The sequence below is a fragment of the Eulemur rufifrons genome, chromosome 30, assembly GCF_041146395.1.
Source record: "Eulemur rufifrons isolate Redbay chromosome 30, OSU_ERuf_1, whole genome shotgun sequence".
In the NCBI taxonomy this organism is placed as follows: Eukaryota; Metazoa; Chordata; class Mammalia; order Primates; family Lemuridae; genus Eulemur; species Eulemur rufifrons.
The window spans coordinates 24423996-24532447 of NC_091012.1; the positions used below are offsets into that span (position 1 = coordinate 24423996).

The 108452-nt window shown below is 39.4% G+C and overlaps 1 protein-coding gene across 2 annotated transcripts; it reads right to left on the reverse strand.

Annotated features, from left to right (window-relative positions):
* Positions 1-431: 431 nt before the first annotated feature.
* On the reverse strand, positions 432-101521 carry MTM1 (myotubularin 1). Of its 2 annotated transcripts, XM_069463033.1 has the most exons (15): positions 101512-101521; positions 79092-79162; positions 76422-76494; positions 74624-74718; positions 60363-60473; positions 56158-56259; positions 35624-35707; positions 33265-33414; positions 29156-29344; positions 24673-24858; positions 16333-16539; positions 14869-14961; positions 14136-14249; positions 7277-7453; positions 432-910 (listed from the first exon to the last, which is right to left on the reverse strand). In XM_069463033.1, exons 2-15 carry the CDS (start codon positions 79152-79154, stop codon positions 743-745), a joined length of 1812 nt encoding a protein of 603 aa, XP_069319134.1. In that variant the 5' UTR covers positions 79155-79162; positions 101512-101521; the 3' UTR covers positions 432-742. The 2 variants fall into 2 exon arrangements, with proteins under 2 accessions (XP_069319134.1, XP_069319135.1); XM_069463034.1 differs by lacking the exons at positions 76422-76494; positions 79092-79162; positions 101512-101521 and having other exon boundaries at positions 74624-74712.
* Positions 101522-108452: the final 6931 nt, after the last annotated feature.

Sequence of the window (108452 nt, forward strand, 5' to 3'; positions counted from 1 at the left end):
GAAAGTGACTCCGAATTTTAGGCAAGCTCATGGAAGAATTACAAAAAAACAGAACTGGCTGTTTTTTTTAAAAAAAATCAAATCATATTTAACTGGGCCCCATCAGTTTTTTAATATAAAAATAAGCTTCTCTTGAGAATTAGGGGAAAACATTTTATATTTCAAAATTTCCAAATAATGATAAACTCATCCCCACAGCTATTTCTCCTTAAGTCACCACTTATGATGGTATAAAAGTTGGCAATTACTTAAACACCTTGCTCTTGGTAAAGCCTAGGGAGCTGAGTTCAATTTGGTTTTGGCAGTAACACATCTTTCACACTTGGATTCATTTTAGATAATCCAAAGCAACTACTAAGAAGCTTGAGGAAAATCCATTTCACAAACATATTTTCCCCCTTTAATTTAAAATAATGTTTCAATTAAGCCCAAAAAATAGGTATTATATATATAGTATTTCTCTAGAGATAAATTAAATTTAAATTTTATCTTTCAAAAACTGCTTTTTAACGGTGTCAGGATTTTCCAAAACCTCATCTTGGCTCCTTTCTTCTGATTGCCGTGTGGACACTGTAGTTTTCTTGTAATATGTATTCTAGAAGGCACATATTCAAGAGTTTAAGATTATGTTAGTTCAAGTTCTACATGGAGGCAAATATTTTAATCTATTTTGTACAGATGCCCAAAATGAAAGTCAACTATTTCCTTTATTCAGAGCCCTAATGTAGTGCCAGGGTCCCCCTCAGAAGTGAGTTTGCACATGGGGCATCATTTGGGAAGGACTAGAAGGTGATGTCGGGGGGTCAGAAAGCTTGGTAGAGTTGGCGAGCTGCAATTCCTCAAGCCGCTTTATGTATTCATCGCGCAAGGCTAAGAGCTCCATGTACCGCTGCTCCACTGGATTCGGCTGCTGGAGAAAACCATGGACATGAGTTACACTTATGCTGGCCACGCCACGAGAAGTCACCTGTCTGCAGCAACTGCCGCTTTCTGAATAAAGCCTTCTATCAAGGTTTGACATAACACATGCTTTCCTTTATTAGTGCCTCATTGACACATACAGAAAAGTACCCAGAGAACTAAAACACCCAGCTGTTCACTGCCAAGAAATAACTAATGTATACATTTCCTCACACGTGTCACCATCTTTTAAAATTTTAATAGATCTAGGCACAGTTCCACTCTCCTGAGCTGCCTGTCCCCAGGCCCATTGTCCCTTTTGCTCTGAGAGACAACTTTTATCAAGTCGGCATGTGGCCTTCCTTCCCATGCAGATTTGCAACTTTTCCTATAAGTGAGCATGCAGAAACAAAATACATTATTTATTACTTTACATTCTGTCAAAGTTTACATCACTGGTACCATTCTGTGTTTATCAATCTACATTTTGACCCAAGATTATGTGTTTTGAATTCGACCCTTGTTGGGTCTCACTGGAGGAATAAACCACAGGTTCTTCATCTACCACACTGATGGATAATCAGCGACTCCCAGGGCTCCTCAGCAGCACACGCAATGCCGTACCGAGTGTCCTCATCCACGTCTCCTTGTGCACATGTGCGAGCGTTGCTCTAAGGAATTTTCCTGGGGTGGGATCACTGAGAAGTAGAGAATGGTCTCTTCAACTTCACTAGATGCTGCCAAGTTGCTCTTGGAGATGGTGATGACACCTTATGCTCCTGTGTCCTCACCAGAACTTGGGAGTGTAAGATTAGGATTTAATTTTTCCAATTTGAGGGCTATAACATGGTATGCCATGGTAGTTTTAGTTTGCACTGCTCTACTAGAACATATTTTCATGTGCTTATTGCCCATCTTAATGCATGGCTAAGAGCAGCAGCTCTGCTACCCTCTGGCCTGTGCGTGAATCCTGGGTTTGCCCCTTTCCAGCTGTAACTGAACCTTCTGTGCGCCTCTGTTTCCCTATGTGTAAAAGGGGAATAAAAACAGCACACGCTTCACAGCATTGTTGTGAGCATGGAGTTATACATTCTGTATTGCTACAATGCCCATGTCTTTTATGGGTAAATAGGGGATTGGTATTGTTAAAAAGGCAAAAGTCAGGCTGGAGCACAATGTGATTCTCTTAAGCATGTTAATTGTTAATCACAGTGCACAAATCTCAATGTTCAGCCCAATGCATCTTTATGTACGTACACGCTTATGTACTCGCCACCCAGGCTAAGATATACAACAGAACAGCCCCGCAAAAAGTTAATGTTTTGAAGTGATCGGGAGCAAGCTTACTAGAAAGCTTGAGCAATATATGAAGACCTTAAGAAAAAAGCAGAATGTCTACAGAAGTACCTTCCGTTAGTGCACACAGTGGCTTCCAGAACCGTCCTGTTTTCCACTGTGTTAAGCAATTTGCCAAAGTTATGAGCACCAACGAAGAAGCTGTGAAGACAATGCACTGATGAAGGAGACTGGATCCAGTTTTTAATGGTGAGGAGAATGGTATCTATCGGAAGCAGACGCCCTCCAGGATGTGCATCCCAGCAGAGGGAGCATGAGCCCTGGGTATAAGACTGTGCATGAGCTTCCTGCAGCTGCCCTAACAAGCTAACATGAACTTAGGGGGCTTAAAACCACAGAAATTCATTTTCTTATGATTTTGCAGAGCAGAAGCCCCAAGTAAGGGTGTCAACAGGGCCATGCACACTCTGGAGGCTCCAGGGGAGGATCCTTCCTTGCCTCTTCCAGCTTCTGGCGGCCCTGGCGTTCCTTGGCTTGTGGCAGCATCACTCCAATCTCTGCCTCTGTCTTCACATGGCCTTCTCCCCTCTGTAAGCCTGTGGCTCAAGTCTCCGTCTCCTTTCTCTTATGAAGACACCTGTCATTGGATTTAGGGCCCACTCACCCTAAATATGGGATGATCTCATCTTGAGATCCTAAACTTAATTACAACTGCAAAGACCTTTTTCCCAAAAAAGGTCATATTCACAGGTTCCCGGCAGAAACATCTTTTTATTTTATTTTATTTTTTTTGGTGGGGGTGGGGGACCATTCTACCACTACAGGCTGCCAAGGAGTGAATCAGCTAAAGCCAGGTACAAATACAGCAGAGATGTAAACTGTGACCACATTTCTACTGAGACTGTTGCTTTCATTAGCACTCTGGTTACAAAGGTCCATAGGCTTGCAAGAGGTCCCCTAATCCTATTCTTCCCATAATCACTGTTATTTTTAGTGTGTGACTTGGCACTGTGAGGTTTTTCAGGAATGCATATATGGCATTAGAACAGCAATACTTGGTAGAACACCTAACACCCAGTAGGTGCTGTGTACTGCTTGTTAATATCCTTGCCCATTTTTCTCTTTATAAACTTGATTGAGGACCAGATACTGTTCTAGGTGCTCAAGATCCATCAGAAAACAAAGGAGGCCCCAATACCCATTTTCACGGCCTTTATCTTGCAGCAGGAGGAGCTAGACAACAAACATAACTCTCTTGTGAGTTTCACAGAATATTCAAAGGTGATCAATACTATGGGAGAGTAGAGCAGGGTAAGAGGGTTATACTCTAAACTGGGTGGTCAGAGAGAGCCACGCTGAACAGGTGACTTCTGGGGAAAGGCTTGAGGGAGATGGAAGGTGCTCAGTGGATATTTGAGTGTCTGAGGAAGAGCAGAGAGGCCAGTGTGGCTGAAGCAGTGTGTGACAGAGTTGCTGGTGAGGAGGCCAAGAGGTTGGAGAGGTAAGGGGCAGGGGTCACATGAGGCCTCAGAGGCCATAAGGACTTGGGCCTTGACGCTGGGTGAGGTGAGCAGCCACCTGGCCAGCTCTGAGTAGTAGAGTGGCATGATCTGCTTTACAAGGACCACTGTGGATGCCATGCTGAGAAAAAACTGGAAAGAAGCAAGGGTAGCATATCAAGGACTCCAGCTCGAAGGCTACTGCCACCACCAGGGGAGAGGGTAGGTGGTCCGCACCAGGGTTGAGGTCCGGGCTTGCAGAGAAACATTTGGACTCCGTACGTTTTGAAGACAGAGCCCAACAGGCTCTCCCGACAGATTGGATGTGGGGTGTGGGAGAGAAAGGAGTCGAGGATGACTCTCAGGTTCCAGGCCAAAGTGACGAGGATGATGTTGCCATGCACCGAAATGGGGACGATGGCAGAAGGAGGAGGTTTTGGGGGAAACAGGAGTTCTGTTTGGACATGTTACTTTTTATTTGCAGTCCCAGCACCGTTTACTGAATAGTCCACTCTTTTCCCTTTGTGCCACAATGCTGCTTTCGTACTATTCCAAGCCTCCACATCTACGTGGGCCTGTTTCTGGGCTCTATTCTGTTCCAAGTAAGTCTCGATCTACAGCACGGCAAGTTCTTCCTCAATCATCTCCTCCAAAATTGTCTTGGCTATCTTTAAAAATTTCCCTTTCCATGTGAATGTTAGATTTAAAATTAGAATTTAGAATAAGTTTGAATATTGGAATCAGCATGTGCAAATTAGACAAGAAAAAGAAATCACAGGTAACAATCATTTTTGCAGATGGTATGACTATATAATTAGAAAACCTGAGAGAGTATACAGAAAAACCAGTAAAAATAAAAAGATAATTTAGTCAAGTGATGGGTATATTATCGAAGTCATTAGCCTACAGACAAATGCCACTTAGAGGATATAATAGAATAGTCCATTTGTGATAGAATACAAAGACAACATAATAAGCAATGAAACTTAAAGTCAAGTGACTTTAAATATTATACCTCAACTTCTCACTTGGGAAATGAATTCTAAAGTAAAGTGTGTACCAGCTTAGCATGGCATCAAAGACAGGCAATCAGTTACTTATCGAAGTGTTTTAGGCTTCAAACAATTCTCATATTCATATCCCTTCTAACTATTCTATCAGAAAGGGCTTAAATATCATACAGGTCAGCCTGTTAACATCTGTCTTCATTCTCATCCCTTAGTTCTCACTACGTGAGATTTCAGTAAGTCCAATGTGGTTCCCAAAGTACGGTATGAGGCTCCCTGGCAGCTGGAATTCCCATTCAGTCTTATCATGCGACTAGTTTATACTCTTGCTTTTGGCATGAGTAATTCCCTCATATTAAAGTACCAATCTTCTTATTGATAGCTCATCAAATGTAAGCATTGGTCTGTCCACAAACTCTGAGTTTTTACGTCACAGCAAGTGTTGGTGGCTCTTGTTTTTAAAAGCACACTAATCCTGCCTTCTCCAAGGCTAACAGCTCATCCTGGGGAGGGGCTGTATATTCTTTTTATCTTTTAACACTGATAGTATACCACTGTGTTGCAAATACTGTAGGTGCCCCGTAATTGTTTGCACACCTTCTGGGTCATACAACTGAATAGCAATTTAACTTTGAAGTGGTTAAGTACACTTTTAGGTTTAAATTATATAATTTTAAAAGTCCTATGTGATTTGAATTTAATCTATTTCTATATGAAATAATGTTCCACATAAGCAGATCTTTAAGAAAATGTAATGTACTTAATTCACATCTTTATTATTTCATTTATCCCTGTGCATTATAATCATCGGCTTATGTTCCCGGCTGCCTCTGCCAGCCTGGGAGCTCCTTGTGGGCAGAGACCACCTCTTCTTAACCTCTGTGTCCCCCAGTGCCTGACACATGAGAACATTCAATATTTGGTAGACAAAAATACCAAGTGCCCAGGGACATAAAGATGTGTGTAGAACACTTCACATTCAGATAACCTACACAGAAAGGACAAGTTGTTTTCTTTTTTGAGTAAAAACCAACAAATCATAATATAAACCAATTATTGTCTCAAAGTCAAAACTTCTTACAGAGCGAGCATTCCTATCTGGCCCAGCTCTGTTTTGCTAAGCTCTATGAGAATAATATTAATAGTTACACTGATGTGCCCTCAAACTTGACTTGTCACACCATTATCATTATTACCTTTACATATTCATAAATAACTTGCTCTAAATTCTTCGAATTTCAAGAACTTCTCCAAGTACAGATGGGTGAGAAGAGGTTACAGGATCTGTATAGAAACTACTGATACTTTCTCATTGCCAATGTTTAACAAAAAACCACAAAAATACAGAAAGGCTTATTTTATAGGACAAATACAGTGCTCATCTATAAAATATTTTTTAATTAGAAGAGGAACATGTCCTCTATAAAAGTGGTTAGAACCCTGGAAAAATTCCCATTTCCTCTTTTGCTATTCCAAACACCAGGACTCCTGCTAAACAAATTCCCTCAATGTGCTTCTCAGATCCCAAACTAAACAAGTGAATGTTCTCAAGCCCTGGAACCTGTCACTTTCCAAAAGAATACACATTTCAACCATTACCAAATTGCAAAAGCCTTTCATGCGAGCAGCAGAGACCTTGAAATGAGGGTGCCAGCTTGAATCGGGCATTTCCCCAACGAGAAGACAGCGGACAGACTGGCACGCGGCCAGCTGCCTGAGCAGAATGAAAATCTGAGAGACAGACCACAGCCACGGTGCCCTGCTGTGGCCAGCCTATTTCTGGTGGATTAAAGCTGGTACTTATGCAAGACTGGACTGTGAGAACAGGTAGTTGACCACCCAAACCGCAGGAAAACGTGCAAAGCTTTACAAAGGGCCATGACAAATACTGAATATTTATAATGCTTAGAACAAATCAATAAACAGATGTAACTGCCAAGCCTTTCCAAAAAGGCTGTTTTTCCTTCTGATTTTGGATTGACTGAGGCTGGGAGAATGAAAAGCTCAAGTGTGTCTTTAATAAAATGTGGAGTCTTTCACTTCAAAAATCATTGTTACCATCTTTGCTTGATAAATGGCCAACTGAACTGACTATCCACTGACACGTCAATTACTGTTATTTTAGAAAGACAGACCCTCAGTAAAAAGCTCCCTGATGTTAGCTGACTTAGCACACACCTGAACCAGAGAGCAGCAAATGTTTTCTTACCTTGACAGGTAAGATCTAAGTCTAGTCAATGTAAAGAATTTTCTAATGATGTATATATGATGTGTAACCACTTCAAGTGATGAGTGGAAATCCCTGGCTATGAAAACTCAGAAATTTTCTAAAGCTTTAGATCAGCTTAGATTTTAGTAAAAAATTCTATCATTCACATTGGCAGAGGAATTTATCAAAATACATGGTTTAGGAATTAAAAAACATTTTTAAATTAAAGTTTTGTTTAAAAACAAGTTTTTCAGCCTATTTTTCCTTATAATATTAAAAAACCACCATATCAAATAATATTATCTAGGCCCAGAAGTAACCATTCAGCTGGCATCGCTGTCTTGTCACAGTGCTACTTCACTTACTTGCTGCTTGATTCTGGGGTTCCATCTGATGTAGTAATTCACCCAGAGCTCCAGGTGACGCATACTGGCAACTGGATATAAGACCCGATTGATTTCTTTAGTATAGAAGGGGTTTTTGAATTTTTCTTTATTACTGTTTATCAGCGACCATAAAGAAACAGTTCGTTCCGTAACTTGCTGTAGAGAGAGGAAGTAAAAAGCCTAAGTGAAAACACAAATACACAAGCCATTTTGCAGCCTGCGGCAGTACAGTTCAGTGGCAACTTGAATCACACGTTTACATTATCCCCATAATAGCTCAAAAAGCCTCATGGGCCAGTGAGTGCTTGCCAGCCACTTACTGATATTTGCATAGATAATGGCCTAGCTTGAGAGCCACTATTTCTGCCGGAAGACAGGGGTACAGGATGCTATACCATGAAATGCAATTCACTGACCTAAGTTAAGACTATTTCTGGCTAGGTAAAAACATTTATGAATAGACAGGCAGTATGCTCTTTTTAGTTCAGTGAAAAGAAAAATTATAAGATCTCATCAGCTTTTAAAATTTTTCCATTTGTTAGAACTACGAAACCTTAACCTGTGTCTACTTGACAGTAGGCATCTGGACATGCAGTTATTTTAACCACCCATCCAGATGTTTAATCTGTATCACGTCAACATCCAGATAGCTGAAAACATCTGGATAACTGACTGCACTGAGTCTTCACTTTTTAGCCTTCACTTTATGTCATCTCATAAAGATATTCACATTGTCATTTTTTTATTACAGCTTTTTACCAAATTTTGACTACAAATTAAAGAAAGAAGAAAAAAAAAAAAAAAGCTAGGGAAATAAAAATACAAGAATTAAAATTACCAAAGGTGGAATCTGCAATTCTTCCTAGTAATGACTTCAAGAAAAGTGCAATAAGCTAAAACTGGAACCTAAAAAGAATACCCTGAAATAAATGACTAAAGAAATTTCTTAAACATATTTCATTAACATGGACAATAATAACAGCATAATTCTACCTTCCTTTAAATCCACCTAAAACTTCAATTATATCTTTCGAATGACATAAATCTATACTGCATTGTGTTTATTTGCATGTTTTTTTGAGACAGGGTCTCACTCTGTGGCCCAAGCTGTAGTGCAGCGGTGCAGTCACAACTCACTGTAACCCTGAATTCCTGGGCTCAAGTGATCCTTTCATCTCAGCCTCTCAAGTAGCAAGGACTACAGGTGTACACCACCATGGCCAGCTATTTATTTTTTAAATTTTTTGTAGAGATGGGGTCTTGTTACATTGCCCAGGCTGGTCTCAAACTCATGGCCTCAAGAAATCCTCCTGGCCGGGCGCGGTGGCTCACGCCTGTAATCCTAGCACTCTGGGAGGCCGAGGTGGGCGGATCGTTTGAGCTCAGGAGTTCGAGACCAGCCTGAGCAAGAGCGAGACCCCATCTCTACTAAAAAAATAGAAAGAAATTATATGGACAGCTAAAAATATATATAGAAAAAAAAAAAAAATTAGCCGGGCATGGTGGCGCATGCCTGTAGTCCCAGCTACTCGGGAGGCTGAGACAGGAGGATCGCTTGAGCCCGGGAGTTTGAGGTTGCTGTGAGCTAAACTGACGCCACGGCACTCACTCTAGCCTGGGCAACAGAGTGAGACTCTGTCTCAAAAAAAAAAAAAAGAAATCCTCCTGTCTCAGCCTCCCAAAGTGGTGAGATTACAGGCATGAGCCACTGTGGCAGGCCTACATGTTATTTTCTTTTTCTTTTTTTACATGCACATAGTTTTAAAAGTCAAATAGTCTGACAAGGTTATGAAAAAAACAAAAACACAACAACTCCTAAGAAGCAACTATGCTTGATTTTTTTTCTGGCTTTGAGGTACGATTGACAAATAAAAATTGTATATATTTAAGGTGTACGCATGTTTTGATAGATGTATACATTGTGAAATAATCACTACAATCAAGCTAATTAACATATCTGTCACCTCATATAGTTACCATTCTTTGTAGTGAGAACACTTGAGATCTACTCTCTTAGTAAATTTTGAGTATATATTATTAACCATAGTTACTATGCTGTATATCAGGTCTCTGGTACTTATTGATCGTATAACTGAAGGTGCATACCTTTTGACTGACATATTCCTTTCTCTCCCACCTAGTAACTATCCTTCTGCTCTCTGTCACTATGGGTTCAAGTTTCTTTAGATCCTACACATAAGTAAGATCATGTGGTATTTGTCTTTCTGTGCCTGGCTTATTTCACTTAGCCTAATGTCCTCCAAGTTCAGCCATGTTGCCACAAATGACAGGCTTTCATTCTTTTTTATGGCTGAATAGTATTCTGTTGTGTGTATACACACATTTTCTTTATGCATTTATCTGTTGATGGACACTTAGGTTGATTACATAACTTGGCTATTGTTAATAAACATGAGGGTGAAGATATCTCTTTGACATACTAATTTCCTTTCAAATAAATATCCAGTAATAGAACTGGTGGTAGTTCTAATTTTTTGAAGAATCTCTGTTATGGTCTGGGATATTTGTCCCCTCCAAACCTCATGTTGAAATTTCATCCCCAATGTTGGAGGTGGGGCCTAATGGGAGGGGTTAGGGTTAGGGTTCTTACTCTATTAGTTCCTGGGAGAGCTGGTCATTAAAAAGAGCCTGAAAACCCCCCTTGCTTCCTCTCTAGCTATGTGATCACTGCACATGCTAACTCCCCTTTGCCTGCCCCCATGAGCGGAAGCAACCTGAGGCCCTTATCAGACACCGGCACCATGCTTCTTGTACAGCCTGCAGAACCACGAGCCAAATAAATCTCTTTTCTTTATAAATTACCCAGCCTCAGATATTCCCTTATAGCAACACAAATAGACTAGGACAACCTCCATGCTGTTTTTCATAATGGCTGTGCCAATTTATATTTCCACCAACAGCGTATAAGGGTTCCCTTTTCTCCACATCCACACCAGAATTTATTTATTTATTTATTTATTTTTGATAATAGTCATTCTAATTAGGGTGAGGTGATATCTCATTGTGGTTTTGACTTACATTTCTCTGATCAGTAATAAGCATTTTTTCATGTATCTGTTGGCCATTTGTTTGTTTTCTTTTGAGAAATGTCTATTCAAATTCTTTGCTGATCTTTTAATCAAATTATTTGCTTTTGAGTTCCTTATATATTCTGGATATTAACCCTTGTCAGATAGTTTTGCAAATATTTTCTCCCATTTCTGTAGGTTGTCTCTTTACTCTGTTGATTGTTTCTTTTATTGTGCAGAAGCTTTGTAGTATGATATATTAATAACTCCATTTATCTATTTTTGTTTTGTTGCCTGTGCTTTTGAATTCTTATTCAAGAAATCCTTGCCCAGACCAATGTCATAAAGCATTTCCCCTACTTTTTTCTAGTATTTTTATAGTTTATGTCTTACATTTAAGTCTTTAATTCATTTGAGTTTATTTTTGTACATTGTGAGAGATAGGGGTCTAGTTCCATTCTGCTGCCTGTGGATATCTAGTTTTCCCAACACCATTTATTGAAGAGACTGTCCTTTCCCAACGTGTGTTCTTTTGTTGAAAATCAATTGTAAGTCCATGGGTTTATTTGCATGTTCTCTGTTCTGTTCCACTGGTCTACTTTTATGCCAATATCACACTGTGTTGGCTACTATAACCTTGTAGTATATTTTGAAGTCAGGGAGTGTGACACCTCCAACTTTGTTCTTTTTGCTCAAGATTGCTTTGGCTATTCAGGATCTTTTGTGGTTCCACATGAATTTTATGATTGTTTTTCTATTTCTGTGAAGAAAGTCATTAGTATTGTGATAAGGACTGCTTTGAATCTGCAGATTTCTTTGGGTAGCATGGACATTTTAACAATATTAATTCTTTCAATTCATGAAAACAGAATAGCTTTCCATTCATTTGTATCCTTTTCATCAGTATTTTATAGTTTTTATTTTAGAGATCTTTCACCTCCTTGGTTAAATTTATTCCTAGGAGTTTTTTTATAGCTATTTTAAATGGAATTGCTTTCTTTATTTTTTCAGATAGTTCACTGCTAGTATATAGAAATGTAACTGACTTTTGAATGTTAATTTTATAATCTGCAACTTTACTGAATGTGTTTATTAGTTCTATCAGTTTTTTCGTGGAGTCTTTATATATGATGTCACCTATAAACAGATAATTTGACTTCTTCCTTTCCAATTTGGATATCCTTTCTCTCTTGCCTAATTACTCTAGCTAGAATCTCCACTATGTTAAAAAGAGATGGTGAAAGTGAGCATCCTTATCTTATTCCATATCTTAGAACCTTTCAACTTTTTCCATTCAGTATGATGTTAGCTGTGGGTTTGTCTTATATGGACTTTATTATGTTGAGGCATGTTCCTTCTATGCCTAATTTGTTGAGAGTTTTTATCATGAAGGGATGTTGAATTTTACAAAATGCTTTTTCTGCATCTATTAAGATGATCATATGGTTTTTGTTTTTCATTCTGTTGGTGTATCACATTTATTGATTTGCCTATGTTGAACCATCCCTGCATCCCTGGTGTAAATCTCACTTGATAATGACATATTACCTTTTTGATGTGCTGTTGGATTTGGTTTGCTAGTACTTTGTTGAAGATTTTTGCATCTATGTTCATCAGGGATATTAGCCTATATTTTTTTGTTGTTGTTATCTTTGTCTGGTTTTGGTATGAGGGTGATGCTGGCCTCATAGAATGAGTTTGGAAAAATTCCCTCCTAATTTTTTGGAAGAGTTTGAAAAGGATTGGTATAACTTCTTTAAATGTTTGGTAGAATTCAGCTGTGAAGCCATCAGGTCCTATTTTTTTTTTTAAGATGGGATCTTGCTATGTTGCCCAGGGTAGATTTTAATTCCTAGGCTCAAGTAATCCTCCCACTTCAGCCTTCCAAGTAGCTGAGATTACAGGCACGTGCCACCACATCTGGCTCTGGGATTTTCTTTGATGGGAATAATCTTATTACTGATTCAATCTCATTACTCATTATTTGCGTGTTCAGATTTTCTATTTTCTCATGATTCAATTTCAGTAGGTTGTATATGTCCAGGAATTTATCCATTTCTTCTCAGTTTTCCAAGTTGTTGGCATATATAGTTGTCCATAATACTCCTTTGTATTTCTGTGGTATCAGTTGTAATGTCTCCTTTTTCAACTGATTTTATTTATTTGAATCTTTTTAAAAATCAGCCTAGCTAGAGGTTTGTCAATTTTAACTTTTCCAAAAACCAACACTTCATTTCATTGATCTTTTGTGATGTTTTTAAAGTCTCTATTCGGTTTATTTCTGCTCTTATCTTTATTTTTTCCTTCCTTCTACTAAGTTTGGGTTTAGTTTGTTCTTGCTGTTTTATTTTATTGTGGTGAAATGTTCAGTGGTTTGAGATCTTCCTGCATTTTTGGTGTAGACATTTATTGCTATAAACTTCTCTAACGGCTTTTGCTATATCCCATAGGTTTTGGTATGTTGTGTTTCCATTTTCATTTGTTTCAAGAAATTTTTAATTTCCTTTTAAATTTCTTCTTTGACCCATTCATTGTTCAGGAATATGTTGTTTAATTTCCATGTATTTGTATAGTTTCCAAAGTTTCTCCTGTTATTGATTTCTAGTTTTATTCCACTGTGGTCAGAAAAAAAAATACTTGATATGACTTCAATTTTTAAAAAATTTGTTGGTATTTGTTTTGTGGCTTAACATCTGATTTATCCTGGATAAAACCATGTGTTGATGAGGAGAACTTGTATATTCTGCAGCTGTTGGGTGAAATGTTTTGTAAATGTCTGGTAGGTCTGTGTGGTTTAACTCTGATGTTTCTTTGTTGGTTTTCCGTCTGGATGTTCTGTCCACTGCTGAAAGTGGGGTGCTGAGGTCCCCTATTATTATTGTATCACTGTCTATCTCTCCCTATAGATCTAATAATATTTACTTTACATATTTGGGTGCTTTGGTGTTAGGTGCACATATATTTACACTTGTTTTTTCTTTTTGTTGATTTGACCCCTTTATCGTTATATAATGGCCTCCCTTGTCTCTTTTTACAGTTTTTGACCTGAAATAGATTTTATCTGATATAACTACCCCTGCTCTCTTTTGGTTTCTATTTGCATGGAATATCATTTTCCATCCTTTCATTTTCACTCTGTGTCTTTACAAGTGAAGTGTGTTTCTTGTAGGCAATATGTAGTTGGGTCTTGTTTTTTATTATCCATTCAGTCAGTCTATATCTTTTAATTGGGGAATTTAATGCATTTACAATCAAAGTTATTAATGATAGGTCAGAACTTACTCCTGCCCTTTTTTTCAATTGGTTTTTGGTTTTGTGTATCCTTTGTTCCTTTCTCTCGTATTATTTATGTTCATGGTTTGGTAGTTTTCCGTATTGATAAACTTTGACTCCTTACTCTTTCTCATTGTCTCTCTTTCCTTTCACCCCAGATACCTAGTAGAGTTTATCCCTCAGTCATCTGGGCTTCCTGCAATGCAAAGTGGGCTGGTTCTTGGCTCCTCCACGAGTTTGAGACTCAGTTTTCTCACACTATCTTATTTACCACTTATCTCTTGGCTTTTCAGCTTCTAAAAGTTTGTTGTTGTGTTTCCTTTCTAATTTTCCCTGGGCCTATGTCATTTAAAAAAGTTCCCTTCACTGACATTTTTATGGAGTTTTAGGAGGGAGTCCTTGCATATCTTTGAAGTCATTCCTACTCCCTGAGGGCAAAGTCAGTGTCTCACAAGCTATCATATCCTTTTTATTTCGTTGGCAGACTAGATACATTTTGGCAAGCCTTTACAAAAAAGATTAGCATTTTGACTCACCTGTCTTTCTCGAGCAGATTCACAGTTGAATAAGAAAGTACCAAATCGGCAACTATACAGATGATCCAAAATTATAATCAAAAATCGTTCATTGAATTCAAAAGCTGTAGGGAACTAGACAAAACCAAATATACAAAGCATGAAAAACTGGGACTGATCTTTCATAGAACTGAAAAAATACACCATAGAAGTGAATAAATGCTGCCACATTGTAGGGCTCTAGGAAGAAGGATAGAGGCTGCAATCTTTACATACACTAGAGCTCATTTTTTGGTACTTTAAATAAGACTGAGAAGTTTAAGGATTAAGTAAAGGAATAAGGAGGAATCGGATGTAAATAGGCTGATTTTCTGGGTTCTCCTGAGTATGCAGGGTAGCTAATTTAAGGTATGAGTTAGCAGACATGGCTATATACAAGTGCCAGTGTATATTCTTAAAAGACAACTTAGTATCGTCAATTCCATTGATCTTCCCTTTGTATAGATAAAACAGTTAAATATTTAATTTTTAAAACTTAATTATAGAAAATTCCAAATATATAGATAGTAGCAGGAACAAAAATGTGAACCCCTATGTACCTATAACTTAGCTTCAACAATTATTCTCACATGGCTAGTATTGTTTCATCTCTGTCTCTGCCCTGTATTATTCTGGGGGCAAATCCCAGATGTAATAGTAATATATCTAATTTAAACATTAAGTTGAATGCATTTTCATCCCATATATTCCTTACCTGTTTTGACATTTGCCATACACAGTCAATAAACTGGAGAAAAATAGGAGAGCGGTCAGCATCCGTGTGGTTTTTATCACCATGACCTATTCTCTGAAATGAATTGGTGAAGACAATTTGTTTGAATTCATGGGTACAAAGCTGAGAGAGAACACATAACCCACAAAATGTGACAATACAATCTCTAAATGCCATGTTTATCAGGGGGTAAATTGTATTACATATATTGCATGGTGATACAAACAAATAATATAAGGTTTTGAAATAATGGTAATTAAGTACATAAACTTTTGTAAGATACCAATGAAAAGTGGCAATGCATAATCATCCTGTGATATGCAGGGTGATTATTACAATTATTTCATACAATTGGACTTCTGTACAAGTCCTGGACAGCTGTAGATAGAATGGACAAGATTGTCCTACATAGTATGTTACCAATATACCCAAGGCAGTGCTTTCAGTTGCAAAGGGAATAATCCTAAAGTCTCAAGGCTTGGAATCATGTCAAAAAGTATGCTTATTAGAATTAAGTGTTATTTCTCTCTTAAGAACAAGACAAAACCAAATATTTCACAATGTATTCATTTACTAAACCATGATACTTCCTACTTGAAAATGTTATTCACCCTGTTTATGAAGTTGGATGGAGGTTAAAAGGTAACATAGAGCATGTCTGACAATGTGGCCTGTGGATCCCCTTCATGAGAAACACTGGGGAGCTGGCTGAAATGCTTCCTCCAAGGGCATCTGGAAAGAAGACCTGGGAATATGAGTTTTAACAGGTTCTCTTAATGATTTCATTTTATTTTGAGAAGGGGCTACTTTTTCAAATTTATTTTCATTTATTTAAAATTGACAGATAAATTTGAATGTATTTACTATGTACAATGTGATAGTTTGATGTATATACACACTGCAGAATGACTATACCTAATTAACATATGCATTACCTCACGTAGTTATTTTTGTGGTAAGAATATTTTACATCTACTCTCTTAGCATTTTTTCAAGAATAAAATATGTTAACCATAGCTACTGTGTTATATAATAGACCTCTTGAACTTATTCATCTCTTGAGGATTTTAAAAATGCATACCAGAGAATAATAAAAAGCCTCAACTAAAAGTCTAACATTTCCATAAGATATGTGTGTTTGGTTCTAATACCTATAACATTAGTTGAGAAAATCTTCATTGTTTTGCAAAATTTTAATTTAAGTATTTCTATGCAGACTCTGTATTACTTTCAAGTGAAATTGTAAAAACAATGCAGATGGATAAACATGTCTTCTAAAAATACTTCCACTACTCAAGGCACCACGCATTTTCAAGCCTGTAAAGTGGTTTTTATTATATTCTTCAAATTTTCATTTTAATAGTGAATATGTGGTTTAACGACTAGTTTTTTAATCCCCAGTGGCATTGATATGACTGTTTTAGATTAGCTTTATTGTTTACTTACAGATGAGAATTTATGTCCAAAACTTATCCATTCTTTTTGTACCAGTATTTCAAACCCTTCAATGCTCCTGTAGAAGCTGTCCAACATCAGCATGGCCAGGGATGTTAGCTGAGCAGTCCTGTCCCATCCATCACTGCAGTGCACAAGCACCGAGCTCTTCCCTGAAGAAACTTTGTCTGCCACTTGAATGGCTCCTGTCAAAACGAGCTAGCAAAGAAAAATACTTGAGTCAGTAGGGAGCTATAAGATACTGCTTAAACTTGAAGGTATAGTTTTTAAACCTAGAAAAAGTCATGTTTTAAAACATCAGCTAATGTCTAGAATAGAAAGATTTATAAAAATGAAATACCAGGAGCTGGAGGATCTGTTGATCTTCCTCTATAGACACTGCATTTGAACATTCCTAGGTATTAAAAAACAAAACCAAACAAACCAAAAGCCAAATTGCATTTTAAACTTATTTTAATGGATTTGATTATAATGGTGTGCTAGGGTTGTCATGATAAAGTACCCCAAACTGGATGGCTTAAATAATAAAAATTTATTGTCTCACGGTTCTGGAAGCTAGAATTTCAAGATCAAGTTGTTGGCAGGGCCATGCTAATCTCTGAAGGAGCTAGAGAAGGATCTGTTCCAGGCCTCTCTCCTAGCTTCTGGCTGTTCCTTGGCTTATGGCAGCTTAACTCCAGTCTTCACATGGCATTCTCCCTGTGTCCAAATTTCTAAAGACACTAGTCATATCAAAGTAGGGGCCCACACTACTCATTACAGCTTCATCTTAACTAATTCCATCTACAAAGACCCTATTATCCAAATAAGGTCACTCTCTGATGTACTTTGGGGGGGTGTCAGGACTTCAACACATGAAATTCCGGGAGATACAATTCAACCCTTAACAGTGTCATATTAAAAAAAAATCACTGGCCCAACAGGTTCCATCTAGACCATAAAGGCCTGATACGATGAAAATCACCTTTTGGCCTTTAAATTAACAAAATATGAACTCTTATTTGGCTCATAAATAGCAGAATACTTATCCTAAAGATATTAAGATTATTAAATATGGAATGTCTGATTGCCTTAAGTACTAAGCTTGACAGTTGATATCTCTGACGTTTCACTTTGACACTTCTTGGGGTTTTTTTGTTTTTGTTTTTATCATGAAGGTACATCCTCAGTCTTTCAAACGCATGTTTTGGCTCATAATTATCTTTCAAATTTTTTAAGAGCAATTTTTGTGAAACCATGGGTAAGTCAAAACTTCATGTTATTTTTGAATATGAGTTCCATCGTGGAACCAATACAGTGCAGACAGCTTATCAACTCAGTGTTTGGGAAGGATGTGGCTAATGAACACATAGTACATTGATAGTTTGAGAAGTTCTGTTGTGTTGATTTTAATCTTGAAAGTGAGCCACGTGGGCAAGCTGAGACCAAGGTGGGTAATGATGAGCTGAAAGCTGTAGTGGAAGGGAATTCATCTCAACCTATGTGTGAATTAGCAGCAAGGTTTGATGTTACTATTCCAACAATATTGGACCATTGGAAACAAATTGGCAAGGTAAAGAAACTGGATAGATGGGTTCCACATGAATTAAAGAAGCGTCAGAAGAGAAATCATCTCCAAGCTTGCCTTTCTTTGCTGTCATGACATAAAGGTGAACCATTTCTACACCGTATTGTTATGTGTGATGAAAAATGGATCCTTTTTGACAATTGCAAACAGTCAGCACAATGGCTGGATAAAAATGAAGTGCCAAAACATAGCCCAAAACCGAGTATTCACCAAAAAAAGCTAATGGTGTCTGTTTGGTGGTCCGGCACTGGTATTATCCACTATAGCTTCATGAAACCTGGTCAATTGATTATAGTGGATGTCTCCTGCAACCAATTGGATGAAATGATGAGGATGCTTGCAATTAAGTAGCCGAGACTGGTCAACAGAGACAGGCCAATCCTCTCGTAAGACTGCATGTGGCACAAACAACACTGCTCAAACTACAGAAGCTGGACTTGGAAATTCTCTGTCATCCAGCGTATTCACCAGACCTTGCACCAACTGACTACCAATTCCTTCCAGGCTTTGAGCCACTTCTTGCAAGGAAAAATATTCATTTCTCAATAAGCTGTGGAAAACACCTTTCACGATTTCATCACCACTTGCTCTCCAGGCTTCTTCACTGCTAGTATAAACAAGTTATTAAGATGGCAAAACTGTGTCGATAGTTTAGGCGTCTACTTTGATTAATTATAATGCTTCTTGTTTGAGATATAATACACTATACTTTTAACTCTAAATAAGACATTTCATATTTAATGACCTAATAAAGTGATAGCATTTTAGTAAAAATTTGAGACTTAGAAGTACCACTAAATTTATGCATACAATGAGTCATTGCTATGATGTCATTTTTTGATGATTCAGGTATTTAGAGGTATACTTTATAAACCCTGCAGAATTTACCCATCATAAGAGTGTCAGTTGGATAAGATTTAGTAAATTTATACAGTTGTGCAACCATCACCACAATCCAGTTGTAGAACACTCCCATCACCCAAAAAGTTTCCTTGTGCCATCTAACGTCAATCCTTACTACCACCTTCAGCCCCAGGCAACCACTGATATGCTTCCTGCCTCTATGCCTTTGTCTTTACTAGAAATTTTACATACATAGTATCATGCACTAGGTGGTTTTTTGTATCTGGCTTCTTTCACTTAGCATGTTTTCAAGGTTCATTCATGTTGCAGTATGTATCAGTACTTCATTCCTTTTTATGGCCAAATAACATTTCATTGTATGGACAGACCACATGTTATTTACCCACTTGTTAGCTGATAGTCAATTGGTTGTTTCTAGCATTTGATTACTATGAATAATGCTGCTGTAAACTTTTGCATACACATTTTTAAAGGGACACAGTTTTCATTTCTCTTAGATAAATATCTAGGAGTGAAATGGTTGGATCATATATAGCAAACACATGTTTATTTTTTAAAGAAACTGCCAAACTATTTTCAAAAGTGATTATATCATTTCATATTCCCATAAGCAGTGTATAAGGTTCCATCTTTTCACGTGCTTATCCACCATTTGCATATATTACGTTGTTTTGAGTTGATTTTTAAAAGACATTCCATGGAGCTCCCAAAATTCTAACAGCCATGCAACAGACACATATATTATGGTTGCTTTATCTAATTCAAGGAAATTTAAATACTCATTTATTTTAACTAATTCAAGGAAAAGTCAGACCAAGTGAAAGATCTGATGTATAGATAATTTTAAAAGAAATATAACTTCATTAGTTTTACATTAACAGTAACTAAAGATAAGTGGACAAAGTAGTGCCAAGAAGCAAAGGTTAGGGGACCTGAGGATGACTGGCACATCAATTACTGGTACAAAACTCATTACTTCTAAAATAACTACAGCAGTTTATTTCTTCAAGCATTGTAAGTATTATCTTTGAAATCCTGTTTACAATTTTAATTTGAGGTACTTCAGAAAGGACTGTTGAGAAGCAATGGTGATATACTAGGATCACTTGAGTCCAATTTAATGAAGTTGGGGTTCTAACGCATTTTTACAGAGGGCAACTCTCACTCCAGATACTTCTCTCATTTATAATAAAAAGGCACTCGATCTTAGTCAATTATTTTGCAAAAATATTAGATGTTTTCTAATTAACTATGAATTCCCACAATCACTTCTGACAGGAAAAGCTATAATTATCTAATGAAACTAAATCAGATTTTCAAAAACCCATCACTGAAAACTCTTAAATCACCTGATGCACTTGTGAGTGATGGGGAAAACCAGCAACCATCAGGCAGGACACACTGCAGTGGTGAACAGTACTGGCACCATGACCGAGGTGCTGGGCGTGAAACCTCTTCCACCACTTTTGAGATCTTATACTTTGGGTCAGTCGAGTAACCCTGGTTTCTTCCTCTCTAACGTGAGGAGAGGAAGGGTATCCCCACCAGCTTGTCTTGGGCTAAAAGATATTCCGCCATAAAGTACAGAAATTGTGCATATGTTCAATGAAAGCAAGCTGCCACTAGCTGCCACATAGCTGCTATCCAAGCAGCTCAAAACAATGTTACTCTAAAAAATGAAGGACCATGGGGGAAGAGTGTTGAAAAGGACAAATAGTAAATATATGCTCCAGACACCATATAGTCCTTCTTCCACCCTGCTGGGGCTTTGTCAGTGGACTGGCATGAGGGGTGGGAGGCATGCCAAGGGTGGTGGTCTTCTCACTGTAAAAAGCTTGCTCTGGTTTCATGCCCTGAGTCGTGAGACCATTTCACCAGACTACAGGTTAGTGATGGCCATGCCACTTCTCAATCAGCAGCCCCAGGGCTGTAAGAAAGTGTAGGAGGCTGAATAACGGTCACCAAAGATGTCCAGGTCCTAACCCCTGGCACCTGTGAATACTACCTAACATGGTAACAGGGACTTTGTGGATGTGAACAAGTTAATAATTTTGCGATGGGGGAATTATTTTGGATTATTCAGGTGGGTCCTAAATTATATCACATGAATCCTGATAAGAGGGAGACAGAGGGAGATTTCACACAGATAGAAGAGGAGAAGGCAATGTGTCCACAGAGACAGAGGATGGAGTGATGTGGCCACAAGCCAAGGAATGCCAGTGGCCACAAAAAACTGAAAGGGGCAAGGAACAGATTCTCCCCTAGAGATTACAGAGAAAATGCAGCCTAAATGTTTCACCCAGTCCTCAAGGTCCAGCTTGACGTTACACACGTCTTTTCCACTGTCTGAACTGCTACCATTTGACTGATGCCTGAGAAGCCCTGAGTCAGATGTTCTTATACGTGTCCATCTGGGCTCCTCTGTTTCCTCAGATCTCCTCTGGTCTCCTTAGAGAACAATGACAGTTTCTTTCATTTCTTTTGTACCCCCTTTGCTGCTGTGGACAAAACTATAAAACCATAGAGGGGTCTTTTACAGAATTTTCCACATTTCTTAAGTCCTAACTTTCACACTGGATCTTTTGCAGATAGCCTTGCCTCCTTATTTCCTCAGACACCCGAGCCATCGAATAAGCCCTACTTTCCCCCAGTCTCTCTTCAGTCTATCTAGTTCAGAGTAGGAGCTCAGCCACCTTGCCAATATCTCCTGTACCTATGCTCTCTCCTTCAAAAAAGAAGGCTTTTCTTCTTTACGCAATATATATTCCCCCCAAAATGGAGAAAACAAAAGGACAAAAGAAAGTAAAAATTATCATAGTCCTATTACTCAGAAATAATAATTGTTAACATGTTGGTGGCTACTTTTCTACACTTCTTTGTACACATTTTTGCTTTAACTGGGGCTTCTGAAGCTCTTTTTACTTTTATAGGCTGAGCATTTCCTCATGTTATTAGATACTGCATTACACAATTTTTAATAATTGCATAGTATTTCATTATATAGATATAACTTTTCTTTTACATGTATGTTATTTTCAATGTTTTCCCACTATTATAAATATTCTAGTGTATTCACCTTTTCAGACCTGTGTGATTATTCAAAAAAACTCTTGAAGTGAATCTCTTCTCTGTCTACAAAAAAGGCTAAAGCTTCCCATGACTTGAAAAGCCCTTCTCACAAACATATGATCCTCAACCTCTCCCCTCTTCCTTTAACTACATCTCTTTTCAAAAGAATAGTCTATATTCACTACCTCTATTTTCTCAACTCTTCCCCCCACCCCATCACTAGACATCCATGAAGGTCTACTTTCAAGGTCATCAGGGACCTTCCTAATAAACCTCCCTCAAGTCTCACTGACCCTTTCTTCTTAGACATTCAATATCTTCCTTTGATTTCATGATTTCTCTTATGCCTCCTTCACAGAGCTCCACTTCTCACCCCGTCCTGAATACAAACATGGCCAAGGCTCCATTCAAAGTCCTCTGATCTTCTTCCTACACATCCTCTCTCTCAGCATCCACATTAAAGGGCTCAGCTTGAGTTTTTTGCCCAAAAGCAGACTCCAAAACCGACATTTCAGTCCTAAGCCTTGATTGTGAGTTCCACCTACCTGGTAGAGACCACTAGGTGGATAGCACACCATTACCACAAATGCGTGGTGTTTCTCTTGACCAAGTTCCCAATTAGGACTACCCTTCATCTGTAAACAATGGCATCATTTTCTGTTGGCCAGGCTCACCTTAGCATCATCTTCATTTCTTAAAATACTGCCTCTCGCTAATCATCAAGTATCCGAGGCCCCTCCTTGGAAACATCTTGTGTAATGTCCCTCTCATATTTTCCTCACCCTCACACTGGCAGTGTTCTAATTTAGGCCTTTGCTACCCCCATCTCTGCACTCTTGAAATGGCTCTGTGTTCTCTGACTTCACTTTCTTCCCTCTCCTATCTATTCTATAGGCAGCTGCCAGAACATTTGCATAAAATACCCTGCTATTCCAAAACCTCGGGGGCCTCCCCACAGCCTAACATGACAGTCAAGGCCTCCATCTGTCTGGCTTCTTCCAGATCTCTAGATTAACCTGCAACTACGGAAATCCTTACTCTTCCTAATAGAGTCTCACGTGTGCCTGTTTCTGGGCTTTGATCTAGGCTGTCCTCCTTCTCTAGAATGGATACCCCTACCCATCCTGCTGCTTTCTTCAAGGGCCAGATCAAGTTCCACCGAATCCCAAAGGGCCTGTTCCTTCCACTGACTCTGCTCTGAAGGACCACTTGGTACTTAACACATGATACTTTAGAATATTGTGTTTCGTTTTACACATACATATCATCTCTTCAACCATATATGAACCTCCTTAAAATCTTATGCCTTTTTCCCATTCACAGGGTCTAACATGATACTTTATACACAAAAAGTGTGCAATCCCTTTTTTAAAAATAAAATTTTTAATTTTAGAATAGTTTTAGATTTACAGAAATGTTGTAAAGGTACTATAGAAAGTTCCCATGGTACATTGGTCACAATTATGGTATGTCACATTGTATGGTACATTTGTCACAACTAATGAACCAATATTGATACACTAACCTATTGTAATAAAATTATTAAGATTATACTTTATTTGGATTTCCTTAGTTTTTATTTAATGTCCTTTTTCTGTTCAAAGAGCCCATCCAGGATACCATGTTACATTTAGTTGTCACAATTTTTGTTTTTGCATTTTTGATGATAAATTCAGAAAAAATGAAAAGCAAAATAAAAATATGATTCCTATCAAGTTGGAAAATAAAATTTGACTAGACAATAATCCATCATAATGATTCACTTATTTAAAGTTAGCTTTTTGTTTGTTTACAGAACTAAATGGCTTCTAAAGTGCTAGTGCCCTCAGATAGCTTCAAGAACTTTTACTTTTTAAAAGAGTGCTGGATCTTATGCCTTTAACCAGGATAAAGGATTTAACATAATAAGAACACAAAACTCATTCTTTAAGTCATTTTGAGATTAGTTTTAAAAAAAAAAACAAACCTCTATCTAGGTCCATGAGGATCATATTCAGTAATGGTTAGATAATAAATTGGCTATTCCTAAATATATGCAGTCAAATGTTCTACTACTGGTTATTCCTAAACAAACGTCCATGAAAGACCGAACAACTTCCTACTGAAAGATGGGAAGATACATCTCTACAAACTCTAAAAATATTCTATAGTGATGTTATGATACCTTTAATTTAGGTATGCAAATTATAAAGAAACACAAAGCTGTCAAATGTAGAGTTCCCTACTACAAATAGTTTCTCTCTCAGTGTTCAATTTTTTTAAATTGAAGGAATTTAAGAAATTGATACCTGCACCTGAATGTTTATAGCAGCACAATTTACAATTGCAAAGATGTGAAAACAACCCAAATGCCCATCAATTCATGAGTGGATTAGTAAAATGTGGTATATGTATACCATGGAGTATTACTCAGGTATAAGAAATAATGGTGATACAGAATCTCTTTTGTTCTCCAGGAGAGAGTTGGAACCCATTCTATTAAGTGAAGTATCCCAAGAATGGAAAAATAAGCACCACATGTACTCACCAGCAAATTGGTTTCCCTGATCATCACCTAAGTGCACATTTGGGAATAACACCAATTGGGTATCGGACAGAGGTGGGGGATGGGGGGAGGGGATGGGTGTATACCTACATGATGAGTGCGATGCGCACTGTCTGGGGAATGGACACGCTTGAAATTCTGACTCGGGGGGATGGGGGGGCATGGGCAATATGCATAACCTGAACTTTTGTACCCCCATAATAAGCTGAAATAAAATAAGAAATTCCTGTTCCACTAAACAATTACTTTCTTTTTATATATACAAATCTTTAAAAAAAATACTTGCCTTGATATGTTCTAACCAATGAGTAGACTCCAAACTGGACAACCAGTGAGATTCTTCTACATTAGGATAAACAATGTCTTTCACTTTTTTTAAAGATTCCCGCATAACATGAATATTATGAATGTCTAAGAAGAAAAGTTCGGCGTTATGATATGCATCATCACTTTCATATCCTCCTCCTGTTGCCTAAGAAACAACACAATATTCAAACAATCAGTTGGGTTTTCTATTTCATCAGTAACTTACACAAATATTTCAGAAGTTATTTGTCCTCTAAATCTCAACCAAAACCTCTCCAATTTAAATAATTGATATGACTTGACTTCCTATCCAACACTTAAGTCTCAACAACATTAGCATACTTTGAGCTAGAAAAAAACACAGAAAGCTGGCAATTTCCTAGGGAATCTGTATTCATGAGGAAAAAAAATCATCTTCAAAATGCTCTATAATTACTAGCTCTTCTTCTGGATCTGGAAAAGCAAGGGCAGGTTTGGAAAGACAAGGGCAGGTCTGGAAAGGTCCTCATCCTCCATCAATGTTGTAGCTATAATAGTACTCTTCAGAGGGGAGACAGCCAGATTGAGCTGCTGCAGGCACCCCTGGCTTTGTAACAGCACTAGTGTAGGACGTGATGCGTTAAAGAAAACAGACTTTGGAGTCAGACCCAGTCTGACAGCTCAACTTCAGCCTCTCCTGCCATGTGATAGGGCGAGGTACTTAACCTCTGTGAGTTCCAGCATCCTCTCCTGTAAAAGGGGGATAATGCTACCCAGCTTTCACAGCATTAAAGGAACCACACTCTACAATAACAGCTGACGCCAGCCACTATTTAATGAGCCCCTATGACGTTCCAGGTACTGTGATCCTTGTTTACATAATTTTATCTTACAGCAATGCTGCAAGATAGGCATACTATTCTCACGTTGCAAATGAGAAAACAAACTCAGAGAAGCTATTTAACTATCCCCAAAGTCACCAGGTAATAAGTGGAATTTAAGTCTAGTTTGACTTCAAAGCCCAAACTTTTTCTACTACACCATGACTACTCTCTGCTATGCGAACGCCAAAGACAGAGCACTGCATGCATTCAGGCCTTAAAGAAAAGGTTTCAGGAGGAGACAAGATAGCCACCACCACTGCAGCGCCTACAAATAGTAACTTGCTAGGGCAGGCTTTGGTTCACCTTCACAGCATAGTGAAGTGTGCCTGTTTTCCACATTGACAAAAAGAGATGCTATGGTTTTGTTTAGGAATCTAGCTGCATTCTGCTTAAATATTTTGAAATGCCATGGAACACGTGGCCCTTTAAGAGAAAGTTAAACAGTTCTGAGACTTGCAAAAAAAGCAACGTTAGATTAACTTCAGAGTGCCTGTAGGAAGAGAAGAGGGAAACACCTGCCTGGGACCAAAGAGGAAAGGGGAAGTCACCAGACAAATGTGCCATCACTATAATGTGCCTCTTTTCTTTTTATTCATAACAATGGAAGGAATACAAGTTTGTAGCCAGGGTAGAAGGGCCAAAGCAACCTAGGGTTTTTTCTGAGGTTATTCACAGAGGTTTCCTACAGTCGAAGTAAGGCTACCACTTCAACTTCAAATGTGGAGGCCACTGCGACAAGCCAGAGGCTTTGGTCTCCAAAGACTCTAGGTGAGAAAATGTATTGAGGCAAAAATATTTCTTTAAAGCTTGCTCTAAATAGCATCAATAATAAGTAGTATTCACTTTGTTGTTTTTTTAAAAAGTTATCAGCTAATAAACAAGCAGACAAATGGGCTACTTTTTGGTTATCCACGCCTTGGGGAAGAATGCCAGCGGGGCTTCTGTCCACCTGGCAGTCACTCTTGTAAACTGCCGGCACAGGGCCTGGGAGGAAATGGGCAGCTTGTGTTTTGCTAGATCTGCGGGCCTATAATGCAATGACACGTCACCCTCCCCTCCCACAGACAGACGACCTGTGTTTCTGCATATGTGGTTTTTAAATAGTTGTGGTGATTTTCAAAGAGATTCTTGACACCGAAGTTCCTTCATAAATAACTGAAAATGTTACGTGAAAAAATAAAAGAAAAAATATACTTATTACTCATTGCCAAAGTTTCTGGCAAAAACAGCCATTAATACAGTTCCACTTTAATTCATCAGTGTACTGGCACAAAAATAGAAGCAGTTTGGTGCTAGATCTTACCAAGCCCTAGATTTTGCTTGTTTAATTTAAAATGATGTAACGATGTGATATTGCTTGTTTCATCTGGGGCTGTAAATTTCTAAATATCCACAGAGGAGGAACAAAGAGAACAAAAGTCAGAAAGGGTAAAAATCAATTAGTCAAGCACACATTGAGTTCCCCAGAGTTCAAATTCTACATCTCTGGTTACTTTTTAAGTCGTCTTTTTGGTTTTCCTTTCTTCAACAAAAAAGAACAACCCAGATTACCTAGTACAATCATGTAAAGGTCCAAGGGCCTGTTGCTATGGATATAGACGACTAGCAGAGAGACGCAGTTGAGGAGAGGGGAACACTAGCATGGTTTTTAAAAGAATGACACAGAGATCTTTAAGGATTAGGCTTTTCCCTTAATATTTTCCTTCCCTTGATTCCTAAAAGGACTAGAAATAGAGGATTATTTCCAAGCGTTAAAAAGGCATTCAATAATTCTATTGCTGGGGCCGGGCGCGGTGGCTCACGCCTGTAATCCTAGCTCTCTGGGAGGCCGAGGTGGGCGGATCGTTTGAGCTCAGGAGTTCGAGACCAGCCTGAGCAAGAGCGAGACCCCATCTCTACTAAAAATAGAAAGAATTATATGGACAGCTAAAAATACATATAGAAAAAATTAGCCGGGCATGGTGGCACATGCCTGTAGTCCCAGCTACTCGGGAGGCTGAGACAGGAGGATCCCTTGAGCTCAGGAGTTTGAGGTTGCTGTGAGCTAGGCTGACGCCACGGCATTCACTCTAGCCTGGGCAACAGAGTGAGACTCTGTCTCAAAAAAAAAAAAAAAAACAAACAAAAAAAACCAATAATTCTATTGCTATAATGAGCTTTCAAGTTAATCTAATTAAGGTATTTATTTCATACATTTTAATATTTTAAAATATTCTAAATACTTCATTTTAATGTTACATCATATCTATTTCAGCCTAAATGTGCACATGGAAATAGTGTGTCTTATACATGCCTTCATTCTGAATCATACATGAAGAATAATACGAACAGAAATATATAAAGTGAAGGACAATGCAAGAAGATATTTAGATTTAATTTCCTACATGTTTTACTTAAAATGACTAATTTACTTATCAATTAAAATTCCTGATTGCTTTACATATAATTTCAAAAATCATTTCTAAACAAAAACCAATTGTGGTAACAAATAGCTGGTCCAAGAGGATGCGTCGGGCGGGGGAGGTAGCCCAGGATTAAATGTGTAGGACAGTTGATCTGTATGCAAATAATGAAGAGTTGCACATGCAGTTTTACACATCTTAGTGTAGACAGACATCATAGATTCCATTAGGAAGCCGGTACATCTATCTGAGCTGCTCAAGGACTTGTTTTGCTTTCTGGTTTTTGTCTTGTGTTCTGAATAATTGAAGATGCCAGATAAATGACCTCGGGATAAGCAAAGTATTAAAGATGATGAAATTTAAGCCTATAGCTGATGACAAACAATAAATCTGAAAGGCGGAATGGGAGTGAGCACTTGGGGCAGGCCCACTGTGAGCATTTGGAAGTGACAGCTGGCAATGATGGGGAGAGAAGGAAAAAAAACAAATAGAAGAAATTGAATGTAAGATGCCTATCAATCTGGCCATATAGTGTGGGGGCAAACAGCCCTACACCTTGCAGCAGCTTCTGTAGGCAACACTGCAGTCACAGACGTTCGTAACGATGGCCCTAATCAACTTTCAGTGCATTTGGTATATTTTGCTTAAGAAGGCAAAAAGTCAATTGAGACAGACTTCTTTGAAAATGTAACCTTTTCTGTGTGACAGTGATTGGAAAATTCGTATACATGGATCTACTCATATCTTGAATTATCTTATATAAATGAGAAAATACATTTATATGTGGGAGTTGGGGAGAGAGTGTTTGAGTAAGGCTACAAAATTAGGATTTTAATAATTAACAGCTTCCCACAACTCCTTACAGATGCCTCAATAGTGTATACAATGAGAGTGACTATCCACAGTCAAAAGAGCTCCAAAGTGATTCTAACTTTTGCCTGCTTAAGATTCTGGCCAAAATCCAAGTTCATTACAGTTCTAGATGTGCCTATTTACCTAAAGTTTATTTTCATCTGATTTTAATATACTCGACTTTTATTTAAGTTTTGTGATTAAAATTATGTTCTACCTAAGAGAACTAGTTTTCTTAACTATTAATTTAAACCCACATGTTGACATACCATGGCAAAAACATTCACAGACAACACTGCACCCTGTATGTAAGCTAAATTTCCATCACGTCATTAAATACACTCACCTTGTTGGCCACTGCATTTACACTGGGTCTTGCATCATAGATTGTGAGTTTAGAAATTTGTCTATTAGTCTCCCTGATAATGTCGAGATATTTCTCATCATCTTTATTTCGTTTACCGCTCATACCAACAAGAGGCTGACTGCAACGGACAATGACCGTCTTGTTTTCTGGATGAATCCATGACAGCACCTATGGTTAGTTCAGAAAGTTTAAGCTATCAAGAAACCAAGTCTCAAAAAAATTAAAAGTATAAAAAATAAAGCACTAACAATCATGAAGAAGTGAATCTGATTGTGCTTAAATAGAATACTAGTTGACTTACAATTTCACTGTGTGTGTGCACCCAGAGACACACATTTAATAATTATGACTACTTAGAAACAAATAGAATCACTAGTCTTGTCTTAATTAGCACCAAGTCTAATGGAAATTAAATGCTTACCTAAAAATAGTGATATCATTTAAAGGAAATAGGAAGCTTCTGATATTATTTTAATTCTGAAGCTTGCATTGGATTTGTTATCATATAGAAACAGCTTTAGCAAAACGTGAGAGGTGAAGGAAATCATCTCTGGTACAATATGTTTCTCATAATATTAACTTACATCTACAGGTCATTTTCCCAATAGTCTCAATTCTAGAATCTAACATGGGGGGAAGAAAACCCAAGGAAGCAAAAAAGATCTCAAGGCAGCCCAAAGAGCTGCCAGTCTCCACAATGCAGCTTGGGTACCTGATGCCTCGGAGAGCTCATCAAGCCTTTATTCAGAATCCATCTTCTCTTATTTTATATACAAGCCTAGCACATTTGCTACCTGGTTTCCCAACTCATAGCAATACATGTATAAAGTAGCCAATAGTGTAATTTACCGAACACTCTAGAATTGTACACTTGAGATGGAGAATTGTTTGATATGTGAAGTAGATCTCGATAAAGCTGTTAAAAACGGGGATGGGGAAGTGAAACATGTCAGGTGACAATGTAGGCTTTGAGGTCAGGTGCCATCTCTGCCATGGCTCTAACCTCAGGCACTTGACTTGTAGCTTCTCTGGCTTCCCCTCTTCCTCCTTTGTCAAACGGAGAGAATAATATCATCTCACAGGGCTGCTGGGAGGCCTAAAGAAGAATGCCTAGGAAGTCTGCAATAAATGCTGGCTCACATTAGCTTCTAGAGGCAGGTTCAGCAGCCACTGAAGTCAGATACCAAAAACTATGAGATGCAGACACAAAAACTAAAGAAGCATAACTGTTTGGGCTCACTTACTATAAAACCAAATACCCTGGCATCTCTGAAGTCATCCTACTATGATGCTAAATGACATTCACATTTATAAAAATTGGTGTTTGTAATAATGACAATGGGTTATTGAGAAAAGATCACACAATAATGAAAATACTCATTCTAAGAACAAGTGTATGAGTCCTTGCACCATGCTAGAGACCAATTAGAAACATCATGGTAGCCCCTTCCTAAGAGTCCAAAGGCTCAGAACTGGGAGCCTTGGGAAAGGCACTGGCCTGCCCTAAACCTCTAGCTTCTAACTTGTCCTGCCTACCTCCTATGGCCCTGGTATCAAGAGAGATAAAAGGCATGAGATCATTTTTAAAAGAACAAATTGATTATTTGAGAAAGACCCTCATTGAGTTATAAATTTTCAATTGGGCCATAGGCAAGAAACTGCCCTCAGCCAATGCTCTCCCTTCTCCTTACTCCTCTTCTCTCTGCAGTGTCATGTTACGAAAGCTAGTCTTTGAGTTGTTTCACCTCTGAATTTCTTTTTTTGAGGGGGGAGTTGGTGATTCTTACGACCTTTTAAAAAGGATGCTTGTGGTAGAGCTGAATGGGTACAAATAATGTTCAAACTACCATGAGTGCTTTTAAAGTATATGGTACTGCATTATATTATTCTTATAAAAATCAATATCTAAAAGCTATAGATAATTAAGGAGTACACAAGTATTTAGCCACCGAAAGATGTTTATCACAGCATTGCTTACAACAGCAAAAGATTATACACACTGTAGATGTCTCACAACAGAAAACTGATTAAATAAATCATGGTACATCTACACCCTGGCGTATAAGATCATATTTAGCAATGTAGGAAGTTGTTTGCAAGGTATTGCTAGTTAGAAAAAGTAGACAGACACAAATTATAGAATCTATTTTTTCAAATATTCATATGTATATATGTTAAATATACATATATATGGAAGTCTGGAAGGGTGTATACCAAAAATGTTAATACTGGTTCTCACTAGGTGGCAGACTTCTTTCAGCTTATCAGTATTTTCTAAAATGTCTAAAATGAACATTTATTACTTATACATTAAAGACTTCCACAAAATTATGACAAACCTGTTTGAAAACAAAGGAATATGTATCCATTAATGGGAACATTAATGCACATGGATTATCTCATTACCCAATGATATTTTGTTATAGTTTATATCTTATTTACATGTAAAATAAAATCTTTCTCATCAATTCTTTCTGTATTGTTACATAGGCTTTTATCAAAAGAAATGACTATCAAATATTAATGATTTTACATTAAAGTCACATATGTTTTCTGGGCGTAAGCAAAGCTCTGGACTTAAAGTCAAGAGTTAGGTGGTTCAAAGGTATTAATATATCAAAAAGAGCATATTACCATGCTTAATAATACTTAAAAGTAGATCTATAAATATATAGAGGTGATGGACAGCTTAGCCTTAGCTTTTTTAGGAAAATAAATGCAAAGTAGGAGCCATTACAAAATGAGAAGGATCAATAAAATGACTAAACAAAAAGTTAAATTCTATTTGCTCCTACAATAGACTCGTATTCATTCAGGATAATGGCACTATTGGATCAAGACAGCAGACTGAGGTGGCAGACTGGGCACAGTTGTTACATTTCTTCTCCTGCCACAAATCCCATGAAATTCACTCACATACACAAATGACACAGTGGATGCTGAATAAATAATGATTGAATGAATGAATGAATGAATGAACAAAACTCAACCATACTACACTCGCCCACTCCTCCTTGGGGGCAAGGCATGTATTAGCAAGACAGCTGGCCCGGGGTAGGGATGTAGTCTGTGGCTATGATACAGAAAAACATGTCCAAGCAGAGCACAAGAGGACTGAACTTGTAACTCAAGTTTTATTAGCACCATGTTCTTACAAAATGAGTGAAAGAACATACTTTCAAGTATAACATATATCATGAAGATATAAATGGACACTAATAATTAGAGGAGCAAGTGAATTTTAAGAGCCACAATTCATAATAGGCCAATGGTATGCAAAAGTTTCTCACAATTATCCTTTTAAGGACAAATATGTCTAGACTTGAAAGTTAAAAGCAAGGTGACATTAAATCTTAATTTCTTCAACCTTTATTTTTAAAAATTTACTAATTTGGGGAAAAACCCAATGTACTTATTATGACCCGGAAAAGTAACAGAGAAAAAAAAATCTCTAAATTTTTAGTCAATAAAATTTATGTACAGAGTAGACAGTATGATGTCTCCATAAATATTTAAGGACCAAAGGAGAGCTTTGTGAACTAGGTTGAATGATAGTGTAAGTACACTGTCTGGAATAATCTGTCCTTGACTACAGTCTGTTAATGATATTGAGGCAGCCTGTGAACGTGACGAGGATGAGCTCATCCTAGTCACAGTGAGTATATATAAAAGCCTGTGCTTATACACATTCTATAACACAAGCTAGTATGTTTTTTTCCAGCATGATTCATCCAACATTTATTGAGAGCCTATCGTATGTTGGGTATGGTGCCACAAAGATGAAAACCACAAAGAGCCTGTCCTTTTTTCCACACAACACTTGGTTCACATATGACAGCCTTCCTGATTCCTCTTTCATATAGAGCTCTTCACTCATGTTCATTCTCCATCCTAGATCGCAAGCTCCTGGGAAGGCAGGTATCGTTGTACTTCTTTTCCCATTTGGCATGGTGCTTTGCACTTGGAAGGCATTTTATAAATATTTGCTGGAATGAAATTCCAAAAAGAGTGTTTCTCTAAATTACTTGCCTACTGTTCTTATGGAATAAAAGGCACTCTTTGAGAGAAACATTAATTGCAATACTCACTGGAATTCGATTTCGAGATCTAAAAGTTGCAACTCTCCTGAGGTCATCATCTGAGGCACGATATGGAACCACCAAAAGAGCAGGGTAAGTGTCACAGAGCTCATAGCACTTATTAATAAAAGTTATTCTCCAATGGTGATTAGGTAAGCCCTGTAGGAAAAAAGGAAGTTCAAGTCAGTATTGCTTGACTTCAACTCTGGATTTGGCCTTGGGTCTCTTTTCTTCCTTAAAGCAATATGTGCACATGCCTCTTTGACCACAGGGTGATGACGGCCTACCTATTTATAATAAGGGTGCCAAATCAATAATCCGGACAACGTAAGAACACAAGACAAAACACTGGTGGTCTCCACAATTCTAAACTATCTTTTGTAAATATAGATTCTCTTGAATTGGAGATCTTCTTTTATTTTGTGTGAATATATTCCTTACTACTTACACAGTACAGATAAACCCAAGTTCACCCCCCACCCATGCACCTCTCCCACCCCCAAGAAAAGTACCCTGTGTCATCTTAATCTGTGTCTAACTGAGGGTAGAAAAGAGATCAGGCAAATTCCTCTCCCTGCTCAAAACAGAGTGAATGCTTCAGTCTGTTCCAAAGTGGAAAGAGGCTGAGCTCATAAAGAAAATCACAGAGGGGAAGTAAAGGAAAGCCCCTCTGGGGAGGCTCATTTCGCCACCTCTGATGAGTTTTTTCAATCAAGCTCTTTGGGATCGATGATAGCCCTATAGGTTTAGGAGAAATACAGTCATTGCATTTTAAGCAGACTGCTAATGTGACAGGGAGATGCCTCCCATCCTATCATCTCCCCACAAAATTGCGTTTAGTATGGACAAGATCCAGAGGTGGTGAAATAGTCTCTCCCCATACTCACAAATGCACAAATAAACACACATGAAGGTGAGCTATGTGGGTGTTTGCTTTGGGGACAGACATTGTACCTTTTCTTTAGGTCTGGCCCTATAGACCACGGACCAAACAGATGTTGAGTCTGATGCTGAGTCCAATTAGAGAGTTATAAGTCCCATCAGAAAGTTATAAGAAAAAAAGATTGAATATAATGGCAGTCTAGAACAAAGTACCTTCAACAGTTCATATATGCATGCAATCTCAAAAACAGGAACTGTTTTGTTTCAAGCTAGAAACTTTGAACTAAAGAAAAAGTCTTATATTATCAGTAACACTACAAAAATAAAGGAAAAATATTTTAATATATAATGTTACAGAGGTCTCCAAAACATGCAAAGTGTTTCAATGGTCCTTCTTCCACCTTAGTCTGGTCCAGAACAGAGGTCATTAAATGAGGTGTACACAGCCTTTGGAAGCTCAACAGTCTAAACCTGATTTATGGAAGCAACAGGATATTATACTTCACATGTGTTCTAGGGCTAAACTACTGTACCAAAATTCCAGAGCATCACATCAGCTCGAGTAGGCAAACCACTAAGACTAAAATGGAAATCAGCTCAGGTTCTTGGTGGTGAAGGTTCTAGAAAGTTCTCAAGTCTAAGGTTCCACAATTTTACTTTATATTCACTACCTTTTCATAGAAAGCAAATGGGTTTGACTTCATTCTCAAAGCTCATTCAACAAAATTTCCTAATTATCCAAAGAGCTTTGTAGAACAAGAATTATGAAAAAGTCCATCAAAAAAGAAAAGAAAAACTCCATCGCAGAACTCCTACCTGTCCTATAGAATTTGGTTTTATCAGAGGTCAAACTGTGGCTCTCGTTACATAATATGCACAAGATCTTTTTCATAAAAACGCTACAAGAGACTTTTGCCCCTGAATAGCAACATTATATATACCAAGCCTCTTGTCTTTATTATAGCAATAAACATGCATGTAGGTGAAGTTTACAAGACAGCAGTAAAGGCAATTTTAACATACAAAGTTTTCTTGGAAAGTATATCATTATAGGAAAATCATTCTAATTCACTTGAATATGCAAACCCAAATGAATATAATTTAAATCTAACTGCAAGTAATAGTTAAGGTTCCAAATATACAAATAAATAGCAACATTAATCCCTAAAATTAAGGTATAAGAGGCTTGACTTTTCTAGACCCTAATTATTGATCATTTCACAAACACAAATGTTCTTCATATAGGGAAGGAAACAGAACTCAGTCATCCAGCCTTCAATGCAGCTTGCATATGGCTATGGAATGAGTTTATATGTTACAGGTGATAGAATGAGATATATTGTGCAACATGTGGGTAATATTACGGCCATTAAAAAAATATTTAGCAAGGATGTCGCTGATTCTCAGAAAGCATGACTGATGACATATCGTCACTATGCGTGTTGGATATTCACCACATACTAGACAACAGTATCTAACAACTTACCTGCCTTCTGTATTCTTCAACTGGATTATAAACTGTCCATCCATCCACATTAAATTTTTCTTCATTTAAAAATGCAAATAATGGCTAGAAAAGGCAAAAAAAATTCAAAGTTCAGTGTGAAGGAAGAGTCTACTACATCCTTTGATTTCTCACGAAATAAATTTCACTAGATTTGTGAACCATGAAATGACAACTGAAACCAAGACTTATAACAAAGGAAAAGTGGAAATTCCAGACCAGACTTATACTAACTTTTATCTTGAGTAACAATTACTTTTTTTTTTTTTTTGAGACAGAGTCTCACTCTGTTGCCCAGGCTAGAGTGAGTGCCATGGCGTCAGCCTAGCTCACAGCAACCTCAAACTCCTGGGCTCAAGCAATCCTCCTGCCTCAGCCTCCCGAGTAGCTGGGACTACAGGCATGTGCCACCATGCCCAGCTAATTTTTTCTATATATTTTTAGTTGTCCAGATAATTTCTTTCTATTTTTAGTAGAGATGGGGTCTCGCTCTTGCTCAGGCTGGTCTCAAACTCCTGACTTCAAGCGATCCACCTGCCTCGGCCTCCCAGAGTGCTAGGATTACAGGCGTGAGCCACTGTGCCCGGCCAACAATTACGTTTGAAACCTCAATTTTCTATGGCTACAAACATCTTTTTTTAAATGATGTTCCACAAAAAAAAAAAAAAAAACAGATCTCCAGACCAAAGAGTGCCTATCAATTTTAAACAGTATGAGCCATCAATCAGGTAAAAGCCACTTAAAAAAAAAAAAAAAAAAAACGAAAACAGAAAATTCAGGAATTACTATTAAATACTACAACTGTTTCAAAAGGGAACAATGACATGTTTCTCTATTTAAAAAGAGACAGGACATTAGGGAAGCTCTTAATTAACTGCTATCTATGAACTCTCAATCAATTCCCTGGTCACTGAAATGACAGGACTCAGACCTCTCATCTTTTCTCTGTCTATGCTTGCTCTTGAGGCACTATTGATGAATTTCATGGCTGTAAATACCATCCATACCCTAGTGACTACTAAATATCTATTGCTCTCCAGCGTTCCTCTGAACTCCTGCCTTGGTTGTCTAAGTGCCCACTCTACAACCCCGGACTGCGTAAGAGGCATCTGAAGAACTTGGAAGTTAACACATTCAAAGCCAAACACTTGACTACCCCTAACAAGAACTGCTCTTCCCACAGTCTCCCCATTTCAATAAATAAAAGCCCTATTCTTCTAGTTGATTGAGCCAAAAACCTTGGAGTTATCCTTGTCACCATATGGCTACCACCCTGGTCCAAGACTCCACTGTCTCTCACTTGGCATATTACAATAACCTAACTGTACCCCTGCTTTCATCTTTATACCTCTAGGTTAGATCAAGTCATTCCAGGACCCCAAGGCCTCCTACAGCTTTCCACCTCGCTGGAAGTAAAGGTGGAAACCCTTCCAATGGCCTACGCGCTGTCTGCCATCTGGCCACCTCCCTAACGTTGCCTCTGCTCTTGGCCTCACTCACTCCACTCCAGCCACTCTGGACTTACGTGTCATTCCCTAAAGTGCACATCAGTCTCAGGCCTTTGCACCTGCTACTCCATCTGCCTGGAATCCTCTTCCCTCATGCCTTCCTCTCACTTCTCTCTCATCTCTGATCAAATGTAACCTTACTCAATAAGGTCTTCCCTGACATTCTACAGAAAAACAACATACTATGCCCCACAACAGCACCCCCTATTGTCCTTCCTGTTTTATTTCTCCCTACCACGTAGGACCATTTGACATATATGTACTTATTTACTGTTGGAGCCCCTGTCCCCTTCTCTAGAACATGGGCTCTGTGAAGGCAGATGCTTGCTTTGTTCACATCCTTTATTCCCAGCGATTAGCATAGCACCTGGTCCATGGTAGGCAGAACACACGTGACGTATGTTGACGGAATGAAAGCATGAAGCCCACACAGCCCCTGCACAACCACTTGCTCTGGAGGCACTGTGTCTGGGCACTGTTTCTCTAGGTATCTCCCTCCCCACCTATTTCCCTGTTATCAGCCTGTTGCTTGGAATACTAGCATTCCCTCCCCTACATTACAGAGTGTTACAGGAAAAGCATCACTTAGCAGCAGTTTTCTATATTTGAATGGCAAGAGGATTAAGGTAAAAACTGATCGAGAACATTACTCTTGGGATTCCCAAACTTTCCTAAGCACACAGTACCCTCAACAGGTCTCAATTCTGGCAGCACTAGGACCAAGTGTTGTTTACTCCAGATGGATGGCATGCCGACCCCAAGCTAGTAATGGCACTGACCTAGCTAAGCAATCCACTAAGACTTTAGCCTGACACTGAATCCGCAGGCAATGCTTAATTATTCAGGACCACTGGGGTAAATAAGGGATTCCTGTTAACTGAAGTTTAACTCAAAAACGAAAGGACTTTTGGTGAAAAAAGCACTAAAATGTTTGGTGTACTTCTTTACCTATAAATAGAATCTATGGAACATACCTAAGTATTCTCTTGGTGATATACCATTGCTTTGAACATCTCACACTACGCTGGTCAGTACCTGGCACAGGAAAATATTCATTATTGCTGAACACTGTGCTGTGGATACAGCTGGAGATGGCAGATGGTTTGAGACATAAGGCTATACTGTCACTGATTTTAGAAGAAAACCTAGAATTGGCTTTCTAGAAGTAAGTTCCTGACCTCGACATGGTTTTTGTTTACTTGTTTTTAGTTATTTGCATCTTTCCCATGAAGTTCCAGTGAATATGGTAGCCTTTTAAAAACAAAGAAAAAAATTCTTAAAGGCCCAGATAAAGCTCTCTCCAGACAAATCATCATGTGTAATAATGCTATCAGTATTCTTTAACTTACGAGCAGCATTTTCAACCTAAATTATAATACTATTTCTCAATCACTAATACTAAAGCATCTTTTTTTTTTTTGCTTCAAGCATTCTCTCGTATCTTATATGAAAATCACTAAGTGTGATATAAGTTTACAAAATTGTTTTCAGAAGATGAAAGCTGTATGGCCCAAATCACAATTACCTCTATAACTTCCTTAATTTGTTGAAGAGAATTCAAACAGAAGCAACATCAATTTTTTTTTTAGTATGAGAATGAGACAATATCCCTATGGTAACTACACATCAGGTGGCCCCTCCCATGAAATCACTTCTATATTGACACTTCACCTTCTGAATAATGTCCAGAATGAGTCAATGAACTGGTAATCTTTACCCTGAAACATACCTGTGAGAACCTGGTGACAGAAACAGCTCCCAGTTTATTCTTGATGCTAAGAGCCATGCTTGGACCCCAAATATTTCAGGAAAATGTGTAACTCACATAACAGCCAAATATTTCTCATCATGAAATACACAGCAACACATCTAATATTGCACCGAAGCTTAGGGTAGAAAAGACCAGGTGCTTTACACCAGTATTTTCATCATCCTAATAAGTTAGCTTACAATTACAGAAAAACATATTTTTAAAAGCACTACTAGTTAGTATCTAATATTGTGTTTTTCTTTCAAAACTAAGTTTCTCACAAAGTGCTAGGCTCAACTGAACCAAGCATTCTAAAAGAGCCAATGCTGACATTTTCTAAAGTTGAGTGTACCAGGATTTACTTTCTAGATATTTTCAGTTTTCCTTTTTTTTTTCCTAAAGATTCAGATAAGAACAAAAACCAAGGATTTTAAAATACAAGCTCTCAGTAGAGCAACATAAAGGTGGATTATTACAAAACACAAAAACACTAAGCATTAAAGTAAGGATATCAAAACACATTCGTCTGTACCTCAATATTAAAAATTCCCTACAAGGGGTAACTTGTTACAAGCTTAATTAAAGCTCTTGTCTGAAAATTGTTAAAACTTAATGGGTCTTGAGGTTTTTAGCTGTCATTTCTCTTCCACACAAAATATTCTTTTAAGTCTTTGAGTTTTTAGTACTATATTAGTGCATTGACATTTTCAGTAATTATTCCTAAATATAACCTTGGGTCAATTTTGATGCTTAATTTGGGCAACTGAAGTTTACATGTACAGGACTGGTTGTAGAGTATTTTCCATTATACCCATCAAGCAGGGAGTCTTGTTTGCTAAATGGGTAATGTTAAAGTCCACTCCATGAAGCCATTCAAGCACTGATTTCATTTCATTGCCTATGGAAAACTCAAGAACGATTCAGCCACCACATACAAAGTCTTAGAAGAGAGATAGTGTTTTGCTGAGTGTTGATGCTTCAGTAAGCCCTACACAGCTTTCTTCTAGGGCATGGTGCTTATCCAGGGACCTGCCTCGGAATCTGGGCTGGGCTGCTTTTTCCAAATGTCAGTCTATGCCTGTGCCCCACCTCACTCCCTAATGAACCAGAATCTCTAGGGGGTGACTTCCCCACTTCCCTGGTCCTAGAAGGGCCACATGGAATACACCGGAACCCTTAGGAATCTCACATAAGGGTTCTGTGTGGTCAAGCTATAGAGGGAATGCTTTACTTTATCTTAAAAGTTATTTTGAGATAATTACAGATTCACAGGAAGTGAATCTTCACCCAGCCTCTCCCAATGATAACATCTTATATAACAAGAGTACAACATCAAAACCAGGAAACTGACATCAGAAAATATACTCTCAAATGCCCACTCCTGCCTCCCTCAAGTGAGCGGGTTTTTCTTTCTTTATTTTGCTCTATATTAGTATTTGGGCATTTCGTCAATTCAGACTCCAACTAGTCAAGAGATACTGTGCATGGAGACTTTAAAAAAGCAATCAAACGCATTTTTTTCTGGATTAAAAATAGCACAATGTAACATTTGAAAAATGTTAAAGGACAAAGTTGAGGCGAAAATCTCTGATTTCACACCAGGGATAAAAACAGCTCTGACATAGGGAATATAACTTGTCATTTTAATTTAGCTACATTTATCATTGTTGTGTCTTATGGGGAGAAAGGCTCTGAAATGATGACAGATTTTAGCTTTCATTTAATTAGCTATTATTTTTAAACGGCACCTATATAAAGAAGCACTGATTTGCTTAAAACATCTAGATTGGATTTTTTTATTTAGAAGAATCTATAAATGTTGATTGATTCCTGAGTTTCCTCTGAGGAAGAAGAGCTGTCTTCACTGCCTCAGGACCTCTCCACCAGAAGAATAAATTGATAAGCTATGTATATTTCACACATTGACTGCCACACTAGAAAAAAAAATTTCTTTGGAGCCATGGTGTTTTATTACAAAAATAGAATAAAAACTTCAAAAATAAAACAGTCCTTTCTAATTTAATGAAAAAATTATTTTTTATTGTTTTAAGTGAGTTATATATGCAACTTGAAAAATAGTTCTTGCAGCCCCCAAGGTGAAAAGATGTGGAGTTACATATTCTTCACAAGGACCAGGGCTCAAAACTAGCATGAGTTAAATACAACTCACATGGCAGTTCATGTGTTAAAAGTGCTTTCAAATGATGTTACCACCATACAATGACACAGTCATGGATGGACACGATTTTCAGGAATATCAGGCTCTTTTAATGAAGCAAACAAACCTACGTCCAAATACCTAACCTTAAAACTTCAGGGAACCACTAACTGCTTCTTTTTGGACTGAATTTTGCCATGTTTGAGTAGGAATTTAAGTGATCATTTTTTTCTAATTTAATTTCTCAAATTGATGATTCCATTTTTAAAGCTTCCATCTATCATTTAAGGGTGCAACAATGTAAAATTACCTCACATTTAGCTTTTAGATATTTTAGAAATAAGACCTCTTCATATAAGGAAAAAATGCTTTCATTAAAGTTGGGAAGAAAAGCCTAAAATTTTAAAGAGCCATAGGAAGTACTGAAATTTGGAAAAGCTTATAATTCTGACAACTTAATGCTAGATAATGCGATCAGTGTAAGTATTTCACACAACTTTACACAGTAAGTTCATTTAAGTCAGTTTTGACGTAGTTATTCCAAAAACCTGACAAAAGTTTCATAGGTCAGAAGCCACTAGCACATAAATTACCATTTATACATCTGTTTGCATAAATAACTCTCCTAATCCTATTTCTACCAATGACTAAATCCACAACCCTAGTGTAAATGGCTTGATATTTTTGGGTTATGGTTACTTTTATATATAAACATACATATTTATTTATTCAGGAAAGGGCCATAAAAGTACATTTCAAATGTCATTTGAAAGCATTTGGAAAAAGAACATTCTTTACAACTTGTCCACAATCATAATCATTTAAGGCTGACATTTCCCAGGGTTCATATGCTACACCTCCTCTCGCTGTAATTCTCTCTCCCGGCAATTTTGACCACATCTATAAAAATGCCAATGATTACTTTCAGGCCTACCAAATAAACCTTTCCCTGGGCCAAAGCTTTGGGTCTCTGAAGTCACCTGCCTCCCAGATATCTACATCTGGTTGTCCCATAGTCACCTGCAACTCAGCCTCTTCCTCACTCTCCTCTATCCCCCACCTCAACCACTGGCTTCACCATCGGATTGGTTATGCAGGCTGGATTCTTCCCTCATCCCCATCCCTCCTCATAACTACATTCAGTCAATCACCAAATTCTGTTGATCTTACCATCTAAATCTTTCTCAAATCCATTCTCTCCTGTCCCTCTCCACTGCCCCATTTTAAGTCCTCATCATCACAGACTGAGGTGACATCATCACAGACTCATCACAGGAATGAGGCTGGGGATAGTGGCTCATGCCTATAATCCTAGCACTTTGGGAGGCCGAGGTGGGAACAGCTTCAACAGTTAAAAGAGTGTTACTGGTGCATGAATAAAATGATTGATGCAAGAAGAGAAATACTTAAAAATAAAACCAAATACACAGAGGAATTCAGTGTGAGATAAAAGTGATATTACAAATCAGCAGACTAGTCAACAAATGATGCTGCAACAAAAGGGGATGAAGAAGTTGGATCCATATCTTATACTTTAATTCCAAGTAAATTCCAAATTGATCAAGTACTTAAATCTTAAAAAAGAAACCAAAGTACTATAGGAACATGCAGTAATTCTCTTGTAACTCTTAAGTGGGGGAAAACTTTCCTAACTGGGATACAAAATCCAGAAACTATAAAAGAAAAGCATGCAGAAAAGAGTTAACACTGCAGGACTGATGTTGCTCTCCTTAGAAAGGCCTGCTTTAAATCTAAGGTGTGAAACTATTAGAATTCTAGAAGAAAATGTGGGAAAAACTCTTATAGACATTGGCCTAGGCAAAGAGTTTATGAAGAAGACCCCAAAGGCAATCACAGCAACAAAAAAAAAAAATAAAAAAATCGGACCTCATTAAATTAAAAAGCTTCTGCACTGCCAAAGAAACTATCAGGAGAGCAAACAGACAACCTACAGAGTGGGAGAAAATTTTCGCATGCTACACTAGAATCTATTTAGAACTCAGGAAAATCAGCAAGAAAAAAATCAAACAACCCTATCAAAAAGTGGGCAAAGGACATGAACAGAAACTTTTCAAAAGAAGACAGGAGAATGGCCAATAAACATATGAAAAAATGCTCAACATCTCTAATCATCAAGGAAATGCAAATCAAATGACAATGAGATATCACTTAACTCCAGTGAGTATGGCCTTTATCAAAAAGTCCCATAACAATAAATGCTGGCATGGATGCGGAGAGACAGAAACGCTCATACACTGCTGGTGGGACTGCAAACTAGTGCAACCTCTGTGGAAAGCAATATGGAGATACCTTAAACAGATACAAGTAGCCCTACCGCTTGATCCAGCAATCCCATTATTGGGCATCCACCCAAAAGAACAAAAGACGTTCTATAAAAAAGACATCTGCACTCGAATGTTTATAGCAGCACAATTCACAATTGCAAAGATGCGGAAACAACCCAAGTGCCCATCAATACATGAGTGGATTACTCAAATGTGGTATATGTATACCATGCAGTACTACTCAGCTATAAGAAACAATGGTGATATGGCACCTCTTGTATTTTCCTGGATAGAGCTGGAGCCCATTCTACTAAGTGAAGTATCCCAAGAATGGAAAAATAAGCACCACATGTACTCACCATCAAATTGGTTTCACTGATCATCACCTAAGAGCACATTTAGGATTAACATTAATTGGGTGTCAGGCAGATGTGGGGGGGAGGGGATGGCTGTATACATACATAATGAGTGCGATGCGCACCGTCTAGGGGATGGACACGCTTGAAGCTCTGACTTGGGCAGGGGGCAAGGGCAATATACGTAACCTAAACTTTTGTACCCCCATAATATGCTGAAATAAAAAAAATAAAATAAAAAAAGAAAGGCCTGCTTACGCTGTTGGCCCTTGGCTTGCACCTGGGAATCTGGATTTCAGGAGAGTTCCCAGAATTCCCTAACTGGTAAGGGTGGTTTACTGTGCCTGAGCCATTTGTATTACTATAAATGATGTAGCTTATGCTGAACTCCTGCTTTCTTTCTGGGAGTCTGGAACTTTGACACTTGGTAGGCAGTGGGTGCCTACAAGACTAGAACCCAATAAAAACCATGGACATTGAGTCTCTAATGAGTTTCTCTGGTTGTCAATATCTCAAATGTGATGTCACAATTCTTGCTGGAGGAATTAAGTGCATCCTATTTGACTCCACTGAAAGAAAATTCTGGAAGCTTGTGCCTTTTCCCTTTGCTGGTTTTGCTTTGTATCTTTTTGCTATAATAAATTGTACCATATGCTGAGTCCTTTGAGTCCTCCTAGTGAATCACTGTACCTCAAGGTGTTCCGAGGGACCCTCAACACACACTCTCAATGAATTCTACCACCAAATAAATATAAAAAGTTCTCCATAGCAAAATCCACCACAAATAAAGTCAAAAGATATATGGGGAAAATATTTGCAACTCATTACATGTCACTATAGCTACTATATAAGAGTACCTACAACCATCAAGATCAACCCCCCACCAAGAAAAAATAGGAAGAAGATACAGAGAATGGACAAATAGAAATACACATAGCTCATACCTAAAGATATTCAATTTTACTCAAGTAAGATAAATAGAAAATAAAACTATGAAGATATATTTCACCTATTAGATTGGCAAAGATCAAAACATTAGAAAACATAGTGGGTTGGTATGGTAAGCATAATAATGGCCTCCCAAAGTGTCCATGTCCTAATCCCTGAAACCTGGGTTATGTTACCACACATGGCAATGAGGAATTAAGATTGCTAATCAGCTGACCTTAAGATAGGGAGATTACCCTGGCTTATCTGGGTGTGCCTAATATAATCACAAGGGCTCTCAGAGTAGAAGAGGGAGGTAGAAGAGTCAGAGGATGAGAAGTGATAGGTATGAGAAAGTCTCAACCCACTGTTGGCTCTGGGGATGAAGGAAGAGGGCCACAAGGCAAGGGCAGTGGTGGACTCTAGAAGCTAGAAAAAGCAAGGAAAGGATTCTCCCCTAGAGCCTCCAGAAGGAACACAGCCCTGCTGACACCTTCATTTTAGCCCAGTGAGATCCATTTTGGACTTCTGACCTGCAGAACTGTAATATGACAGACTTGTGTTTTTTAAGCCACGGAGTCTGTGGTAAATTTTTACAGCAGCCCGAGCAAATTAATGCAGTTGGAGAGGATGTCTGGAAACAGGCACTCTGACATGCGGCACGTGGGAGTGAAAACCAGTACTTCTTCTATAAAGGGGAATGTGGCAATACCAGTAATTCTACTTTCTAAGAATTGAGCCTACAATATACTTGAACATATACAAAATGATGTACATGCAAGGTGATTCACTGCAGTATTTATATAATAACAAAAGATTGGAAATGATCTAAATATCAGTAGAGGACAGAATAAATAAATTATGGCATGGTCAATAGAACAGATATAAATAGAGCAAAGAAGCCCATTCATTAGGCAGTATCTATGGGTGAATGAAAAAAGCAAGGTACAGGACAGTGTGTACAGCACAGTACCATGAGGGTCCAAGGGGGAAGGAATGTAAATAAGCTGCCTGTGAAGGCCCAAACTATTCCTAGCTGGAGACATAAGAGCCTAAAAACACTGGATGCCATGGGGAGGCTGAAATGTGCCGGGAAGGAGATATTTTTACTGTATAACCTTTTACCCCTCCCAAGTTTTCAATCATGGGTATATATTAGCTATTTAAAAATGAAATTAAAAGTAAATGCCTGTTGAATAAATGCTCTTTCTAAACAGAATATTCTTACTGATGGCTTGGTTTCTATGGCTTCCTATTTATTCACTCTATTTACATTAGTATATTCACTCAATCAATATTTACTGAGGGCCTATTATGAACAAAGTATTGGTGGAGAAAAAGACGAGTAAGACATGGCCACTGTCTTTAAGGCGTTAGAAATCCTCCGGAGGAGAGAGGTGAGATCAACTACAGATCACATAAAGAGGAAAGCAGCAAGGGGAAGTAGCTGGTTATTGCTGGAAAAATGGGCCTGGAGGGACGCTGATGGCATTTGAGCTACCCTGGAAGGTTAAGATGACTTTGGACATGATAATGATGACAACAAAAAGGCACAAATGGTGGCCAAACTCAGAATATACAGCCATCAGCAAACACCTCAGTCTACACTCACCTCACTGAGTATAGAGGGATAAGAAAAGGTAGAAAGAGGTAGGGTCACACTGTGGAAGACACAGAGGTGTACCTTCACACCCAGAGAGGGTGGGGCCCCTGCAGTTTTTGGGGCAAGGGAATGAGACAGTCGGGGCCGGGGGTTAATCTGAGAGAAGGTACGTGTAGGGGTGGATGGAAGGCAGAATGGAGGTAAGAAAACCAGTTAAAGCATAGTTCCAACAGTTTATAAGAGAGGAGACGAAGACCTCAACTAACTCAGGTTGGGGAAGGAGGAAGAATCCCCTGGATTTAGTAAATGTTAAGGAAAGGGAAACTGTCAATGGCCTTGATTTCAGATGTGAATGAAGAGGAGGAGGGCAATACTGTTAAGAGTAACCCGGAACGCAAAGGATCGGGTTTTTGGGAAATATGAGAGTCATTTTAAACAAATCTTTAGGTGTTGGTTAAGTTATATAGCAGCTACAGGGAAAATAAGAAGCTATACATTTGGAAGTCACACTCCAAAGGGCAATGCGGGTAGACATGAGAATGAGAAAGATTGCTGAGGGGGTAGTATAGAGCAAGAAGGAGGAGGAGGAGGACAGACTTTTCTAGAAAACCCATATTTAGATGGCAGAAGGAGCAGAGGAACCAGAAAAGTATCTAGAGACGTAGAAGGAGCAGGAGAGTTAGATCTCAGCAGCTACAGGGAAAGTTTAGTTTCAAAAAAAAGAGTCTAGAAATGATAGTCTACATGCTATAATGAGACTTCTGCTGAAAACATCTAAAAATGCTGGACACAACAGAAAATTTTTTTAAATGCACTGATGAGCCTGTGAGGGAGGAATAAATACTCAGAAGCCAATAGCAAACTGTGAACAGGTGAGCAGAGAGCAAGAGGAACATGCTGGCTTTCACCTTCAGGGCACTCACAGAACTGGCTTTCATGGCCTCTTGGGGTACAGGAGATAGGACCTGAAGACCTGGACCCACCCAAGATGGGGAGTCAAATCAGAAACCTCTCAAGTGCTACAGCTCAGGGGAGAGATGAATGGGAAACAACCGCCTGGGGACTCCATGAGAATTTACCTGTTCAGATTACTGGTGTTAAGCAAGGGAGGGAAAAAAATCCCTATTACGATCCCCTACTGGAGATCTGTAGCCAAAACTCACAGAACTTGATGGCCCCAAAAATATCAACTGGAGAATTCAATTTATAGCCATTCCAAACCAGCAGCACCTCAAGATGCCTGGCAGAAGGAAACACAAAGCCTCTTTTGGTAAAACTGCCTTCAATCCCAGCCTCAGGGTATTCCCATAGATAAAGTTCTAAGGAGCAGGAGTTCAGAGGCAATAATCACCAAATGCACCAGGAAACTAAGCACCACGAGCCATAAAAACCACACAGACCTGTGGTGGGAAAAGGCCATAAAGGCTTTGGGTACCATAATGATCAGACATATACTATAACTTATGTTTAATGTGCTTTCAGAAGTAAAAGAGTGGGTGGAAAATATGAATAGAGAGCAAGAGATTATAGATAATGACCCAACAGATCTGAAAAAGAATCAAATAGAACTTCTATAATTGGAAAATATAATTATGGAAATACAAAGTCAGCAGATCAGGCCCAGATGAAGTAGAAGATAAAACTGAAGAAGATACCCAGCTTGCATCCTAGGAGACAAAGGCTTGTTCCATCGATCAGTATACTTTGTATTTTATGTATATTTTATGAATATCCTTTTGTATCTACTCAATACTCAAAAACCACAACTTAAAAAGAATGGGGTGGTTAAGAGTCAAATGACGATACTGTTGAAGAGGGTAAGGCCTAACGGACTACCACGTTTTCTAACTTGTAAAGTCTTGAGTCACTTTCATAAGAATAGTTCCACTTGAGTAGGAGGCCTAGAAGCCTGGTCACGCTGAGTTAAGGAGTGGATGCTGATGATGTGTAGGTGGGCAGAGAATTCTATGCTTCTGAACACAGCCGTGGCAATGCTGGGGGGAGTCCGGGTGAAACGACAGCTTCAGGAGGTGGGTAGTGGGGAGAACTGCACTCAGAAGCTGAGAGGGAGAAGGCAGTGGAGGGGGAGGGATCAAGACAATAGTGGGCCAAGTCTTGGAGCAGGCAGAAGGAAGGAGATTTAGAAGCATGATTAGTCCCTTAATTAGCCAAGTTTACTATTTATTCAAGGAAAAAAAAAGTCCTGGCCAAAAAGAAAATAGAAAACTAAGGCATAACTTTTAGTCCTAAGGCCACATCTAGGCTGAAAGCAAGTGTGTATGTGTATGTGTGTGGAGGGGGTATGGTTGTATGTGGGGCTGTGCGTGTGCTTCTCAGTTCAATCCCCAGCGAAAAGGAGTACCTTCCTTTTGTCTATTAACTCTGCGATCAGCCTAGAAAGTAAGGGTCCACTAAATTTCAAAGCAATTTATAAAATTTTCCTCATTTCTGAGCTGAAAAACAAAGGCACAAAATAAAACATCCTATGTTAATTCTCTATTCCTAGGATCATTTATACCTCTCATTCAAATGACCAAAAAAGATGTACACCCCCATAACCCACGGTACTAACTTTTAGGGAATTCTTTTTACAAGTGAGCACAATGGGTAGAGGAGGAGAGGACAAGAGGCAGAAATGGTGAAGTGCTTAAGCGTGCTTTGGTGACATGGTTCACCAAAGTTGGGAGACAAGAAATAAGCAGCAAGCACTACGGAAACCGAAGGCAGCAGCAACAAATGTCTGCAAATGCTGATGGACCCCGCTCTCAAAGGCACTGCTGTCTCAAAGACATTGCTTACATCCTTTGGACGCAATATAAAGCCATCAGTCCGTGGGAGGCTGCTGGTCTCCACAGCAAGGCCGTGCAACCCAGTTGCTTTTCTCCTGAAATTAGTGAGGGCAAGAGCAAGTCCCTTTACCTGTGCCCATTTCAACTGCCATAAGGTCAAATTTCCCCTCAAAAACAACAACAACAAAAAAAAAAACCTTTGCAACTATAAGACTGCTAATCAGCTCCCAGAATAACAAGATGTGACACTAAAGAGCTTAATCCAGAATGTTAAAGAAAAATGGAAAGGGCAGAAACACAAACTTGAATGATCCATGGTCCCCTGAAAGCAGTAAGCCTGAGCAGGGTCAAAAGATGAAAAGAAAAAAATGGAAAACAATTGCTGAAGAATTCTGTTCATTACCTATCACTGCCTCTCACAGCTCACATGTTTTAGTTCAGATGCTTTCTGGATTTAATACTCTGAAATGTAAGACTTTCAACAAATCCTTTATCAAGGTACAACCAATGGTTTGTTAATAATACTATTCTTTATATAGCATCTTTCTTTTAAAGGGCTTAAAGTGTCCCACATATTATCACAATTACTTTATTAACAGTCTCGAGCAAAAGTGTGTTGGGGTAATCATCCTTATTCTGTACACCTGCTGGGAAAACGGCACTAAGAACAAAACAGCTGACATTTATTGGGTACTTACTGTGTGCTAGGCAGCATCATAAGCACTTTGCATTTAATTCCAACAAAAACCCTACGGGGTGGGAACTGTTATTATTGCCATTACAGATGAGAACACTGAAGCACGTAAATATTATGTGATTTCCAAGGTCGCCAAGCAGGTAAGTGACTGAGGCAGATTCAGATATGGGCTGTTGGACTCCGTGGCATGTGCTTGTAAACCACACGACCGAAAGGCTCTGGAAACAAGTCCCTTCACTGGGTGTCCCGATCAGTGGCTGCTGTGACTCTGGCACCCAGGTCTTGTGCTTTATTTCTTCTAGCTCTAGACTTCTCTCATGGGAGTCTATATCCTGTGAGTTTATTCATAAACTCAAAACCTTTGCTTAAAATTCAAGAAAACCCATGTATGCCTATAGCTGTAAAGATAGATTTAAGTGACTTTATTAATGCCTACAATAACTTAATTTTATTCTACCATTATCTAAAATGGTATTTTTCAAACTTTCTTGACCATGATTAATGGTAATCAACGCACTTCAACCCATGACCCAGTATACACACATCTGAAAGAAATGTTTCATGAACCCATACTTATCAATATTATGTGTTATGCTTAGTATTTTCTATTCCATTTTAAAATGTTGGTTGAAACCTAGTAAATTGATTTTTATGACTAATAGGTTGGGATTGATAGTTTAAAAACCCATAACATGCTGAAATAAAAAAAAAATTAAAAAAAATCCTCTTATCTAAAATTTATATTATCTCTGATTATCCCATCTGAGTTAAAAATGAGCAAGCAATAAAGGAAATCAATGAAAGAAGATCGTTGCCATTGAACATATCACCCCAACAACCAAACTCTTTATCTTTCTGTAGCAAACTATCACACTACCTTCAGATGTACATAATTTTGATTTCTGCCTTTAAAAAATTGCCATAATATCAGAAGCATTGGAGCCTTCCTTTTTTTTTTTTTTTGAGACAGGGTCTTACTCTGTTGCCCAGGCTAGAGTAGCATGGCGTCAGCCTAGCTCAGAGCAACCTCAAACTCCTGGGCTCAAGCGATCCTCCTGCCTCAGCCTCCCGAGTAGCTGGGACTACAGGCATGCGCCACCCTGCCCGGCTAATTTTTTCTATATATTTTTAGTTGTCCAGATAATTTCTTTCTATTTTTAGTAGAGATGGGGGTCTCACTCTTGCTCAGGCTGGTCTTGAACTCCTGAGCTCAAACGATCCACCCGCCTCGGCCTCCCAGAGTGCTAGGATTACAGGCGTGAGCCACTGCGCCCGGCCCCTTCCTTTTTTTAAATTTTCCAATTCCAAATATATTATTATAACTCAAAAAAGTTCAAATAACTTGTAATCTCAAAAATTCTTCAGGTATGCACTAAACTACAGAGTGACAATAACAGAAGCAATTATAATCTCAGATATTGATTATAATTTAGAACAAAAATATTTTTAGAGGAGAGTATTTTGAAATATTATAGTACCATATTGTCTAAAATTGCCAAAGTATGATGACAACTGAAAGTAGGGCTACTTTTAGTAGGTTTTATTATTGTATTAAAATTCTGTACAGAGAATGCCTTTCCTTATTGTACAAAATACATATAAACACTTTTTGTAAAATCAGCATTGGCACCTTTCTTATAAAAATGTAGCATTTACGTAGAACTAGTATCAAGTTACATGCAATTTATGAGAATTCAGTACAATTTCTAGCATTTGAAAAGCAAAGCAAAGCTAAAACAAGAAAATGAATGCTTTGGCCCAGACAGAAAATGTTATGTAAAAAACGTGCATGTCTTACCAGCTTGACATAATACAGAAACAGTCGGGTTAATGGTTTGAGGTGAACTCTGTATTGCTAAACAGCTCAAGTTCGATTTGAAGTGTAAGTCCTGACTTGAACACAGAGTGGTGAAAATACTAATGGGAAAGGAGGCCAGAGAGAGCCAAAGGGGTGGTCTGAAATAAAAAAGCCCACTTACGGTCTATTCATCCCCCGGCCGGATTTGGGACCCAGCTCACTTGGCCTACAGACACCATTTCACAGATGCAACAGCAAGTTCACTTCTGACTTCAAATGCCAATAAAAATTACTGAGATAATCTGTAGATGGCTGAACAGTCCCAATAATATTAACAAAGTGATCTTTTCAAGCAGGGGGCCTTTGTATTATTCAATGCAACCAAGCTTAGGTTATGCACCCAGGAAATCCCTTTTTGGCACACTCCCACATTCCCCACTGTGGCAGTTTGGAAACTTTTCTTCCCCTCCTGTCTCAGAGGAATAATGGTCCCTTCTCCTTTCCAAAACTGCCCCACAAACTGGGCTTGAGCCCATCCCCCTCTGCCTTCTCCAGGATCCTGCTCGAGAATAGATTCCTTCTCTCTTCCCTTGAAAAGAGGCAAGACTTCTTTCCCCCATCCACAAATATATTTATTAACCTTTCTTGAATTCTAAGGGGAAAAAAATCTTCCCTTAACATGCCTGCTACTCCTACTTCTTTTAAAAAACTATCTACTCTCCCTTTAAACCCCTGTAAATGGGCTTCTATCCCCTCCACCCTGAGATCATTTTCCGGGATTCATCAAAGTTTAACAAATGCATGCCAGGCACTGGATTAGGCACTGGGGATACAAAGATAATAAATGGGAGTCCCAGTCTCAAGCAGGTCACAGTTAGGGAATTGTGTTCACATGGAGCTCTTGATCCCTCTCCCTGGCCCTCCCAGCATGTGACACCCATGATCATCCTGTTAAACTCCTCTCTCCACAAACCACACACTCCAGGTTCTTCCTTTCCCCCCCAACCATTCACTTTGCTGGCTCCTTTCCCATCTGTACTCCCTACAAGCTTGTCTTTTCCAAGGTTCTGGTTTTGAACTCCTCTATTACATACTACTGTTACTCAGCTGGGGACCCACAGAGGAGCTTCAGAGGGGCCAGGAGTCTCTAAAATTTTATGTAAGGTTCTGTACATAAGTGCATTTTTCAAGGGAAGAGAAACTATAATTTACACCACATTATCAAAGCACTCCATAACTCCAAACAGCTGAAGAACCACTATTCCAAATCTACATCTCTAGACTCTTTTCTGAGGGGCAGTCCTCCTCCTTCTTCCCCTTTCTTCTACCTGTTTCCGAAAATGAAATCCTTTTCTGACCTCCCTACTCTGTCAACAGTGCCCACCCTTCTCATCACTCAAGCCCCAAGCCTCTTCTTCTATAGGGACTCCGAAATGAACTTGACTGATGAAACAGTTGCACAAGCTGGCTTGAATGTTAGGGACCGATCTTCCAAAAGCAGTGTTTTGATCTCTATCTTTTATTGTTTTGGTGACTGACTGAAACTTTTTTGTAAGGATGACTTTTAGTGGTTAAAACTTAAGAGAATGCCATTTTCCAAAACTTTGTATGAGCAATTCAGTTCACGTTTTTTCTCTACTTTGTTACTTTACTGACGTCCCAAAGGAAGAAGCAGGGATTCCCAGCAGATAGGAAAAATATGGCCAAGTCCCCCAGACTTGAGAAGTCAAGCTGTCTGTGGATGACTCCAGTGACAGCAACAAGGAATTCTTGGTACTGGTGCTACATTTACATTATTCAGAAATATCCATGTTTGTTTCCATATAGTGATTTTTTTTCCCTTCACTTTCTACTAAACCTGAGTTCAATAAAAAAGCCATCATTATAAAACTCCCATGCAAAAGTCATCGTGCTGAGGCTAAAGAGAGAAATAAAGGCTGATCCCTGCCTTTATAAGCTCATAATGTATGAGGCTGGGGAGGCGTGTGGCAGGCAATTATGACATTATTACATAAGGCGGACTGAGATAAGTGCTCTAACAGAGGGACACGCAGAGTCTGACTAGTGAGAGGTAGGATCAACTCTCACAGGGGGCGCAAACAAGGCAAGGCAAAGGAGCTAGGATGGATCAAGATGTTGAAAGCTGAGGGTGTGGAGGATGGGCATTAAAGAGACAGGGTTGGGGTGGGGGAAATGCAGGCAAAGGGGATAGCAAACTCCAAACAGAGACAGCATGACGCGCGCCAGAGGACCACAGGGCTGTCCTGTGCGGCTGCCATGTACAGCATAGCCATGAAGAGTCCTTGGTTTTTTTTTTTTTTTTTTTTTTTTGCAGGAGTGTGGGGCTGATACAGTGACATGATCCTACTTAAATCAAAACCCAAAACAAACAAAAAACAACTGGCAGCATTGTGTAGGAGGAGTTGGAAGGGGAGGTCACTGAAAGAAGGGAAGGCAGTTTGGAAGCATGGCTCAAAGTAGGAAGCACAAGTAGAAATGGGAAGAAATAGTTGAGTGTTACTAGTAAGCAGAACCTATAAGATTCCACAACTGATGTGCCTACGGGAGGCAAGGCAGGGGAAAAATAAAAAGTCGCCTTCAAGTTACCAAACCTGAACAACTGAGGATCCTCAAACTTGCGGGCCATATAGGACAAAGAGTAGGTTTTGTGAACTGCAAAGAGGTTATGGTGATGATGAGTTGGTGATTCTCACAGACTTCCAGAGGAAGGTGTTTTGAGGGTTAGACTCAGACTCACTCAAGGATAATATCAGGGCTAGATTTACAAGTGATGTACACAGCAGTGACAACTTAGGTCATGGGACTAAAGGAAATCACCAAGGCAAAGTGAGTAAGGTGAGAAGAGAATATGGCTGAAGAGTGGAACACTGATAAGATGTTTACATTTAAGGAAAAGACAGAGGCAGTGGAGATTGGGAAGAACAATCAAGATGGTACAGGAACACGGGAACCAAGACTTTCGAGTAGAAGGTAGTCAAAATGTTGAATGCTGGGGAGAGAACAAACAGAATAAAGATGAAAATGAGCCACTAGATTTGGCCAGTAAGAGGTCATGAGCTCTATACTGGAATGGGCCAGAGGAATGAATGATCTGGAGATGAGGATAGGCTAGAATAGTCCTTCCAGACATTGGCAATGAAGTGAGAGATGGGATAGTAGTTTAAGGAGAAAGTTGGTGCAACATTTGGCTTTTCCTAGAAAAGAAGGAAGATGCCAGAGGAAGGGGATGGCTAACAGAGCAAGATCTTACAGGAGATGGATTAGGGCTTCAGCTCCTTCAAACCTGCCACTCTGTAAATTTTTGATAATTTAGGGCCAGATATGCGTAAACCAAGACAGAACACATTTCCTAACTGAACTTTCACACATTAGACTCACATTCTCACTTTCATAATAATTTAGAAGATATGTTCCCATAAAACTCTTTTTATTCTAATAGAGCTAAAAACATTTAAAATAGAAATATTTTAAAAATCACATATCTAATCAGAAACTTAGAAAAGGCTGAAAATGGATTCAATGGTATCAGTACATCTGTTTCCAAGCATTGCATTTTCATCTGTGATCAACACATAACTCTTCTACTTAAGGATCCCTTTCATCACTTTCAGTTTAGCCTGCAGTATAATTATCCTACACTTAAAATAAAGGCATTTATAAAATATGTTTAAAAAGAATTATTTCCTTGCTCTCCCCTTAGTAGACACTCACCTCCAAGTTTGTTTAGAGTCAACCAGAAGAGGAGAACGGTAAGAAGATGCGAGCAAAGCATGTCAGAAAAGAAGAGGTTAAGATCAAGGGAGAATATAAAGAAAGATTGTCAAGGGCGAGACTCACGAAAAGGCTTATTTCAGTCACGCGGTTAAGGATATTCCAATACTTTGGTGAAGAGGAAGGAAAAGTTTTAGGTACACATAATACTGAATCACCTCATGGATTAAGTCATGGATTGTAACTCATTAAATGAATAATATTAATAAATTAGTCTTGCCAAATATATATAAATACTATCAAATAATATTTGAAAGGTCATTCTTTTCAAAAATAAACCTGCCTCTACTCAGCTATTGGCTGCAGTACCTATACAACACATCTGTATTTGCTCAAATGGCATTTAGGCTCAGAGGGTTCATCCTCATTCATAACTGGAGCCACAAAAGCCTGACACATATCTCTCATTAGCTCCAAAGTTGAGAGCAACAGACCCTGGGATGTGACCTCACAGCTTCATGGCAGGCAGCGGGCCTCACTACCTTCCACATTGTAAAGAGGGCTGGTCGAGACTAAGGGCACTTCGGGGTGGAAGAGCACAAGTTTCCCCGGGTGAAGCTCCCAGGCTCATTCATGCAGGGCTCCCACCAGCCTCCAGGGCACCAGGCACAGTGTTTCTGCCACCTGGGGCAATCCATCCTGCACAGACTGGCAGGGGAAAGACCTATTCCCTCTGGAAATGACCTATTCCCTCTGGAAATGATTAAATCCTAGTTGATAAACATCCCTGGCATGCATATTACACTGGGAAACACAACACAGAGTGAAAGAAAGAGGATTCCAGCCTGTAGGCAATTTTCACAGAGAAGGCACTTGAGAACCTTCTGACACCCAGGAGAGCACTGGAATTTACCAAACTGTGGGCCAGAGGAAAGGCGTATCTCGTGAGGATCTCAAACATATCTCTTCTGCTGTGGCCTTCCTGTTTCAATGCGAACCTCAGGTTTCTCATGTCCTAGGGGACAAAGGAGAAATTTGACAGTTCAGCCTTCAAATAAAGTCATGTTAATTAGCAAGAAATCTTCCGTTAGTTAAGGGTGAAGAGTCACTTACCTAAAAGGGCAATGAATCTAGATTACTAAGAAAATTGCTTCGTTTTATATGATAATTTGAAATATCCAGTTTAAGAACACCTGCAAATATTCCCATCATAGCCATCAGTGCAAAGATAAGATAAAGCAACTAGTGCTAATGAGAAGACAGAACTAAAATTCACTTTATAAAAAGAAAAAAAATCAAGCCTGTGCTGCACATCATCTGCTGTGTCTATCTACTTTCACTGGTTTCTGAGGTATTTAATTATAAAACAGTTATTTTATTCCCCCAACATTTCAAAAGAATACCTGCTATCAAACATAATCTCAACATTGTCAAACATATCATTAAAATACAGCAGTTTTCTCCCTAAATGACTGGCATTTTAAGCTCTCATGCGAGTAATGTAAGTAATATATTTTTACTATACAATTTTACTTTCATAGAGTTCTATGTAAATCACACTAAGGTGCCCCATTTTAGTAGTAACTATACTTTCAGGAACTAAAATTTAATAGTCAAAACCAGATTTTAAAGGTATTTTTAAATACATCTCTCTCCCATAAGCAGGAAAACTGTCTTTTAAACCAAATCTAAACCAATTAAGCTCCTTTAAAAGTCAATTTGTATTATATATATATATTTGTATTATATATAAAAATAAAAATACAACATTCTATGTTATTTTCAAGACGAATATTTTTTAAGGTTGCCTCTTGGAAAAAAAAAGTCAAGATGCTGTGAGTGAGTGATGGCTACACATCCAAAACTTTGTACCCTGAGCTGTACCTTTCATTCTCATTTCAGAAAATGAGCACTGTGCTGGACCTTGGGAGTGACACAAACCCAGTATCTGCATTCTTGGGTATCACAAGCTTCATATTTTTCAAACTGCTTTTTCATTTCTTATCTCACGAGTATTCTTAAAGCTTCCTAAAAGTCTTTGGTCTGAGGGACCAGCAAAGGCTGTGCCATGTACAAGATAGCCCAAAGTGCAAATGGCAGCAAAGAATGTATGAGGAACTAGACTCTAAGACTGCTAATGAATGACCTGAGATTCATCACTCTGTATACAGATGGCATCTACGAGGCCTTGCCAGCTCCTGGATTCTGTGCTTTCATTTTTAAAAGCATGTAACTGAATAAAGTCCAACAACTAATTCACATCACATCCCAAGAGTATTGTGATAGTAGTTGTTGGTTCATGATGCAAAGCAACAGTCGAATGAAAGGAAGATCCTTTCAAAGGGATGATATATACATTAAAAGGGTTTACAACCAGCCACAAGTACAACACTGGATAACTGAGGACCCTCAGGGCTCAAGGACCTGGGAGGAACGCAACCTTCTTGCTAACAGCCACAGGTCAGATAACTCTATAGCATCATTCTCTTAACTTCCTTTTTTTTTTTTTTAATGGGTCCCAAGAGAGGGGCCTGGGCGAGGTTCATGGGTCCCGAGAGAGGGGCCCGAGAAGTCGCCTCTCTTAACTTCTTGACCAGAAATCCAACCATCTCTAAATAAATATTTATTCTGAGCTATCAGTGATTCAAATAATTAGTTTTAATGTTACAAAGCACAATTGATTCAAGTAACTTCTTTTTGCCATCTGATTAAGATACAATTAAAAATAATTCTTTATTGCAACAAGACAATTGAAGCAGAAAAGGCAAATGACTCACAGGCGGCAGATCACCAAATCTGTAACAGAGATAGGAGCATATACTAACTGGTAAGTTCCTCCTGGTCTCCTCAGAGTTTGGTCAGGGAAGGGTACCTGGGAAAGATCCTTGTGGCATAAGAGTCTCCCAGCCAGACCCTCGGCTCATTTAACAACTGGGTCATATGGTGCTGCTCCAAGCCCCGCTACAGTAAGAGTCGAAGTAAACATATCTCCGTTGCAATGACTCTGAAGGGCTGGTTTAGCACAGCATCATTCCCACTAGGCATTTCCAAACAAACAACACACATCATTGCTGACTTCAAAAAACCACTGTCTTTAAACTGAGTAGATGAAAGTGAGGAGGAGAAAGAGAGACAGACTCTGTGGCAGTATAGTTCCGTCGCTTTTTTGTTTTACTGAAAGACTCTAAGTGGTCGGCAAGGGCTGGTATGGGGCCTGCAGGGTGACAATTCACATATTCAGTGCTACCTTCTCCCTTGTTGCTGGACAAGACCTCTGGGACTTATACCCACAGTTTGGAAGTTGCCACTGGCAAGCAGAAATCCCCATGTGCACAGCTGGTATAGCCAAATTTGTAGGGGTTGTAACTACTTTTGGGGGGAAAGAAATACAGTTATATCACGGTTATTGACTGCAGGTGAAAGGTGACCTGTGCGAGACAGGATAGCGAGTCTTCACCCCACCACAGCAGATTCCCTTTACATCACTATCAGGTCTGTTACTGAGAAAATGGAATATGACTCTGACATCAGCGTTTCTAAGAAGATAATTTGGTTAAAAGATTGTGCTACAATGTTGTTCTAGGGGCCACCATCTTTGGCCTCATGCTGATTCCAACAAATATATATATATAACATTTGAGAATTATGCTTGGTGAGTTGTTTCTAAGCCTTTTGTTCTTATAATAGTCAAAGGGTGAGAATGTGCTTTGTCTTATTAATTTAGGGGATTAATATTTAAATACAGGTTTTTCCTATTGATAAGGTGGCAAATAGGATTTTTAAAACCTTATTAGAATGAAATTCCCTTCAAAGTCATCAAAATAGCAACCCCATTTTCCCTTGAGTACTGTAATATATAACACTCTACTTAGTACCTGGGATAATAGATAAGGCATTAAGGCAGCTCAAATTAAAACAAAACCAAACCAAAAAACGTGAGGTGGGAGTAGTGGAGAATTCCAGTTAAAGTTTAATGATGACATAATCCTTTGGTTTCTGACAGTGTAATAATATTGATCTTTTATAAGTTGCAGAGAGAAATACCATATTATATCATAATCCAAACATAAGTATATAAGGTTGGTTTTTTAGAAATCACAGTGCATGAGACTAGGAAAAGGAGACTTTAGTCTTTAGTTCTGGCTCTTCCACTGGCTCCCAGGGCAACCCTATGCGAGTAATCTCACTCAGCAAAGGTCTCACTTCTCTATCCATAGAGTGAAGGACTTGGATTGGCCAGAGGCCAGCAAACTTCAGTCCAGGTCAGTTTTTGTATGGTCCTCAAACTAAGAATGTTTTTCACATGTAAAAAGGGTTGAAAAAACAAAACACAGAGAAGAACATGTGACAGAAATCCTATGTGGCCCACAAAGCCTAAAATATTTGCCATCTGCCCCTTTAAAGGAAAAGTTTGCTAACCCCTGCACTGGAGAGATGGTTCAGTCACCTGAGACACTTGAAAACATCTCAGCTTCCCAGGACCTAGCCTTTGGAGGCATCTTAGCAAAGTTATCTAACTCTTCTGAGCCTTAGGCTCCCCATCTACCAGATGCCCAGCTCAGAGGGCTGTGCTGGGTACTGAATGCAAAGCACCTAAGGAGTGTTTGGATGGACATAGATGCTCAGTGCACAGTTACTATTATAGCAAAATGTTAGGCCACTACCTCTGAAAACTACCTAAGCAAAAGTTACAATGGTTGCTATAGGTAAGGACACATCCTGTTCACAGTGGGCAAAATCTCTTCTACTCCTCCTTCCTTTCCTGGTATGAAGGTGTCTAGCTGGTCACACATGACATGAAGGGGTGCCCAGAGCAGACTGTAGCAAAAACTAAAGTGGGTTTAAGAAATTTTATCTATAAAGTTTTCTTCCCCTGCAGTCAAGCTAACAAACCGACCAGTTCCTCGAGTCCTCATACACAGTGACCACAGTGATTCCCTTGTGTGGGAACTATTTCCCCAGGAACTTTTGGACAGCTAAATTTTGAGGGAAGAATCATTTCCTAGGCCTTAGATGAACAAGAGTTTTTGATGGTTTTTCAAACCCACATTAACTTTCTAGTATCGTTCAACACTAACGTGCCTTGTTCTTTGTATAAGAAAGTACTGAATCTCTTACTTTACAAGTAATATCTAGACCATAGGAATTTTCTCCTCTACTTGTCGCGCCTCCCATTTTTTCAATTCTTGAGATCACACCCAGAGGAACATCAAGTATTACAGCAGAATCCTGCAATGGACAAAAATACAAAAGTCAATATTTCTGTCAGTATAATGAAAACATCAAAAACATATTAAAAGAATCATATGCTTTCAAGGTGTTTTTACCTTGGTCCTTTTACCACTTTGTGAACAAAAATGTGACACAGATCACACATGAAAGAGCAAGCATTAAAACAGTCAATTATGCGATCAAGATGCATCCCCAAACATTTGCCATCGTGTGCTGCCTGTGGAATAAAGACTAAACTCCTAGGTACACATTTCCAGGGCCCCTGCGGTATACCTGCCCGCCTTTTTCTATAGGCTTCTCTCCCACAACATTCTGCACCCCTACTAAGTGAATTCCTTCACCGTTCTTCAAACAACACTTTGTCTACAATCAGGCCATGTGCTTTGCTCAAGGTGTTCCCTTCCCCTAAAATGATCTATCTTTCCCAACTACCAAAATTCTCCCCATGGCTTCACCCCTGGCTCAGCAAGCATCACCTCTAATGAAGCCTTGTTTCCCAATTAGATCAGGCAATATTAATCACTTCCTCCTCAGAAGTTCCATAGCTCTTGATTCAGACTGCTGTTACAACACTTGCTTCACTCTGTCTTGTTACCACAGATTTATGTGTCTGTTTCCCCCACTAGAAACCAAGCATCTGGAAATGGTGCTTGTCTCAGGCAAGGGTGTGTTTCCCAAAGCAGAGGGCCTGAATGCACAGCTTCTCCATCATTTGCTATCCAATGCTGGGTGTGTGTGGTCCACAGACTGCTGGCATGATGGGATCATGTTAGTGAAGTCATATCACAAGCACTGCCACAAGCAGCTACCACATACAAAATACCTCTCTATGCCACATACTGCAATAGGGACTTGGCAGACATTGTCTCATTTTATCCTCACCACCACTGCAGGACGTAGGTGAAGTATCCCTGTTTCCTGATGTGGCAACCAAGGCTTTAAAAAGATTCAGTAATTTATTTAGTAAATATGGAGAAGGGTTCAGATTCAAGCCAAGGCCTGGAAACACACATCAAAAGAACCATAAAGAGTCTTACTCTTTGATTCAATAATCTCACTCCTGACAACTTACGGCTATCATTCAACAGGAGGAAAAAAAGCTATATGCATGAAGCTGCTCAGTGGAGCCAGAGGTGGATATCAGGGTGGAAAAAAATGATAGTTAGCTCCATACTTGTTCCATCAAGTTGACTATTAAAATTATGGTACATGGAAAAATAAGTTTAAGTGGGGAAAAGCAGCATATAAAATATACTGTGATCACAATAACGAAATATATATTCATATGAACAAAGATATGAAAGGCTGCACAATTTTTTTTATTTCAGCATATTATGGGGGTACAAAAGTTAAGGTTATGTATATTGCCCTTCCCTCCCTCCCCCCCTTGAATCAGAGCTTCAAGCATGTCCATCCCCTAGACGGTGCGAATCGCACTCGTTATGTATGTATACACCCATCCCCTCCTCCACATCTGCCCGACACCCGATTACTGTTATTCCTAAATGTGCTCTTAGGCAATGATCAGTGAAACCAATTTGATGGTGAGTACATGTGGGGCTGCACAATTTTGAATCTAAAATTTTCTTTAATGTGTTAGGTAATTTTGACAAAGAAAACTTTTAAGAAAACTGATGTTTTTGTTCTTTAAAAATATCCTTTTGAGGGATACAAATAAAGTTTTATTTCAAATCCTTCATAAAATATAAATGTAGCTCATGGGTAATCTAGAAATTCAAAAGGTGTAAGACCGTGGGCATGTGTACCATGGAATACTACTCGGCAACAAAAATGAATGAACTGCGGATATGTGCAACCTGGAAGAACCTTAAGGGCACCAGGCACAGTGAATAAAGCCAATCTTACAAGGTCACATGCTGTATGATTCCTTTTACACAACATTCTTAAATGACAAAACTGTAGAGATGGAGCATAGAGCAGTGGTTGCCAGGGGTGGAGGGGAGGGTGTGACTACAAAGGGGCAGAGTGAGTGAGTTCTTTGGTGGTGATGGGACAGTTCCATATCTTCCTTGTTGATGGTGGTTACTTGGGATAAAATGCCGCAGAACTGTGTATAAAAACATACAAAGAGTGTATAAAAAAACTGAGGAAATTCAAGTATGGTCAGAATCTAGTTAACTATACTGTGCCAATCAACTTCCTAGTTTTGATAAAGCAATACAGTTATTTGGGGGAGCCAGGTGATAGGTACATGAGATCTCTCTGTGCTATTTTTGCAAATTCTAAGAGTTCGTAATTATTTCAAATAAAAAAGCAAAAAGTCTAAGAGTATAGTTATCATAATATAAAGAGTACAAACTCTTAAGGTGGACAAAATTGGTCCAATTTGAGTTTTGACATTTATTAGCCAGATAACTTTGGCAAGTTACTATCTCTTGGCCCCATTTACCTGCAAAGTACGTGTGATCAGAGATAATGGATTTAAAGTACCCGGTGCAGTGCCTGTCAATGGTAGCTAGAAAACAATGTAAGTTATTATTATTATGGCATATTAAGAATATGGCATATAAGAATATCTTAGCGTTCGGAAGACGTAATTGTGCTCTGCAAATATAGTGGATCAGTATGCTCAAGCAAGCATCTGACAGGTCTTTCTGTTTGTACCTATAAGGAGGAATTTTTTAGCTGTTGCCATGGAGTGAGAAACCTCACTAAATGACTGAAACCCAAATGCCAAAAAAGGAAAACACTACTCAGTAAGTGTACCTATATATTAATACCTGCATATTATAATGTACTTGCTTCTCAATACAGTCCAGTTATTAAAAACATACATACTATCAAGCAGTCTGTTACTATGTTTAGATTATACTGTATTGAGATTTATGAGGATCTGTGAACTGTATTCCTAAATGTCAAACTTAAACCTAAAATACACAGACTAGACACTAAATAGAAGTCTGATACTCTAACACTAACATGGAAGCAAGAATGTTAAAAACAAAAAAGCAGAAGAATTAAAAGTGACATAAAGCCTTGCTGCTCTCTGTCCCTGTGTAGAGGAAATTCTATAGTCCAGACTGCCCTGACCCTACACAAAACAGAAAACAGGACACTGAAGAGAATCAGCCAGCTCCTGACCAAAGGCACCCACAGCCTGATGAGGCTACCCGCACATTCTCCATGAATGACACATTCAAGATCAGATAGCTCAGCAGGCCAAACTGGAAGATCCAGGAATAGGAAAATTACCTTAGCTCTCTGGAAACCCGAGTCATCACTATCTAAATATCATTAAATATTTAAGGATTCTCAAAGGTCCATCCTAACTCAATTCTGTGCCTTTGTTCCTTTAAGTATCTAAAATAATTGAGAAGTTAATATGACAAACAAGTAAAACAATGCACTTACTCTCTCTCGAGTATCTACTAAGTAACAGAAACTGTACTGGGCACTGGGGTCCGTGAAGATAAGATGCAGAGTTGTTCCCATGGAGCTCAGGGCCTCACTCTATCTGGGAGATAAGACATGTGCCCAAGTAGCCACGATACCAGGTTGCAAGTGCCAGGAGCCCTAAGAAAAGTCCAGACAAAGTGGAATGGGAGACAGAGGAGGGCAAGCCGATATCTTATTGACTGGATTGCATGAAGGTTCGGTGGTGATGACCACATTAAAGATGATCCTTAAAGGATGGAGCAACGGCAGTTGGAGACCGGCGTTCCAGAAACAGGTTAAGAGTCACATCAGCTGCACATGTGGGAAAGCATGGGGATTTTATTAAAAAACAAGCAGGCCAGGTTTAAGACCAGGTGACAAGAATTCCCTGGGGAGTATCACAGGGCTAGGATCAGGGTAACTGAGATTCACAGGATGCTTTACGAGAAGAGGAATGCCGCAATGAAATGGTGCTTTATGAAGATTCATGTAGCAGCACTGAGCACTCTGGGCTAGCAAGGAGAGGCTACACCTACTTCTCACACCATGGAAGCTGATGCTTGAGAACAAGTGAGGGGCTACGAGGATCTGAAAGTGGAGAGGGCTGAGGCAGAAAGCAAAAGCAATTGCCACCAGGGAAAGTCAAAGGCTTTAGGCCAAGGTCTCTGCCATGGATAATGGTGGTACCACAAAAAGATGTGAAGAACACAGGAGGGGGTTTTGGAGAAAGATTAACACAGCCAATTTTAGACACTCTGGGTTTGAGATTACAATAAATAAACCAAGTACAGATATCCAGGAGGCAGCTGGAAATACAGAACTGGAAGAGATCCCAAAGGCACTTCAAACTCAAGATGTCCAGAACTAAACACATGATTTTTCTCTCCAAGGTTGCCTGTCTCGGTGGCTGGAAACCAAGGAGTCACCCCCGACATCCCCTTCTCCACCACATCGACCTCTTAAATCAGTCTTGAATCTGTCAGCCTCCCCAACTCTACCAGCAACTTCTCTGGCCCACTGCCACAGCAGTCTCTCTGCATCCACTGTTGCTCCCCTACAATCTGCCCTCCACAACAGCCAGGGAAACGTTCTAGAAAAGCACATCTGATGCTATCATTCCTCTGCTCATACCACTTCAAAAGCTTCTTGACGCTGAACTCTAAAAACCCAAATCCTGGGAGTGGTGGTGGAGAGTTGTTGGTCAAATGATACAAAATTTCAGTTAGACAGAAGGAATAAGTTCAAGAGATTATCGTACAACATGGTGACTATAGTTAGTAACACTGTATTCTTGAAAACTGCTGAGAGATTTTAAGTGTTCTCACCACAAATAAATGTGTGAGGTAATACATATATTAATTAGCTTCACTAACCCATTCCACAATGGATATGTATTTCAAAACACCTGTATATTATATATATGATTTTTGTCAATTAAAAATAAATAAAAACCCAAATCCTGAACAGGGTTGCCGAGGCCTAGGTCATTTGGCCACCACCTACCTTTCCTGCCTCACGTCTTGCCGTTCTACCCTCCATCAGCCACACTGTCATTTTGTCATGCTCCCCTTGGTCTCAAGTCCTCTCACAGCTGCTTTCTCGCCTCCCCAGCCCCTGCCTCACATCTAGGTAACTCGTATGTCTTCTTCAGACCACAGGTCAAGCATCGTTTTCTCAGGACAATTTCCAGGCTCCCGAAACTATTGCACTCCTGTGCTACTCCCATGCAACACAGACCACAGGTGGTTATTATGTATCGCTGTGATTATTTGAAGGACGCCTGTCAATCCCGTTAGAACTATGAGCTTCCGGAGGGAAGAACTGGGTCTTTGGGCTCACCATCATATCCCAGCACGTGGCACAGTGCTTGGCTCTCAAATACCCAATCAATAAAGAATGAAAGATTGGGACTGGAACTAGAGAAAGCAACTGACAATTGAAAAAGAAGACAGTGAGGACAGAACTCTGGGGCAAACATATTTAGGAGGCAGGAAAGAAAACATGAACTGCATAGAAGGCAAAAGGCAGCAGTGGGAGAAGAGTCAAGAATGTATGGGGAAAGGACAAAGAAGGAAGGGGTAGGCCACAGTACCGATTGCTGCAGAGAAGTGAAGTGGAGGACTCAACTAAGGCCACTGGAACTGAGCAGTGAAGGAGCAGTTTCAATAGGGAACAGAAGCCGGACCACAAGAAGTTATGGAGTCAATGGTCCGGAAGTGGAAGCAGCATGTGTGGACTAATTTTTAAAGAAGTTTGGCAAAGAAGGGGAAGAAAGAGGATAATAGTATTGGGGGCAGGAAGAATGCAAGAAGGTGTTTTACAATAAAGAGACGTGAGCAGATCTGCAGACTGGGGGAGAAAAAGAACCAAAAATGATGGAAACCAAAAATGTAAGACACAGAATAACCAATGGGGCACTAAGACTCCAGAGGAGGTAAAAGGAGAAAGGAGAAATGTTTGATGAGAGAGATTCACTTTGGAAAAGAAGACGTGTAGTTCCTTCCTCTCAGATGGGAGGGAAGGAAGAAAAGATGGGTGAAGATAGACATCCTTAGGTGGTGAGAGGGGAATTTACGAGAGCTCAGAGAGGATCACTTTTAACTTTTCAGAACAACAGACAAGGTCAGCTAAAGAGCATAGGAGGTTTGTCACTGCATTGCTGGTGGACGTGATGAGAAGTCAATTTGAGATTAAAAGAATTGCCGAAGAAGAGATGAGACACTTTATGAGGTCTCAAAGCCTGAACTTGTAGTGGAGCTAATAAATTAGAACCATTATGTAACTTCAACATCAGGGCTCAGCAGCCCACAGACCTTCCAAGTTTGGGGGTTAGCATGGGAACAAGGGGCAGAGAAACCAAGGGTAATAGCAGGAACTGTCTTTTTTTAAAAAAAAAAAACCCAAAACGGTATTCATTTTGCAGCAGAAATATAAGAAGATGATTTAAGACTAGAAGTTTAAAAGAATATCTAGAGTATGGATCCCACTGATGTTCTTATTTATAGACACACTAGGGTGTTTTATTAATAATGGTCTGTTTAGTATTATTTCACCTACTTTAAAATGTAAAGAACTAAATCCACTAGACAGAAAGGATAATCTTGAAAGGTTTCCAGTGTATTTTTTTGAAAAGAAAAATACTACAGGACTCCTTTTTGCTTGTGCTTGTAATGAAGTGGGCTAGCCTTCCCTCTGGGAAAGAATATAGGTTAGGCTTTGAAATGCTCACAATGGAAGGTAAACTTTGCCTCTCTTCCTGGTGATGTCCAAGGCTTACATTCCAACGGCAGCCAATGATAGAGATTAGGGAACATCAGTGCTGCTGCACTTGTTAGATGCCCAGCTCTTAGACAGCATGCCACCTCGCACCTGTCTGAAAGTCATTTCAGAACTGGATATTTGCGAGTGTCTGACATGCGCACTGTCCACCCATCTTGATTCTCCAAATTCTATATCTGCACTGGTAACCCATCAGGAAAGCAAAGTAGACCACATTATGCTAGTTCTTCAGAGAAACAGCTTTACTGAGTAAACGTTAACGTATGTGTCATCTTTATAGAGGGTCAACAAAAGAACCATTGAACTGAACAGGATTCTCAAGAATCTCCGGGTAATATACTGCCTTGAGAATAGAATCACTATGTTACTATCTTTTAGAGACAAGCCAAACAACAACTTTCTCCTTGAATTTAACCCAGGAAGAATGTGCTAATTTCTGTCTTATCAGAAAATGAAAACTGTATACCCAATATGTTTCTCATCTTGCCAGTAGTCCTGAACCTCGAGCCAAATTATACTGCCCAGGGATTATGATCTGATCAACTGGAAGGCCTTAGAAGCCCCCATTCCCTTAGCTTCCTACATATTTCCTATGTGCCATTCTAAGAAGGGATGTGTGGAATGATCAGGAACAAGAAATTCAAACTTTTGGCTGGTGATTACCTCTGGTGTGAAGCTATAGGAGAGGATGGGATTTCTTCAGCTGGGTGGAGGATCCACAGATGTTTCTGTTATTCTTTATAGACTTTCTATATTAAATAGCTAAAATAATTTCTAAAGAGGTTGGGAGGCAAATGGCAGGGATGGGGTGGGGATGACTGCATGTTCTAGGTGGAAAAAATGGCTGGAGGAGTCGTCCACAGGTGTGGAAGCACAGGGCTTGTTTAGGCACTAGTGAGCAGCTCGTGGGAACTGAAGCATGGGGTGTATTCTCAGGGCAGAGATGGGAAAGAGCTATGCTGGGAAGACAAGACAGGAGTGGCTTGGAGAGGACTGTGAACACCTGGCTAAAGAATGTGTAATAAGGTAGGAAAGGTGCCACTGAGAGTTTCTGAGCAGGGGAATGGAAGGATTGCAAGTACAGACTAGGGAGCAGATAGAATGCACCGGGGGGAGGCTGAAGGCAGGGAGGCTGCAAGGGCCTGTGGGGACAGATGATGCTGGGGACAAGGCCGGGGATGAGGGTGGAGCAAAAGAACTAGCAAGGACAGGGCAAATGTGCAAAAGTCTGCAGAGGAGAAGGGAGGATGGGCAGACAGTGGTAACTCCAGGGTGATAGGAAGAAAAGTGGTACCATTAAGAGAGACAAGAACACCAAAAGTAGGAACTGGGGGAGGGAGAAGGAGCTGAGTTATTTCAGATTGGCCATGAGTCTGGGATCAGTTCAAAAGTCAAGAGATATGCAGGAGACAGCAGAGAATGAGAAACCAGGGCTCCAAAAACAGTCAACGCCAGAGCCTGGGCCACGCCAGCATCTGCTTTTCCCCCTTGTCAGCTGATGTCACGTTCAGATGGAAGAGTATATGGAAAAGGGCTCAATAAACTCTAAGGAGCTTTGTTTGTCTTTTTAATTTTTTATTTTTAATTACTGCATATCTTTATAGGGCACATGTGATGTAGTAACACAGGCATATAATGTGAATTTATCAAATCAGGGTAATTAGAGTGTCCATCCCCTCAGGCATTTAACATTTCTTTGGAACATTCCAATTCCACTTTTAGCTATTTCAAAGTATCCCCTAACTTACTGTTAATCATAGTGACTTTGTTGTGCTACCAATACTGTTCATTGTATCTAACTATTTTTTACGCCCATTAACCATCCCTACTCCATCCTCTCTCCCTGCTACCCTTCCCGGCCTCTGGTAACCGTCATTCTACTCTCTGTCTCCATGAGATCAACTGTTTTAATATTAATATTTACCTTAAGGAGATCTGTTAATGTACAATTTTACATCACGTAGAGAAGTGACTGAAGCCAAGGGGGTAGATAAAGCCATGGGGAAAAGAGTGAATGGAGAGAAGCTCACTGAGGCCTGGAAGACCAACCAATCAGACTCGCACCCCTGTGGACTCTGTCCTCACTGGGGCTCCCTGTGACTCTCCATGGCCTCTTTTCAGTCTTTATCTTACTGAACCTTGCAACATCTCACACCATAACTCGATACCTTCTGGAGATTTTTCTCTTCTACCGACTTCTACCACAGCCTTTTAGCAGGAGATTTCTACTGCTCTCGCCGCCGCTGCTTTGTTTCCTCCACTGGCGCTTCTTCATCTCCCCACCATGGAAAAATGCTCATGTCCCCTAAGGTTCTCTCCGCAGCCCCAAGCCTTTTATGTTACATACTCTTTCCAGGTAATCTCACACACTCTGTGGGCTTTAGTGCTACCTACATACTAATCACCTCAGAAGCTTCAGAGTCATGCTTCCACCTGCTCCTGAGACATTTCCACCTCGTAGTTGTACAGCTGTGAGTCCTCTCCTTCAGACGCATTTCCCCACGGGGCTTATCTACAACACACCTTCTCCTGTACTGTCTATTTTGATGAATGGGAGCAGCTCTGATCATTCAAGCAAAAATTCACAGAAGTCATCTCTTGACTCAGCTTCTTCCTTCAACTCCTACTTCCAAACGCCGCCCAAATGCTCCTGAATCTCTCACGGCTGTCCCCTCTTTTCTATCTCCACCATGAATGTATTAGGCCCTTGTCACTTACCTGGAAAACTAAAATAACATCCTAGTTGGTCTTCCTGCCTCCCTCTCCCTCCCCTAATCCATCAGACACGGCTGCAGCCAGAGTTCTCTTCCCGAAACACACATCTGATACGTCATTCGCCACGTAACCTACACACTGCTTAACTGTGACTTATGAGACTCCTGAGGCTTCCTGCTGGCTCTTCTTCCAGCCTCATCTCCTCCTGTTCCCCACTCCTCCATCTACCCCCGATGTTCCAGTTCCCACAGATCACTCAACCATCTCCATAGCATATGGTGCTTTCCTTATCGTTACACATGCGACATGGAAAAGCACCATATGGCTAGGGAAACCCTCTACCTGATATGCTCCTCCCTCCCTCATGTCCAGGAAATTGTTACCCTTCTTCAAGACTCGGTTCCAATATCACCTCCTCTATAATGCATTCTAGGATTCGGCACGCTGGGGTAACCGTCCTCTCCCTTGTAACCCTCACAGCATGATGCATGCCACTGTAGGATTTGTCATATTACACCACAGTTGCTCATCTCTACATCCTACAAGGCTGTGCAGGCCTCAGGATATAGTATTATTCACCTTGCACGGTGTTACATTCACCACAGTGCTCACTGACTGTTTCTGGAGTGAAGACATGAATGCATGAATGAACAAGGGTTAAATTATCCTTCTCACCCACTATAGCGTCTGAACCCAAAGTTCTCCTGGAAGGGAATCTGGAAACAGTCTTATGGTAGTCTACCAGATTAATAGGGTATCACATGCTTACAGTAGCCCCCTACATAGCCATAACATTAACCCAAAGCCAAATGTCTTAGCACCCTCAAGGCCAAAAGGTGGCTATGGAATTCCCCAACTCCAGAAGCGATGTCAATCCTTAAGGTACCACAATGTAGTAGGGTCCACACTGTGCTCAAACCACAGTGACTAGGCCTTTGCCCTCTGAGCAGCGCTAACAACATAGGAGCCTGTTCCCTCCTGAGTTCACTCAATGAATACACTTTTACTGAGCACCTACTGCCTACTGGATACTGCACTAGCTAGGCAAGAAGGACCAAAAGAACTTGGCAATTGTTAAGACCACAGAGCAGCAAATAAGACAGGATTCATCCATTCCACACATACTGGCTGGGCACCTTCGATGTACCAGGCTCCATCCTAAGAGCTGAAAAAACACCAGTGAACAGATAGACAAGCATTCCTGTGCTCAGAGATATAACAAACAAGATGAATCAGTGCAATATATAAAATAGTGGATAGTGATAAGTGCTCAGGAGAAAAATTAAACATGAAAGAAGGGTATTAAAAGTTTAGCTAGGGTGGCCAGGGAAGGCTTCATAGCAATGTGTTAACACAGAGGCATGAAAGAAGGCTGCGGAGACACAAAGAGGGAGTGATTCCTTCAAGGGAAGCTAGAGAAAGCTCCAGAGGGGCATGACTTTTGAGGTGGGTTCTGAAGGATGAATAGCGGGTTCTGAAATGGGCAGAGAAAGAGCACCCAGGTTCGGTGAGGACAGCTGGTGCACGATGGGAAAAGGGAAGGGGCTTTGCATAGTTTGAGAATGGTGCATTTGGGAAGAAGTTCTGCGAGTCAAGGCTAGAGAAGTCAGAAGGATTTTTATGCCACACAAAGGAGAATGCATTTTATTCTGCAGGCAACAGGGAGCCAATGATCATTTCAGAACTGAGAAGCTAGCCAGTCAGCCTCGCTGTGAGGAGGATCATGCTGGAGGCAGTGCTTAGGGCAGACCATGCAAAAGGGCCAGGTAGAAGAAGGCAACTGAGGCCATCTAAGGACATGACCACCGTTCCTCTACTTCCCTGGGCAACGGGAGGCAGGGAATCTGCCCTTGACACCTTATAACATGTGAGGGCTGACTTCAGAATCAGACCACACACATCTGGATTCATCACTCCCACTGCAGTGTTTACATACCTGAAACAAATAGGCGTCCACTTCAAAATGCCAGTGAGATGACAGCTCTTTGTCAAACACGCAACAAAATTTTCACACTTTGCAGCAGAATCCACAATTAATGTTCTTGTTTAGGACTTTAAGTGAAGAACCACTATGATGACTATGCTTTTAGGCTCCTGTATAACCGTTTAAACGGCATTCTTTATATGACATTTTCTGCTATTAGGTGCTTGCTTTTATGGACTAAATATTGTGGCTAATTGCTTAAAATGTTTATGCAAAACTCAGTGGAAGAAGAAATAAGTTAGTAATCAGTGTCAGACAGGCATTTTATTCACCCACTCGGCACTAATCCCCACTCTCTAGGGTGCCATGTGAAAACAAAAATAAAATTTGCTAAGTGTTCTCCCAATTATAAAAGTAATACCTGCTCATTCTAGGTATTTTTAAAAATATTGACAAGTTAAAGGAAGAAAACAAAGCATGCATAATTCCATTCTCCAGATATCCCAACTACTGAAACTTTTGGTGTATTTCCTTTCAGCCTCTTTTCTATAAATTTGTTTTACATAGTTGATACTACACCATATACACAATCTTGTCATGTCATCAGTGCGAATAATTTCCCAGTTAATCATCAGTGATAGCATAAAATGGAACAGGGCACGTGTGGCTAGTCAACAAGCCAAGAGTCTCAGAGGCGAAAGAGACTGTAATGTTTATTTTCATTGTGATTTTTGATAATTCTCACATACATTAGCATAAAATCTTTCAATCTATCCTAATTTGACCCTTGGGAGCTATATAGAATAAATCTAATCCCTGCTCCACAGAAAGGCACTTCATATATTCAAAGATGGCTCTATCATGTCTTTCTTCAGTTGTCTTTTCTTCAGATAAGATCAGCATTTATTTTGATCAGCAATCATACTGCAGTCCCTTCACTAGCCTGGTTTTATCTGAACTCTAAAACGTCCCTCTTAAAATGTAGAACTTGGCTTTGAACATGACACTTCAGATGGGGCTACCATCTCATTTTGTCCATTATATTATACTTTTATTAATTCAGCCTACAGGTATATTAGCTTTTTAATCAGTCCTATCCAATTACTGGTTTCAATAAGCTTGGGCCCCTGTTAAGACAGACCTCCTTTATCCTTTACTAATACAACTTAGTATCAGTTTTTACTAAGTAAATGTTATCCACGCTAAATTTTGTATTATTAGTTTTGCGCCAACATCCTAGCCAATTAAGATCATTTCAAACCCCGATTCTGTCACCTAGCACACTGGCTAGTTTGGAGTTTTTCACATATTGGACATGCGCGCCTTCTACGTGCTCCTCTGCACTGCATTAGACACATGGGGGAGGAAGGGTCCTGCATAGCAGGCTGCTGGTGACCATCCCTCCCGGCTGGCATGAAGCACTAAGTATACAGTCTATAACTCCACCTCAGTGTACTGCCACCATTCAGCCCATGCATCTCTACCAGGGTCTGTCATATGGCTTGATTCTATCACGACAATGTGCCAATAACACTCCCAATGGTTTCTTTCTTTTCTAGGTACTTAAAAATCATCTGTTTAAAATGATTATTTTTAGAATTTTTGCCAATTGTTGCCAAGGGTTGACATCTAGCTTGCTGTTAACTTCCAAAATCATCTTCTCCATTCTGGAAAATGAGAACATTCACTCATCTCCAGTCTTAAATGTACAAATAGATTCACATAAATTAAATGCCCTGTGGCCTGATCCATGCACCCGTCTCTATGGGCACTTTGCTATAGGAGATACTACAAGTTAGGGCAGCTATAAAAGTAGGCTGCCACAGCTAAGGCAATAGGGATAACAACATGTTTTCAGAATTCAGACATAATAATGAAAATTATAAAATAAAAAGATCAAAACATACAAACTAATCTAGATTAGAATTGTTCTAAAAAATGGGTGGGGTAAAGGCAAAAGCTACATTCCCAAGCAGTCTCAAGGTCTCCTGTGTACATGCTGCTGACAGGCTACTCTTCTCTATACCCTGGACCTAGTCCCTCTTAGTCCATCCCATCAAAATATACCTGCCCCTTTAGACTGACCTGGGCAGTGACAACCTACCACATTTGTATAAGTATTTCTGTGACAGCCATAGTGGTTATGCACTCTGTCTTCCCCTTTTGGGGCACCTCTTCTCTATTGTCACCGTTTCATCAATGGAATGTTCCTTTAAATGGTATGGCAAACATTTCGTGGCCATGGACTGAAAAGGTAGAGGGGCAGTAAGCGATACCATAGCCATCCTAGTTCTACACTTGCTACCTAGTGCTCTGTAATTGAACACTTGGAAAATTCTAGGATGGTGGGCCTTAACCAGGAATTTACATCAGTATACTCCTCTATGACGTTTTAGAAAATATAACTGTACCTGGACCACAGGCCTGGACATTCTAATGATGTATGTCTAAGATATATGTACATTTTTTATTTTTAATATTTATGGACACTGTATTGTTTGTTAAGCTCCACAAGTCATTCTCATTTGCGCTTCTGGTAAAGAACCACTGTTCTAAATCTAACTAACTTCTCTAAACTAGCAAATGGTTACAATTACTAACCCATCCCCTACCATTATGAAGGATAAAACTTATATTTTTGATTTACTCTATTCCCTACCTATGCAAGTGTTAGTGTTAAATGAGTTTTGTATAAGCAAAAAATTAAGAGTTGAGAAGCAAATATATCCCCCATGTTAATCTGATCCACAGTCAATCTTACAAAGTAGAAGAGAAACGTTTAGCATTATCTTTAACAGTTAGGGTCATCTTTATGGTCTTATATTCTACTTACCATTTCCAAACTTCTTAAATAAAGACGATAATTTGTGATGTAAACTCTTCCCTTAATGGGGCCATTGAAAGGACATATGTAAATAACTTCTTTGTCTATTAAGATAAAAAAAGTACCCTAAAATAATGGAAATATATACCAAGATACACAACAAATGGCACTAATTTCAAATACACTATTTGGCTACAAATAACTACAACAAAAAAATTACTGAAAAGGTAGATAGCAAGCACTGGCAACGCTTCCACGTTCCTGTGCTAGGTTGAGTTGGGGCAGTGGGGGAACTACATTGTAGTGACAGCTACCTGGGGCAAAGTGACAACAGTGGAGAGCAGAAGTGAATGAGGATACTCCTGCTGCAACCCTCGGGTGGTGGTAAAGGTGATTATTTGAGCTACTTCAACTAGAGGAAGGCAATTCACATAGGACAGTTTCATGGACTAACTACTAGATTGGGTGTTGAGATTTGCCAACCTCTAACCACACAAACATTGTGATGTTTTTAGTAAATAAACGTCAGCAGTACAAATCTTCCTATACGCTATTCTTTAATAGTCCAGAGAAGAGTTTAACTAGGTTCATTTCAAACAACGAAATGATATAAAACAGATGACCAAAAGAATAGTACATCTTTGTAGGATAAATATAAGGAGAAACTAAATCAGAAGAGTTAATTATAATAGAAATATGTCTTTCTCTTATCTTTCAAGGATGTCCTTGAATGTATTACTGGTTTTTACATGTTTTTTTAATGATTTTGAAATTCCTTTCTCCTCAACTGCTAAATAAAAAGCACCCACTAAGGCTACTTCATACTAGTTCCCATACTATCTTGGTTAAGGTTTGGGCACTGATATCCAGCACCAAAACTTCACATGAAGATCACCAAAAGTAAATGATCTTCTTTGCTCTTATTCAGAAATTGGGATGGACACACATCCCACTGGTTTCCATTTCAAGACTAGAATGTGTGCGAGTCTGTGGACACAGAATAGAGTTTCTGGTGGTGCCTGGCTAATTCACAAAGGTACCTTGTCTAAGATCTTCAGCTAATTAGCACCATGTTTTAGTCATTTAAGCCAAATAACTCAGATCTCAGTCAATAAATTGAAAGGTTCCTTGAAACAATGGTAATGATACCATCTCCAAATACATTGAAATCTGAGAGGAGGGTGTTGATCTTAATATAAAATCTGAATGCCCACAACATTAGCACTTGGCTCAGAAGCTGCCAGGTGCTTCTATATTGTTAAGCCAGAATGACTAGGCCCTATCCAATCAGATACCTTCCTCTTAATATAAATTTATCATGAAAAAATAACACATCAAAATGTTACCTCAATATTACTAACTTCTGTTTTCTGTCAAATGAAAGATATTTTAAACCAATAAAGTCTCCTATATTTTAAAAAGGAGAATATTTAAGTCTTCAAGCCTTTCAGTTTATCATTTTAAAGCATACATCATAGACTGGAAACCTTAACATCATTTTGTTCTTAAACCTTCAACTGTAAGAGCTTATAGCTCCAATGAGACACTTTCTAGAGATAATCCACATTTTTTCCCCTAAATCATTCTCAGTCTTTGGTACGGAGACAAGAATATCACTATCCTTGTGAGCATGAAGCTCCTGAAAGAACTCTTTGATCAAAAATGAATGCAGAGTTCTATGTTAATGCTTCGAAACAAAGCTAGCTTATTTGTCTACCTCTAACTTCTAAACAGGAAGCAGGATTGAAGCCACCTGATCCTGCCCGACTTCTCTTCAATGCAAATCCTAATGTCAGAGGGTCCTTACCAGTGATTAGTGTTTCTCCTGGAAGTCGAGGGACAGCCTCACTGAGATCCTGAGTGACTCCATCTCGAGACGTCTGGAAACAAAACAGAAGCATCAGAAGTAATGACATTACATTTGTACAGGTTTTTAAGCAACCCGGAATATAAACAACTAGAAATATGCTTTTTAAAGAAAAAAATAGATTTAGCATTTGAGAAAATTCAAACTGAAAAAATATAATCTAGCATCAACATTCATTAGATATTGTAACTTCTAGTCTGCATTTAAATAATGTTAGCATGCTTTTCAATGATATTAATTTTAACAACTCTTCTAAGCACTTTAAAGTTAGCTTTCAGGAAGGTGATAAAAAGTAAATATTAAGTGTATTTTATAGATACATGTATACTGTGGTAGCTTTCTTTTTTCATATTAAATATTCAGTCATCTTTTGCAGAGAGCAAAAATGAAAACTTTAATTTCATGGGGCCTTAACTGAACAACAATACAATAATTAGCCAGAATCCTATTACAATGTCAGAAAATAAATGTTACTACATATTGAGCTTCTTATTTTACTAAGATTCTTCCTCACTTTTTACTTCCTCACCTTTACTAAGATCTTTATCCTAGATAAGAGGAAAGAGTGGTCTGTCAGAGAACTTTTGAGCTGGCAAGGGCCTTAGGAGCCATTTATATAAATTCTTCATGTTACTTTATTATTTTCTAGGCCTCCTGGTTTTAGAGGTATTTTCCAGGCATGTGCCAATTCAATCACTTCAGCGGCTCTGTCAGGCGGGCCAAGTACTAACCACTAAAATGCACAGGTGAGTTCTCAAGAGTCTCATTTGCCGTAGATACCCATTGTCTTTCAAGTTACTCAGCCGCCCTAATGGATTAATACCAATGATGTGCTCCATGTGTTAGTTTTAAGACGCACGAGGCACATCACTAACATCTGTTTGGGCAAAAGGTTTTTTCAGCAATATTTTTCATTCCATTTTTTCTAGTGTTTGCCAAAAATCACACTGCAATCATTTCATGTGTGAAGTTAGTAATACTTCCCTCAGAATTGTTTTGTATTAAGTGGAACAAAATACACGAGCACACTTTTGTGAATTATGAGGGGCTATGCAAATGAAGAGAATTATTATGAATTATTAAATAAGAGAAATATGAGTTGTATATTTAGGTGAAATATAAGCTGTCAAAGAGGGGTGTTTTGCTGGATTTTTAAATGGTTTTATCTTTTTTATTCAGACACAGAATTAAAATTCCTAGCTAATTGTAAACATTTCTAGTGCTCACAAGCTGTGCATTTTAAATAGCAGGGCAAGACAAATTGTTCCCAGTGAGTAATGCCTTCCTCAATGAGAAACAAAACCACACATCTTATACAGATGTAAGATTGGAAAGACATGATCATAATCCTTTAACACTGCCTCTAAAAACAGTATAATAAGCAAATACAATATTCAGTATGCCTTTTAAATACCAGTTCTAGGTCAGGAGAAGAAAACATAATCCAACCACACGATAAGGGAAGCGAATGTTTGATTAAGACAGGATACCACAGGATTAACATGGGATATACTTTATATCAGAGTAGCATTACACAAAGACTTAAAATTACATTCTTGAAGTTACTCTTGTATTTAGAGCTGATTCTTGTACCATAAAAACACTACAAGAAAATACAATAAAAACTTATATAATCTTGGGGATGAGGGAGGTCCTTGTAGATACCCAAGCAAAAAATATAAAGGAAAAGATTGATAGCTGAGATTACATAAAAACTTTAAATCTCTATATTTCAAAATCAAAACAAAATACCATGAATATAATTAAAAGGTTGACAATAAACCAGGAAAAAGACTTGTAACATGTAATATGTAAAGAACACTTATAAATCAATAAGAAAAGAATCTCTCTCAAAACCCCCCAAAAACAAATAGGCAACAGACACAAATAATCACATCACAAAAGAAACACAAATGGACAACACACTTTAAAAAAAAAGATTCACCTTGTTAGTAATCAAGGAATACAAATGAAAAGACAGCCTTTTGCTCCCTTCTGATTCACTGCTTGGGCATCCTTATACACCTCTGGCAGGAGTATAAATGAAACTTTCTGGTGAATAATCTTAAAGGGCCATGGATACAGCTTATTTTAAATTAGTCCTTCCTTTTAATATATATTCTAAAATCTCCCTCTAATTATACAACTTTCCCCTGGATACTTCGAACCATTTTCTGTTAAAGTTATATTTGTTTTGGTTATGCAACTACTTTATCATCATAATTAGAAAATAATACCAATATCTAGGAAGGTGTAGCAGCCTGCTAAGCGGGCCTTTGCAGTCCACTATCTCCTTCAGAAAGCTTTCAGGGCAGAGGATTGATTAGTACCTTAAACGTAACATCTGGCAGTAATTCACAAGATAGAGGTTCTCAAAAGTGTAGTTACCTGAAAAGGATTTATAAACGCAAAACTCACTTGACACATATAAGGTATTCTATCTAAAATCTTTTCTGGAACAAGGTGAGATAATAAAATCACATGTATTAATGTATTTATGCTATGTGAATGAATAATGAAATTCATAATTCAATAAACCCAATATGACCTAATCATCAAATATGGAAAGAGAAATTCAGAGAAAGAGATAAATTTGAAAACTCAACTTACCCTCTTAATAGACTCATTCTCCAAGGAGTGTGAATTATATTTAGAAGTTGATGCAGAAGCCATCCTGGAAACTACCAAGAGAGACAACATTCAGTATCAGCTGAATCTGTATGCAATTTCAAACTTATATGACACCTGAGATTTACATATTGCAGCTTAGAACAAACGTCACTACTTTCCAGGCCCTATTTGCATATTAGGCCCCAGTGGGAATGAGACATACAAATGACTAAGCAGTGTGCAGGCACTACGTGAAAGAGCTTCAATAAAGGAGCAGGGAACTAGGGAAGAACAGAAAAGGGGAGCTAAATACACAAGGGGAACTCAGTGGAAGATGCCACACACATTTCAGGACCTTTTATTCATAGCACTTAAATTGTCATCTAAAAAAACTTAATGTTTATTAATTGTGTGGCAGACCTCAAATTTCCACACTTCTTAATTTTAAAGATAATTTAGAGGCATCCAGCAGAATGAAAAAAAGAGTGAACAATTTAACTATTTTTCCCTTTAAGAATTCTGTTTTCTCCAATTTAAGGCATTTTAAAGTGGCATAGATTTGATTGAAATCAAATTAGTAAGATTTGATGTAATCAGTATTTTCTAGAGAAAGTATATATTCCATTTAAATAATGCATATTCATCACAATTCAGGCATGAATGAAAGCATCACATTCAGAACATACACAAATACCATTTTAACGCAAGGATCTATTTAGACTTGTGAAGATTACAGCAACAACAGGAAACTAAGTAATGCTTTGGTTATTTTATTTATCAAAGTTTATGACACAGATACATATGAAGTCACTGGGAGGTAAACCACATCCAATTCAACAAGGTGACTGCAGGTATTATAGGATCTATTTGCCAGGCTGCATTAAAAGAGCAACCACACACTAACAAAATCCATCATGGTGAAGATTAACACAACTTGGAATAAAACCTAGTGACCTGATAACTTTGCAGTGCCGGCAACTGTCTGTCCTTAAACGCCCCAAAGAGGTGACGAAGATGTAGACAAAGGCACCACCAGGATGAAGAGGCGGAGAGATGGCCAGGTGAGGGCCATCTTATAAGATTAGGACCGTCAGGATTCCCTGACAAGAGTTCAGCTCTACAAGGGCAAGGCTTGTGTCTGTTTGGTTTATGGCTGTATCCTGGCACACACTGGCACTCACAACTATCTGATGAGCGAATGATTACATAGAAAATATACAATATTGTGAAAAATCACGATGGGACAAACTTATGTATTGGTTCACCAAATCCCAGAACACTGGAACTAGGCAACTACCACTGAAGCTTGAAAATTAACTATTAGGGAAAAAATACTTCTTTATAGAAAGGGAAACTCAAAAAACCTGAAACTACTAAGAGGTAGCACAATGTAAAATTAACTTTTAAAAAAGATTAATGAATAACTCCAAAATGAATTAAACTCAGAAAAAAATAGTATAGTATGCTTTGACAAACCCCTCTAACCTTAAGCTCATGTCCAAGCAAAATAACCTATTATTCTCAGAGACAGAAGAATATATGAGATAAACTAGATGAAGCAGGTTGGATGTATTTGCCCTGAAATTTTTCTGTTGACTAAACAAGATTATATACTAGAGGCAGACTTTCTTCAGTAACAGACATAAAAATTACTTTTTAGTAAACAGGTACTTTAACGGCAGTCCCCAACCTTTTCGGCACCAGCGACTGTTTTCATGGAACACAATTTTTCCACAGACCAGGAGGCAGCGGATGGTTTCAGGACAAATCAAGTGCATTACATTTATTGTGCACTCTATTTCTATTATTACACTGTAATATATAATGAAATAGTTATATAACTCACCATAGGTTGGAGACCCGCTTTAATATTTGAAATGTTTTACTAATGAGTCAATGTTTTAAAACAAAAGTTAAATTCCTGTCAAGTCAATATAAGAAGCTTAAAATGCTGAGTTTTAGAGTCAACTTCACCTCCCTGTTTCTGTTTATTCATAAACTGTAAAACAATGATGAGACTTCCTGATGTCTTCAATCTTCATAAAAAATTTCAACTTAAAATTAATATAAAAGAAGCCCTCATTTTCCCTTTAACTGTCTTAATAACTCATACCATACAGTTCATCCTTTTCAAGCGTACAATTTAAAGGTGTTTTAGTATATTCAAAGTTGTATAACTATAGGCACAATTTTAGAACATTTTTATTATCCCAAAGAGAAACCTGTCCCCATTAGTAGTCACTCACCACTCCTGAATCCCCCAGAAACCATTAAGTTTGCATCTCCACAGATTTGCCCATTCTAGAAGTTTCATATAAACGGAATCATACAATATATGCAGTCTTTATCTTTAACGCTCTCATTTTTAGAATTACAGCAGACACTACTAACATTAAAAGCTGGATCAAGTACACATCTGAGAAATGCAAGGGTCCAGGTAACGTGTCGGTTCCACAATGAGGCTCTTTTTAAAATCTCATCAGTGAGCCTCTCTTTGTTGGATGGTTTCAATTGATCCCTGTAGTTTACAGAAGCTGGAACAGCATGATGCTGGAGAGCACAGATGTTGCAGCTGACTACATTCAGATTTCAACTCTGCAACTCACTATTTGACCTTGGACAGGTTATTTAACTTCTCTGGACTTTGGTTGCTATTATCCCTATTTTACTTCATTATTATTGGGCAAAATGAATGAGTTAATACATGTGAAGGGCTTAGAACCATCCGGTATATGTTAACAATTAGCTTTTATTTTTGAGTACAAAAGTATAATTATTGAATGCCCACACCATAACCAACTATACAAATTAGTACTGACCTTAGAAATAATAGGAAGAAAGTTTACTACTTTCTTCTACAGCTGCTACTACAGGGATAGTGCATGGTTGGTGGTGACAGTGATAAAGTGTTTTTTTTTTTTTTAAAGTACCTGACAATAATGGCTCTAATGACAATGGGAAGCAGTGTGGCACTCTGGAAAATGTACTAGACATATGAGCATAGGCCCTTGGCTATCTCTCCCTTACCAAGCAAGGAAAGTTCATCCATATCTCCATCTATAAAACGACTATGTTGGACTATGCGGTTTGATAATAATTAGAGGCTATAATGAAGTTTACAAAAATCAGCTACCCTTTCGGTTACGGAGTATTTTGTCCCAAACCCCTAATAATCAAGTTTTAATCCTTTTTATTTAAAAAAAAAACATTGATTTTTGGCTACTTTGGCTTTAAACCAAAATTTGAAATTTAATTCCCTATATATGCTAATTACAGGACTCTAACCGTCTCTCTCATTTTTGATCCTAAAAAACAAAAACAAACAAACAAACAAAAAGTTGTGATGATTTAAGCTTAAGCCTCTCCTGTAACAGAGGAGAAGAGGAGGACCTAGAGGGTGTGTGACACAGCCCTGGAGGAGTTAGTGGAAGGGCCAACTCTAGCCTAGGTCTCCCTCCTAACACTGCAATGTCCTTTCCACCTACAGAAGAAAAGTATTTCTCAATGGTCTCTTGAAAGAAGCCAGGTTGGATATGATGTTCCAATCTCAGCAAAGGAATTTTAGACTAAGAAACATAGTTAAGAGAACTCAACTCACCCAGTCAACCACTGTTTGGGGCCTCTAAGCCTCCAAGAATTCTTATCTGTTTTATTTATTTACAGCACCTTATAACAGTGTTTGACACCCAATAGGTACTTAACAGGTATTTGTTACATGAATGAATGAACTGGGCAATGAAGACTTGGCCAAGGAACTTAGTGGTTGTTTGTCCAACATTTCACTTAAGCCAGGAATTCATGCAAACTTATTTTTAAAATGGTACAACAAGCCCTTGGCTAATTAGGATGCTGCAGGCACGACGGTTCTGGGCAAAACTGTGGTATTAACTTATGCCCCTTTGAAACAATTTGCACTAAAAATAATTTAAGCATTCCTATCCTCCTTTATAGACTTTTCCCATGAAGCAGACATTTCAAATTAAGATAGAGTTGTCCCTCAGTATGGGAGTGCAATTGGTTGGTTCTGTGGAAGTGGAACCCTTGGATACAGAGTGCCAAACCTCCTCTACTACGCCTGTCCTTTTTCCAGACTAAAACTATTTTCCCCTTTATGTTGAATATGCAAAAGAAGATTACACAAAACATCTGAAGCAGACATAACTGGAAACATTAAAACAAATGCTGGCCATTTTTAATGCTTATTTTAAAACTCTAAAAGCAGAATTAGAAAATAATTTTGACCTCCACCTCACAGGGCCTTTGCAAATGAAATCTAAGACACCAAGGGGAGCTCTATTTTCCAGGTTCACCTAACTTGAGATCAATGGCCCTTGCTGAGTGGTTTTTCTGAACGTTGTGTCCAAAGCAGTGACAAAAGGTAAGCAGGCCTTCTCTTTTGATCTTCCTTAATGCGATTTACTACTTTGCATTTAAGTTCAAACGTGGTTTTTCTCTGGAGGCTCCCCTGATGGCTGTGGAAACATACTAAGTCTTAAAAATTGACTTCTAAAAGCTGCCAGTGTTGTGGATGTGGAGAGACAGGAATACGCATATACTGCTGGTGGGACTGCAAACTAGTGCAACCTCTGTGCAAATCAATATGGAGATACCTTAAACAGATACAAGTAGACCTACTATTTGATCCAGCAATCCCATTATTGGGCATCTACCCAAAAACACAAAGACATCTGCACCCGAATGTTTATAGCAGCACTATTCACAATTGCAAAGATGTGGAAACAACCCAAGTGCCCATCAATACATCAGTGGATTAATAAAATGTGGTATATGTATACCATGGAGTACTGCTCAGCTATAAGAAATAATGGTGATATGGCACCTCTTATATTTTCCTGGATAGAGCTGGAACCCATTCTACTAAGTGAAGTATCCCAACAATGGAAAAATAAGCACCACATGTACTCATCAGCAAATTGGTTTCACTGATCATCACCTAAGAGCACATTTAGGAATAACATTAATCGGGTGTCGGGCAGATGTTGGGGGGAGGGGATGGGTGTATACATACATAATGAGTGCGATGCGCACTGTCTAGGGGATGGACACGCTTGAAGCTCTGACGGGGTGGGGGTGGAAGGGCAATATACGTAACCTAAACTTTTGTACCCCTATAATATGCTGAAATATAAAAAAATAAAAAATAAAAAAATAAAAGCTGCCAGTGAACAAGAAGTTATGAATGAGCCAGTCTCTCAGTTCAAAATTCCAGGTCTTTCTAAGGTAGCTCTCCTTACTTGGAAGTCTATTTTGGAAAGGAAAAAAAAATCCAAACACTTAGGGCAGTGGTGCTCAATACTATCAGACCCAATACTCCCTTTGTTATAAAATAAATTTCTATAAAGCCTCCTTTGCTAGCATGAAATGCAAATCATAGATATTATCAACCTAAACACAATTTTAGAAAGTCAACACACTGCCTTAACTCCAATAAAAAGGAGACATAATAGGACAGTGATTTATCAATAAAATAATACATTTTTCAATTTATTACACCAAAACAAAAACACCCCCCCATTTCCAGTTTAGCCTCTATGGGGAGCGTAACCCCCAAGGAGAGAACCACTCGCAGAGTTCTGCTCTGTACCTGGAGTGCCAGCAAATGCAGGATTTATTAAATTTATGACTTTTTGCGTTAAAATTGCTCTGACCACAGGCCACCTAGGAGGCAAGAAAACAACAACATACCTTGAGACATCCTCAACCTAATCACTCTCTAGCCAAAAATGTTTACACCCCAGCCATTTTGAGACCATGTACACTATCAATTTAATGTCTACATTTGCTTAAGGGGAGGGGTGCTCAACTCACATGAAAATAAATTATAATCTGCAAAAGTAGGAGTTTATGTCGTTTTTATACATTTGCCTTTGAACAAGGGGTTGGCAAACTTTTCCTGTAAAGGGCCAAATATCCAGATGTCTGTTGTAACTACTCAGCTCTGCATTGTAGTACTGAAGCAGCAATATGGAAATGAATGAGTGTGCTATACTCCAATAAAATTTTATTTACAAAAACAGGCTGTTATGCCCTACTTTAAACTAGTAAGATAAATTATTTCCAAATGAACTTTCTTCAGCCAAAGCAAATAATAGTCATATCCTTTTAAACTAAAAAATAAGCTATTAACCCCACCATTCAGAGCTTGTCAAAAATGCTGCTATACCCTGCTGCAAAACAGTGTGATATAGTTGAGAAAAAGGAAGGGATTCTGTACTCAGACCAATTTGGGCTTCAAATCCCAATTCTGTCACTTAAATAGTGTAGTTCCTTATCTGTAAAATGGGCATGTACACACTACCTGCTCTCATGGGGCTCTGATGAGAAGCAAGTAAAAGGATAGCACACCAAAATGGCATAACAAAGGTGCTCAAATACCACTTCTCTTCCTACTATAGATGTTTTCAATGAACTCAAATCATTCCTCAAACTGGCATTAACATGCTAAGCTGGTCATCCATAAAATATATGGTATCTATGCCTGCCTAACCATTCTGCATACAGGTTTTCTAAGATGACCAGTCTGATCTTGCCAAGACTCTAACCAACCTTACAGCAGTTTACCTTCAAAATATGCCCACTTGCATTAAAAAAGAAACACTTGACGCCTAGCCCAGGGAAACTTTCCATGGAATCCCTAACATAGAGATCTCCTATCATTACCTTCTATTCTGGCCAGGTGTCTAGAAAAAGGCTAGAAATCTAGCTGTATTTATTCCAAAACAGTTCTCCCTCCCCAAGTAAGTGGCTTACTATCCACAAAGATGCATGCAACACATATATACCGGAGCTTCTAAATTTGTCTTGGACACTTCAAATGTTAGGGCTAAAGGGTATTTGATTTGATGATTCCTCTTTGATAATTAGAAGATGTTAAACAGTATTTCATTTAGAAACTCACTCTTTGTATTATTTTGATATTTATAATTCATTTTAAACACCATGATATACCTACTTCTACTTCTTTAAATGTTATAAAGATCTTTGGCTAAAAATGATGTAATTCAGACACAGTGGAGAATGCATTTTTTCCAGTAGTTAGTGATGGATCTGAGCAGATCCATTCATCCTATTTCTTGGTCCTCTCATGACAAATGGCACATCTTCAAGACAGCTGACTGGCCTTAGCAGCCTGAGTTGTGGCCATGAAACAGGGTAACTTTAGAAACCCTTCATAAATTGAAATTGGTATGGTAAATGAACTATTAGAAAAATCACCTACCATCAGGGTAAATTTTTTAATGTACAAAGGCTGCCTAGCAATACTGCATACATTTAAACAGATTGTTAAAAAAATTTGTTGGTGAATTTAATAGTCAAATACCTGCTAGTAAACAAAGTTTTAAAATAGGAACAAGATCAAGTTCCCATCAACCTGCCAATTCCAAAACTCATGAACCCAGCTGATCTGCTCAATGAAAATAACTATTTTGTTGAACTCTTTTCCCCTGAGAGAACTATTCACAAAAAGTAGACTTTAAATTTCTAAGTAAAAGGTACTTTCTTAAAAGTTAAAACAGGAGTTGTTGAAAAATAAAAACATGTAAATTGTTATAACTATTATAGTAATGAAGGTGCCAGTTCAAAACATCTCCTTACTTTTCAAGTAAGGAGCTTCTCAGCTCTGGGCTAAGAGACCCTGAAGAAAAGCCCAGGAACTGGGCATTACTGCCAAAGACTTTTCCAACTGGAATTAGATTTTTCCAACTGGAATTAGCGGTGGAGAGAGAGGAAAGAGAACGAATTCTAGAGTAGATGTGCACAGTTTCCAGAAAAATAGAAAAGGCTAGAGATGATAACCTGCCATTTGAAACAATTCCTCCAGGGACTTTCACTTGAAGGTAGGAGCATAAGTTTTGTTGGCACCGGGTCCTTATTTACCAGCTTCAAGACACAGGAAGTTTTTCCCACCCCTCTCAGGCACATGCATGCACACACATGCTCACACTTCACTTCTCTGTACATACTTCTAATACAGTTGGCCCTCTATACCCATGAGTGTCACAACCACAGATTCAACAAACCTTGGATAGAAAATATTTGGAAAACAAAAATATCAATACAACAAAAATACAAAGAAACATTACAAATAAGTTTGAAAACACAAATACAAAAACTACAAAAACAAAAATTCAAACACAAATACAAATTTTATATGTGTAGGTTACATGCAAATACTACACCATTTAATACATGGGACTTGAGCATCTGCAGATTTTGGTATCCTCTGGGGTCCTGGAACCAATCCCCTACAGACACCAAGGGACCACTGTATTTCACTTCTCACCCTGTACTGTACTTATCCATTGACATTTTGTGTCTCTTCTCTCTTCAATTTCTAGAGCTTCTTAAGGGCAAGGGCATGTTTTCTGTTCTGGTACCAGCACAAAGCACGGTTTGGGCACTCAGTGTTTGGTGATGAAACGAATACAGCATCACCCCCATAAGCTTTCATGACGTTAAAGAAGTCTTCAGCCATTAAAGGTACTCCAACCTACCTCTCTAGGGCTCATTTGTGTGTTTATAATACCCTTGCATATCTTTATCATTTTCTGCATACATAGAACTCTAAATATGTTGATTTTCCATATTTCTGAACTTTTATATAAATGGAATCATTACACATTTTTCTGTCCCTTGCTGTTCTCACACAGTATTGTTGTGAGAATCAAATGCCAATGCATTTCCACTGCTGCATAGTAATCTGCTGCTCCACACTTGGTTTTCCCAGTATCCTCTCAGTGGTCACTGGAGCTGTTCCCAGGTCTTGCTATCACAAACAGTGCTGTTAATAAGCATCCTTGGAAATGTCTCCCATTCCCAGCACATGTGTGTAGGAACTGCAATGGTACTTTTGCACCAGATTTCCTTACACTTTGTCTGATCTAGCAGCATATATATATATATATTTTTTAAATCAAAGTGTATGGAGAAGGTGGATAATAAATGAAATCATAGGCAAATCTACCATTTGAAATGAAATGAAATCCCAGGCTTGTCAACTCTAATGTAAGCAGATGGGCGGTGTATGAGTTTCTGGTGGCTGCTGGAATAAAGTACCACTAACTAGGTGGCTTAATACAACACAAATGAATTCTCTCACAGTTCTGGAGGCCAGAGTCCAAAATCAACGTGTCAGCTAGGTCATGCACCCTCTGGAGCCTCTAGGGGAGGACGCCTCCTTGCTTCTCCCTAACTTCTGGTGGTAGCTGCAACCCTTGGCTTTCTTGGCTTGCAGCTGCAGCACTCCAACCTCTGTCTCTGTTGTCACATGGCATTCTACCTGTGTGTCTCTGTGTTTTAACATGGTATTCTCTCTTATAAGGACATCAGTCATGTTAGATTAAGGACCTACCGCACTCCAGTACTGCATGACCTCATACTAACTAACTATATCTGCAATGACACTATTTGCAAATAAGGTCATATTCTGAGGTATGGGAAGGTGTTAGGAATTCAATGTATCTTATTGGGGGATGCAAATCGACCTGTGACAGGCAGGTTAGCTACAGAAATTAAACAATCTATAAAATGGTCATGTCAACATTTGGTTACATTCAGAACAATTTTGTTTGTCAATCCACCTATAAGCACACAGTGAAATACCTATTAAATTAACTAGTACTGAAATATTAATATGGCTTCTTAGAAGAAATAATGAAATGACACCAAGCTAATCATTCTGAGACACGCCTTCTACGGCATATACAATTACTTAATCCCATTTCCTAAGAGTTCAAAATTCAGTCAATAAATACATAGTGGGCAAATACTCTGGACCACAATTGGAGATTCCCCCCCAAAAAATGTGATAGGTCTTCAAGGAGCTGACCACTGAGTTGGGGAGATGAGGAACAAACATAAGACAATTTAAATAAAGATAATGAATAGGTATAAGAAAAGTTAAATAGTAATAAAGACAATAATAGAGGTGATACAATATGACTGGAGCAAAACAGAATATCTGCTTATGGCTAATGATCATAGCTTTCATTTACTGATTGTCTATTATCTGCCAGGCATTGTTCCAAGCACAGATTAAGTCATTTAATCCCCACCAACATCCTTAGAAGGCATCTAGTATTACTATTGTCATATGACAACTGACAAACACCAGGGAATGAGAAGGTTAAACAACTTGTCCGCTTTAATAATTGTTGAAGGTAGAATTGAAACCCAGGCAGTCTGGCTCTCTTACCCACTAACATAACTGTCATTCTAATTCTCTAATAGATGACCAAATAAAAACAGAGCTATTATGCTTCCTGCTTGCATAGTTGGATTAAAAAAAGTCTTTTTGGAATTTCATCTATGTGATAAAACCTGATGGTCACAAAGAAGGCCCCAGCCTTCATTTTACAGATGAGTAAACAAATAAGGACTTTCCCCCCAAATCCGTATCTGTGAGTCACTGAAATAGTACAACCCTTCTTGTTTGTCCACTGCCATATTACTTTCTATCATGGAAGTCTTTATTAAAACTATATTAAAAAGAAATGAAAGCTTCATTAACAGTGGACAAAAACAGAATAAATACCCCATGAGGTGCCACTATGATATAACGAGGCACTTGTTAAAAAGCCTAGTTAAATGAGTTATTCTTCAACGTACTCCCCTTTGATGGTGTGCATGCATTCCAGTAATGCTATCACTGTTCAAAGTATTCTTTGAATTCTTTTGAAACTGCCTTTAGAGTTTAAAGCTACACAAGACATTATCTCATGAATTTTAACCATATATCAATTTTTAAACCAAAAACAATGCTCCCCAAAGCACCAGTGCCCACTCTGTATATTTAACAGATGTGCTTCAAAATGATTCTGACCTAGAGCCAAATGCTGAATCCTCACTCAATGACTGATACTATTGAGGATTTTTTTTAAAGGTGCCATGGTCTCTGAAGTCAATTGCAAAAAAGAATTCCAAAAAATGGACTGAATAACTTTGATTTGGAGCTTCCTGACCCTCCTCTACATGGGGTTTTTGGAATGCTGCCTAGGGTCTTTTAATTGTTGAAAATGCTAGGCTTGATACAGTATCATCTTAATTAGTCCTAATTTACAAGAGCAGGTTGACCATCAAGGTTAGCAGATATCAGCAGTAGGAGTAGTAGCTTGCCTAAAAGGCAGTTTGCTACAGTAGAAAAGGAGTGTGCAAAGGAAATCCCTAAAGACGGGCTTACTTAGGATTCGAGGAGAGTCAGAAAGAAAAAGACTTGCAGTGATCCAGAGAGTACAAACAATAGTTATCTTCCTACTTGGGGCAATTGTCTCTTATTCCAACCACAAATGCAAGTGACCACCCATCCCTGCGACAGAATATAAAAGGACCGAACTCACACATTTCTGGAACTTGGCACTATTGGCAGAGAAGGTTTTGTAGATGTGAAAGAAATAATAAAAAAAGGCAGAAATAAAAAAAAGGCAAGGAGATGAAGAGGAACCAAAACCAGTACCAAAAGGATGGCAAAGAAAGAGAGGATGAAGAAATTCCAGTTTTAAAACAATGACACACATGAATCTCAGAGAATTTCCATGCCTTTTGAAGGAGCAGTATATGCTGTTCCACAGAAGAATAAAAAAAATTCCCAAGCTCCAGATGAAAATTCTGTTATCTACACGAGGAGGAAAAGCTGGGTAGTGGTGGTAGAGAATGCGTATGAATGTGGTGATATGTATAAGGCTATTCATGACGTATACTATCTCCCTGAAGATTGCATCTGAGACATGGCTTCTACAAAACAATTCGACATCTAATCATAATAAATTAAAAAAAAAAAACCTCTCAAAGTAGGAATAGTCAAGGGCACCTGTGAAAAACCTATAGCTGACAACACAATGGTGAAAGAAGGATGGTCACTCTTATCACTTGCATTTAACTTCTTTTAGAAACTCTAGCAAGTTTAATAAGAAAAAGAAATAAAAGGTATAACATATTGGAAGAAGTAGAACTGTATTTGCAGACATGATCATGTATGTAATCATAATATTACAGAAAAACTAGAATTAGTAAATTTAGCAAGGTTGCATGATACACAAAACCAATATAAAAATTAATTGTATTTGTATTGTTAGCAATGAACAAATAGACATTGAAATATAAAAATGCTATTTGCAATAACAGAAAAATTGGAATACTATGGATACATTTAACAAAACATGCCAAGAACCATACACGGAAAACTACAAAACACTGCTGACAGAAATTAAAGATGATCTAAATACATTGAGAAATATATTATGCTCAAGAATCAGAATACTCACTATTGTCATGATGTCAGACATCAATATAGATGAGTATCTATAAAGTCAATGCAATCCCTATCAAAATCCCAATGGTTTTGTTCTAGAAATTGACAAGATGATTCTAAAATTTATATGGAAAGGTAAAGGACCAACAATAGTTAAAACAATCTTGAAAAAAAAAAAAGAACAAAGTCAGAGTACTTCCACTACCTGATCTCTAGACTTACTATTATGCCTCTGTAATCAAGACAATGTAGTACTGGTAAACACACAGATCAACGGAACAGAATAGAGTCCATAATTAGGCCCATCTTTTTTGAGGTCTGAGCAAGGACCTCAAAGGATTTTTAGCAAAGATACAAAGGTGATTCAATGGGAAAACGAGAGTATTTCCCATAAATAATGCTGGAACAATTTGATGTCCACATGGAAAAATAAATGAAACTTGACCCCTCACACAATATACAGAATTAACTTGAAATGGAACATAGATAGATTAGTTTTATATTGCTGCATAACAACTTAGTAGCTGTAAGCAACACACATTTATCATCTCCCAGTTTCTGTAGGTCAGAAGTCCAGGCACAGCTTGACTGGGGTCCCTTGCTCAGGGTCTCACAAGGCTGCAATCAAGGTGTCCACCAGGCTGCATTCTCATCTGGAGGCTCAGATTGTTGGCAGAACTCATTTCCTGGAGGCTGCATGGTTGAGGGCCGGACTCTTTCCTAGAGACCACCTACACAGTTCCTTTCCATGTGGCCTTCCTCAACATGGCTGTTCACTTCAAGTCAGCAAGGAGAATTTCTCACCTCAGCGAGGACCCAGACCCCTCTTTTAAGGGTTTTCTGCTGATTAATTCAGTCCTACATAGGATAATCTCCCCTTTAACTCAAAAATCCATTGCTTGTGACCTTAATTACATCCACAGAATCCCTATACTATTTCCATATTCTATTCCACATTCTTGAAGCAAGTCACAGGTCCTACTCGCACTCAAAGCAAGGGGATTATACAGGGTGTGAACACCAGGGGTTGGAAATCAGGGGGGCCACCGAAGGGTGTGTCTGCCACAATAGATCTAAACATAAGAGCTAAAACTAATAAAAGTTCTAGAGAGAAACACAGGGGAAAATTTTTATGAACTTAGGTTAGGCAAATATTTCTTAGACCACAAAAGCACAAAGTGTAAGAGGGGGGAAAAAAATGGGACTTCATTAAAATTAGAAATCTTTGCTATTCCAAAGGAGAGTTAAGAAAATGAAAGGCAAACCATAGTTTGAGAGAAAATCTTTGCAAATCATATATCTGGTAAAGTACTTGTATCCAAAATATTTAAAGAACTCTCACAACTTAAGAGAGACAATCCAATTTAATAAGAAACAGGCAAAAGATTTGAGAAAGTACTTCACCAAAAAAGATAAGCTTAATGGCCAAAAAGAACATGAAGACATGCTCACCATCACTAGTCATTAGGAACATGTAAATTAAAACCACAATGAAATACCATTACACACCCACGTAAATGGCTAAAATTTTAAAAGGCAGACAATAACAAGTGTTGACGAGGAAGGGGCCCCACGGGAATGCAAAATGGCACAATGACATGGCCACTTTGGAAAACAGTTTGACAGTTCCTTGTAAAGGTAAACATATACTAAGCATACAACTCGGCAATGCCACACGTAAGTATTTATTCAAATAAAAACATGAATCCACACAAAGACCTGTAAGTGAATGTTCATAGCAGCTATATTCATAATGGCCCAAAACTGAATCCATGCAAATGTTCATCAGCTAATGAACTGATAAGTTATGTTACAACCATATAGCAACGGAAAGTCAGGAACTGCTGATACATGCAACAACATAAAAATGAATATAAAAAGCAGTATACTAAGTGAAAGAAGCCAGCCACAAAATACCACATAAGCCTATCCCCAACAAATTTCAAAGAACTACTAGCATTCACACCATATTCTCTGACCACAATGCAGTTAAGTTAGAAATAAGTTTTAAAAATACATTTGTAAGTTTAAAAATACACTTCTAAATAGCTCACAGGTGAATGAAATAAACACAATGGAAATTAGAATATGCTAGAACTAAAGAATAATGAAAATACTATGTTGCAAAACATCTGAACAGCAGAATAAATCCAAAGACTGAAGAAGATGAAGAGAAGAGCGATTTCTGGTATATATTTTAAGTAAAAAGAGCATGAGGCTGAGTGATGTATGAAGTATGCTTTTTTATATATGAGAAAATCGAGACCTGGAGCGCATGTATGTATGTGCTTGCTCAAATATGCAAAACAAGAAACACAGAAGAACTAATAAAACTGATTATCTATTGGGGGGGGAGGAAACAGCATGCCTGGCCTGAGATCAGCATGGAAGCAAGACTTTTCTGAATATACCTTGATACAAATTTGACTTTAAAACCATATATGGTTTTTATTCATTAAAAAATTAATCAAAAGGAAAAAAATCCCTAAAAAACGGAAATGAACATAATTATATATCAACTTGTTACTACAACCACAACACAAGCCTCTGGTAAGATTAATCAAGAAAAAAGAAGGCACAAGTAAACAATAGTAAGACACAGGAATGAAAAGACGACGCCACAGGTATGGCAGACATTAGCTGGCAGTTTAAATTTTCCCAGGACCAGGTGGCTCTATGAGCAAGTTCTATCAACATTCAACAACAAGCAACTCTGATTTTACACAACCTCCCAGAAAACAGAAGAAAGAGAATACCTCAACTCACTTTATAAAGCTACCGTAATCATGAGACCAAACTTGACAAAGATAGCACAGGAAAATGAAAGCCAATCTCACGAACACACATGTAAAAATCCTGGAGAAAATATTGACAATCAAATCCAGCAGTAAGAAAGATCATGACCATGTTGAGCCCATCCCAGTGATGTGAATTTAGTTCATGCTACAAAGTTATATATTAGAAAATGCCTTAAAATAATCAACCACATTAACAAATTCAAGAAGGGAAAAAAACATATCTCCATAAAGGCAGAAAAGGGATTTGATAACATTCAACATCCACTTATGATGCAAAAAATATGCACTAGAAGTGCGTCTACACAAAACCTAAAGTAAACCTAATATTTTATGGTAAAACATTGAAAACATGCACCTTCTCAAATACAGATCCTATGCCCCTCCCTAGACCTACTGAATCAGAAACTCCAGGCAAGATGCCAGGGAACTTGTAGTGTTGCAAGAGCCCCTCAGGTGACTCTGATGAGGCTTGCTACTCTTTTCGATCCACAGAGCAGCAGCATCGGCATCACCTGGGAGCTAGAGTGAAATGAGAAGAGAAAGCTCTCTAGCCCCATCCCAGACCCACTGAGTCAGAATCTGTGTTTCAACCTGAAGTCCAGAAGATTCATAACACAATGAAGTCGGAGATGCATTCCTACAGCAACTGTTCTCAGCCGGAGCTGTATGCCAGAATCACCAATAACACTTCTTTTAAAAATGCAGATATCAGAATTTCACCCCAGATCAATTAAATCTGAATGTCTGTGGGTGAAGCCGGAGCAGCAGGTAGTTAAAACTTCCCAGGTGATTCTAATGAGCAGCTGGCATGGCAAACCACTGGTCTGTACTATTCCCTCAACGAAGAAACTTTTGTTGAGGGACTCTGCTCCCTCTCTGAAAAGCCAGAGAAGAAAGAGGCATTCCTCGAGTTCTTTGAAGTTTCCTTCAAGAAACAAGCTTGCATTTCACACATATACCAACAATGCCCTCTTAATATGGCTTACAAAACTGAAAACTGAAACCAAGAAAAGGCCCTGTGGTCAGAAGAGCTGTAGGAAGTTGCAGCGGAGGTTGCAAACCCAGAAGTCAGACTTGCCTGGGTTCAGATGCTGACTCTGCTGCTTCCTAAGTGCCTCACCTGGGACCTAACCGCTCGGAAATTCAGTGGGGAGCTTAATAGTTTCTACCTCAAAGGGATGCTGTGAGGATTCAAATGAGACGTTAAGTAAAAGCACTGGGCTGCGGGCTTGGCAAAGATTACACCTCACATTAATGTAGGTTATTACAAAGGTGGCTGTTCGGCATTAACAGTGACTCTGATGAAATCATCAGCAAATCAAGGCCAAATGTATCTTCAAAGCTGCACTGTCCAACACTGTAGCAACTAGTACCTGTAGCTCCTGAACACTTGAAATGTGGCTAGTCCAAAGTAAGAAGTGCTATAAAGTAAAATACACACACCAAATTTCAACAACTTAGTACCCAAAAAAGGAAAAACATCTCATTAGTTATGTTGATTACATGTCAAAATGATAATATTTCGTATATACTGGGTTAAATAGAATATATTACAATGTATTTCACCTGTTTACTTTTTTAATGTGGCTACTAGGAAATCTTAAATTACACATATTGCTCGCACTCTCTTTCTATTGGCTAGCACTATCTCAAAGGACGGGGAGGCCAGGATAGGAACTACTGCCATTAGACCAGCCTTCCCAAGCCTTAATTTATATACAAATCACCTGGTGGTCTCATTAAAATGCAGATTCTGACTGAGCAGTCTGCAGGGGGCGGGGGGCGGGGGACAGGGACTGGGGAGCAAGGGCGATCTTTACCAATAAGGAAAAACTGTTTCATGACAGATGTGATGAGAACCTCTGGGAAAATGATTAGAGTTGATAATAGTGAAGAAAGGAAATGGCTGGCAAGGTTAGATTCAGCCTCAACTTCTAAAAAATCAGTCCTCTCTCGCAGCAAAGGATCCAAAGTCCTAGCTCTGTGAGGGCGGTAGGGACTGCATGCTTTCTCTCTGCCCGGAACCAACATGGGCAAGGAACACCTGAGAACCAGGAAACTCAAAATGAAATATTGGCTGGGGTTTCTTACATCCGGCTAGTCATATAACCAGTGTCAACTGCAGCACCCTCCTGGGGTCTCACTGAAATCAAGTGCAAACTGTCCTTCTCACTGTTAGCCACAAACAGCACTGACCAGCTGGTGGTACATTTCACGTCCTGGCTAGGGATGACTGCCGAGCAGGTTCATTTCCTAGTTCAGTAAAGCAGCTTGGGCCAATTACAGGCCTGCTGGAATTAAGCACAGTCCCCATTCTCCTAAATCTCCACCTAAGTAATCTCAGGGCCATAAAGCAATTTAAAGGTCATATAAGGGAAATTAAAGCACCACCACTCAATGCTAAGAATCTCCCTTACAGTTCACCTCCGTCTCAATAACCCTCACGACGGGGAAAGGATAACACTGGGCCATAGCAGCCCATTCCATTTTAAGAGGCTCAGGGAAAAAAGAACGCTTCCTTCTCAAAAAAAGTTCAAGGACATGATATCAATATGTAACAATTATCACATGCTGAAGAAAGGACATCCCTGTGTCTGTTGTCAAGGTTTGTAGGCAAGGGATAAGAGCTGAATGAGTTACAAACAAGTTACTTTTATTTTTATTCTTTCAATTATTCCCTTTGAACTTCTCTTACCCCTTCCCATCCCAAACATACTAGCAAGCAAAGCAAAAACTAACCTATACTGAAACTGCTCATGACAAGAGTCCAAAAATCAAGAAGCTGAGAAAAAAAGGGTGACAAAGCAATTATTGAATTCAAAGAACTTTCTTATTCATTTGCTATTTGACCACTGCAAGAAAAGCTAAGCATGAGCCCCATTTCATCTTACAGACAGAGAGCAAGATCTCTAGACATACAACAGAATTGGTTAGAATGAACATGTCTGAACAAGTCTAAGCTGGACTTTCTTGTCCAATTCAAGCCAAAGAATGTTTACTAAATGCCTACTGTGTGAATAGGGCCATCTTGACACAACCAGAAAAATGTCTCCAACCTCAGTCCTTTTTGTTACAAGCATGGAGGATGAAAAAAAATACTGAAATATGTAGGAGTTACCATCAAGAGAAAGAGCCAAGGAACAGCAATACTAAAGTAATAAGTACATGAAATTTTGAAGAGCTACTTATGGAGTCATTTCACGATACTGAGAAACAAATCCAAGTAACAAGAAAAGGGCACTCAGGCACCCATCCTGTTCAAGCAAGGAAGATGGCAGGAACCTGGAGCAATCAAGTCTCTGGATCTCTTGTTCAGAACCTGGATCACTTTTCATTCTAACTCTGGAAGTACAAGCATCCAGTGTAGTATGAGGAACACGGCAGGGCCACAAGCCTGAGAGCCCAGCCTTTCTCACTGGAAAAGGGAAAGACTTCCATTCTGAGACACTGTGGAAAGAGGCAGGCAAAATTCCCCGAAGCAGGGATCACCTTGCTATCACCCTGTGATTGCTGGTTATACAGTACTACCATTTCAGGAATAAATGAAATGGTAACTTGTTAAAGTATGACAATGCCTTCAGGCCCCTATGAGAGAGACAATAAAACACCTGCATATTTCAGTGCTGAAAGAAGAGGGAGACTGAGGCAAAGAGGCCACACTACAGCTATGGGGAAGACAGGACAACAACAGGAAGGACAGCTGTCCTCTTATATCAGTTCTCCAAATAGCAATTGCTTATATAACACATTAATACAATAATAATAATACTCCATGCTTTATAAAGAGCTCTGATGCACGTCTGATTCTCTGAAGAACTCTGGAAACTTGGCAGGGCAGGTTTTATTAGTTCTATCTTACAAACAAAAGAGCCAGAAGCAAGGTTAAATGACCTGTCCAGTGTCACAGAGTTAAAGGGGAGAACCAGGACCTGAACCCAGCTTTTGGAATCCAAATGCTGGAAGCTTTCTACTACCTCATCCAGACAAAAAGCTCGTTTACCATTGTTCCTCTGGCAGAAGCAGAAAGAAAGCACTAGTGCATGATGCCAATTTTCTAGAGATGCCTCCACATTCTTAAAAAGAAAAGGATGAGATTGTTGCAGTACTCACTGTAGAAAAATACATTACAAACATTTCCAATGGAAAACCATCCTCCAACCACAGGATGGCAACTGGGTCTCTCGTACACTCTCACTTTCAAAGCAGAGAAATCGGAAGAAGGCCTCTCTTGCTCCATTATTGTTTGTAGCAACAAACAAAATATGGCCTCAAGTAATTTCTGAGTCCAAATGGTAAAGGCACAAGAACTGAGGACACTACTGCCAGTGTCACCTGAAACTAAAAGCTCGTGACAACAATGAAATGCAGAGAAATGCCCAGAAAAGCAAGCACACTGGATTTGCAGAAGTTTATTAAGACATAGCTAGAATCATTTTATTTCTTGAAAAGAAAGGCGTTCCATATTGTTCAAGTCAGTAACAATTTACTTTGCTCGGGTGCCTACTATGTGCAAAATGCTATTCTATGCACTTAACATAGATTATCCACTCATCCTCCCAACTCTTTGAAGAAGGTACTGTTATTATTAGGAAACCAAGGCACAGAGGTAACTCTCGCAGGATCACATAGGTAATATTAGGGCCAGGTTTCAAATCCAGGCAGACCACCCAATCCAGACTCAACACCTTGTAGGCAAATGACAGTCCTTGTCCCCCACATCTCCCAAAAAGGAATAATGAATGGAGAAACAAGAAAATAAAGAAAGCAGAACTTCAAAGAGGTCAGAAATAGGGAAGAGAAATTACTAAAGAATGAAAACAACCTATTATTCTGTTATAAAATGGAATAAACTTTAGAAATAACTAGAAACTGCAGCCTTTGAAATCCTCTGGCTGCTGCTTAAAAATGTCGCCTACTAATCTTGAAGAGTCTCCGCTGCTTTCCTTGTTTTGGAGCCCTTAATAAGAGTGAGAGCCATGTGTTTTCAGTGGTTTCTAAAGTAACTACATTTTGTTAATCCTCCTCTCATTTTGGAGCAAAGAATATTGAAGTAAGTTTTGTAACTTTAATCATTTTTCAGACCTGTAAAATTTTTAAAATTTGCTTTGAAGCCATTGAACATACAAACTATGAGAACTGAGAAGGTACCTAAACGTATGAACTTTTACAGTAAGCCATCATTAATGCCATTTTATTAGTGAGTACTCTTTTTCCTAAGAAGTTGAGTGTTTCTTTATTCTAGAGCTAGAAATAAACTAGTTTCTTTACAAACCACACTACACAAAGATTGATGTTCATTTCAGATAGCAGGTTCACAGTACAAACCAACACACAGGAAGAGAAACCCTTGTGTAAGGTAGCCTGAGAGTCCAGCAGACACTGGCATGCAATCAACAACCAATACTACCTCGGCAGAGCTTTCTGTAGCTAGAGTGAGCTATCTAACTACAGAAACAGTAAGGGATTTGAAAAACACTTCCCTAGGTGTTTGAGATCACTGTTTGCATGTAAGGGGGGAAAATTCAAGTAAAAATGAGCCTGTGATGAACTTAGCATCCAAGAAGCACTCATTGGAGAAATGACTCCACAGAGTCTCTTTGATTCAGACAGATTTACTTTCAGATTTATTTGTTTTAATGGAACTGCAGCTGACAATCTAAAACTAGCAATTCAAAGTAATGCCCAGTCACTGTCAATCATGCTAGCCTGTTTTATTATCATTGTAAAGTTTCAGAGCTCCACTTTCTTCACAGTGCTCCTTTCTGCCAGGAAATATCTTTTTTTTTTTTTTATTGTCTGCCTCCCCACACATAAACTCCTTAAGGCAGGGGCCTTGTCAGTGGAGCTCTTTGCTGTATTTCTAGTGCTTAGGACACTGTGAGAACCCCTGCATTTAATGAATGAAACCACTGACAACTTGACAAATATGTTAGAACTTTCAGGTATAGAAACCAATCATTTAATAACCACCCTAGAATCTACAAGCCCCAATCAATATTATCCACCTTCAAGCACCTCAAGAGGCTGCTATGCACTGGTGCTGCAGGCAGCGCCAATAGTTTGAATCTACTCCATAGCATGGAATCTCTTAAAGGTAGGTTTGATTTTATGAAATAACCAAAAGGCATTCGGAGTCAAATCCGGTAAATACATGATTGTGACCAATATATATGTTTGATGAAATCAAAACTGTCTATAAAGTAACAGGCCTGATTTGTCTTATTTGGCTGGTAAAGTGGTTTTGAAGGAAATCAAAAATGATTTTCACTATAGCAAAATTGCTGGTTCAGTCTCAACATTCTACTTCATGAGGAATAAAACTGAGCTGTAGTGAAAAGAACCCAAACTAGACAGACACCAAGATATTCGCAGAGATCTGGCTTGTGACATTAGCTTTGCCATTAAGTTGTCCTGAAGCCTGGGTCATATTAGATACCCTCTCTGGGCCTCAGTTCCCTCACCCAGGAAACAAACCAAAAACGTGAACTTCAAGGTCCCAGTCAATTCTAAAATGTTATGATTCTATTCTTGTGAAGATCTGGTATATCTGTTTAAAAACCAGTCACAACCCACTTCACCTCATACCTTGTATGCTTCTATAAAGCCCATAATATAATTTTTGCGGCAGATTCACTTCTTACTTGCTTAGGCAAATACTAAAATTAGTTTTCACTTCCTGAGCACAGCAAAAGACAGTTAAGGGAGGCAACCCCGCCAAGGGCGCTTGCTCGTGCCCGTGTATACTTCCGACTGCGTATCAGGGAACTAACCGTTCGCTCTAAGATCTTCCCTCAACTGTTGCAAAAGCAGAGAAACCTGTGCGTGAGACAGAAACATTGGCCGAGAGCGACCATCGAGGCTTTGCGGCCAGTGCCGGGCTGCGGCCGCTCCGCCAGGGCCCACGGGGGATGCGGCGGGCGCCCACTGCGCGCAGAGGGCCAGGACGAGGACCAGCCTCGGCGCGTCGCCGGAGAGGCAGGGCGGCCGCCTGGCCCGCTCACCGCCCCGGGACGGGGAAGCAAAGTCCGAGCAGTGGCTGCGACGTCTGTCCCCCGTTCCCCAGCCGGCCAGCCCCGATTCCCGTCCCGATCTTCGTCTGCCGCCGGCCGGGTATCTTGGGCGGGGAGAACAGGGGGAAGCTGGAGGCACCTGCCTGCTGCTCCCCGGCCGCAGCCCTGCCCCGCGGGGACAGCCAAGGCGCTGGGGCGAAACCCCCCACCCACCCCCGCGGGTGCGGCGAGGCCCCGCGCAACCCGCCGGCCCTGGGAGTCCCAACTTCCTCCTCCCGACCCCCCCACCACGGGTCCCCGGAGCACCCGGCTCGGAGCCAGGCCAGCCGCGAACGCGCACCCACCTCGGGCTCCGGGCGCCACCGCCGTTGCCAGGCTGCTCGGCTCCGGGGCCCTGCTCCGCCCCCTCCAGGGCCCGCCTCCCCGGCCTCCCCGCCCCTGGCCACCGCCCGGGGCCCTCCTCCGCGCGCCGGTTGGCGGTGCTGAGTCACGTGACGGGGTGGGGTGGGAGTAGTGTGTCGGGTGGGCCGGCAGTGTCGCTCCGAGGGACGGGACTCTTTGCCCGCAAGGCTGCTGGGAAACCCTCTTTGAAGGGTCTGGCTCGTGGAGGCAGCTGGGAGCTGTAGTTCGCTTTATGGTGCCGGGAATGGGCAGGGCTAAGATGTCAGGGGCCACCCCTGTAAGGGAAGTTGGAGTCGGTGACGAGCGGAGGCCTCTGGGAAGCGTAGTCCCAGGACTCCTGTCTCGGTTTCACTGTTGTCCAATAAAGGGGAAATTCAGAGGGAAAACTTCTCTAGATAAGACTTCAGCGGATGTCACTAAATTGAGCTATTATTGCGTACATAGGATTGGCTATGTTGAGATACTATAAGGGAAAAAGAGAAAGTTGAGATACTATAAGGGAAAAAGAGAAATTTCACTGACTCTGGTGCAGGATCTGCAATTCACAAACCCAGCTAACAGCTGGGGTGTCCTCATGCTGCGCCAGCACCTTTCCAAGAACGCTATTGAGAGTTAGAGAAAGGAAACATTTCAGGCTAAAATTCCTTCTACTTTTCGAGGTTTGGATCAGACGACCATTACTACAGTAAAAAGAAAAGGAAAGGGGAAAAAAGAGAGATGGAAGACAAACTTCAAGAAGAGAATTCGGTGTGTAATCAAATAAAACTTAATCTGGTGCTTGTGCTGTGTAATAATTATACATGAGCAGTTCGAGTAAATAGATTACTTTATCATGACCTGTTTTTCTCTTTTATATTTGTTACTTCGCTGGCATCTAAAAACAGTTGTTTTACCTGATACCAGTATACATGTGTATATGTGTCTCCATTTAGAGACACACCCATGTATTATAAATGTTGATAACATTATATATACATATGTATGCTCTATTGAAGAGTCCAAACTTCTTAAATACGTAACAAAACAAGGCCCTTCAGAATCCAACCCAACCCACTCTTTAGCCACTCCTCCCATGTACTTCTTTTCTTTTCACGCCAAACTCTGGTCTAGTTACAGGGAACTTCTTTCTATTCTCTGGATGGCCAGGTTCTTTCTTTCTTCCAGCCCTTTCCACTTGTTCCTTTCTCCTGGATTGGCCAAACTCCTGGAAAGGCAGCAGAATAACACCTACTCCTGGGCCAGCCTCCCCCCTCCCCAGTCCTTCTCATTGTACTGATGTCATCATTTGCTTACTGTCTGCCCTGCCAACTCCCCTCCCCAGACTGTGAACTCTTTTGAATCTCATTCACTTTTGTGCTGGATTTTAAAGCCTACTCAGTAAATTTGCATGCCAGAGAGGCTCCCTGGTGGGCTGCTGAATAACTCTGGATTTGCAATATCTGTGAATCTTGGGGCAGGAGGATAGAGAGAAAAGGGGATGGGAGGAGGGAGGGCAATGGTGGGAGACCGTGTGTGTATACACTAAGCACGTTTTAAGTGTCCAACAATGAGGCTGAAGCCCTTGCTCTAGCTGGGGGTTGGGGGTAAGAAGGGTACAGAGCAGAGACAGTCCTCATCCTCAGGAAGTAGTTCCTGGATAAGATTTCTCCAGGGTCCAGCCTTGGTCCAGCTCCAGCCCGGCCCCACCTCTAGAAAGACACCACCCAAGCAGAAAGTCTCCAGAAGACTAGCTTTTGGCCTATGAAATGGAAACAGTGAGCTCTGCTTTGTCTGCCTCAGTATAGGTGCAAAGATCAGATGAAGGAACAGATGTGGAAGCACTTTGAAAACTGTTAAGGTTGTGCACTATGGAGGAGTCACCACCTTGCCCTTGGTAAGGTCGCTGTACTCTTAGCCAAGTCTTGCCCTCCTCCAGGCAAAGATTGCACTCATAGTTCCGTGTGTGTGTGTGTGTGTGTGTGTGTGTGTTGAAGGGTTCTTTAGGCTTCCCTGTGTTTTACACACACACACACACACACACATACACGTGCACATGTACACACCCCAGATGCAGGGGACATATAGGAAGATGGCTGGCCTCCCAGTCCAGGGCTCCTGGACCATAGAGAGGGGCTGGTAATAGATATGACCTGAGGCTGCTTCTTCAACAACCTTTCCAGGTTATACATCCTACACCTATCCCCGCAAAAGTCCCTCTGCTTTTGCTAAGGCACAAGATGGAGGCATGTCCCCTACTCTCAGGGGCTTCATTATGTTCTCTGAAGTTGGCAGAAGTGGAGCAGCAGGACCAGGAGGGGCCTGCACTCTTGGTCTGGCCTTGTACGCTCCTTACCCCCACCCTTGCCTCCTACCTCCTGGATGAGAGAGAAAATGGCTGGTTTCCTGGTCCTCTCCCTTAGCACACTCACCACCTAGGAGCCCCTGGGCTCTGATCTCCCGGTCCTCACTCCTGCCTCTGCTTAATCCTGCCAGGCTCACTGTATTGGGCCTTCGATAGGGAAAGGTGGAGGAAAGGGAGGGACATCCTTATAGAGGAAGAAGAAGGCTGAAGAAAGAGGTGATCAGAAATTAAAAATTAAAAATGTTGCTGAGGGGCACCAGGCTCTAGCAGAAAGCAGTTGGAATCAGGAAACTTGATTCTGGTTCCAGAAATTCTATAGGCAAGCTGTCAGCCTTGGAAAAATCACTTCATCTCTCTGATCATTAGCTGCTTCCTCTGAAAAAAAGGATCAAATGCTACTTCCCGGGGTTGTTGTGTCCTCTTGAGGACAGATGTAAGTGTGATGTATAGCATATCAAGGCGGCAACATTCCCAAACTGCCACTGGGGAGAGAGGTGGGAGTGGGCAGGGGGTAAGCCCCTGGGCACTGACACAAAGGTCCCAGGGTTCAAATCCTAGCTCTTCCACCTGTTAGGTGTGTGACTTTGGGCAAGTACATTGCTCCAAGCCTCAATTTCCACATCTGTGAAATGGGTTTATTAGTATCTCTTTCATAACCTTGTTGTAAAGAATAAACACATGAATGCCTAGGACTAACTTCTGCTTCTAGAAGAATTGCAAAACATCTCTGCCTACCTGTTTCTCCACTCCCCACCCTGTACTTTAAAAGCAGCCTCAGCAGGATGGTGCAGCCACTTTGGAAAACAGTGTGGCAGTGAATTATAAAATTAAATGTACTCATGACCCAGCATTACCACTCCTAAGTATTTATCCAACAGACATGGAAATTTACCAAGTCTTCACAAAAGACTTGTATTAAAATATTCATAGCAGCCTTTTTCAGAAATAGTAGTCAAAAAGGTAAGCAACTCAAATTCCCAACAACCAGTGAATGGCTAAACAAATGATGATGTTTGCTTTCAATGCAATATTACTCAGCAATAAAAAAGGAAGAAATATTGATATATGCTAAAATATGAATGGATCTCAAAAATATGCTAAGTGAAATAAACTATACACAAAATATTATGTACCATCTGATTCCATTTACATTACAGATTGGAAAAGGCAAAACTATAATGAAAGAAAGCAGATTTATGGTTGACTGGGGTCAGACGTTAGGCCTACAGGTGTGGGAGGGAATTGACTCCAAAGGAGCAAGAGAAACATTTTTGGGAGTGATAGAAATGTTCTATATCTTGATTGTAATGGTGATTATACAGCTGTATACAATTGTCCAAAGTCATTAAACTATAAACATGAGATGGGTGAATTTCCTTGTAGATAAATTATACTTCAATAAAGCTATGACTTAAGGGGCAGGGCAGTGGTGGGGAAGTAACCCTAGTTAAGGATCCTGAAGCTTCCCAGAATTTTCAATGTCTTTTTTGTTTGGTTGGTTGGTTTTCTAAGAGGCCCCAGACCTTGAAGGGGAGAGAGTAGTGAAGTTTACCCTACAAATAACAAAGCTGTGCTACACAGCAAGAGCTTGGTTTGGGCTAGGGAAAAGCAACCACCAGGAGAAGATGGAGCCCAGCCCCATGTTGGCAGGACAGAGAGTGCTTACCTGGATGGAGGAGGCCTGGGAGCCGTGTTCGGACACAGAGAGTGTTACCCTTGTGGGCTCCAGGGACCAGAAGTTTCCCTCATCTTCTCTCTGGGAACTGCCAGTGACCTGCTGCACGAGTACTGTGGGGGTCTGGAACACCGTGGAGGTTAACCTGGACTCTGTGTTCACAGGCAGATGAGAGCGCTATTGCTTCTCACTGCTGTTTCGTTTCCACTTTCTCATAGAACTCAACATTGAGTTGGGGCCTCCTTGGGGAGGCCCAGCTGGTCAGCAGGTTCTATTTTGCCAGGTGTTAGATGGAAGTTCGAGCCAAGTAATGGGACATGAAAACACTCACACACAAGGAGAAACCCAGGTTGTTTGTCCCAGGGCTTCTTGGACACAGAGACCAGACATATAAGGCTTTTGATTATGACATCACAATGTCCCCAGTGGCCAGCCCTGTTTGCCTCCCTCACTGCTAGGCAAATATGGGGTGTTCATGGAGGATTTTGAGGTCTAGTCCACAAGCAACATGGTGAGAAAATTGCCCCAGGCCCCAGTCAGATCACAAATCAAACCAAAGCCACTCAGAAGGAAGGCCAACTCACAAGATTCCCTCCCTCTGTCCTCAATTATGAGCTTTAAAAAAAACCTGTTTCTTGCACTAATTTTTTTTTGAGGAAGTAAGCCCTGTGAGGAAATGTTTTATGATACAGTCAAGTGTGTTTCACTCAAAACAGATTTTTAAAAAAGAGCTTTGTCTTTTATTTGAAGGGGCTGGCCTGATTCATGTTGAGATGCACAGTATGCTACTTTTTAAACACAGAAAGATTTGGAGACTCAAGATTAAAATCAAAAGAGAATATATGAAAAAGGGAAAAACTAAAAGATGAAAAACTTGAATGTCAGCAAATATTTGCTGAACCTGAATGAAATTGTGTTAAGATTAATTAATCAAAAATAATAAAATACTTAGGAATAAACCTAAAGATGTGTACACTGAACACTACCAAATATTGCTGAAAGAAATTAAAGAAGACACAAATAAATGGAAAGACATCTGTGTTTGTGGATTGGAAGACTCATTATTGCTAAGATGTCATTATTACCCAAAGCAATCTACAGATTCAATGCAATCCCCATCAAAATCCCAATGGTGGTTGGAATTTTTTCTTTTTCTTTTTTCTTTTCTTTTTTTGAAGAAGTAGAAAAATCCATTATAAAATTCAAATGGAAATCAAGGAGTCCCAAATAGCCAAAACAATCTTGAAAAATAAGAATGAAGTTAGAGGTCTCACTCTTCCTGATTTCAACGCTTATTACAAAGGCACAGTAATTAAAACAATATGATATGGGATTAATATCCAAAATATATAAAGAATTCCTACAACTCAACAATAACAAAAACACTTACTTAAACAATGGGCAAAGGACTTGAATAAATATTTCTTCAAAGAAGATATACAAATGGCCAATAAACATATAAAAAGATGCTCAACATCACTAATAATTAGGGAAATGCAAATCAAAACCACAGTGAGTTATTGCCTCACACCCATTAGGATGGCTACTATTTAAAAAAAAAAAAACAGAAAATAACAAGTATTGATGAGGATGTGGAGAAATTGGAAACCTCATGCATTGTTGCTGGGAATGTAAAGTGATATGGCTGCTATGAAAATAGTGTGGCAGCTCCTCAAAAAAATTAAATATAGAATTACCATATGATCCAGCAATTCCACTTTTGGGTATATATCCAACAGAATTGAAAGCAGGGTCCCAAAGATATATTTGTACATTCACAGCATAGCAGCATTATTCACAATAGCCAAAAGGTAGAAGCAACCCAAGCGTTCATTGACCATCAAAGCAGGAATGGATAAACAAAATGTGGTGTATACATACAACGAAATATTATTCAGTCTTAAAAAGGAAGGAAATTCAGACATTTGCTACAACATAGATGAACCCTGAGGACAATATGCTAAATGAAATAAGCCAGTCACAAAAAGACAAATACTGTATGATTCCACTTATAGAGGTACCTAGAGTAGTCAGATTCATAGGGGTAGAAAGGAGAATGGTGGTTGCCAGGAAGGGGAAAAGGAGAGTTATTTAATGGGTACAGAGTTCCAGTTTTGCAAGATGAAAAGGGTTCTGGAAATTCGCTGTACAGCAATGTGAATGGACTTAACAATATTGAACTGTACACTTAAAATTGGTTAATTTTATGTTATGTATATTTTACTACAACTAAAAAAAATTTAATTAAGTTCTCAAAAGTAGCTTGAGCTAAAGGGTCCAAAACCCCGGAGTCATTGACAATGTTTTCTGTGGTTATCTCAGATGGGATTGTACTATTCAAGGTCAGCTTCCACCCAGGACAGGAGGTCTCATGTCCTACTTCAGAAACAAAGCCTCCCACAGGGAGCCAGAAGTCCCAGGCGACTAGATAGATGAGGAAGCAAGAACACGTGCTCTTTCCAAAATAAATACTACCCCCTCTTCTTTGTTTCACTGCCAAAAACTCATGAGAATTGTGAAGGTGGAGGTGGGGGCATCTTTTCCCAGAATGTCTTCCCAGATCCTTCCTCTCCACCCAGGAGAACAAACACCCGGGAGAAGGCCGGCCAGTGTGTGCAGGGGAGCAGGATGTAATGGAATCGCCTCCTAAGGATGAAACTGCCCCCTAAGGATCCCACCCAGCAGGGGGTGGGGAGCTGCAGTGGAGTTCTTTGAGACAGCCCCCAGCTAGAGCCTGACAAAGGCACTCCCTTTCCAGTTAGAGCCTCCAGATCACTTCAAAGAGGTCATTGACCAATGGGGGGGCCTGTACACTCGCAAAGAAGTCTGTTGACCCTATGAGTCTTCAGGTAAATGCCTCCAGGATA

Bases quoted from the DNA above. Each gene is read 5' to 3' on its own strand.
- MTM1 (XM_069463033.1), bottom strand. From the start codon at position 79,154: ATGGCTTCTGCATCAACTTCTAAATATAATTCACACTCCTTGGAGAAT. The intron at 74,719-76,421 runs GTAAGGACCCTC...TTATCTTAATAG, and splicing joins AGGAGAAACACTAATCACTG to ACAAAGAAGTTATTTACATA. The intron at 33,415-35,623 runs GTAAGTTGTTAG...TTTTTCCTACAG, and splicing joins TTGAAGAATACAGAAGGCAG to GGCTTACCTAATCACCATTG.